Here is a 125,208-nt window from a genome sequence, read left to right on the forward strand (position 1 = left end):
TTTTTTTTTTAAAGTGGTATTATCTAAACAATTATTCTTAAACTTTTTCAACTTTTTTATCCTTTTTTTTATTAAAGTAACTAATTTTTATATCTCCTACAACTTAGTATACTTTTAACACGAGGCCAAGTCGAGAGTGATTGATTTTCGAATACCGATGACATTTGTTACTACATACATTTCTGAAAAATTATACAAGTGTATAATTTGAAGAAATTATACACTTGTATAATTTCTTTCAGTAAGAAATATAATTTGTTTATATCAAAAATTAATTTAAATGTCAGGAAAAGATTTTTGAAAGTGTATGTTTGGAGCGTCGATTTATATGGAAGTGAAACTTGGACGATCGGAGTATCTGAGAAGAAAAGATTAGAAGCTTTTGAAATGCGGTGCTATAGGAGAATGTTAAAAATCAGACGGGTGGATAAAGCGACAAATGAAGAGGTATTGCGGCAAATAGATGAAGAAAGAAGGATTTGGAAAAATATAATTAAAAGAAGAGACAGACTTATAGGCCAGATACTAAGGCATCCTGGAATAGTCGCTTTAATATTGGAAGGACAGGTAGAAGGAAAAAATTCTGTAGGCAGGCCACGTTTGGAATATGTAAACCAAATTGTTAGGGATGTAGGATGTAGAGGGTATACTGAAATGAAACGACTGGCACTAGATAGGGAATCTTGGAGAGCTGCATCAAACCAGTCAAATGACTGAAGACAAAAAAAAAAATTACTTCAAATAAATCGTCACTCGTAAAATGAATGCAGAAAACAAAGTTTAAATAAAGTAAACAATTTTCCGATCAGCATCTCACAAAAGTAAAACAAGGAAAAGGTTCGTTTTTATCTTTAAGTTATACGATACAAATTTGCTTTCTCAACCAGGAAATCTCAGTTTTAATTCCAGGTAAAGATCTAACAATTTTTTTCATTTTTCTACGTATTCTAATTTAAAATTTATGACACGGTACGTATTCATTTCATGTTATTTTTAAAATATATGTGCATACATATTTTTTCTTTTTTTTATGTAATAATAGGCGTATTAATAAAAAGAGAAGAAATTCCATCCAGACTTTTAAAAATATCTCGATATTTAATTTAAAGATCCTGAGTAAGAAATTATTAAAATCTTAGTTAATAGTTCTGTACGTCCGATGTGTATGTTATTGATATATGTAAATAGATAGAGAATATCTCAAGAAGAAAATGAAAATAATTTCATCACATGTTTTATAAGTGATAAATAAAAAAAGTATGGAAAAGTGTTGCATGATTTTACCGTAAGTCATAAGTGAGTGGGGAGTAAATTAAAAAAAAAAAAAAAAAAAATTGTGTTTAAGCTCCACAATTAATAATTTTGGAAAATTGTAAACATTTTTTGATAGCCCAATATCATAATCATTTTCATTTCCCTTTAACCGAAGTTTCCTCGGGTACGGTCGACTACAAAATTCCTCCACCTTCCATTACAATCATTTATTCCCTTTCTTGGGCTCTTCTTCCATCACGTATTTATCCATTTCATTCTTGGTCTACCCCTTGTCTTCTTTCCTCAACATGCATCATCCTGTTTGGTAATCTTTCCTCATATGATAACTCCCTACATGATGTATAAAATTCTAAAAAATTAAAAAATATTAAAACCAAAGTGAGATAAAGCAAAAAATAAAAAATCATATTTAAATTGGGATTTGATTTTTTTGAGAATATTTATATAAGGATTTTTGGTAAAAAATTTACTTGAATAAAATTTTCTTTAAAATGGCTCTGAAGAAACCCGCAATTGGTGTTTTAGCGATATCCCACCACCATGAACAAATTTGGAATAAAAAATTAATACGATCAAAGTTCTATTTATAGAAATATTTGAGCCAAATTAAAAAAAAATCGATTCGATCAATCCTGAGATATAGGTAAAAAAAATGCGACACACATGTTTTTTTTTGTCTAGATGAAATAATTGGAAGATTTAAACGTAAAGATTTGCAAAAAAAACCGATACACCATTTTTGACACGATCACCATACTTTCTCCTTTAATATAGAATTGTTCTAGTTACAGAGTGATTTTTTAGTCCTGTTACCCAATTGTTAATGTCTGGTAATTTTTTTCTAAGAAAGGGAAATTTTGTTTTGTGTCACGAAGTTGGTAGCGATACTCAACCGGTATAGATACGGCAGTGTGCGTTGATTCCCCTTGAGCTGTGTAAACTTTTGTGACGTTTCCGGTCGTGTTACTAACAGAATGTCTTTTACCGTAGAACGAGTTTTCATTCTCGAACAATATTTTTCTACGAAATCGTACTTGAGTGTAAAAGAATCATTTCAAATTAAATTTGTCGGTGCTCTTCCGGCAGAAAAAATGTCAATTTCTAGGCTAGCAAACCGATTTAGAGAAACAGTTAGTGTTTGCGACAGAAAACGTAGCGGTCGATCGATTCGCTTGACAGATGACGTTTTAGAGAATGTGAAAACAAGATCGCTCAATTCTCCGCGGAAAGGTTTTTCGAAAACTTTCCACGCAAGTCGGTTTGTATTATTCGAGTGTTCAGAAAGCCGCTAAAAAATTGAAATCGTATCCGTATCGCGTACGATTAGTCCAAGAGCTTCAGCCTCCAGATTTAAACAAGCGATTGCAATATTGCCATCGGTTTAGGTCTCTCGTAATCGATAACGGAATCTAATTAAAAACACGGTGTTCTTTAGCGATGAAGCTCGGATCCATCTCGACGGTTATGCGAACAGTTAAAACTGTCGAATTTGGGCTGTTGAAAATCCTAACGCTTTACAAGACAAATCTTTGCATCCTGAAAAAATCGGTGTGTGGTGTGCGATATTTCGTCATCGTATAGTCGGACTCGTATTCTTCGAACAGACAGTAAACGGTGAAGTATACAGGAATATTGTGCGCCAATTTGTGTCCCTCCTGGAACCTCAAGAACGGTATTGCTGGTTTCAGTAAGACGGCGCTACATGCCACACGTCTTGAGAAACCGTGGATTTTCTGCAAGAGTTCTTTGATGATCGAATAATAAGCAAGAGCTTACGGACTCCAAGGTCCCCAGACCTCACATCTCCTGACTACTTTTTGTGGGGCTATATTAAGCCCGAGGCCTTCATAAACAATCCTCACACTATTGATGAACTTAATATTACAGATTTAATGACGAATATTTCCAATGCAACTCTTAAAAAGGTTTCTGCTAATATGCTGAAAAGAGTCCGTGCGTTTATAACCGCAAGGGGTGGGCATTTTGAGCATATTCTTTAACAATTATGTAAATAATAGCTTTTTATTAAATCTCTTTTGTAAGTAACAAATACATTTTTTTATTCCACCTAAATTTCCCTTTCTTAAATTACATTTAAAATTAGGTAACAGGACTAAAAAATCACTCTGTATATTCAACGGGAAAGTATAAGTTACAGAAATCTCCGAAAAAATATACGTACGTACGTGTGTTGGCCTGTGTTTTGATTAATATCTCAAGAGTGGTTGAACATAAATTCTTCGAAAACAGTCTAAAAATATTTATATATGGAGCACTGATGACATTATATTTTGGACAAAATTTTAAAAACTGACAACACAGTTGTAGGACTTTCTCGTCACGCGGCTTTTTTCTGATGCACGGCTTACACTCATAAATTAATTTAATATATTTATCGTTTTATTTAAATACAATAATTTGTGTTTATTTAATTCAATGATTTTAAGAAAAACGCGCGCGCATACAGTATTTCATTTACGCGGGTGTAGCGGTAATAGTGACCACTTTAAATATTATTAATTTATTTATACGAAGAGATAGATGAAGCAATTAAACACGTAAAAGGAGATGAAAATTTAATAATAGTTGGAGATTGGAATGCAAGCATTGGAAAAGGCAAGGAAGGAAATATAGTGGGTGAATACGGTCTGGGCAAAAGGAATGAAAGAGGGGACCGACTTATAGAGTTTTGCACGAAGTATAATTTAGTAATTGCCAACACCCTATTTAAAAATCATAATAGAAGAATATACACTTGGAAAAAGCCAGGCGATACTGCAAGGTATCAGATAGATTATATCATGGTTAAGCAAAGATTTAGAAATCAATTCGTCGACTGCAAAACTGACCCTGGAGCAGACATTGATAGCGACCATAATTTGGTGATAATGAAATGTAGATTGGGGATTAAAAATCTGAAGAAAAGGTGTCAGATGAATCGGTGGAATTTAGAAAAGCTTGAGGAAGAGGAGGTAAAGAAGGTTTTTGAGGAGGACATCACAAGAGGTCTGAGTAAAAAAGATAAGGTAGAAAATGTAGAAGAAGAATGGGAGAATGTTAAAAAGGAAATTCTTAAATCAGCAGAAGCAAACATAGGCGGAATAAAGAGAACCGGTACAAAACCTTGGGTTTCAGACGATATATTGCAGCTGATGGATGAACGTAGAAAATATAAGAATGATAGTGATGAAGAAAGTAAAAGGAACTATCGGCAATTAAGAAATGCTATAAACAGGAAGTGCAAACTGGCGAAAGAAGAGTGGATTAAAGAAAAGTGTTCAGAAGTGGAAAGAGAAATGAACATTGGTAAAATAGACGGAGCATACAGGAAAGTTAAGGAAAATTTTGGGGTACATAAATTAAAATGTAATAATGTGTTAAACAAAGATGGTACACCAATATATAATACATAAGGTAAAGTCGATAGATGGGTGGAATATATTGATGAGTTATACGGAGGAAATGAATTAAAAAATGGTGTTATAGAGGAAGAAGAGGAAGTTGAGGAGGATGAAATAGGAGAAACAATACTGAGATCTGAATTTAAGAGAGCATTAAAAGATTTAAATGTTAGAAAGGCTCCTGGAATAGAAGGAATACCTGTAGAATTACTGCGCAGTGCAGGTGAGGAAGCGATTGATAGATTATACAAACCGGTGTGTAATATTTATGAAAAAGGAGAATTTCCGTCAGACTTCAAAAAAAGTGTTATAGTCATGATACCAAAGAAAGCAGGGGCAGATAAATGTGAAGAATACAGAACAATTAGTTTAACTAGTCACGTATCATAAATCTTAACTAGAATTCTATACAGAAGAATTGAGAGGAGAGTGGAGGAAGTGTTAGGAGAAGACCAATTTGGTTTCAGGAAAAGTATAGAGACAAGGGAAGCAATTTTAGGCCTCAGATTAACAGTAGAAGGAAGATTAAAGAAAAACAAACCTACATACTTGGCGTTTATAGACGTAGAAAAGGCATTCGATAACGTAGACTGGATTAAAATGTTCAGCATTTTAAAAAAAATTAGGGTTCAAATACAGAAATAGAAGAACACTTGCTAACATGTACAGGAACCAAACAGCAACAGTAATAATTGAAGAACATAAGAAAGAAGCCGTAATAAGAAAGGGAGTCCGACAAGGATGTTCCCTATCTCCTTTACTTTTTAATCTTTACATGGAACTGGCGGTTGATGATGTTAAGGAACAATTTAGATTCGGAGTAACAGTACAAGGTGAAAAGATAAAGATGCTACGATTTGCTGATGATATAGTAATTCTAGCCGAGAGTAAAAAGGATTTACAACAAACAATGAACGGCATAGATGAAGTCCTATGCAAGAACTATCGCATGAAAATAAACAAGAAAAAAACAAAAGTAATGAAATGTAGTAGAAATAACAAAGATGGACCGCTGAATGTGAAAATAGGAGGAGAAAAGATTATGGAGGTAGAAGAATTTTGTTATTTGGGAGGTAGAATTACTAAAGATGGACGAAGCAGGAGCGATATAAAATGCCGAATAGCACAAGCGAAACTAGCCTTCAGTAAGAAATATAATTTGTTTACATCAAAAATTAATTTAAATGTCAGGAAAAGATTTTTGAGAGTGTATGTTTGGAGTGTCGCTTTATATGGAAGTGAAACTTGGACGATCGGAGTATCTGAGAAGAAAAGATTAGAAGCTTTTGAAATGCGGTGCTATAGGAGAATGTTAAAAATCAGGTGGGTGGATAAAGTGACAAATGAAGAGGTATTGCGGCAAATACATGAAGAAAGAAGCATTTGGAAAAATATAGTTAAAAGAAGAGACAGACTTATAGGCCACATACTAAGGCATCCTGGAATAGTCGCTTTAATATTGGAGGGATAGGTAAAGAAAAAAATTGTGTAGGCAGGCCACGTTTGGAATATGTAAAACAAATTGTTAGGAATGTAGGATGTTGAGCGTATACCGAAATGAAACGACTAGCACTAGATAGGGAATCTTGGAGAGCTGCATCAAACCAGTCGAATGACTGAACACAAAAAAAAAATATATATATTTGCACACACATTTCCGAACAACCCCGTGACCTGTTGGAAAGCAAAAAAAAAATAAATAAAAGACAATCTTTGTTTTTGTGTGTGCCCTAATAACTCAAAAACAACTTAACCGGTTTCGCTGAAAATTGCCAATTTTATAATTATTTATACCGGGAGTGTTTACGTGTTATTAGTTCCGTTACATTTAATCATATAACTGTCTAAGGAAGTCGATATTGCTATAGACACCGATCGTTGTAGACAATGACAATCGATGTAGACGATATCTCTCGATATATACAACGAAATCACGCAGTTCGTTAGAACTTCGTCGGTAAGAGGCGACAAAGTCATTGACTACGTTTACAGATCTAAACATTACCTAACTTAACAGTGAAATGAAATTGAGAAAAAAAGCGTAAAAACATTATATTCCAGTTCAATTAGATTTTTAATAAAGAATACTTTCAAAAATACCTCGAATTTTGTTACACAACGAGGTTTTCCATTTGATGAACCCCGCCGAACTCGAATATATTATTTTATACATCTTTTTAATGCACGTTTACAAATCGCGCCGCTAGATATCAGTACTTGATAGTACTAGGTAGCGTACAAAAACTTTATAAGTACTTGAAACAATAAAATTTAAAAGAAAATATACTACAGCTTGTTTTAATAGTAAATTCTCTTATGTAAATGAAAGTACTAAAGATGAAACAATTTTTTAATTCCCATCACTTCTTGAAAAATTATTAGTTTTTCAAGAGATTATACTACGTAGTTTTATTTAAAAAAAGGAATAAATAAAACAGAAATAAATTCGATTGATAAAATCGAATTTAAAGATAAAAATTGAGGGTTACACCTTTTTTTTAACCTCCGAATTAACCGATAGGCATTCTTCAGAGGATAAAAATGAATGATTTGTAGCGTGTGTGAAAATGCCATGCCTGACCGTGATTCGAACCCGGGACCTCCAAATGAATGGCCGAGACTCTACCACTCGCGCCACGGAGGCCGGCACTTACAAGGCAGTAATCACGGATTTTCGATTCGTATAGCTGTACTAGTTTTATTAAAAAAAGAATAATGTGGTATGAAGTGAATGATACGACTATCATCAAAACAAATTCGTCGTGAAATTCAATTTGTTTGTTCTAGAAAGGCAATAAATTTTAATTATAAATCCATAAGATAACAATCAGTAATTCATAACAAAAAAAATAATAAAAGAATAATGTAACAAAACGCAGTGATATCCAAAAAAATTACAATGAAATTTTAAACCGTACGATAAGAATCTCGTAGATATCATTTCTTCCGCTCAAAAAACAAAAATTTCTATAAAAATATAAATAAAACTGTTTTTAATAAAATGATACTGATGTGAGAAAACGTAAGTCACTACAGTTCTATGATGAAAATCTGTTATTAATTTAGCATTTTCTTTAAAAAATAAATCTTAAATATATGTAATATACAATAATAGATAATAAACAATGTTTAAGCGTTCCATATAATAACCAAAAAATATAAAAATCTCTTTCATTTCATTTATTAAACAACGAATAATCATAAGAAAAAAAGTTTTTCTGAAAAAAAAAAGTTAAAAACATTAAAAAAGAGAAACAAAACACCGTTTTACCTGTTAGTGGTCATTGTCGGGTAACGTTAAGAACCGTACAAAATACATTTTTACCCTAATTTTAAAACCCGCATGCTTCAGATCACTCGGTTTTGAGTCCTGACCACTCGGTGGTCTTTGGTGGTTGGATTTCAATTAACCACACATCTCAGGAATGTTCGAACTGAGACTTACAAGACTACACTTCATTTACACACATACATATCATCCTCTGAAGTATTATCTGAATGGTAATTACCGGAGGTTAATCAGGAAAAAGAAAGTAAACGTTTCGAGTCCTGTGCTGACCAAACTGTTATCTGAAGAAATTACAATACACCGATAGTTTTTATAAATTGAACAGATTTTAATTGTTATTTATTAATATTATTCACACTACTATCAGGATAATAAACACAGTGAGGGTCCTGGATAGATGAGAAGGGAGAACGAAGCGATCCCTAGTCGGCTAATATATTTAAAAAAAATATATTTATTATCATTTACCCGGCGGGAATTGTTAGACGTTACATTCACAGTATATCTTTATTCCAGACTAAACTAGTTGTAGCCTAATACATAATTATACAGGATATATACTGCTTTTTGTACGCAATTTAAAATTATGGACCTTTAAATTTATTTGATCAAGATTTACTTTTTTTTTCTAATGACCGGATATATAGCTTCCTTTTTAATATTATCGAATTGTTTTATAATAGCGTAGTAGTTGGTTTAACTGAAAATCGGAAGCGTCTAATCGTTTTATATTCTCAAAGCTATCAATAAAGTGTTTTGCATTTAATATTAGCAGTTTTCACTTATAAGGAATACTAATTATTTTATTATTATATATTTTTTTTTTTTTTTGTAATGACGATACGTGTTGTCTTACACGCATTCTAAAAATTTATTTATATAGATTGTTATCTGTTGCAAAAAAAAAATCATTTCACGTTTTTATTTATCTATAAAAAATAAACCGGCAGAGTTGCGTAACTTTCGCAACTTTGTAGGCAACTCTTGTACACTCCATTAAGAAATTATTACATTCCTGGCTAATATATAGTTAGAATAGATATATTAAAGCGGAAAGTATGGTATATCGATTTTTATTTTCAATCCTTCCATTTTATGGTCCAATTAATTCATCTAGACTAAAAAAAAAAAAAACATATTTAAATAGAGAGTCATTGAAAAAGGTTGCGCAATGTAAAAAAAAAATCGTATCTCAGAAACTACGAGCATTGATTCCCAAAGTCGTCCAGGTGGACCCCCAGGGGTCCGAGGGGAGACTCGACGAGGGTCTACGTTGGCGTGACAAAAAAATGGGGGTTCACAATTCGTAAGCGGGGGTCCACGAAAATTCATCCGGTTTCGATAGTGAAAAACTAAATATAATGTTGGCTTGACTTTGCGTATCAATCTAGGCAGATAATGTTTTGAGAAGCTCAGCGACTGTTACTTGTAAAAACTTGCATATTCCATATTCAGTACAACGAACGTGTCGAGACTTGCAAAGCGCCGCCGCTGCCGTCAGCAACGCTTGTTCAGACGTGCAAAGGGACGAAATACGACTTGTGGTGTGTGTGCTAGCAATCTTGCATGAACTTGTTTGATTCTTCACTAATATAAATACGATTGCCAAGGATAAACGTTACTCATTTGTTTCCGGAATTTCGAAAAGAAAAGTAAAGTGAATAGATGTTAGCGTTTGCCAGTGTCGGAAAAAGTAGTAAATACTTACCTGCAGGGGGTCCACCGGAGCTAGTACACTAGCTGCAGGGGGTCCACCGGAACCAGCAAAATTTTGAAAGTGGTCTATGAGAAAAATAAGTTTGGGAACCTCTTTACTAGAGGTAATCTAGTATTTTTTTTTTTAAATTCGCGAACTCAAAAGGTTTTTTATGTACCTGAAAATGTTTCAATTTGGGCTCCGTTGGTCGCTCTTGATACATCCAGCCGATAATCGACTACTCCCCAGGTTCGCTGGATCATCGCAAGCATAACGTGGTAATAGCAGTGGTGATACGTTGACCATGAAATAATCCAAACAATTTTTTTTTAAAATTAATCCCGTCTCTTAAAATTTAGGTTTTTTGTTTTTTTCGCTTTATCTCCCTTCAGTTTAAATAGTTTTCAAATTACTATTATTATTTTTATTTTTTTTTGAAAGCTATACAAAGAGCTTTACAGGAACCAAACAGCAACAGTAGTAATTGAAAAACATAAGAAAGAAGCTGTAATAAAAAAAAGAGTCCGACAAGGATGTTCCCTATCCCCGTTACTTTTTAATCTTTATATAAAACTACAGTTAATGATGTTAAAGTACAGTTTAGATCTGGAGTAACAGTAGAAGGTGAAAAGATAAAGATGCTACGATTTGCTGATGATGTAGTAATTCTAGCCAAGAGTAAAAAGGATTTTGAAGGAACAATGAACGGCATGGATGAAGTCCTACGCAACAACTACCGCATGAAAATAAACAAGAACAAAACGAAAGTAATGAAATGTAACAGAATTAATGTAGATAGACCACTGAATATAAAAATAGGAAGAAAAAAGATTATGGAGGTAGAAGAATTTTGTTATTTGGGAAGTAGAATTACTAAAGATGGACGAAGCATGAGCGATATGAAATGCCGAATAGCACAGGCGAAACGAGCCTTCAGTCAGAAATATAATTTGTTTACATCAAAAATAAATTTAAACGTCAGGAAAAGATTTTTGAAAGTATATGTTTGGAGCGTAGCATGGAAATGAAACTTGGACGATCGGAGTACCTGAGAAGAAAAGATTACAAGCTTTTGAAATGCAGTGATATAGGAGAATATTAAAAATCAGACGGATGGATAAAGTGACAAATGAAGAGGTGTTGCGGCAAATAAATGAAGAAAGAAGTATTTGGAAAATATAGTTAAAAGAAGAGACAGACTTTTAGGCCATATATTAAGGCATCCTGGAATAGTCGCTTTAATATTGGAAGGACAGGTAGAAGGGAAAAATTGTGTAGGCAGGCAAAGTTTGGAATATGTAAAACAAATTGTTAGGGATGTAGGATGTAGGGGGTACATCGAAATGAAATGACTAGCACTAGATAGGGAATCTTGAAGAGCTGCATCAAAGCAGTTAAATGACTGAAGACAAAAAAAGAAACAAAGGGCTACCAAAAGACATCTACAGTTTTTTTTTTTTTTTTAGATTAAAAACCTGGACCTAAAATATAGAAAAGTTATTCTGAAAATTTTCTTAAGCAACTTATGTTAAATTTAGTCTACTTTTAAATATTTTTAAAGTTTATTCCTCACGTCTAAAAAATATAATATTTTGTTTTTTGGTTCTAACTCTTAATTTTATCATTAAAAGAAAAAATATTATTTTCTCTTGTCCCTTTAAGGGAATATTGGGTAAAGCCCAAAAATGCAAAAATTGATGGGCGAGGAAATGTAAAATTAACCTAGCGCAAATAAACAATTAAAAAAAATTGGTTTTGAACTCTTGAAATATGAGAGAATGAATGTAGAAAAAATAACAAAAATCAATATGCTCATACAAACACCATCGAATGACTTGACCCTAAATTTTACTTTCCCGTCTAGCGCTATAGCAGAGCTACAATTTTAGGTCCAATTTAGACATATACGGTTTTCACCTGATCTTGACGTTTTGACACGTAAGGAACCCAAAAACCCGATGGAGTTTTTCTGGAGTTTATCCGGCATATAAATCTGACGATTTTTGAGGGATAATAATTAAACTGTGTTTCATACTATTAAAACATTTAATATATGAAATTAAAGATCAATTTTTGCAATTTATAGTGAATTACTTTCATAGATTTTTTTTTTATTTGAATATTATGTCGTCCAAATGTTTTCCATTACTCCTCACACACTCGCTTAACCTCATTCTAAAATTTGACATTGCTCGCCCAATCATCACTTGTGGAACCGCTTCAATTTCTCGTTGAATGGCCTCCTTGAGTTCTGCAGTTGACTGTGGTCGACTAATGAAGACTTTATGTTTGAGATACCCCCACAGAAAAAAATCACAAATAGCCAGATCAGGTGAACGCACCGGCCAAGGAATGTCGCCAAATCGGGAAATCAAACGTCCAGGAAAGGTTTCTCGCAGAACATCCATTGCGACTCTCGGCGTACGGGCAGTGGCACCATCCTGTTGAAACCAAATTTCATGTCCTTGAAAGCCATTCGATTTCGGTCCCAATAATTCGTTCGACATGTTTACGTATCGATGAGATGTTACTGTTACTCAGCGGTTCAACTCCTCAAAAATATACGGGCCGATTATGCCGAACTTTGAAACCGCACACCACACTGTAACATATCGACTGTGAGGTGGTTTTTCAAGAATTTTCCATGGATTATACGAAGCCAATAACGGTAATTTTGTTTATTCACAAATCCTGACGGATGAAAATGCGCCTTGTCACTTAAAAGAATAACGCCATCCTGGTGGACATTTTCGAGGATGACCTCGCAAGCCGCTTTGCGAGACGCCCGGTCATTTACATTAAGTTGCTGCACTAACATCATCTTATACGGATGGAATTTCAGGTCGGCGTGAAGAATTCGTCGTACACTTCGATTAGAAATGGCTATAGCAACAGCATGTCTCGCTGCTGAACGTCGTGGAGACCGCGTAACAGCTAACCTTACAGCGTTAATTTTTTCAGGCGTTCTCACAGACCGTTTTCATCCTGTTGGTTTCATTTTTAAAGCTGACGATGTGTTCCTAAAATTCTTCACCCACAACAATATCGTATTCCTACTTGGAACAGACGCGTGTCGATTTAAATTGAAATATCTGCGAATAAAAGCTGTGTTTCAATAACCGAGTCATTATTTTTAAAATAGGCTGGTTGTTCACCCGATCACGACATACTGGCTACTGAAATAGCATGAATAGACCTTTCTTTTCCTGTTTAGCCTCCGGTAACTACCGTTCAGATAATACTTTAGAGGATGAATGAGGATGATATGTATGAGTGTAAATAAAGTGTAGTCGTGTACATTCTCAGTTCGACCGTTCCTGAGATATGTGGTTAATTGAAAACCCAACCACCAAAGAACACCGGTATCCACGATCTAGTATTCAAATCCGTGTAAAAATAACTGGTTTTACTAGGACTTGAACGCTGGAACTCTCGACTTCCAAATCAGTTGATTTGCGAAGACGCGTTCACCACTTGACCAACCCGGTGGGTTAGCATGAATAGATCTGTCGATGTACAACACTCCCGCCTTCTCATTGACAGTGGTGCCAACATAACAATTACTACAAAATCGTCAGATTTATATGCCGAACCCTCTATGTATGTTTCGTGTCGCCCCCTAAATCACCTTATATATCCAGAACAACTGGACCAATTTTGACCAAACTTGGTCAGATTACTTCTATATATGGGGCATTGATGCCATTAAACTTTCAACATAAAAGGTCAACGGGTGAGGTAATTCCCTCATATTTTTAAAATATTGAATTTTAGCTGCCATAATCTACAAATATATATTTTTCTTAAATTTAATATTTTCAGTCTAATGTTGTGGCTCTGAGGATTTTTATGCCATTTTTTATATAATCTGTTTCTGAGAAATGGTAATGCATAGCCCAACTGTTATCCATGGCTTAAAATAACAGATTTTGATTGATTAATATACCTTAATAAAATATGTAAAAGTTATTAAACTGAAAATCATTATTAAGAATTTCACTCCAGTCATGTTCATATAAATATGACCTTAAATTATCATAATTCAGATCTTTTTTAAAATCCTTAACAAAATTATTTTGAGTTCTGTCCTTAAAAATAGCAGTGACAACAGTCCTATGATCATTAAAATGTGTCAGAATGACAGCACTAGAAGCATTGTGTATCAATAAAAAATGTGATAAATATAAAAAATGTGGTCAGTACAGATTGGGTTATCATTCTCAGTAACTAGTAAACGGGATGATAATGTGAAATTGTTTTTTGCCCAAGAAAAAAAAAGTATAAAGATTAACTAAGGAGCTATCCCCATTCAACTAAGTATTTCTAGATATTGTTCACCTTACTATCTATTGTTTCATAAATATTTATGTTAATAACCATTAATAAGGTATCACATGCCGGTATCATAGGAAGAAGGGAAGGTGAAGCTCTTTAAAAATAAAAGTCTTATTTTTCTTATTCCAGCCATAAACGCTGAGAATTTAAAAAAAAAAACTATATAAAACTAAATAACTAAAAAGTAAATATATCCCAAAAGAATAACATCTGTATCCAGTAACTCTCAACCTATTGTCATACAGGTAAAACCCTAGACAACGGATGCAAACACAAATAACCCCAGTAGCTTTAGAAAAATTTCTTTTTTTTTTTTGTCTTCAGTCATTTGACTGGTTTGATGCAGCTCTCCAAGATTCCCTATCTAGTGCTAGTCGTTTCATTTCAGTATACCCTCTACATCCTACATCCCTAACAATTTGTTTTACATATTTCAAACGTGGCCTGCCTACACAATTTTTCCCTTCTACCTGTCCTTCCAATATTAAAGCGACTATTCCAGGATGCCTTAGTATGTGGCCTATAAGTCTGTCTCTTCTTTTAACTATATTTTTCCAAACGCTTCTTTCTTCATCTATTTGTCGCAATACCTGTTCATTTGTCACTTTATCCACCCGTCTGATTTTTAACATTCTCCTATAGCACCGCATTTCAAAAGCTTCTAATCTTTTCTTCTCAGATACTCCGATCGTCCAAGTTTCACTTCCATATAAAGCGACACTCCAAACATACACTCTCAAAAATCTTTTCCTGACATTTAAATTAATTTTTGATGTAAACAAATTATATTTCTTACGAGTTTTTATTTTCTGTAGAAAAATTTCTACACACACACACACAAATATGTATATCCATCTATTCTATATAAATAAGCCTCATCAACTGACTTCACGCATATCTCAGAAAGATAATATCATGTTTAATCCTCCAGTTACTTACCACTGACAAAAAAATGATAATTAGGTTATTCTGATTCATTAAGAAGCTATTGTTTACATCATTAACACTTTTCCATAGCCATTAACTATAAATATCCCCCCTCCCAATTATCATAGCAGAATTTAAAAATTCACATCTCTAACTAGTAAAAATGAATTTGCATAATATATGATCCATAAACACCATTCTTTCACACACATCTATAGATATCACTCATATCCCCATTATCGATCAAGTACAGACAAAACAACTCTCTCACACTAGCATTCATACGCTCTAATATCACAAACATTCACATAACCAAAAAAAAAAGTCATTGATCTATCTATCCAGAGAAAGACACTATTCCTATGAAACTCCTAAACAAATTGTAGGTTAATCCTTCATTAATTACTGGTGGTAAACAACATCAAAGTAAAAATTTGTAAATTAAAATACTGTAGAAACATTTTTCTGAATTCAGTAAGTTATGTAATTCAAATTTAAATTATGTAATTCAGTAATCAACTGTTTCTACACAATACACAAGTAGAAATAGAATTGAAGAACAACAAATAAGTGTAATCATAATAATAGTAAAACATCCCCCTCCTTAAGTCTTAATTCACTACATTTATCTCGTAATTATCATTAACAATATGTATTTCAGTACATAGCTTTAAGGATTTAAGTCTGAGGATTATTTTAACATTAGCTACAGATGTACTATCACTTATTTTTGGAAACAAAAATTTTCTCATTGTGTAACACCACTTTTTTCTATAGATTTGGCTGGCCACCTTGAAGATCTTCCAGTTTTTAGGAGACATAGATTCATTAATATAAACACGATTATACTTTTTTTTTCTTTTTTTTTTGTTTGGGGACGAAAAACGCTCGTGCATTATCATTCCCCAGAATTTTATTAATAAAACAGTAAAATAACTCTCAAATAATAAAACTTATAAGGTGTGAAATTAATATAAATCATATAATAAAAATTTATTAAAACAAAAGTCAAAAAAGTGAAATAAAACTCAAAACTAATATCGCAGATGAAATCTTTAAAATATGAAAGTTAAAATAATAGAATAAAGAAACTATATAAAAACGATTATACTGATTCTACCAACCAATATCTAAAAGTTTAACAATTTTACTTTTTTCTTTTACATTTTAGGAACTCAATTTTAGTTTGAAAACTATTAAAATTGACTATAACTGGAGGTAATCTATGAATGTTAGAATTTCTTTAAAAACTAATGTGATAATTGTTAATTTAACTGAAATCCAGTTACAGATGATATTCTATTCAAATTATCAAAAATATGCTCAAGTTTCCTCAAAAGGTATCCAGATTATATCTTTACAATTCTTTCTCAAATACTGGTTTATATTATTATTTTTAGTATTTAAATCTTTTTGTCCAATTTTTTTAAATTTTAAATTTTCATTTATTTCCAACAGTTTATAGAAAAAAAATTTGTCATGTTTTTCCATTTTTGAATTTATGAAAAGATCATTTCATAAATATTATCAATTGATTTAATTATGATCCTTTTTTTCTCGTTTCAGTTTTACAGTTTGCTTTTCAATGTAATCAGATTTGCTTAAAATCAAATCCAATTTATTTTTAACTCTCTTTATTCTGCTCTTTTGAACCAGGCCTCGTTCTTGATGTCACTTAAAATCTTTGATTTACTAATTCTGTTAACAATTTTACCAAATAAAAAATTAATTTTTAATAAATACTACCAGTGTTAACACAGGTAAGGTTATAGATAAGGAAATACTTGAAAAATACTGCCAGGTGAGTGAAAATTTAAAATATAATAAAAACTGGAAAAACATTAAGAAAGTACTACTTAAAGGATGAACTATACTGGAGTTAGTGGCCATATTTGATGATCTGTGAGTAATAATAATAATAGGTATACAAAGTGTTTGGGTGATGGTGACACCAATTGCAAAGCCTTCATTTACGTACTCAAAAGCAAGCTGTATGTTGATGATGTTCCCACTGAAAAGCTGAAATATATTAGGCACATACAAAAGCAAATGGGGTCTCATTTGAGAATGTTGCTTAAGATTAAAAGGAAAAAACTTGATGGAATTTTTTATCTGGTGCTGGAAGATTGACTGATAAATAGCTTGCAGAATTATTTTGGTCTTGCTGTTTAATGAAACCCAGACAATTTATAAAAAATGAGAAGAGATGTTTTAGATAAAATATTCATTTATCAAAGACTGCAGAATTTTTTCTGTCCTGTTGGGAAAAATTCCTGGTGCAAATGCAATAAACAGGTGCGAAACAATATAATACAAAGTAACTTAAAATATTGTAGTAAAATTTTTCCGAATTCGGTAAATAATGTAATTAAATTACATGGCTTACCACAACAGTGTAGTCATAGTGAACAGTATAAACACTCTTTACCACCAGCTGTAGGTTAAGTTATCTAATCAGTCTTTGAAAGCCTATCAGATAGAAACCTTTTATGGAAATGTTTACATGGCAGTATCCAAAATCCCAAGGAATCTTTCAATAGTGTCATTTAGAACAGACTTTCCAAAATGTTTTCACTGGACTCTATGCATTCACAGTTGGAGTATATGATGATGTCTTTTCTTTTAATGATGGTTGCTTAGAAAATTATGTTTACTTAAACACTTAGAAACTCAGTAATAATACATTACATATCTTCAAAGAAATTGACAGAGCAAGAATAAGTAAGGGACTATTTCATGCAATTAAAAAATGTAATACATACAATGAAAAGAAAGAAAGATGATGACTGATGATCTGGTATATGGACCTGATTTATGAGTAAGTAAATTTTTAATTTGCATTTTCCAGAAATTCTTATTCTTTAATTCTTAAGTATAATTTTCACAAAAAATTGTTAGGGTAAAATAATGAAATCTCTGCTAGAACTTTATCAGAATATTTTAAATGGTTCGATAACTTTTTTTTGGTCATTAACCACACAACTAAAAAATTTGTTCATTATTTTTTATGGAAAAAACAAAAAATGGAGTAAATTTAAAAAACGGTTTTTTTTAATTTAAGTTACTACTTTAAGTGGTAAGAACCGTGGAAATTGTATTGCTCACAAATATATTTGTGGGCAATACAATTTCCAACAAGATCCATCTACTGTGCCATGGTGGTATCCTTAAATAGCCAGCAGGCCAGCTGCTTCTTTATTGGTACTAACTGGGATGTAACGTCTACCTGTGGTACTATATGAAAACTGTTTCCTACTTAGAAGTTGCATAATAAGCCAAAAATTGGTTTAGGTGCATTCTGGGGAAAGTTAATTTTATAATTACATATTTGTAGTGGTAGCCCTCCAGGCTAGTCTTGTGGTTAACTTGTCATTGCAAATCATTTCAAATATTCAAGTCAAGTCAAATGTTCTGAGATTAGAATCCTAGTAAAAGCTAGTTACTTTTATATTAATTTAACCCTTAGAGCCTCAAGGTAACGATATATCGTACATGAGTGCTTGTGCTAAAGTTCTCACCCATACGATATATCGGTATGTAGTTTTTATGTTCATACTTTACGTTACTGCTAGGTCACTCATATAGTATCTTTTCTTAAAGTTTACAATTCGTAGATATTGATAGTGTAGGTTGGTATTTTAGAGAATAATCGATTTCAAAATTCCAATAATCTCTGATATAAACAGAAGTTTGTTCCGTGCATTCATGGTTATGTTTTGGTTACTCCGTCCGTTTATAAGGGAATTTTTTTAGGTATTATAATATTATTTTATGAAATTAGAGTTTCAATTATAGTGTTAGTTGTAGTTTTAGTTACTGTGATCCGTAAAAAATTCAGATTTATTCGTTAGTTCGGTGTATTTTTTAATACAATGTCCGGGCGTTGTATACGTCTTACCGATGCAGAAATTAATAACTTTTTTGTTGATGAAACTGATGGCGATTTCGAATTGATCACAAGCGATAGTGATTCAGAAGAAGATGAGGCATACAGAAACATCATTGAACCGGAAGATAATGTCCCTCTTCCACATCAATTTTTGGAACTCCCCGGCCCAAAACATGTGCCTAATCTAGGTTCCACACCTATAATTTATTTTTATTTATTATTTACACTTAATTTATTTGAACTGATGGTGAAAGAAACCAATAGATCAGCCAATCAATATTTAAATGCAAATAGATATAGGCTGTCTGAACCATACCGAAAATGGAAAAATATTACCATTTCTGAAATGAAAGGTTTTATAGCTTGCATACTGAATATGGGGATAATTAGAAAGAGTAGAGTTACTGAAGTAACTCTTATTAAAATTACTGGAGTACAGTATCATCACAGGCAACCCCTTGGTTTGGTAAAATGTTTTCAGCGCACCATTTTAGAATTATTTTGAAATTTCAAAGCATAAATGATACAAAAAAAAATGGTAACACAAAAATTTCAATAACTGTAAATAATATGAATTTTTAAGTGAAATTTTTTTATTTTGTTCAGAAATAAGTTTAGTTTTTAGAAACAGTGATAGATTAGATATAAATAGCAAGGATTTTTTTTTAAATAAAGAACAAATTCAGTATTTTTTTTTAAATGAAAAAAGTTGAATTTTTTTTTAAAATAATTACTCAAGGGTGTAACACCATTTTTGCAGCACCACAATCTACATAGTTTACCGAGTAATTACAATTTTTTCCATAATTTTATCATGTATATTGTTATTTCTGTGGCATTTCTACCAAACATCTACTTTTTCTGAAAAACGTGCTTGAGGCTGTTAACTAGTACTTACAAAATAGGCTTGAGGCCGAAAGGGTTAGATACCAGACAGTGGATACCAGTGTATTTTGATGGTTTGGGTTCAGTCAACCACATTTTCAGGATTGGTAGTAGGTCTGAGTCTGGTAAAAGACTACACTTCATTTACATGTCACTTATATCTTCCTCATATAATCACCTATAAATGTACCGGATTACTGAAGTTATATAAAATAAATATACCTATAAGACTGTTAATAAATTTCAAGATAGCAACTGCATATCTTATAGCTAACGTAGAAGCTAAAATTCTTAGAATAAAAATGAATTTTGAATATAAGTATGATTTTAAGAATAGTTATGAAGATAAGTTTAATTGTAACACCAAAATGGTTGTGATATCACCAACATGTACCCTAGTATACCGGTTGATAAAACAATAGAAATAATAAAAAACAATTTGAAGGAAACCTGAGAGTATATGGATGATTTGGTCACCATTGTGAAGAATATTTGTCTCCAAAATTATTTCCAATAGAAGAACAAATGTTATTCATAAAAAAAGGTTTATTGCCTGTATATAATATGGGTTCACCTATTTGTGCGATTATGTTTTGCCATGTTTTTTTGTTGCTAGGATATGGATATTTAGTCTGAGTAGTAGTACCCATCATTGTCAACTTTTATAATGACAAACAAAATCAAAGTTTGTAATAAAATGCTTTTAAAATCTTACTCTAAAACATTTTTGGTTGTCTTTGTGTGTTCAATAACTTAAGCTGCTGTTTTCATACTGTCTGAGGGTCATTTGGGAAGTTCTCAGCCTGACAATGAAAACACAAGTTTTTAAAAAATTTTTAACAGAGTACCTTGGAATTTGATTCATTTAGACAAATGATTTTTCTAATTTATAATAGCTTCAGTATATAGTGTGATTTGCCCAATTCTGTTAAATAGGTGGTTGTCTCTGTAGTCACTGTAGTTGTCTTTGGGAGACCTCATTTCTTCAGTTTTTGAAAGAGGAAGTAATCGCTGGGAGCTAAATACATAAATACGGCAGCTGTGGAAGTACTTCAAAGTGCAGGTCATTGAATTTTACAGCAAAAACTCAAGACATGTGTACAGATGCATTATTGTAGTGAAAGAGCACTTTCTTATCAGCCAGATTGTATGTTAAGCCACAATAGCACCCTTTAATCAGCCAAGAAGTGAAACATAATACTTTCCAGTGATGATCCTCCCTTTTTCCAAGTAGTCTGTGAGCATCAGATCATAAGAATTCTAGGAAAACCATAGCTGTGACATTTCCTGCATATGGAACAGTTTACACTTTTTTTGGTATATTTTCATCTGCTCCCACTCACTGTTTGGGCTACAGTTTAGTCTCTGGTAAATGGTGAATCCATGTTTCATCTACTGTTATAAAATTTTGATGAAACTCAGCGAAATCATATTTAAATAACTCTAAACACCCTTTAGAAATGTTCAGTCAAATCCGTATTTGGCCAACTATTAACAAACATGACTGATTGAGCTGAAAGATTTTGCATACCTAAAACGTCATGTAAACTGTAGTGGACGATCTATCAAGAACTGTGCGATAATAGTAAGCTCGTGTATCTTCAGTGATGATCATTTAATAGGATTTTGTGATGATTTTGTCAGTTATAACAGTTTTTACACACCTCGAGCATTCAACATTTTGAATGGTTATACAACCACATTTAAATTCAGCAGTCCACCTTTTACTATCAAAAACAAAAAAAAAAAAAATCTTAAATCTTTTCGTGTCTGTTGTAGTTAAAACTTTTAAAAGAAAGTATATTACAATAGTTTGTACTTCAATTTTATCTATTTTTTTTTTTGAAAATATCAAAACTTGTTTGCTTTATTCAATTGCCACAAACAAGCAATTAAATGCATATGTATATAATTTCACAGCATGCTATGTAAAGGATCATAATTGACAAATTGATAGTCATTTCTTCATAGTTGTGCTATTTCTGTGTCAGGCTGAGAACTTTACAAAAAATTTGACGTAAAGATAAATGAATTTTAATTATTTACTCTACCTGCAGTAGTAAAGTTTCATTCCCTTCTGCTGTACCAGTTTCCCTTCTGCTGTACCAGCTGAAAAGAGGGTGAACCTAAAAAAAAAATTTTAACAATTATTTTACGTAAATTAGAAATCCTTGTAAAAGATTATATGAAATAAAATATATATAACAAAGTTATATTTCATTTAGATTCTATGTCCATTATAACCTAAAAATTTGATTTGTGTTTACATTTCATAACTTAAGTGTAATCTGTGTACATTTAATAAAAAGTAAGTTGCGGATAATCATGAAAAAATTATCTACCATAACATGATCAAAAAATTTTCTAATTGGCATTTTAATTTTTTGACTGACTTCAAAAAAGGCCCATAAAGTAAACATGGAATGTAGACTTTATGATTGTGTAATATTCTTTGTATGGTCCTTTGTAATAACTTCTGCTCAGAGACTAATTGTCTTGTTGATTTTCATGGACTTTACATCACTGCTAAACATTATGTGCAATTCATTTTCTTCTGTTGCAATTGTTATTGGGTAGCCAGATCTTGATGCATCCATGTTGTTCAAATTTATCTCATATATCTAGAGGGAGGGCTATGGTTCCAGAGTTATGAGACCAAACACAAGCCAACATACGTACACACAAACATCCGACTGACAAAAATAAATTTTTGGGCTTGGGAGCATTGGAATAGAAAACAGCTGGCAAAACATGAATTTCACGAATATTAATTTTTTTGTGGATTAGTTTCTGAACAATATATTCTAAAGAAAAGACTTGTATATAATATTTACAGCTTTTCTCTCTGGAGTATATTATATTGACTGACCAAGTGGAGGCCAGCCATTTGAAGGGTCTGCTCTTGTAACTTATTTATTTTTATCTAAAAAACAACTTAAAGTGGAAACTGGAGGCGCTTGAATGTGAAAACAAGTCTCAAGCAATGTACACCATATAACATCTCACCTTCAAAGCTACTTTTATCGATAACCAAAAGAAATAACAACAAAAAAGATAGAAATCTTTTTGTAAAAAATTTAATTTCAAACGCTGTTGCAAGACTTCTCCAAATTCAATTTGATCAAAGGTTTGGTCATAAGTAAAGCTTAATACAGGATATATATATATATATATATCAAATAAGAACAAAATAACACCAAACACAGTTATAGAACCTAAAATCTAATACAGAAGTCGACTTTCGCAGGATCCTGCATCATCAGTTGTACAAAATTACTTGTTTTTGTTTGATGTAGTTTTGGAATTTTGTACTGACTGATGATGCAGGATCCTGCGAAAGTTGACTTTTGATACTAGTTTTTTAGATTCTATTATTGTGTTTGTGTTATATGGCACAGTGGTCAGTATGTTGATGAATTATTTGAATTTCCACAAAGTTAATGCAAATGCTAAACATATATTCAACATATAAAATATTCAAACATATAAAATGTACATTTAAATTCTAGAATTTGCATCTGAAGCTTTTAAACTTAATACATAAAATTAAATGTATTAAGGCATTTAGAATGTAAGATAATACCTAAATATGAAATTATATAAAAAATTCTAATAATTATTTACCTATTAAAAAGACAAAAGCATTATGTGAAAAATTTAGAATAAAACAAGAAATTAAACACTCTTATAAGGACAAGGATTTTGTTAATAATACATGACATTTACAAATACTTATTAGGGTTTTCACTTTAGTACATAAAAAATTTAATTGACTTTGAGAAACAGAAATTAAATAAAACTTTTGACAAAAAAATAAATCAGTTGAAAAATTATTACAACAATAAGTGTCAGAATGCAATAAAAAGTTCCTATCATGGATATTATACATTTTTTTTGTCTTCAGATTTAACTGGTTTGATGTAGCTCTCCAAGATTCCCTATCTAGTGCCAGTCATTTCATGTCGCTATACGCCTTACATCTTACATCCCTAACAATTTGTTTTACATATTACAAACATTGCCTGCCTGCACAAGTTTTCCCTTCAATATCAAAGTAAGTATTCCAGGAAGCCTAAGATGTGGTCTACAAGTCTGTTTCTTCTGTTTGCTACATTTTTCAAATGTTTCTTTCTTCATAAATTTTCCACAACACCTCTTCATTTGTCACTTTATCCACCCATCTGATTTTTAACATTCTATAGTATCACGTTTCAAAAGCGTCTAATCTTTTCTTCTCAGTTATTGTGATCGTCCAAGTTTCACTTCCATGTTTGCCCCAAACATATATTTTCAAAAATGTTTTCCTGATGTTTATACCAATTTTTGATGTAAGAAAATTATATTTCAACTGAAAGCCTGTTTCGCCTGTGCTGTTTGACATTTTATATAACTCCTGCTTCATTTTTAATAATTCTACTTCCCAAAGAACAAAATTCTTCTACTTCCATAATCTTTTCTCTTGCTATTTTTATATTCAGTGGTCCATCTATATTATTTCTACTACATTTCATTACTTTCATTTTGTTCGTGCAACCCGGTGGGTTAATGTCATAATGCCTGTTCTTTTAACGCTTATTACTCTCTATGTTTTATAAGGAATATTAGACTAAATAGTTCTTGTTTTCATCGCTGAATTGCAGTAGAAGTCTATTCTTCTTTGCATGGAACGAAATAAAGCTTTAAAATTGTGAGAAAATGTTTTAATTTCTGAGTCGTATTAATCATATTTCAACTATAATATAAATCTATTTTTATTTATTTATATATTAATTATAATTTTAAATTACAGGTAAAATTGTTTTTTAAATTTTAAACAAAACCATGGCTATAAATATTGGCTAACCTGTTGTAATTGTCAACGACATTCACGTGTTGTTTGTTTACGTTCGTCTTGTCTAATATCATGTTTGTGTTATAGTTTATATTTTAAGTATTTTTTTATGGAAAAATATCTCAATATTTATCAGATTTTCACTTTGAGGAATTACTTATAGAAGATTGTAACGATAATGGCGAAGATAACGTAGTGCGTGAAGATGACTCGTGCGGTAATGAAAGTGATCGTGAATTTGAATTTATTGGTTGTGGCATTAGTACTTCTAGCTGTAGTATTAGCAGTAGTAAAAGTAGCAATAAAGAAAGCAGTTCCTTGGAAATTAAAAAATTTAAGAAATAATGTAAAAGTAATTTCGTTTACTGGTTAACTAGGAATTGATGTTATGTCATGAATAAGATTATTTTTTTAAATTGTAGTGAAGTATCGGTTCTAAACGAAATTTTGAGTGATGACTTAAACGAATTATTCTTTTAGATACTAACAGGTATGCGAATGAACATAGGCCTAACCGTGTAAGAAATTACAATATATATCTGTGGTTTGATGTTACAGTGAACGAGCTAAAAAATTATTTTGCCCTAACAGTTTCAAACCCCTAAAACTGTAATTGCGATATTATTGGTCTAAACCAGGTACATAATCCATACTCGTTTGGGTAAGGAAATAATGCCATTAAAAAGCTTTGTATAGATTAGACAATATCTACGTTTTGCGCAAGATGTTGCTAATGATGTCGATGGGCTAAAAAAAAAAATTGACTAGTCATAGAATATTTGAATATAAAGTTCCGGAAGATTTATACCTCCAAAGAAAGAATATGTATCGATGAAAGTCTTATGAAATATAGAGGTAGGTTGTGCTATATCCAATTCAATAAGGTTAAGAGTGCACATTTGGTATCAGATTTTATAAATTGAATGAATTAGAATCCAGCTACTGCTGGAAATTTTCAGTATATTGTGGGCAAGGTGAGCATAATCATAATAAAATGCTGGCTAGTGAAGTTGTACGTTAGAACTGTTAAAGAATTTACTGAACAAGGTTTATGTATTGTTTTTAGACAAATGGTATAGCTTACCAAAGCTTTATACAACATTATTGGTAAGCAATACCTATGCTGTAGGGACTGTTAGGTCTGATAGAAAAAATATGCCTACCAAATTTGCTTCTCTCAGCAGCATCCCATAGGGTAATGTGATTAACAAAGTGCCAAAAGCATTTTGCCAAACATTCAAAATCTGATGTGGTTGCTACTGGAGCTATTAGAAGAAAAAGAATTAGAAATCAAGTTGAAATGATTCCAGTTGTCAAACAAGTGTGTAATACCTTGGTAATGGGAGGTGTGGGTAAACATAAACAAGTTTTGTCACGTTTTCCTCTAATGAGGTGTCTTGTCAAAAGCTGCAGACAAATATTTTTCTACGTGTTTGATATGGCTATTTATAATGCTTATAAATTATGGTAAAAAATACTGGTAAACCTTGTAAACTTTATACAATAAGTGATTTTCATTTGAATATTTGTGTATCATTATTGTATCAAAACTCACCCGCTGTATAAAACTCAAGGTAGACTATCTAGTGGCTCAACACCTGTATGCCTAAAGGCAAAGCGGTGGGCTCATTTTGTTGTTGAAAAAAATTTCTGCTACTGCTAAAAAACTAAATCCAAGAAAAATATTTTTTCTTTGCGTAAAACAAAAGAAAAGAAGTGAAACCTTGTGGCAATACAAGAAATGTCAAAATTCCTCTTCATGCCCCACAATGTATCAAAATTTTTCATTCAAAAACAAATTTTTAATTTAATTAAAAACTAGTGTAGGATTAGGATAGGAACTCAAGTTATTTTAATTTACATAGATTCACTAAATAGTGTACAAACACTTGTTTTTAGGACAAAATCGAACATTTTTAAGAAAAATGAAACAAATCTCATCTCAAAAAAAGGTAAGATAATTGTTTTATATATATATATATATATATTTTTTTTATTAGATTTAAAATATGAATTGGTAGTATATAGCAAATAAAAAATTGTGTTTATTTAATCTTTCAGAAAAGAGTTGTTTTTTTTTAATCTGTCTGTGTATATTGTAGACTGAATGGGTTAATCTCAGTGCTAAAATTACTTCCTTTGCCCCTATACTTTTCCTAAAACCAAATTGGTCTTCTAACACTTCTTCCACTCTCCTCTCAATTCTTCTGTACAGAGTTCTAGTTAAGATTTTTTGTGCATGAGTAGTTAAGGTAATTGTAAAGAAATTGTAATTGCAGCTTACGGACCAATCAGATTAGAATGAATTAAAAAAATAAAACTCTTTTCATTGCAATTAAGGAATAAAGGTTACAAAAATTGTTCCTTTGCATCATAAAAAATGGTTGAAATGTGGAGCTTTAAAGTTGGTCATGTTTTTCTAAAATTTCCTAACCAAACAATCATATTTGAGAAAATTATTTTGATTATTTCAAAATAAGCATGTTTTTTTTTTTTTTTTAATAAAAATGATGAACTTGATGTACGCTATTCTGTTTTCATTGCTATAATATGAGAAATTCAGTTATTTTTAAATTGGAATGGCAGAAACATAAAATATTTATGCAAGAGTATGATAAAATATAATAAATATTTATGTAAGGTTATATGTCAGAGGTTTTAGTATTTTATACTTAAAGCAGTTGAATTAGAATGTTTAGCAGGCAGATACCTCAGACTGGTTTTGTTTCCAGCCTTTACCAAAGAAACAGAGTACCTAAACATTATCACAGGGAACTTAAGAAAAATTTAGGAAAGTTGGAATGGTAAATTAAGACCACAGATTCTTTATTAGAAGTTGATTGGGGCTAGAACATATTCTGTAGGGGGATTTACAGCATATTTATGTTACAGTAATGTATCCCAGGGAAGGATTTAAGTCATAGATTGAGGCCATAGCCCCCCTTGGGAGTTAATATATTAAAGCTATTCATTAAAGAAACAAAAATTAATCCTTTTACTGCACTATATTTCTGTCACTATGACAGCAGAAATATAATAAAGTAACCCCAACTTTATTCTTTAATGATATCTGAAATATTTAATTTAACCACAACTATGAGGATAATAAATGAATCGGAAACCAGGCTAATTAGGGGGTAATGTAACCTCCCTGGCTAGATGAGCAGAGCGAGCTCTGACAGGCTAATATATATAACATTGATAAATGTTATAATAAATAACTAAGTTGTTTTACAGGTTTGTAGTAATTAATGTAACCCACCGGGTTGGTCTAGTGGTGAACGGGTCTTCCCAAATCAGCTGATTTGGAAGTCGAGAGTTCCACCGTTCAAGTCCTAGTAAAGCCAGTTATTTTTACACGGATTTGAATACTAGATCGTGGATACCGGTGTTCTTTGGTGGTTGGGTTTCAATTAACCACACATCTCAGGAATGGTCGAACTGAGAATGTACAAGACTACACTTCATTTACACTCATACATATCATCCTCATTCATCCTCTGAAGTATTATCTGAACGGTAGTTACCGGAGGCTAAACAGGAAAAAAAAAAAGAAAGAAAAAAGAAGTAATTAATGTAGTCTGTTACTACAGACTGCATTAATTAAAATGATCTCATCATGAAAAACTTTCAGTACAAGAATAACAAACAGTTACACATTTAATTTTTACTAAACAATTTGATGTAAATAAAATAAATATCAATTTTTTTTTTCTGTAATAAATTCAGTAATAAGATCCAAAGTGATAATACAAACTACCAGTTTAAAATGATTAAAAGATATTCCAAGATAATCTTCTAAACTGTGATTGTGGATAGAAAAAAAAATCAAGATGTTTGTATATTAAAAAAAGATAATAAATTGGTGTGTGTAGATAATATATTATAAATACAGTATTTTAATTCTTTTTTTATTAGGTTTTTGATTAATTCCAAAATAATATTGTTTTTAAAACATTTAGTTAACCTTGCATTCACAAGGCTTACAATTGGTTTTTTCCCCGCATAGACTTAAAAAATCAAATTGGCGGTTTAATAGTGAAGGTTGTAAAGATAGCGTCCTTTATAACGCTATGTTAGTCAGTTAATGTAATGGCGTCGGGTAGTCTGTTGGGCTAGTTCTTCAATGTTTTTATCGAAAAATTATTTGATAGATTTACTGATTGGTCTCTGTGAATAATGAAATACTATTTTGCGTCCTTGGTTCTCTTATTAAAGGTATGTAATTATTACCTGTACATATTCAATCTATATTAAACAAGTTAATGAAAAAAGTAATGGTTTTTTTAATTACTGTACATAATTAAAGTGAGTTTTTGAAGGCGGCGTTAAACATTAATTATTTTTATAGTTCTACTTGATAAATTGTTATTTAGATAAATTTAAAATGTGAATGACATAAGACGTTACGTTTTTAGTTAATTTGGGTTATCTATAATTTAGACCTAACGTTACGTAGGTTTCATTTTATCTAAAACTTGTTACTGTTTTAATAATTTTTTTTTATGCTCATGAACAAAGTTACTTTTTATTAGTTGTGTTTTCAGTTCTAATCTCCATGTTAAGGATTTTATTCAATATTATCAGTTATATATTTGTTGCTGCTGAATATTAAGTAGCACTAATTATTTCCCCATTCCAGCTGCCTATTTTATTGGTTTACTTTAAGTGTTACATAAAGAAATGTGTAAACATTTACTTCCTGAGACAAATTGTTTAAATTAAACCTTCAAAAATTTTATTCATAAACTCATATTTGTAATAATACTAATACGAAATGCATAGTACAGTAATTTATTAATTTTAACAGCCTAACAAAAAAAGAAATAATACTTAAGCTATTAAATTATTTTCAAATTGATGGAATTTTCTTCCAAAAGTGTTGTGCAGCTCCTTAAATCACCTCCTTCCTGCAGTAAATAGAAATGAGGTAAAATGATATATTTATATACTTTTTTTTCATTGAACCTGTAAGTCATATTATATATATATATGCACCCTGGAGGTACACAACACTATGTGGCCATTTTTACGTTTTATCAGTTCAGTGTAAGATATTTTTTTTGTACATAATATTTAGCTTTTTAACTTCAAATCAGTATGTTGACCAAATGATAAATCAAACTTTTAGATTTATTGTAACTGGTGTTGTAATGCAAAATATTTATTTTTTATTGGACAATGTTTTGTACTAATGTAAATTAAGACACATAGATAATTTTGCTTAAGACACCAAGTCGCCAAGGAAAAAGTATAGTTTATTTGTTACATTAATAAACAAGTAATAAATGTTAAAATTATACGTTAAACTAATTTAAATCATTAAAATTGATATATTTTTAAACATTTTGATGTATGATATTTTGTTTTAATTTATTATATTAACAACAATTTACTGAATCACAGTATGTTATTTTGTAGTAATATGACAATATCAATTAATTACAGATATTATTTTCCACTAAAAATTTTGAAATATCTTGCATTTTAAAAAATAATAAATTATCACTGAATAACCTATAACAACAGATGGTAAACCAGTTACGATGGGTACTTTCTTAAAACAATAAAGTTTGAATATACAAAGCAAAAATATAAAGTGAATCTTGGAATACAACACTTTTAATGTGAACCATAGCATTATATCATAAAAAAGGAGAACAGTATAAACGTTTGAATAATAAAAAATGCTGACTTAGGCTAAACTTACTCTATAATTTTTACATTACACAAAATAATACTACTTTCCTGTGCTGTAATAATATCTAGTCAGAGTCACGTCATTTTCTCCAAGGTTACCTTCATTTCTTAAATTGATATAAAACCCATGACATTCTGTGGGTAAAAATTTCAATAATGATAATAAATAATTATACTTTTTACTGGAAATTGGTTTTGTGGTTTCTCAAAGTACTCATAATTGATCCACAAGAAATGGTGTATCATTTCTTAATAAATTCATTTAAAAATATTCATTACTGCCATCCAGTGTTGTTTTGAAATATAGAATTCCAATATTTTCCCGTTGTGCCTGTATGTGCACACAGGAATATTTTGTAGGTCTTATGTATTTGCAATGGTTTTTCTGTTAATAAAAGGGGATGAAGATGGAGCATTGTAGAGGGCCTTAACATTTTTGAAGTCCATAGTTTCTTAGAGCACTGATGAATGAACTGCTGCCAATCCCAAGGAGTCACAATTGTAAACATGTTCATTTTTTTTACATTTTTGTTTTCAATTAAACCATGAATACTATTAGCTTCCATGTGGGTGTGTCCCTTTAACAAAAATTTGTGGTTGTTTTTGCAAGATATAAAAGAAACATATATAATAATCTAAATATTCTTATTTTGACCCCAACAGTTATCGGACCACAAAGTAATTTCATCAATGGTAGAATTTGGTATATTTGCATTAGCCCATTTTAACAATCCCAGTGCAAACTCATTGCCTCCTCAGCCTGCCTTAGATTCATCTGAACTGTCGTGTATTGCATAGTTAAAAGTTCACAGCTTTCTTTTGTAAAAACTAATCAAATTGGTAATTAAAGGAGTTACCAGACATTTCTGCAAATCTGCTGTTAATATTTTGATTTTTATTAACTTTGGCCACAGCTGTTTCACTTGATTTCAAGTCATACCTCAGAAAGGTAAATGAAATTTTGAGTTAAATATGTTTTTGTATAGCCATTTTGTAGCTATTTTCTATATTGTTATCGTAGCTTTTCTTCTATATTGTTATTTGAACAGTACTCCAAATATAAAGCATACATTTCTTCTAAATTTAGATTGGGGTTCAGATATTTTCTTTTGAGTGTTTTCACATCTGTAGTGTGATTCATATGCTGAGAAAGAGGCCATGTGCTCCGCAACATTCTCTACTACAGTGTCAGGCGTTTTTGTGATTGGAGTGTGTTTGCACCGTCCTTTTTCCTTTTCCTGTTGTGGCTTCTGTGTCAGATGATGTCTCTATATTTGCAATTGCAGGTGGATTATAATCTAACATGTAGATTACGTGATGTTAGGGCGTATTGTGTAATTTTTAAATATAATCGTGTAATGAAATTAGTCATTTAACATTATCGGTCAGAAGTACAAAACAGTATGTGGACCTACTGCCTTAAAATTTGTTATATAGTGTTGAGTACAAAACATTATGTGCACATAGTTTACGTTAGCGGCTTTCTTGAAGGAAGTACATAACATCTCCAGTTAGTGTTGTTTACCTCTCGGTGAAAAGTCACTCGGTGTCATTTTAACAGAGTTTATCTTGGTTGCTGTTTGTAATAGTACATAGTGCTGTGCACCACTAAAAAGAGCCCAAAAATTAATACACGTGACGTTTAAAGCCAAATTTCAAAAAATTGGACATAGTGTTGTGTACCTCTGGGGTGCTCTGAGATATATATTTGATTTTTGTGAATTGGTGTATGCCGTTAATAAGTAAATTTTATTTATTAATTTTATTCAGGTTTTCTTTTTTTGGCCAGTACCAGAGTGGAATGGAACAGCAATCACAATGCATTGGATATAAATTTCATTCAGTTGCCCATCTCCCACCTGTGGAAGAGGCTGCAGAGCCTGTCAATGGATGTGTGGCAGCTGGAATGGCACACCACGACTAAGGGAAGATCTTTGTATAAATTTATATAGGACCTGGGGGGAATGGTATGCCTCAATCTCATTTTTAAGGGCAACGGGTGTTCACAAACAATGTTAATTTAAACCAATATCTGTTTCGGTTCCGCCTGGCAGCCGATGACCTGTGTGTTTGCAGGGAGGTCCAGTCAAATGACCACCTGATGTTTGACTGCCCTCTTTCAATGAGTACCGATTTGATCACAAACATTGTTCAGCAATCGCCAACCATCATCTTCTACCAAAATTGATTGTAAATCTTAAAATAACTAGTTAACTATGTAATATATTAGTAGTATACGAAATGTTCCAGGACATACAGCCGAACTGATCCAGGACAGCAAAATGTCCATACTGACCCAAGTTTTTATATGTCTGGAGGTAAAACACATTTATTAAAAAAAAAAAAGTTGAATCAATTTTTAAGAAGTTTTATTAATTAAAATCAGTTTGTGCACGTTTATTTTTAGGTCTGTTGTGTTAAGCGTATCAAATTAGAAAAGATCACTGGATTAAAATATTAATTGGAAGTGATGTTCAGGTTTGTTATTGTTACAGATCTCAGAAATCCTGTCTGACGCCCTTATTGGACTTTTTTTGTAAAGGAAGTTGATATCTTGTTCTAAGATTCACTAGAGTCAACATATGAACTTCCCCCTACATAATGTTTGAGTTTTTAAGGCAGATCATATTTTGGAAAAACTTAGTTTTATCAATGCAATTCTTGATTTTTGTAAATTAATGGAGCAGGAGGGAGAGACTTGTTTGAGCAAAAAGGGCTTTGAATCTGTCTCTTGCCTGTATTCTAGTTTTATTTTCCTGAAGTAAACAGTCTCAAAAAAATTGAGAATAAATTTATCCTTTAAATAGATTTACATTAAAAAATATACAATATTGCTCAGTAACAAGTCAAGCACTTTTATTACTTGTATTATTGATATCTTATCGATTCATATTTATTTTGCGCTTAAAAGGGGTGGTCGTGCTCAAAGTGTAGTAAATTATTTGATTTTCTTTTTTTTCTAATTCAAATATAAATGTTAAAGTAAAAGCTTGACGTAAGTAGTAGTACCAGATACACAATTATAAGTAAAACAAAATAAAAATCTTTAATTCCCCTCACAAACACACGCGCACAGCTTTCTTCAGTTATATTTCTCGTGCATAGACAACACAATTTACTTTATTTTAAATTTAAAATCTACAGCTGTTTCATGTAGACAATGAAACAGCTGTAGATTTTTAGCATTGTATTCAGTGGTCTACACTGAATATAATGCTTCCACCTTATGAATTGTAAGTAGGAAAAACAGTAAGTTAAATTTAAATTGATTCAGATTACAGGTACTTCTTACACTACCATATAAAGGATAAAACTACCACACTACCATACCTACTACACTACCATATAAAGATAAAAAAGAATGGGGGAAAAGCAGATTAAAACAGAGTTTATCACTTGAAAATAAATTGGATTTGATTTTAAGAAAATTTGATAACATTGAAAAGGAAGCTGTAAAACTGAAACAAGAAAGAATTGATTATAATTAAATATCAATTGATAATATTTATGAAATGATACTATTAGAAAAAAAAGATTTTTTTTCTAATAAACTGTTGTAAATAAATGAAAATTTAAAAAATTGGACAAAAAGATTTAAATACTAAAAATAATAATATAAACCAGTATTTGAGAATGAATAGTAAAGATATAATCTGGATACCCTTTGAGGAAACTTTAGCATATTTTTGATAATTTGAATAGAATATCATCTGTAACTGGGTTTCAGTTAAATTAACAATTATCACATTAGTTTTTAAAGAAATTCTAACATTCACAGATTACCTCCAGTTGTAGTCAATGTTTTTTGAGTTCCTAAAATGTAAAAAAAAGAAGTAAAATTGTTAAACTTTCAGACAAAGGTTGGGAGAATCAGTATAATCTTGTTTACATTAATGAATCTGTCTCCTGAAAATTGGAAGAGCTTCAAGGTGGCCAGCTAAATCTATAGAAAAAAGTAGTGTTCCACAATGGTAAAATTTATGTTCCCATAAATAAGTGATAGTGCATCTGTAGCTAATGTTAAAATCATCTTAAGACTTAAATCCTTAAAGCTATGTACTGAAATACATATGTTTTTTTTTTTGTCTTCAGTCATTTGACTGGTTTGATGCAGCTCTCCAAGATTCCCTATCTAGTGCTAGTCGTTTCATTTCAGTATACCCTCTACATCCTACATCCCTAACAATTTGTTTTACATATTCCAAACGTGGCCTGCCTACACAATTTTTCCCTTCTACCTGTCCTTCCAAAATTAAAGCGACTATTCCAGGATGCCTTAGTATGTGGCCTATAAGTCTGTCTCTTCTTTTAACTATATTTTTCCAAATGCTTCTTTCTTCATCTATTTGCCGCAATACCTCCTCATTTGTCACTTTATCCACCCATCTGATTTTTAACATTCTCCTATAGCACCACATTTCAAAAGCTTCTAACCTTTTCTTCTCAGATACTCCGATTGTCCAAGTTTCACTTCCATATAAAGCGACACTCCAAACATACACGTTCAAAAATCTTTTCCTGACATTTAAATTAATTTTTGATGTAAACAACTTATATTTCTTACTGAAGGCTTGTTTAGCTTGTGCTATTCGGCATTTTATATCGCTCCTGCTTCGTCCATCTTTAGTAATTCTACTTCCCAAATAACAAAATTCTTCTACCTCCATAATCTTTTCTCCTCCTATTTTCACATTCAGTGGTCCATCTTTGTTATTTCTACTACATTTCATTACTTTTGTTTTGTTCTTGTTTATTTTCATGCGATAGTTCTTGCGTAGGACTTCATCTATGCCGTTCATTGTTTCTTCTAAATCCTTTTTGTTCTCGGCTAGAATTACTATATCATCAATTACTATATACATATGTAATAAATTAAATACATACTGTCAATGATAATTAGATATGACATAAATGTAGCGAATTAATACTCTTAAGAGGGGGGGGGGGGGCTGAGTTTTCTTTACACTATTATTATTACACCTATTTGTTGTATCATGGGAGTGAAATAGTACAGAAACATTAAACTATTATAATGATGTGTGCATATATTTAATGAAAGAAAACATGATACAAAAGAAGTAAAGTAGCAGTACAGAACCAATTAAATATACATTTTTAATGAATAGTTAAGCTTCACGTAATTATATAGAATAACGTAGTATATAAAATATCTTAACCTTTTTATTATTTCAATTATGCGGATAATGTAAGATTATAGATAGATTCTCATTAGTATAATTTGTTAACGATGTTTCATTTGGAGGAGAAAACTTGCAACAGAAATGAATAAAGACAATGGTGGCATAAGAAACCTCACACAGGTAGAACACCAGATAATGATGATTCCATTTGGATGCCGTGCCTGAATAGAATAACCGATAACATGTGAAACGGTCATTCCAAATTTTACAAATTTAATGAAACAATTGACTTACAATTTTTTTTTAAAATTTGTGTATGAATATGAGGCACGCATATTATTTACTAAATAAATTAAATCTTTATAAAAATTTTCCAGTATTCACCAATGTAATAAATAAGTAATAAAACAAATTTGTTGAAAGGAATTAAAATTTATCAATGATATTTAATGAATTTTCACCAAAATAACATCATACTGATAAGGAGATGCAATACTGTTGATATTGTTTCCCTCGGATATTAAGATTTTATTATCGGATATTAAAAATTATAAAAATATAATGAAGTAGGCAAAAACTGTGATAAAATTCTTGCAATCATGAGAACCAATGGAAAAAATTGCTTCAGCTCATTTTAAATAGGCTTTCTTGATTCTTTTAAACATGCAGTAATGAAAAAATTAAAAAAAAATATTTTTAATATCTGTACTAACTGTTATACATATTTATAAATAGATAAATGAAAACGTTTGCTAAAGGCAACAGCTCTTATTGTATGAATTCTAAGTAAATGTACCAGAAACAGCCATCCATAATCAGAGTTAACAGCAAAAAATATGGACCAATCATAATTAAAGACTAACTACAACACTTGCACGGTTACATTTGTGTATGAACTTGAGATTTTGTATACTTCAAGTATCATAGTGTTGTAGTAACAGATTACCTGACAAATTGTAAGACATTCCTGAAAAAAAGATATTAAAAAAAAAAAAATTTTCCGTGTCTAAGCCGATTAGGAAAGTGAGAAATGAAATGATTTTTCATTAGCTTCTTCGTTGATCTGAATATACTATCATATATCACCAGACCAAGCTCACTAAAATGCAGGTAAGTTCAGCTGTTCAAGTGAAATTTTCTTTCTGTTCACCACTACTGGTAGAAAGTTAATATCATTACTTTCAGAAAAAGCAATCCAGATTAATGTCTCGTACAACAGATCCTTTACATATGTCACATCCATAAGAAAGATTGAGACAAACCAAATTAATGTACCTTTTTCTACCAAGGAAGAAGCATTACATTGAAGAAATGGCATTGTACATTTCAACTATTAACATTTAATAAAGAAATAATTGTTATTTCCCAGTTTATTGTTCAGTGTTAAACTTACCAAATTAAAATCCATGAAATATTATTAGCTTTATCAATCATATTATTAATCAATTTTTTATCAATAACTTTATCATTTTCAAACGTTGAACATCTCATTATGTCAATTAATACTTTTTAATTTTTAGAGGAATATATAAAATCGTTTATAAATAGTGAGTACATTGATAAAGTATTAATATCACTAAAAATTAATAACCTAAAGTGAGTGTCATTCTAATATAAATATATATTTATAATACTTAAAGATAATGCAATAAATGACAAAATCACTAAGAATCTGTCTCTTAATGGAATTTTTAAATTATTTTTTGATGAATATATTGGACTACCCATTAAATATAATAGTTTTATTAATATTTCATAAACTGTTTTTTTAATATTTTCAGTCATGGTAATTTTATCTGAAATGTGCATGAAAAGAAAAGAAAAAACTGCAGTCTGTAATTACATTAGTTAATGTTATATTAACCAGGATAAACTTTAATTCTAAATTTTTAACTGTCCTGCAACTTTTTTTTTTTTACTTTCCCAGTAATTATTGTTAGAATGTATTAAAGGGAAAAGTATAGTGATCATGTCAAAAATGGGTATTGGATTTTCAAAAATTTTTATGTTTTAAGGTTCAACTAGTTGATCTAGACCAAAAAAACATATGTACATATGTTTGTCACACTGCTTTTGACCTTACATCTCAATATTGACTCGATTAATTTTTTCAAATTTGGCTCAAATATTTCTATATATGAGGCGGCATATCTTTTCTATATATGGGGCATGATATTAAATTTTTTTTTTAATTCATTCAAGGGAGTGGGGGATATCACAAAAAAAATTTGATTTTCTTCAAAGGCATTTTAGAGAGAACTCTTTATTAAAGCAGATTTGTTACCTAAAGTATGTATATAAATAATCCAAAAACAATTATTTTCAAAAAATCAATCCCCGCCACTTAAAATTAGAATATATATTATTTGTTCTTTTGCTCTACTGCCCGCATTTTTAAATATTTTTGAGGTTTATACCTCGTATATAGAGCTATCAAGAAATTTTTTAAATTATAAACCCTGGTCCTAAAATGTAACATTTTTTTAAAGTTTTCTTTTTCTTATTTTAGCTTCTGCTGAAGCAGGAGTTAGCTGTAGAGAAAACTTTATTTAAATAAATCTGTTAAGCTTAACCTATGAATGAATATTCTTTAAAAAGGTTTTAACAAAATTTATTTCCCGATAAATTTTGATTTCTTAAAATTCGCCAATATTTTGGCTCTAGCTCTTTTAATATTAATTATTAAAACTGACTGTTAGGTAAGCTCTAAGAGCTATGTTAGGACACTAGTTGCTAAACTGTTCGAGGTTCAGTTGCCGCTTGTGGTACAGACATTCGGTCTTATGGTTTAGGGCGGCCGAATGGGATGGTGGCGGGAGAAATGCCAAGCAAACCAAGCAGTAAGTTTTATGCAGTAATGCATCAGGCAAGTTTAAGCTGCCACTTCTTGTGACAGGAAAATCGACTAAACCTAGAGCACTGAAGAATATTAGTAAAATTTGAATGCACTTTCATGTGTATACAGGTTGTAAAAATCAGCATGGATGTCTTACAAAACATTTTGTAAGACATCCATGCTGATTTTAGTCAAACCACTCTTTGTCGATGACAAAACTTATCGGCCAATGTGTAGCTGTAACTGTTGATACGAGAAAAAATAAATTAAGGTTTTTGGTAATTAAAATGTATTTTTTTTCCTTATTTGTTTTATTTGGCTATTTCTTTTCTTTTCAGAGTTATTAGTGATTGTGGATTACATTTCAGCCACCTCTCATTCTTTTAACCTGTTTAGTTATTTCTTTCTTTCTCATACCTCTGTTTGTTGGTCTGAATTTATAATCTCTACCAGTGAATCCATTTCAAGGGATTGGTTTTCATCATAATCTCAAGTTTTATTAGGAGTACAATTTTTTATGATGTTAACCCTAAAACTGGACACTATTATATAATCTCAGAAACACAGTTCCTGCTCCTTAAGTGGACGTGACATATTTGTATTCAATGCTTGCTTATTCATTCTCATATTTTGAATTAGTAAGTTTTTCACTTAATTGTTTTGGCCCATTGTACCTGATATGCGCCCAAATATATGCAACCTTATTTTTGGTTCACTCATGTAAGCCTGACATGGAATGCTTGTTATACATAAACATACTGTAATTTTTGGTAGACCCAAATAAGTAGTTACTGCACTGTCATATATACAGTATGTTACACACCTTTAAAAGTAGCTACTCATTAATCATATAATTTCACACAGCAGTGTTCCAAATGCAGTAGTTTACCATCCTGTAACGAAGAATACAAGTTTGTATTCTTGGTGGTTTGTAATTTGGTGCTCTGCACTGTTTTGTTTAAGTGCATGTTTATTTACTCTTAACCATTTGTATATATATATATAGTTTTGAATTTTTGTTATTATAGTTAAGGGGTAAGTAGTACACTAAAAGAATGAGAACATTAGTTCTACCAAGTTTGTATTGAATGATAATCCAACACCATGTGTTAACAATAAATTCCAATTTTTTTTTTGTCTTCAGTCATTTGACTGGGTTTGATGGAGCTCTCCAAGATTTTCTATCTAGTGCTACTCATTTCATTTCGATATACCCCCTACATCCTACATCCCTAACAATTTGTTTTACATATTCCAAACGTCTGCCTAAACAATTTTTATCTTCTACCTGTCCTTCCAATATTAAAGCAACTATTCCAGGATGCCTTAGTATGTGGCCTATAAGTGTCTCTTCTTTTAACTATATTTTTGCAAATGCTTCTTTATTCATCTATTTGCCGCAATACCTCTTCATTTGACACTTTATCCACCCGTCTGATTTTTATCATTCTCCTATACACCGCATTTCAAAAGCTTCTAATCTTTTCTTGTCAGATACTCCGATCGTCCAAGTTTCACTTCCATATAAAGCGACGCTCCAAACATACCCTTTCAAAAATCTTTTCCTGACATTTAAATTAATTTTTGATGTAAATAAATTATTTTTATGACTGAAGGCTCATTTTGCCTGTGCTATTCTGCATTTTATATCGCTCCTGCTTCGTCCATCTTTAGTAATTCTACTTCCCAAATAACAAAATTCTTCTACCTCCATAATCTTTTCTCCTCCTATTTTCACATTCACTGGTCCATCTTTGTTATTTCTACTACATTTCATTACTTTCGTTTTGTTCTTGTTTATTTTCATGCGATAGTTCTTACGTAGGACTTCATCCATGCTGTTCATTATTTCTTCTAAATCCTTTTTACTCTCGGCTAGAATTACTATATCATTAGAAAATCATAGCATCTTTATCTTTTCACCTTGTGCTGTTACTCCGAATCTAAATTGTTCTTTAACGTCATTAACTGCTAGTTCCATGTAAAGATTAAAAAGTAATGGGGATAGGGAACATCCTTGTCGGACTCCCTTTCTTATTACGGCTTCTTTCTTATGTTGTTCAATTATTACTGTTGCTGTTTGGTTCCTGTAAATGTTAGCAATTGTTCTTCTTTCTCTGTATTTGAACCCTAATTTTTTAAAAATGCTGAACATTTTATTCCAGTCTACGTTATCGAATGCCTTTTCTAGGTCTATAAACGCCAAGTATGTCGGTTTGTTTTTCTTTAATCTTCCTTCTACTATTAATCTGAGGCCTAAAATTGCTTCCCTTCTCCCTATACTTTTTCTGAAACCAAATTGGTCTTCTCCTAACACATCTTCCACTCTCAATTCTTCTGTATAGAATTCTAGTTACGATTTTTTATGCCTGACTAGTTAAACTAATTGTTCTGTATTCTTCACATTTATCTCCCCCTACTTTCTTTGGTATCATGACTATAACACCTTTTTCATAAGTATTACACACCAGTTTGTATAATCTATCAATCGCTTCCTCACCTACACTGCGCAGTAATTCTACAGGTATTCTGTCTATTCCAGCAACCTTTCTGCCATTCAAATCTTTTAATGCTGTCTTAAATTCAGATCTCAGTATTGTTTCTCCCATTTCATCCTCTTCAACTTCCTCTATAACACCATTTTCTAAGTCATTTCCAACATAAGTCTTCAATATATTCCACCAACCTATCGACTTTACCTTTCGTATTATAAATCGGTGTATCTTTGTTTAACACATTATTAGATTTTAATTTATGTACCCCAAAATTTTCCTTAACTTTCCTATATGCTCCGTCTATTTTACAGATGTTCATTTCTCTTTCCACTTCTGAACACTTTTCTTTAATCCACTCTTCTTTCGCTAGTTTGCACTTCCTGTTTATAGTATTTCTTAATTGTCGATAGTTCCTTTTACTTTCTTCATTACTAGCATTCTTATATTTTCTACGTTCATCCATCAGCTGCAATATATCGTGTGAAACCCGAGGTTTTCTACCGGTTCTCTTTATTCCGCCTAAGTTTGCTTCTGCTGATTTAAGAATTTCCTTTTTAACATTCCTTCATTCTTCTTCTACATTTTCTACCTTATATTTTTTACTCAGACCTCTTGTAATGTCCTCCTCAAAAATCTTCTTTACCTCCTCTTCCTCAAGCTTCTCTAAATTCCATGGATTCATCTGACACCTTTTCTTCAGGTTTAAACCCTAATCTACGTTTCATTATCACCAGATTATGGCCACTATCAATGTCTGCTCCAGGGTAAGTTTTGCAGTCGACGAGTTGATTTCTAAATCTTTGCTTAACCATGATATAATCTAGCTGATACCTTGCAGTATCGCCTGGCTTTTTCCAAGTGTATATTCTTCTATTATGATTTTTAAATTGGGTGTTGTCAATTAGTAAATTATACTTCGTGGAAAATTCTATAAGTCTGTAAATATATATCGAACATATTTTTTTCACGTTAAATAAAAATTAATATTAATTTGCATCAATCAGTAATAGTTATTTTTCCATGAAATTGTAAATTTTTAATTTTGGGATTGAAACGCAAAGATCCTGTATTTTGAGCTCACAATATCTCACCTTAATGGCTTCTAAAATGAAATTTATTCTTCTGGATTGAAATTAAATTTTCATGTTTGTAGTAAAATTTTCTCATTGACTATGTCTAAAAAATATGTAAGTTATATTGTTACCTTTGTACTAGTTTAACATAATTACAGTATTTTCTTAATTGCAATTTCAGTTTTGAAGTTTTTATAGATGTTTATTTTAATTTGATTACCCTTGTTCAGCTTTTTTTTACTTTAACTTCACGGGTTTTTTTGTTGTCCTTGTGGCTTTTACAAGTAACATCATACTGGAATATTTGGAGCAGTTGCAGGAGGCAAGTTTATTTTTTAGACCATATGTATCAGTAGTTGTGTGTATTGGTATTACAAAACGATAGGGAAACCTTTATGTAAATTACATTACATATTGTGATTTAATACTGTGTGTCTTAATCGGATCTCTAAATTAGTGTATGTACAATATACGTATGATCATTGTATAAGATTCAGCTCCCTTCTGCTTCAAGATGGCGGCAGTGTCAATCCAGGGCTAATCTTGTTATTTATTCTTCTGAATATTATTAATATAACTGTATATTTATGTTACAAATTAAAATTTTAATGAACACACCAAATGAAACTTTTTTGTTCTCCGAGAATACTATCTTACTGTGAACTTGAACCATCAGGTCACATGAAGCTACAGTTAACCATCTGTCGTGAATTTTAATGAGCATATTCATGTTTTACTCATTGTTTTATGTTTATTAAGTTTTCCTTTATTGAATTTGAGCAAAAATTAAAAAAAGAAGTCAAATCTAATAAAAAAAAAAATTAAATATGTATTACTATCTTTTCACTTAACGACAGGAAAGTTTATTTTAGAAGTATTTTATACTTTCTAATATAGGAACCATAAAGTGGATCTGATTATTTGCTTTATTTATTTAATGTATTCGCTATTTTAAAAAATTTAACATTATAAAAATAATTTTCTTTACTGCAGATTTATTTTGGAGCTTTAATCCAATTTATTGTTATTTTTTAAGTACAGAGTAAACAGTAATATTAAATCTAATTAGGCATTTAAACTTATATTTCAACAATCATTATGTTAGTTTTTTACTGGTAATTTCTGGATTTATTGGTATTTACACATTATAAAATTATGGTATTCATTTTAAATGCTATATTTATAATATGGTAAAAACAACTATTCTGCAATATTGAGTTAATATCTGATCAATAAGTACAGTGGCCAGTTCGAAACTTTGCTTTTTTTTTTACATGGCCACGTACCAGCATTACGTGAGACTCCGAACGGAATCTCATGGCAGCCAACGTGTTAAACACTTAGTAATTGAACTCGGTCATAATGCACTAAATATCTTCAAAGAAATTGACAGAGCAAGAATAAGTAAGGGACTATTTCATGCAGTTAAAAAATGTAGTACGTACAATGAAAAGAAAGAAAGCTAATGACACTGATGATCCAGTATATAGGCCTCCCTTATTGTAGATAACCAATGTCAAATATTTAACCAAAATTATTTCCAATATGAGAACAAATGTTATTCACAAACAAAAGGTTTATTGTCTATGGGTTCACCTATTTGTGCGATTATGTCTGAAATCTTTATGCAATATTTCAAAATTATTATAGTTTATGGTATATTAGGTTTACAAAAACTGCTATTATGGATAAGATGGCATTCTGGTTATATATAATTCAGTTATAAATGAACATTTGATAATTTTGAATAAACTTAATAATGTTTATGATTATAAAAATCTGATTTGAACACCAAATGACTTCCTTGTAGGCCTATTAAATTACATATACACATTTTTTGCTGTACTTCATTTGAAAGTGAGATCTTACAATCCTCCAATTCTTTAATAAAGTGGACAGTTACAAAGTTGCTGAAATATTAGTTTTTATTAACATCAAATATTTATACAATTATTATTAATTCAACAATCTTATAATACTTAGATAAATATTGCTAGTGTTGCTAGATCAATATTTCTTGTATCTTCGTGAGTTGCTGATTAACAAAAGTTAATCAGCAAAAAGTTAGTTGTTGTATAAACAAAAGTTAATAGTAATTAAACTATTCCGTTTAGTGAATTCCTTTACACTGGTTACAAATGTTAATTTCGACCTAACAGTGGAAAATATTCAGTTTTTATTATTGGATTATTTGGTGAATAATTAAAAATGAAAAAGGAACAATCATACAGGAAAAAGAAAGATAACATGAAGAAATATATCTCAAAAAACCACCAGAAGATGAATGTGAAGGGGAGAAAATGTTAAGAACAAGGAAAGAATAAAAAAATTAAGAAATTATGAAAAATGCAAGAGGAAGAAAACGTTTAGACCAAAGAAAGAATAAAAAGATGATAAATATAAAGTGGAAGAAATCATTAAGACCAAGAAAAGAATAAAAAGTTTAACAGAGGATGATGAATACAAAGAAAGAAAAAATTTGAAAACGAGAACGTGTACACAAATTAAGATCAGAAGAATTATATCAAACCAAAGAGTGATTAAATGATTGGCAACCAAATACAAGTAAAAGAAATGATGATCAATTTCGACTAAGGGAGAACATTGTTCGACAATATCAGAGGAGTATTGAACTAAAAGATAAGAAATTTTGTGATTTATTAAGGATGCACCATCCTTAATAAGTTGTTCCTGTGAGGCTCTATTTTTCAGTCACTCTGTAGTTAACTTTAATGTTGATAAAATTAAACTAGAAAATCCAGATGTAGTAAGATTCTAAATTATGATTTTCAATTAATATTAAATTATAAGATGTTTCACCAAATTTATTACATATACACATACTTTCGCCGAATGGCTTCAACGGCACGTGGCACTTTATAACCTTGTAATAGCCCTGAGCTTTCAATTCCAGTACTACCAGAAACATGGAACTTAGATAAAGATGAAAATGTTGAATCTTGTGCTGACTTATCAGGCGATGAGGAAAGAGATCCAAAATTTTTATAAAATAGATCTACTGAACCCCAGTTAATTAGTGTCAGAATTTAATGATCTGGTTCATGATCTAAATTTATCAAAGAATCAAGCAGAATTACTAGCATTAAGACTGAAAGGATGGCATTTTTTACAACGAAACGCTAAAATAAGTGCTTTCCGTGACAGACAGTCAGAATCTGAACATTTCTTTTCTCAGTACGAAAACTTAGTATACTATAATGATGTGGACTCTTTACTGGAACATATGCACCATCCTCACAAATGGCGATTTTTTATCGACTCATCAAAGCTTAGTTTGAAAGCTCTTCTACTTAATATTGAATAAATATCCATTAACACCATTAGCACACGCTGTTCACATGGAATCTTATGAAAATATGAAACCTGTATTGAGCAAGATTCAGTATGAGAAATATTTATGGGATATTTTTAGAGCTCTTGAAGTAATAGCACTTTTACTTGGACTGCAATTTGGTCACACTAATTTCTGTTGCTTTTTGTGTGTGAGACAGCAGGGATAGAAAAACCATTAGATAAAGGAGCAGTGTCAAAGAGACAGGTACTTACTATAGGAGAGATGAATGTTGTTAGTGAGGCATTAGTAAAACCAGAAAGTTTTATCTTCTGCCTCTGCATATTAAGCTAGGTTTACTCAAAATGTTTTTAAAGGTGTGTGTTGTAATGGTGCAGGGTGTTTCAGTTTCTAAAAAACAAATTCTCAAATGTAGGTGATGCTAAAATAAAGGAAGGTATAATAAGAAAACTAATGAATGATCTGTTGTTTGAACGAGTTGGAGGTTGCTGCATGAAAATCATTTCAAAATGAGGTAAACAACTTCCTTGGAAACCAGAAGGCCAGTAACTACAAAGAACTTGTGAGTAAACTTCCTCAAAATTATCAAGAACTGGGGTGTAACATGTCACTCAAAATCCATTTCTTACATTCAAATTTGGATTTTTTCCGTAACAATGTCGGCGTTATCAGTGATGAGCATGGAGAACGCTTTCACCGGTTGATATCTACAATGGAAACACAATACCAGGGAAAATGGAACTCAAAAATGTTAGCTGACTACTGTTGGAATCAAAAGAGGGATTTTATATACATCAAATTACAGCAGAAAATCCAAATGAAGTAGATTTTAAGTGAGTACAAAATGCACGTAATGTGTTCTCATATTTCATTCACTATACATTTTTTGCTTCAGAAGAAATTTCAATTACAAAAAACTGAGCCCAATAGAAAAAATCTATTAACGTATGTGAGACCAGCGTAAAAAATACTATAAGTCAATCATTCACTCTCATTAACAAATAAAAAAATAAATTTTGTTGATTACTATAGTAGAAGGGAAGGTGAGGATTTAATTGGAATATATAACATTAAATATAATGAATGTAATAAAATTTATTTGGGTAAAACTAACAGATTTAAAAAAAGAGATTTATGGAACATTACAATGCTTACACAAACGGAAAAGAGGTATGTCTATTATGACTGACCATTTGTTGTGTAGGCATAGTATTACTGGTTATAAAAATCATTTAGAAATGTTGAAAATTTGTAACAACAGTAATACAATGGGTATACTTGAAAAATATTATATTTATAAATTTAAACAAGAGTATTAAATGATTAATCAACAGATCATTTTTGAAGATGTTTTAATTAAGGACATAGTTGGTTGTAGCAGTTGGTGACAGTGTTTGCGAACGTAGGTGTGTGACGTTTTAAATTTGTTTTAAGTTTTGTGATTATTAGGGTTTGTTTTATAAATTTTTATTATTTTTTAAAAAGTAAATTTTGAATATTGTACCGACTGATGATGCGGGATCCCACGAAAGTCGACTTGTATTAATTTTTTAGTTTCTATTACTGTGTTTGGTGGTTATTTTGTTATTTGAGGTTATTGCCACATAACCTCATAAGGTTATGGTTATGTGGCAAAGTGGTCAGTTATGTTGATGAATTATTTCAATTTTCACAAAGATGTATATATATATATATATATATATATATATATATATATATATATATATATAATAGATTTATTATAGTTAAATATATTCCCATCTGAAGGATAATATCACCTTTTGGAGCTCTCTCAAAAGGTTAGAACAAGTTTTCAAAATACCAAAATCAGCTGTGAATTTTTTTTTTTGGCACACATGGATTATTTTAATTTTTTTTTATTTCTAGTATTGGAAAATAAAATTTATTAACCTATCCTTGTGATTATATTTATGAATGTGGAGTAATTGCTATTAAAAAATAGACAGTTATTTATTCCAATTTTTACTAAATTAGACAACAACCTGATTTAGTAATAACGAATATTAGTTTTGGTAAATGGATTACGATTAGTAAACAGTTAATATGACTCGACAACAAAATTTTTTGTCTTATAAGAAAATACTTTATTATGCTTTAATAAATTACTCTACTATTTAAAGTTCAATTAATTTTTTTACAGATACAATATTACTTTATTTAATTTTTAAATAATATTAATAAGAAAATTAAAAAAAAAATCTGAATTTTCTACATCTATGTTCAATGAGATCATAAATATGTGTTCAGATAATTTTCATTAATTCCTTGAATTGTGAATTATTTTGTAGATATTTTTTATATTTAGTATGTTCATGAAGTATATTTGTATTTTAAATAATTAACGCAGGCTTTAATGGCATATATTTTTTTATCTTTTGTACTGCTCTGGCCAATGTTTTACCATAATTTCCCTTGCTGATCCATCTGGGCAAGTGCTGGGATATCTCTATTTTAATCAATATAGTATCTTATTTACTTGTTCTTTACATTATCTATATTATTATTATTTACCAATCATAGTAAATAGTTATTTTTTTTATTCTTTCTTTTTATTCCACCAAAATTCAATCATTGGCTTCTAAGAATTTTATTTTTTGTGGAGAAAACAATTTAAAGCTTACTTTTTTTGTCATTCAAAATAGGAATACTAAACCACAATAATCCCCTGCTTCATTATTTTACTAAACTTGCCCAATTTCTAAGTTTAATGATGTAATGATCCATTTGTTTAACGAATGTTGAATGTTACAATTAAATGAATTATTACACAAATACTTATTTAAAATGTAATACTTATATTTAGAATACTTATTTAAAATGTAATAACAAAAATATTGATAATAAAATTATTACAAAATTTTTATTACAATTTTTACTTCCTGAATATTTTCAGTCGTGTCATTTATCCATGGATTCCAATAATTATTTCAGTATTTCGGATGTGCATGTTCATCATTCATCTTATTTTTTCTTGTCAAATTTAATTATATCTTTGCGATAGTTATTTAATAAATCTCTTAATTCGTAGAATTTCTTTTTCTCAATAGTTATCATATTGAACGTTTCACATGGATTACTTTCTAAATCAAATAAACATGTGGTGGAACAGTCATCAGGATGTGGTGAGGTGTTAATACAATCAATTACATTTTCATTTTGTAATTCTAAAAATCTACTTTATCGTAATTAATATAGTTTCTAAAATTATTTTGTTCATTAACTGTCATTAAAGAATCTAATGATTTCATTGTTGGACTTAACATAACATTTGTTATATTATATTCCGGTATACCTTCTCCCGTACCACTTGTTCCATAAAAATTATTTGCAAATGATAGTATACTAGTATGGTTATCTAAAACAGAAACACAAAAAAAAATTAAATTAAAAAAGTAATAAAAATAAAATTCTAGTCTACAGTACCTTACACAGCCTTTTCATTTCAAAACCTCTCCAGTTTTACCGGAGGATCTTTGCAATTCAATCATTAACAGTCTTAATTTTATTTTCATAATAAACATTTAATAAAAAAAACTTTCTGAATTTTTTAAAAATTTTGGGGACCCCTATATCAATTTTTGGGGCTTTTATTGATTATTATGACTACCAATTTAAGATTTAAGCATCAAAATTTTTAAATTCCAAATAAAAAAAGTTTAGATTATGTGGGCTTCCTTACCTCGTTTGGGAAAATTTATCAATTTTTTTTTTAAAGAAGTGATCCTTAACAAAAAAATAAATAAATAAAAAATTATTTAAAAATATTGAAAAGTATAACTTTTATGAAAGTAATGAACAAGATTGCTTCTTATTTTGGGTTCAGGATATATCATAGGTGCCAAAACTACTTAAATTTTAATTGTACTTAAAGTGACTAAGACAAAAACAGTTGTTTAACAGTAAAAAGTAAGTAAAGAAAAACCAAAAATAAAATACAAAATATTGTATATTTTAGAAGTGGGGAATAAATTTAAAAAAAAACATTTTTCTAAAAATATTCATATATAGGTTAAGCTTAACACATTTGCTTAAATAGTTTTCTGTAAATCTAACACTCCCTTCATTAAAGGCTAAAGAAAAAGGAAATTTTTCACAAATTATTTTATATGAAACCATCAAATTAGCTTACAATCTTTGCGTCGCAAGAATTACTGTATGGCTTCATTTAAATGGAGGAGATGAAATCTGGGCGAATTTTTTGCCAGTCCTAATTGGTTAACGAAGCGTTTCCGGACATATGTTTATATATATACACTTTTTTTTTTATTTTTACATGTAGAATGAGCTGCCGTTGTATCTATATAACTTGGTATATCATTCTGTGTATGAAATAATGTTAAGGTAAATAATATTAAGTTTTTAAAAAATACTACGAATTATTCACAGTTTAGAAACTGCTATTGAAAATTATTTTTATGAACAATTGAATGGGAGCAGATAGATTAGGTTTTTTTTTAAATTACAAAATTCATTGTCAGATTAATATTGTTTTCAAAAAAGAAAATCTTTTAGTTGAATTTTAAATAAATTGTATAAAGATTTTAAAAAATATTTGATACATTCTTGGGGGAGATTGATTATAATAAATTTTTTGCAAAAAATAGGAAAAGGAGTATGAGTTTTTTTTGCCAAAATAAAAAAATTTTATTAAAGCATCTTACCAAAAACCTTTCTTACAAAAATTGAAACCTTTTTATCAGGATACTAAATTGTCCAAAATTTTTTTTATATGCTCACCCGTTGAAAATTGGTATTGAATCTTCTTAACTGGGAGGTTTGCTGCATTCACCATTTTATCATCTTTTTTTGGTCTTTACATATCTCTCTTAATAGTATGAAGTAGGCTTCAAAAAAATATCATGAAAACAACCTTATCATGTATGTTTTGTCTAGAAAACATAGAAGTTCTACAGAAATAAGATTATGTTTTTCCCAAAAATAATAGAAGGTGGTCAATCAAAATGGCACATACTTACTTTACACACTTTATTTGAGATATAAAATATTGTTGTTTTACTTTTGTATTAAAATGCAAAGAAATGTTTTCCCAAACCCTTTATGATTCAATTTAATTTTTTATAACTCTTTTATTGTTGGTTTACAAAATATAATTACCAGTTTGAAAAAATATAATTCCTGGTTCAAAAGTTAAAGTAAAATATATTGCATATATCCTTTACATCAAAATTAGATTCGAATACTAATTGAAATACACATATTTGGAAAAACATTTTGGATATATCGTGGAATGTTAAGTTATTAAAAACTAATATTATCACCGATTTTTGGAAAAATGTGATAATACAACCTATGCTTAAACTCATTTATCAGTTCCCACTACCCCTCCCTAAATCCAAAGCTGATTTTATGAGAACAGCGACAACACACCTTAATATTTATGATTTTATAAGATTTTTTAAATATTTAAGTCCTTTTTTATTTATTTATCGATATATGTTATTTAGATATGTAAAACTTAATGTTTATAAGTTCGTTTTATTTTATTACAGGACTTGGGAATTATATTTGGGGAGGACTTTGGCTCGGGTCAAAGGCTAGTAAAAAGCAGTGGCGAGAGAAAAGATGTTGGATAAATTCAACCATTAGTGATTAATGCCTTCTGTTTCTGTCAGATGTGTTAATTGGTCGTATTAGACATAAATAAATGGAAAAATTTAAAGCGAAAAATGATGGAATTGTTTGTGGTTTTGGTTGCATAGAATGTGAGGATGATGTTGAGCCAGAAAAGATGAGGTAGGCGACAGATGAGATTTTGAATTTTAGTGGAGGCCAAGGCTCAGTTGTAGAGTCAACTAAAAAAAAAGTAAGTAACATTTTATTACCATTACTATATACTGTAACTGTAGTACAACTTTTACAACTTATGCATTATGTTCAACAGCATTTTAATAATTGATAATGAATTTATGGATTAGATAACTTATTATATAAATCTAATTTAATCTTTCTACTTTAGTGTTTCTTCATAAGTGATGTTTGTTTATAATAATAACTATTTTTCTTTTACACAAGAAGTGTGTATTATTCTTATACATGCTTCCGGAATATATGTGAAACGTAAAAAAATTGAAAACCACTGTTTTTATGTGTAATTAATAACATAACCGCAATAGTTTTACATCATTTGAAATGAAGTATAATATTTTTACAAAAATAATGTAGCCTTGCTCAAAGTAACAAACATCACATACTTTGGAAAATAAGTATTGAACAGACATTTTTCAACATAATTTTTCTTTGTGAAAAAATATAATCACCATACCATAATTAAAATAAAATGTATTTGACGTTCAGAGAATTCACTGTTGCTAACTTTTTTTAACTGAAAAAAAATAGACTTATTTAATAAAGCCTATTTAATAAATAAATTACACTTAAAAGTCAGTTAATTTCTTTTTATGATTTACTTGTAAATCTTTTGATAATTTTTTTTTTAAATGTTTGAATAAATAAATGTTAACTTTACCATCGTAGATATATGTAAACCATCAAAATAACCTATGTAACTGTTATAGTAACCAAAATGTGAATCAAATCCTCGATTTGTTGGTAAATGCTCATTAGAATAGTAACCGATGTGCCATTTACCAACAAGATGCGTTTTATAACCGAGACGTTTTAAGTACTGTAAAAAAAAGACAAATTAATTGATATAAAAAAATAAATAAAATACATCATTTAAACATATTAATGATTAATAATATATTTAATTAATAACCAATAAAAAATCAATAAATAAAAATTATCAATCTTTAAAACAAATTTATAATTTTCAAACAAATTGCTGTTCACGTGAAATTATCACTTTTTAAAAATTTATCTTTATTGTGTGGTGTGTTTTATAACATTTGTGTTTTATAATATTTGGCTAACCAAATTGTTCCATTTAATATGAATATTTATGAAATTTAAGATGTAGAAAAGAATACAAAAAGTTTTAAATTAAATAACATTTTCTTAATTTGATCATTGTATAATAATACATGATGTAAATAACATCAGTAATGGGTAGATTTGCTTCTGCATGGATAAAAAGGGAATTGCCTCAGCATTTGCATGAATTGATCAAAGGAAACTAATAAAACCTAGGTCAGAGTAGCTTCACAAAATTCACAGTTAATTATAAGATTAAAAAAAATAAATGCAGAAATTACATAAAATTAGATTACAAAATGCAAAGGGCGCTGGGAACGCCCTTGTTCACGTTACCCGAAGTGCCAGAAAATAATTAATTATAATGTATATTCATTATTTAACTATAATATTTTGATTTTTACGTGTCAATTTTGTGATGTACCGTTCTTATTTTACGAGTTTATTTCCTTCTATTTAAATTTTACACGTAAATAATGTTATTTATTTGTGTAAGCATCGTGACAATTCAGTTGTACACTAACGTCTACATTTCACGACGAAGAAAGTCACTGGCAGATCTCTGTTCTTCCTTCTACCAGAAAAACTAATCGTACAACATTCGTAAGGGTTTAAGCGAGTGCACGACAGGTTTCAGCGTTTGTCAACCGATGCTTTGTCGGCACCCTACAGAAGAACATGATGGCAGACGGGATTACAGACATTGCTGGCAGTTACCTTTTACTCTTTGTCGAATTAATCTGCAAAACATTTACAACTGTTAGAAGGCAATTTTTAAACGGTTCTAGTGTGTATTTTGTTTCGTTTTTTTTGTTAGTATTATCATAATAAACATAAAATCAATGCAAAATATAAATTAAAAACTTACTTGCAACGCGATCGAGTGAGGTACGTGCTATTTCATTCTCTGATAAAAATTATAACAGATCTAATAGTAACATGTTTGTTTTTTTTTGTATTTGTTCGTACAAGATTTATGTATATAAGATATATGTACTGTAAAGTAAAACTCTTTTTAATTACACTGCCGCTTGTGCTAAACAAAAAAGAAATTTCAGTTAAAAGCGACAGTAGTCAAAACAAAAAACAGACGCTATTATATGTAATGATTTCAACAGTGGTCACTTAAGTGACCACTGTTAATACTTGTTTGATACTAGCAGACCCGGCAATGCTTATGTGTGTATATATATATATATATATATATATATATATAGAGAGAGAGAGAGAGAGATTTACTTTAACCACCTACGGTGATATAAAATTAATATTTACAGAGGTCGAGAAAAGTTTTAAATAAATCGGTAATAAAATTTAAACATTTATATTTCTCTAAAGTAAACCGTTTTAAACGGTTCATACAAAATAGAAAACAATCATTTTACCAGTTCATGGACATTTACTTTGTAAATCGCTGAATATTTTCAAATAAATTTACTTTTGTTAGTTATTTTAATTAAAGGATCCTTTATACTAGTATTATTGGAATAAAATTTTGTTCAAACAAAATGAAATGAAGTATTTATTTTTTTACATTACATTTATATTACGTTTTACACATTTTTTTATATTACAGCGTAGACAACAGATGCGTGTAGCTTATAAGTCCGTACGGGTAACCGCTCGATACAGTCCATCATACATTTATCCGTCTGGTTACAGGAGCGTTTCATTAAAGCCCTGTAGTAAGTCTATTAGTTATTATTATGGCAAAAGATACCAGAATTGTAGGTAGTACTGGTAGACAGAAAGTTCTGGGTTCGAATTCCGGTCAGAATTGGCTTTTATATACGCTTTATTAAAATTGAAAATAAACGTAAGTGACGAACTGGATGTCGGTCTATTGCCGATACAAATCAATAAATATAAAAATGTATTAGGTACTAATACGTGTAAGGAATAGCATTGTGGAGCGACTTATCAACCGTTGGTAGCCGTGATGCTGTCGAGGTAACACCGCCCTTCCTCTCCAAAAGACTACGCTAAACGTTTCACTAAATACATGCTGCAACATAACTCATATTTTGATAAATAATTAAATCTATAACGTACATTATATTAAATTAAGTTAAAAATTCCAACGGCGACTGAGATTCGGACCCGGGACCTTCCGGAAGATTCCATTTAGGAGATCAGTCGGCAAACGGTTTAGTTGATGTTTGTTGAAGAATTAAATAACATTATATTTTCTGTTCTTATAAACATAAAAGGATTACATAAATGTAGGTCGATTACGTAAATGTTGCTATAAGCAACATTGTTGTATTTATGTGGACGTCTCTTACTTTTATTATTAGAACCTTAAATATAATCGAGTTAATTACAAGTTTTACTTTTTTTTTGTCTTCAGTCATTTAACTGGTTTGATGCAGCTCTCCAAGATTCCCTATCTAGTGCTAGTCGTTTCATTTCAGTATACCATTTACATCCTACATCCCTTACAATTTGTTTTACGTATTCCAAACGTGGCCTGCCTACACAATTTTTTCCTTCTACCTGTCCTTCCAATATTAAAGCGACTATTCCAGGATGCCTTAGTATGTAGCCTATAAGACTGTCTCTTCTTTTAACTATATTTTTCCAAACGCTTCTTTCTTCATCTATTTGCCGCAATACCTCTTCATTTGTCACTTTATCCACCCATCTGATTTTTAACATTCTGCTATAGCAGAATGTTAAAATTCACATTTCAAAAGTTTTACATATTCATTTTTTTTACCCTTTAATGCTGTATTTCATTTTATAAATACGTTTATAACGTTTGTCATATTAAAAACTGATCGATGTCGATATAGTTGTTAGCATGTTGGCTGCTAAATATACCGGTCTCGGGTTTGATTCTGGGCAAAAATTTCACTTTTTTTAATAACTCATTAATTTCATCGACCATATTCTTCGCTCGTTAAAATACACGTGTAGGGTATTACGAGGTCAAATTGTAAATAAAACTGGAAAATGTTATCTTATTATGTAAAATTAGAATCTTTTTTTTTTGTAAATTACTTTACAAAACGGATAAACTTTATCGTAATATTTTTATTTAATTTATTAAAATTTAAGGTGATTAATTATTATTTTAAATAAAATGTAATAAATATAAAATAATCGACAAATCTTGATTTAATTTAATTATATCGAACGTCTATATAAGAAATGTCTTTATAAGAAAACGTCTATATTAACGTGTTACTCGCACAGCAATACTCATACGTACGCACACACACATGTACACATGTTTACGGTTGTATTTGAATTGTACAACGCTTGTTCAGTACTGTCTGACGGTAGCCAATCAGAGCGAAGGAAGCCACCTGCGTTTGTTAAACCCATTAGCTTTACTTATGCCTCATCCCAAAAAAATTAAATAAAAAAAGATTTACCTCTAAAATTCCTCTTAGCTAAAGTCCTCTGTCACCGTATAAACTATACAATTTTATAAATTATGTTATTTTATTATTTTATCATTAACTCTTGAACTATTTATTTTTTTTTTTAAATTTTATTAAAGCATTTGTTACTATAAGAAATTTGTTTTATTAAATTTATTTATCATTAAACATTTCGCTTTAATCAACTGATTTTTTTTAAAATTAGCACAAATGAAGTATTACAATAAATAAAAATACCTTCAAAACTAGAATGATCTAATGTTAAATCTTGATAGTAAGAATGTTCGTAATTTTCTTTCAAGAAACGGCCTCAAAATCATCTTCATCTTTATTACCAAAGTAAAATGTAATGCACCCAATCGTGAAATAACTTTAACAATGTGTGCGTTGTGTGCTTACAGATGAAATGATATTCCGTTCCCGTTATGTTTTTCTGTTCATTTTTATAGTACAGATAAGAACCAAGATAAGAAGTTATCGACGAGTGTTGTCTTATCATCATCGATAAATTTATCGGTGAGAAGTGCAAGAGTAATTCCGTAAATGCATTCGGTAAAATTGTTTCGACAGTGTTTAGCTCTGTGAATTGTACGTTTCTCAGATGTACAAATATTCGGGCAGATGTTCAAATTATTTATTACGTAGTTTTTTCTTTTTCGTATTTAGCCTCCGGGAATTACCGTATCAGGTATTACTTCAGAGGATGATATGTATGAATGTAAATGAAGTATAGTCTTGTACAGTCTCAGTTCAACCTTTCCTGATAAGTGTGGTTAATCGAATCCAACCACCAAAAAACACCGGTATCCACGATCTAGTATTTAAATCCGTATAAAAGTAACTAACTGCCATTACTAGTATTTGAACGCTCGAACTCTCGACTTCCAAGTCTGCTTACTTGGGAAGACGCGTTCACCACTAGACCGACCCGGTGGGTTTATTACTCGGTTTGATCAAATTATTTATTACGTATTCAATATTATTATTACGGATGTAAGATTCGTTGCAAAGATTACAAACGGTTTGAAGGTAAACACAACACATTGGCAACATCATTGGATCGTTGTAGTGTGATGATTCATATTCTGTCATTCTTTTTTTTAAAGGATTTTGCACAAAACTCGTACATTAATTTCTTGTTTTACATATTATTTCTATTTTTTCTAATGACTGTGATGTATGTAAAATATGTTCTACACTAATATTAATTACACTCGTACATTAATTTCTTGTTTTACATATTATTTATATTTTTTCTAATGACTGTGATGTATGTAAAATATGCCTACACTAATGTTACTAATTAAGAGTAATATTTACTATGAAAGTAATGATGTTTATTAATTATATAACCATTTGGCGATCATTATAAACATTTTGAATCGGTATATCAGTATATAAAATATATATTCGTGTTTTGGTGAAGACAGGAATCTATTTAATTTCTCATTCTATATTCCCTATTAAGCCTGAAAAAAAGTTTTATTTATTGAAATATTTTTTGTATTTGTTCGTACAAGAGTTACGTCTATCTATAAAGGAATTGATGACAACCATAAAACTTTAACATATATGTTATAGTCTAAAACTTTTTATAATTACACTGCCGCTTGTGCTAAAAAAAAAAGAATTCAGTTAAAACTGACAATAGTTTAAAACAAAAAGACAGACGCTATTATTTGTAATGCTTTCAAGGACAAGTGATACTATAGAAAAAACTTAACAAATGGTGTGTACGTGACCGCTGCGCGCGCGCTCTCTCTCTCTCTCTCTCCCCCTCTCTTCCCCCCCCCCCCCCTGTTCATGTCGATTAGATGGTGAGGCATGAAAATATTAGTCATCGTAAAAAATTTTTTTTTCATCAGCCCGTAATGCTGTCTAAAGAGAGAGAACTAGAATTAAGTTGTATATAGTTAGCAAAGATAAATCGTTAATTTTAAAATTAATCTTTTTCTTTTTTTTGTAACAGCCTTTAATTGATTAAATTAAAATTTATGTATTTAAAATAAAGTAAAATAAGAATTTGAATTATGCTGCTTTTGGATTGCAAGTTTTTTTTTAATATGTTTAATTTTCATTAGCGTATTTCCTTCATTAATGCGATATACTGCGGTGAAACAAAGTTTTGTGATGAAATGTTTTAATAAGTAACAAATAAAATTGTATAAATGGATATCAGGCAAAACACGACTTTAATAATGTAAGTAGAGTATACGAAATATTTTGATTTTATTTATTTAGAAAATATTTATTACGTAAATGTATGTATTAATTTATTGATTCGTACGATTTCCTCGTACTGACGACACTCAGTCGTGTCACACACCATCGAGATATCCTTTTGATTTATTAAATCGGAAAACAAATACGATCCATTATTTTGGAAATTATGAACACTGTTTCCAGTTTATTCCATAATAATTTTTAATTACCATTTTTATCGCTAATACAGTAAGTTTGCTTTTTATCGCATAAGTATTATTGTTTAGTGAAAATATCCTTGTATATTAATTAGTCGGAATAAGAGCTAACTTTTATAGTTTGTGATCTGTTTTAAATTATGAACGTCTAATTTTGAAAAAATAATAAAAAGGTAGAAGAATTTGAAATTAGTTTACTTATACTCAAAATGCCGTTATCGTATCAAATTACACTAACGCAAATCCATTTATCGAAATATACGTAGTCAATTTATAAATTTGCCTTTTGATTTTGAAACGAATTCATAGGTTACAGATTGTTTAACTAATACGCGATTGTTTTGTGCCGTTGTACCTAAATAAATCGTTCCTTGAAACTTCAAAATCCTTTACCGGTCTCGTAATAAAATCGATTTAATATTACACGTTTGTTTTTTATTTTATTTGATATCTAAATATTATCCCAAAAACAATATAATAATATACACCAGAATTAGAAACGCTACAATAAAATATGCCACATTTTTTTTTTTTTAATCGGTAGATTGTATACGGATAGATTAATTAAATATTTTAAATTGAACTATTAATTTATTACCTTAGTTATTATTTTATTATATAAAGCTACCGCAAACATTAAAAAGTACAGTATAAGTTGACCGATCAATAAATATATCTGTAACAAAATGCAAAAAGGAGCCCTTAAAAATACAATTAAATTAAATAGTAAAATAATTTTTGCCTCTAATTATCGACATCATATAACACATTCGCTCGTAGACACACTCTCTCTCTTCTACCGAATAGATTTAGTGAGGTTATGTGAATTAAGTAACCGTACCTGATTAAGTAAGTTTTCATCCCTAAATGCAGCGTTCACTTTCAGTAAATCTTTTATCTTTTCTCGTACGTTAAACAGAAATAGAATGCAAATGTTACGTAAAATTAGTATTGCGATATTATTTGATAAAATGACCCGAAGAAAACTATAAACAGATATAGATGTTTTTATAGCGAAATAGTATTATCCCCTATAAAGACTGTAAAACGGATTAAAAAACCGAAGTAAAAAACGATGAATTAAATATGTTGATTCTGATATACTCTTTTTCATTATGTTTCACTATAATTGTGTAGGCGTTAATTATTAAAGGGGAAACAGAAAATTTAATATTTTACGTATTTAATTGATTGTTCAGATAACATATATTAATTTTAGCCCGACAGGAATCGGGTATTTAAGATTTATTATTTAATTGTGTTGTTATTATTGCTATTGTGTTTATTTTTCATTTCTCATGAGACATGTTAATGATGTTAACTTAACTATTTATGCTATTACGCCTTAAAATAATGAATTAGATGATTTGATAGCGAATGACTGCTACGATACAGTAGAAGTAAATGATTTTTTTAATTTTAATTCTTGATTGTATTTTAACCCTAAACGTAATTCATATGAACATAAAAATTACAAGAAAAATTTTTGATGGATTTGTTTTTTACTTAAGTAATAGTAACGTTAAGTTTCAAATTATTATATCGACCGAACTTGGTTCGGTGATGACATCGAGTTTAATTTCAGATTAGGTTATAACGTATTGATTCAGAATAATAAATTCACCAACAGTGACGGTATGTTTGACTGGTTTGATGCAGCTCTCCAAGATTCTCTATCTGGTGCTAGTCGTTTCATTTCAGTATACCCTCTACATCCTATATCCCTAACAATTTGTTTTATATATTCCAGACGTTGCCTGCCTGCACAGTTTTTCCTTCTACCTGTCCCTCCAAATTTAAAGTGATTATTCCAGGATGCCTTAATATGTGGCCTAGAAGTCCGTCTCTTCTTTTAACTATATTTTTCCAAATGTTTCTTTCTTTATCTATTTGCCGCAACACCTCTTCATTTATCGCTTTATCCACCCGTCTGATTTTTAACTTTCTACTGTAGCATCGCATTTCGAAAAAGCTTCTAATCATTTCTTTTCAGGTACTCCGATCGTTCAAGTTTCACTTCCATAGAAAGCTACGCTCCAACCGTATACTTTCAAAAATCTTTTCTGACGTTTAAATTAATTTTGTGATGTAAGCAAATTATATTTCTGACTGAAAGCTCGTTTCGCCTGCGCTATTCGGCATTTTATATCGCTCCTGCTTCGTCCATCTTTAGTAATTCTACTTCCCAAATAACAAAATTCTTCTACCTCGATAATATTTTCTCTTCGTATTTTCACATTCAAAGGTCTATCTTCATTATTTCTACTACATTTCATTACTTTCGTTTATTTTCATTTTTGTTTAGTACTTGCGTAGGACTTCATCTGTGCCCGTGATAATATTTGTAGATAAGAATGTTTATTATTATATTATAATTTATTTTTATAAATTTTATTTATATTAATTTTTTTTATTTTATATTTATATAAAAAAATATTAACACGAGATAATGAAAGAGTTACACAAAGTGCGATTTCAGTTGATATTAATTTTAGAATCGATAACAAGAACAACCTTAAACCGATTGCCGTTAATCGATCGCCTTCCAGAACATACATTTTTTCCCTGATCGGCTTAGATTCTTATTTACAAAATATAAAGACGGATGATTACGTATTTTTAATACGAATTTGAATATTCACTATGATAATAATAACTTGATAAATGAATTTCTTGATATTATGCGACTATATGAATTTAAATTATACGTAAACAAACCTTCACGTTTACAAAACAGTCCCGATGACGTAATTCCGTCTACCGGCTGCACCGACCATATTTTCAAGAAGAATTTAAAGTACCTACTTTGAGAGAAATAAATATATGTCAAGAAAGTAATACCACACGTAAACAAATATAAAAATGAATTTAATTTTAAAAATACACCGTACAATACTCGTTCGGCAGGAAAAAATACTTATACCGCATTCTTTTCAAACAACAGTTTGCAAACATTAATTTTCGTATTACACCATTATATTTTCTAAAGAAGGCCCCGACCATTTTAACGTCCAAATAATAAAGAGTAATCCAGTAAAATAAATAGATGAACGGGTGAAGCACAATTGAATATATATATTAAATTACCACATCGAAAGAGAAAAATAATCCGCACTAATAACAATAAATTTAACATATTATAATGAATATCATACGACAAAATAAATTAATAATATACTACTTAACATTAAAAAATCCACATAGGCAGTATAAATTCATAATTGTATTCCGTTGTCTTTTAAATATTTATTGTTGTGTTATCATAGTTATCTTGTTTTTTTTTTTTGTTTTTATATAATTTCAATGTAGATTTAAATAATTTTACATTTTGATGCTATGCATTTTTTTTTACTTAATTTTTCAATTTAAATTTTTACGTATCATGTATATTTATTTAGGTAATTATTGTATTTTTCATTAATTCCTTTTTTAATCTTCCTGAACTGGCGGATAGCACACAAGGTTTCTTTTGCTATCTGCATCAAAGATAAATACGTTGAAAAAAATTTATATGTAATTTTCAATAGACGATAAACGAATATTAAATGTTAAAGCGAATAATGTCAAAATTCTTAGCGATTTGCAGTTGTGAGGAGTAATTTTAAACGACAGTGTAATACAATTTAAATTAATATAATAAACAGTACGGATGGATATTTGCCAAATTATTTTCGACTTGAAAAATTAAGATGCGATCGCTTTAGATCTTGAAAATGGATTTAATTCACGATGAACAACAAGACATTTAAAAACCGAGTTTCTAATCGCGATAGAAATTTGAAGTTGCACAGTCGACGTATTACGGACATCTAAATTATTAGCGGCTTGAATTTTGAATTCAAGATTTGAAGTAGTAACAGAGAGGAGACAAGTTTCAGTCTCCGGTATGTAATTATGAAAACTAAAAATATTAGTGCGGCGTTACGAGGACCTTGTGTAAAATTATTTATGAAGTATATAAATACGAAGTTGCAAAAATGTTCTATCGTAATTGAATTTACCTTTTGGTTCTTTTTGTATCGCTAAATGTAAATATCATCCGTTTTATTTATTTTTGCGTTAGGTTTTATTTGCTTTAAAAAATATGTAGATGCGGTTTTAATTTTCTTTTAGTTTTTTCGTTTGTAGTGAAAACCTTAAATATTACATCGTATTGTAATACAAACCTTGTAAATTTTCGTCTTCCAAGTAAACGTTTACCTTCTGCATACTTTTACAATAACGTTTAGCGAAAGTACGTTTTCTGATAAAACGTCTACTATCCCGGAAACGATTCGTAGATTTCGTTCGTTCAACTACATTATTGCAAATTATTCTTGGAAATATACCGATCTCATTTCTTTTGGGTGTATTATCCTTCCCCTTCAAAAACTAAACGCATCAAGATTTTCTTATATTTAACAAACTGTAATTATACGCGCTGTACTTTTTAAATTTCAGTTTTATCACGTTTTCGATTGTTACACGACTGCACAAAAAAGAATGTAATGTATTTAGGGTGTATGTTTGTGCGTATGTATGTAACATCTTTGCAGCTCAACGGCCGAACAGATTTAGATGTACGGCTCCACGTTGGAATCCTTTCGTTACCGGGAGCGTCATAGGCCAATGATTCCCATACTGTGCGCCGCGGCCTCTTCACAGCGGCGCCGCGAAATATTTTAAAAGTTTCATAATTAATTGAACGAAGACATTTACAATTGTTAATGAAAAAACAAAAAAATTAATTATGAAGATACACGAGTTTTTTTTATTTTTCTCTTACATACGAGTAGTCATACTTGGGTAAAGCGCCATGGAAAAACTTTTAATTGATAAAGGACGCCGCGGCTCGGAAAAATTTTATATATTTTTATAAATATGTATGTAGTAGTATTCACGTGCGATTATTTAAAGTAATCTGTGGGTTAAAGTACTCAGTATTTCGTATAGTTTATTATTTAATTACTATTTGGAATAATTTTGTATTAAGTTTGTTACTTCTTATTTTTATCTTAGCGTGATACGTAATGTTTTATAAGATTTTCTGATTATGTGCATTAAAATTTTGGCGGGATATGATGTACTTACCAACAATATGGAGCAGTGTTGGCTGTGTGTGTGTGTATTTTTATATAATGAAGGATTTTCCTCTAATATTCTCCGTTTAGTAGGTGACACGTTAGATCAGCAATAATCATTAAAATAATGAAACGATCGAGCGATTACATCTTCCGTTTTTACTGATTTATAGATATTTTTAACGTACGTGAGAAGTCGGTTGAAAATAAAAGCAAGCGAATTGACGGTTTTATTTTTTATTTAAGCAAAATAAGAACCTTTTACATAGACGGCCGTAAATTGTTTAGAATTACTCTTCGAAAACGTTTGAGTTAGCGTCTAATATGTCAAAATATTATTTATTATCGAATAAAAGAAGACTGTTAGTATGGATTAATTTTTTTATCGTGTAATTTATAAACATTACAGATCGATTTATGTCGGTTTTGTTTTCCTTTTATTATCAACAGTCTTGCTGACAAGTAAAAAATTATCTTCCCACACATTTTCTTATTTCTTAATGTTTCTATTTAATGATGTGCGTTCGTGCGCGCGCGCGCGTGTGTGTGTGTGCAAAACAGTTTAACCTTTGGATTTTTTTTTGTGAGATTACGGGCATCGACTACTATCGTCATTTAGCCCCGACCGAAATTTGTAGCGTATGAAAAATGCCATACCTGACCGGGATTCAAACCCGGGACCTCCTGAAGATTGATCTGTACATTTTTAAAATTACAATCGGGCTTGAAATTGGAAAGTAATAAAAGTAAGGTATATCTCTATATTGCGATTCTTTGTTTAGCGTAAGTACTGAAAAAATAATTATGTAAATTAATTTTTAGAAATTTTTCTTTAACTTACCTAACCTTAAAAATTTTAATTCGATAAATTTTTGTAACTAAAGTTTTAATTTATCGACCGAATATTTATACGAACAGAAATGAATTTGTTGTTTAAATAGTCCAAATTAATGATGCTATCAAAACTACGTTTTATAGAATTTTACGATGCCGTTCATCGGAATAAAATGGAGTTCGTGTGAATTCTTAATTTTTTTACCGATGTAACAAAACATTATTTAATTATATAAATTTTTCAGTAGCTTTCTTTTATTAATAAAATAATTAAAGTCGTAAAGATTAAAATAACTTTCATCTTCCTTCATAATGAAGAGATTAAATGTTAACCTCGCTATAAATGTTATTTCGTAATCGTTAGGTACCTTAATTTTTTTTTTCTTTTTAACGGCTACAGAATTATTTTCGACATAAACTGAAATAAAGATATTGTATGTAGTTTTTTTTTTTGTGTAGTTTCTTGTTCACATTAACCCAGCGTAAATAACAAGTTACATGTAAGCTCTTTGTCGGTTGCAAGCATTAGCCCGCCGGTTGGTCTAGTAGTTAATCTCGTCATCGCAAATCAGCCGATTTCGAAGTCGAGAGTTCAAAGGTTCAAATTCTAATAAAGTTAGTTACTTTTATACGGAATATTAGATCGTGGATATCGGTGTTGTTTGACGGTCGGGTTTCAATTAACCACACGTCTCAGGATCGGTTCACCTGAGACTGTACTACTCCTCATTTACATTCATACACATCAACCTCAGAAGTAAATACCTTACGGTGGTTTTGGAGGCTAAACAAAAAAAGAAGACATGGTTCCAAGCATTGAAAACCAGGTTTCTTAATCCCCGTAATTAATATTCATATTAATCTACAATAACCGGAATGATTCTTGATTGTGAGATCTAAAACCGGTCAACACACATTTTAAAGAATAACACGCAACCTTTAAATGTAGTAAACACATTTTAGTTATCGTAGTTTAGTTATCGTAAACACACATCGATAACTATTTTAGGAGAAATAATTTTCATACGGAAGCAACCTTTTTTTTTTGTTAAGTTATTCTTCTTCCTGTTTTTTTTGTCTTCAGTCATTTGACTGGTTTGATGCAGCTCTGCAAGATTCCCTATCTAGTGCTAGTCGTTTCATTTCAGTATACCCTCTACATCCTACATCCCTAACAATTTGTTTTTTTTCATATTCATAACGTGGCCTGCCTACACAATTTTTCCCTTCTACCTGTCCTTCCAATATTAAAGCGACTATTCCAGGATGCCTTAGTATGTGGCCTATAAGTCTGTCTCTTCTTTTAACTATATTTTTCCAAACGCTTCTTTCTTCATCTATTTGCCGCAATACCTCTTCATTTGTCACTTTATCCACCCATCTGATTTTTAACATTCTCCTATAGCAAGACATTTCAAAAGCTTCTAATCTTTTCTTCTCAGATACTCCGACTGTCCAAGTTTCATTTCCTGTAAATAATATAAATGAATAAATAATGCCTTTTCAGCTGATCTGATCTAGAACAGATTCTTTTTTACGATAAAATTTATTAAATTTTAATAGAGTTGCAGCCAGAATAATTAAAATCACCCCAAACCGAAGTCGGTTATTTAAATTTTAGGTATTTTTATAAATGTGTCATCCAGTCGCTAAACACATGTCAAGACTTAAATATTTTTTCAGAAACGTCAAAAGAAATACTAGTATAATTATGATAGCTACCTGATTTAGAAGAAAGAAGCATTTGGAAAAATATAGTTAAAAGAAGAAACAGACTTATAGGCCACATACTAAGGCCTTCTTGAAATAGTCGCTTTAATATTGGAAGGACAGGTAGAAGGGAAAAATTGTGTAGGCAGGCCACGTTATGAATATGAAAAAAAAAACAAATTGTTAGGGATGTAGGATGTAGAGGGTATACTGAAATGAAACGACTAGCACTAGATAGGGAATCTTGCAGAGCTGCATCAAACCAGTCAAATGACTGAAGACAAAAAAAAACCCTGATTTTAGGTAGATTTCATAAGAAAGCAATTTGTTGTAATGGCTACCGTGATTCGACTTCCGGAAAATTTCGACATGTCTTCGCGTTTTGCATTCCCCAGATCCCAAAACCACCGTCAGTTGAAACGTTTATATATATATATATATATATATATATATATATATATATATGGACATGTTTTTATCCCCTCCTTAGTAGCGGCGAAATCTCTTTTTTTTCACCTTTTTTTAATTTAATTATATTTATTTATTAATAATTATTAATCGCTGATCGTAAAAAAGGTTTACAATAAATAATAATTCAATAGTAACAAAAAATATGAAAAAAGAGCAGTAGTTATTAGTGAAATAAAATTTTATGTACTTTTCATTTAAAAAAAAAGGAAATGAAGTCGGATTCTATCCGATGTACCTTCCCCTTGTATAAGCAAAATATTTCATCGATTATAATTTTATTTGGCTATAACTCTGGAACCGAGGAAAATAAGTACCGCTTATGACATATCGTTGAAAAGTTATTAATAAGGGCTTATTACTGCAGTTAAGAAAAAAATGCAACTTTTTTTGGATTATGGGCTTTTTGGTCATGGACACTTTTTGGTTATGGACACTTCTGGTCAAGTCGATTGCAATCAAAAGGAGAGGTGCACAATTAGATGTTACAACAGTTCTAAATCCAATATTTCAACATTCTACGCCTAATCTTTTTTGAGTTATGCGAGATACATACGCACATACGTACGTACAGACCTCACGCCGAAACTAGTCAACATGGATTCAGGGATGGTCAAATGGAAATTTCCGTTGCTATCTAAAAGCCGGAATTTTTTTGCGATTACAATACTTCCTTCGTACAAGGATGTAAAAATCTATATTTTTAAATAATATTTAATTATTTTAATTCGTCACAAATTATTTTTATCGATAACCGGTCCCTGGTTATCGAATTCACTGCTGTAACGATTCGATCTTGAAGAAAAACAGGCTTAATCGGGTCGGTCTAGCGGTTAACTCGTCGTCGCAAATCAGCCGATTTCAAAGTCGAGAGTTTTAAGGTTCAAATCCTACCAAAGGCAAGAATAACCTTTTACGGATTTGCATGCTATATAATGTTCTTTGGTGGTTGGGATGCAATTAACCATACATACATCTCAGGAGTGGTCGATCTTAGTCTGTACAAGACTACACTTCATTTACATTCACTCATATCATTCTTATTTATTTCTTTTTTATTTATTTATATTCTAATGTCGACATATTTTAAAATATAATTATAAACGAGTGTTCCGATCTAAAGTAATAAAAATATTATTTCATTTACTATTTAAAAATTAAATAGATAAAATATTTAATAGCACGTAATAATATTAAAAATGTCTATCTTATAAAAACAAAATTTACAAAAAAATAAAAGTAATACACGTGTAATGACACGCTTATAACAAATTATTATATGAAAAAGCAAAATTAAATTTAATATTATAATACAATACAAATAGGGTATGGAAGCTTACGCTTTATATCAATGCATCACGTAATATTTAAATGGCTTGAAAATAATCACGTGATATTTAATAATTAAAGGTCCGATGTTTAATCTAATAAAAAGGAGGTCTTGGTTTTAAATGGACTTTTATTCAAAATCGGTAAAAGATCTGTAATAATTAAAATAAATTATTGTTTTTAATTTTACGTAAAATATATATTTTTCAAACCGAATGAATTATCCAATTTTAAGGAAATTAAATGGGTAAAACCCCCCAAATTATAAAATAGTTTGTTTCATTATATTTTTGGACGATCAAATGTTTTAGGTAAATTACATAAGAAAGCTATACCTATTGTAATGGTACCGTGATTCGACTTCCGGGAAATTTCGACGTATCTTGGCCTTTCACACGATGTTTTTTTTTTGTTTTTAGTCATGGAACTAGCAGTTAATGATGTTAAAGAACAATTTAGATTCGGAGTAACAGTACAAGGTGAAAAGATAAAGATGCTACGATTTTCTGATGATATAGTAATTCTAGCAGAGAGTAAAAAGGATTTAGAAGAAACAATGAACGGCATAGTTGAAGTCCTACGCAAGAAATATCGCGTGAAAATAAACAAGAACAAAACAAAAGTAATGAAATGTAGTAGAAATAACAAAGATGGACCACTGAATGTGAAAATAGGAGGAGAAAAGACTATGGAGGTAGAAGAATTTTGTTATTTGGGAAGTAGAATTACTAAAGATGGACGAAGCAGGAGCGATATAAAATGCTGAATAGCACAAGCTAACAAGCCTTCAGTAAGAAATATAATTTGTTTACATCAAAAATTAATTTAAATGTCAGGAAAAGATTTTTGAAAGTGTATGTTTGGAGTGTCGCTTTATATGGAAGTGAAACTTGGACGATCGGAGTATCTGAGAAGAAAAGATTAGAAGCTTTTGAAATGCGGTGCTATAGGAGAATGTTAAAAATCAGACGGGTGGATAAAGTGACAAATGAACAGGTACAAATAGATGAAGAAAGAAGCGTTTGAAAAATATAGTTAAAAGAAGAGACAGACTTATAGGCCACATACTAAGGCATCCTGGAATAGTCGCTTTAATATTGGAAGGACAGGTAGAAGGGAAAAATTGTGTAGGCAGGCCACGTTTGAAATATGTAAAACAAATTGTTAGGGATGTAGGATGTAGAGGGTATACTGAAATGAAACGACTAGCACTAGATAGGGAATCTTGGAGAGCTAAAAAAAAAATTTAAGCTATATTAAAATAATATTAATATAAAAAAACTTCTGTCACAAAAAGTAGCATGCTTGCCTGCTACACCAATGGTGTCGGGTTCGATTCCCTGTCAGGATCTGAACACAATTTTACAATAACTTAGACCATATCGTCTTTAGTATCTTACCACAGAAAAAAAAAGAAGGATTATTTGTTTTAATATAGATAAGAAATATTACAGTACATAAGGGGGTTATGATATAAGAGGATTATTTCTCAATTTACCTCAGCAAGCCGACTACCGTATTTCACAGTAGAGCCCAGCCCGTCTATAATACAAAAAAGCGCGCGAACGCAAACGCGCAGACACACATTTAGTATGGATTTATCTCAAATATTATACTTAGATATTACAAAGTAACTTATCATTTTTCGCGTCTCATTGCATTTTTGTAATCGATTTGTCACCTCGGTAACGCAATAGAGAAACTGACCGTACTGAAAGTCACGTACTTCAGCACCTATCAACTAATCACCTCGCCAGTCGCCGAGGTGGAGTAGTAATGTCTTCCCTCTTATCCGAAAGGTCCCGGGTTCATATCCTGTCAGGCTTTAAATTTTAATTCGCTTCAAAATTTCAATATCGTACTTCTACACACAACCTCCAACGTAATATTATAGTGAATATTTAATAACAATAAATTATTGAATTAAAATAGTATTATCGCTTCCGAGAGCAGAATAAGTCAGGTTTTTGTACTTGTCGAGTTAAAGCGTCATATAATTTCCAGTTCTTTCGTTATAACTTCTTAAACGTCCTTTGTTAAAAACAAAAATTTGGAATTTTTTTTTTTAAATACAAAATAAATAAATAAAAATGATAAAAAAAAATAAAAATAAAAAAGCCGGTTGGTGTGAGAAAAAAAATGAACCGAAAGACTCTATTATAGTCTGTATTATAAATTAGTTAATTATTATACTGTTAAAATTGCGTTACGTAAATGCGTGTCGGCATTAGCAGTTTAACCTTCAACACAGCTGTTATGAAGGGTGGGGGTACCTCTCATAGCAACGAAATTAAACTAATATTTATAACAAGTTCTTTTTTTTATTAATTTATTTTACTCGTATTGACAACATACAAAGTATTTACAATTTTTTTCATTTCCACAGCGCCAACCGTTATGTATCACCGATTCGAGTACTTAAAACAAGCAATAATTTATGTAAATTTTACGGATAAATAAAATATATAAGTCCGGTTAACTGAGAGGTCGGATGTATAAGATCAGTGATTATTTTACTAACTAAAATAATAATAATAATAATTTTACTAACAAAATTAAAATAAACAAAAAAGTTATCAAGTACGATTTTTAAGTTTTTAACACTGATGCATTAACAATAAATATCATAGAACTTGTATCATATCAAATAACTTGTTTCTCTTTATTTATTTTTTCGGATAAATACTACTTGGATAAATTATTAAGAGATAAATACAACAGATTTATTTATTTATTATTATTAAATTTATTAATTTATTTTGTAAAAATCAATCGGCGTTAACTGGAATCTAACATTTTTACTCACCTTAAATAAGTAATAAGGAATATCTCAATAAAAAGATGAAATTTGGATAACGTTACATGTGGATTAGGTTAGGTTAAATAACAGCGGTCACTCTAGGCATTAATTGTACTGCAAAATCAGTCGCCCATCTACCGATAATTCCCGCCAATAACTAACTACAAGACAAAACATCTTGGTGAATTTCTTTAGTTACACAACACAATGCTTCTCATCGTCTCCCCACTCCGGAATGACGTCATCGATAGACCATTTTAAACAACAACATTATAATGAAAACTTAATCAATCTAAAATTTGGTTCGCAAACTGTTTCATTCACCATCAAATTTTTTTAACGTTAGATCATCCATCATTACACGTCGTCTAATATTAAATTGTTTTTAAAATTTACTATCAATCTTGCCGAACTTATAATTAGATAAAATATTAAAGAGAATAAATTTTCACTTAAAACTATAAATGGACATATTACTACAACAGCCAACCATACACAAAGGGGTTATAACGAGATTTTTACTTATTATTTAATTACATATAATAATTATTTTATATACGAAATCAAGCTCAAGATATAGTACATGTAAATACGGACCCGCACGCGCGCGCACATACAATTTTGTTATTAAGTGTTACTATATTTTTTAAATATCAAATCAGGAATTAAAAAAAATATATATATTAAGTTTGTAGCGCGTACATACACCCATAGATATATTTATTAATTCACTTTATTATACATGTAAATCCTAATTTTATTTTATTTAGATATTTAAAAATATATTTCGTCGTTTTAATTAATACTTGGCTCTCAATGAATAAAACAATTTAATCCAAAAATGTTTGACTATTTAATTGTTTTATAAGATAACACTCAATCCTGCTATTGCGTAAGAAATTTATAAAAGCACTAGACTCAGTGTTAACCTTGAACGTTCGTAGTTGGTGGAGTGAGGAATGTTTACAAAACAACGAACGCCAGCAAAGAACAGTTTTTTTTCTTCATCTCACGCATTATTAAAACAAATATTCTTTATCTATTTTAAATAATTTATTAATTTTAACTATCAGACCCGGCAATTTCTTCACTACGCTAGATTTCAGTATATATATATATATAAATGAACACAATTGAAAGTTAGATAAAGCATTAACAAAATGATTTCCTTTTTATCCTTTCTCACTTTAACTTTTCCCTTCCCAATTTTAATTATACCACGTTCCATTTTCCTTTTCCCTGTTTTTCTTTCCATTATCTCTCTCCCTCTTCCTATTTCCCCTTTCCCGTTTTCCCCTTCTTCCCTTTTTTGATTGTTTTACTTTTCCGATTTTTCCCTTTATCGTATCATCTTTATCTTTTCACCTTGTTCTGTTAACTCCGAATCTAAATTGTTCTTTAACATCGTTAACCTCTAATTCTATGTAATGATTAAAAATTAACGGGGATAGTGAACATCCTTGTCGGACTCCCTTTCTTATTATGTCTTCTTTCTTATGTTCTTCAATTATTACTGTTGCTGTTTGGTTCCTGTAAATGTTAGCAATTATTCTTCTATCTCTGTATTTGAACCCTATTTTTTTAAAATGCTGAACATTTTATTCCAGTCTACGTTATCGAATGTCTATAAATGCCAAGTATGTTGATTTGTTTTTTTAAAATCTTTCTTCTACTATTAATCTGAGCCCTAAAATTGCTTCCCTTGTCCCTATACTTTTCTTGAAACCAAATTGGTCTTCTCCTAACACTTCTTTCCACTCTCCTCTCAATTCTTCTGTGTTGAATTCTAGTTAAGATTTTTTTTAAATTAAAGCGAACCAAATCGAACTGTCAGTTACAAATCCTTTTGTTTTTTTTTGTGAAAAAATTATTAATTATACATTTAAAAAATACATTTTTAAATATATTATATTGATAATAGTTTAAAAGTATTTTAATATAAAAACTATTAACTCGAACATTAAAACTAATTAATGCAGATTAATAAGGAAATAATAGTAAAAAAAATATCTAACAGTATAAAATAAAAACGTGACAACGTTTTATTATCACGTGACAACGTGATATCGTTCTGAAACAACGATATAGTGGAAAAAAATTAAAATTGTCGTAACTTTGTAGTAGTGCTGTTTTTATAGAGAGAATGGATAACGTAACTGTTTAAGTGTATTCCCTCGTTCCCGCCACAATCGTCAAAACAACTTGGCAACAGTGTCAAAATATGTGTTACATCGATGAAAAATTATACCACGTTATAATATTATTAGCTGCTTCCATTGTATAAAGCTATGTAGTGAAATTAACAAAACTGACAGTAATATTTTCTTTCTGATAACTTATTAATCTAATATAATTTGACAACATTAATATAATTAACGTGGTCAAATCTTACAGTAAATAATATTCCTTTCTTTGCGATCTGTAGTGGCGTTTTTAAAACAGTATCAAATTTCGTTTATATGATTATTTGTAATCAGCGTATTCAGTATATATTAGAAAAGAATTTCGGCATGTAAACTAGGTAAGTTCTTTTGGTAATAATATTTTATATTAAGAAGTAGTACACAATTAAATAATGTGATTTGCCTTTATGTTAATATTAATTACAAGGTTAGGAATAAGTTATCAATAATAAAAGGATTTAATGAACTAAACCGTTTTATCATTTGCAATCTTTGTAGGCTTTAAAATATTATTATTTTTAGTTTAGCCAAATATATTTTAATTAAATAAAATAAAATTTATATAGATTACTTTATAAATTAAAATAATTTTCTTTTAAGTACCGAAACACTAGAGAGGGATTGGTGGGTGATTCATTTGTAGATTTGAATTGCTGAATATTTTATAGTAATATTCTTTACAGTATTAAGTTAATATTTTATAGCAAGTGAGCTTGAAAAGACCTTCTTAGGTAAGAATAAGTTTTCAAATATGTCTTCTATCGATAACCTGAATATAAATATCCTCAAAAGGTATCCAGATTATATCTTTACAATTCTTTCTCAAAAACTGGTTTATATTATTATTTTTAGTATTTAAAATCTTATTGTCCAATTTTTTTAATTTTAAATTTTCATTTATTTCCAACAGTTATTTAGAAAAAAATTGGTCATGTTTTTCCATTTTTGAATTTATGAAAAGATCATTTCATAAATATTATCAATTGATTTAATTATGATCCTTTTTTTCTCGTTTCAGTTTTACAGTTTGCTTTTCAATGTAATCAGATTTGCTTAAAATCAAATCCAATTTATTTTTAACTCTCTTTATTCTGCTCTTTTGAACCAGGCCTCGTTCTTGATGTCACTTAAAATCTTTGATTTACTAATTCTGTTAACAATTTTACCAAATAAAAAATTAATTTTTAATAAATACTACCAGTGTTAACACAGGTAAGGTTATAGATAAGGAAATACTTGGAAAATACTGCTAGGTGAGTGAAAATTTAAAATATAATAAAAACTGGAAAAACATTAAGAAAGTACTACTTAAAGAATGAACTATACTGGAGTTAGTGGCCATATTTGATGATCTGTGAGTAATAATAATAATAGGTATACAAAGTGTTTGGGTGATGGTGACACCAATTGCAAAGCCTTCATTTACATACTCAAAAGCAAGCTGTATGTTGATGATGTTCCCACTGAAAAGCTGAAATACATTAGGCACATACAAAAGCAAATGGGGTCTCATTTGAGAATGTTGCTTAAGATTAAAAGGAAAAAACTTGATGGAATTTTTTATCTGGTGCTGGAAGATTGACTGATAAGGAAATAAATAGCTTGCAGAATTGTTTTGGTCTTGCTGTTTAATGAAACCCAGACAATTTATAAAAAATGAAAAGAGATGTTTTAGATAAAATATTCATTTATCAAAGACTGCAGAATTTTTTCTGTCCTGTTGGGAAAAATTCCTGGTGCAGATTCTATAAACAGGTGCGAAACAATATAATACAAAGTAACTTAAAATATTGTAGTAAAATTTTTCCGAATTCGGTAAATAATGTAATTAAATTACATGGCTACCACAACAGTGTAGTCATAGTGAACAGTATAGTCATAAACACTCTTTACCACCAGGTGTAGGTTAAGTTGTCTAATCAGTCTTTGAAAGCCTATCAGATAGAAACCTTTTACGGAAATGTTTACATGGCAGTATCCAAAATCCCAAGGAATCTTTCAATAGTGTCATTTAGATCAGACTTTCCAAAATGTTTTCACTGGCATTAACCACACAACTAAAAAATTTCTGCATCGGTTAAGATGCAGAAATTAATAACTTTTTTGTTGATGAAACTGATGGCGTGAATCAGTTGGCATGAATCACAATTTGAAATTGTGAATTGTGATCAATTCGCGATTGATCACAATCGCGATAGTGATTGATCCCGCGATAGTGATGGAGATTCAGAAGAAGATGAGGCATACAGAAACTTCATTGAACCGGAAGATAATTTCCCTCTTCCAAATCAATTTCTGGAACTCCCCGGCCCAAAACATATGCCTAATCTAGGTTCCACACCTATAATTTATTTTTATTTATTATTTACACTTAATTTATTTGAACTGATGGTGAAAGAAACCAATAGATCAGCCAATCATGTTTAAATGCTAATAGAAATAGGCTGTCTGAACCATACCGAAAATGGAAAAATATTACCATTTCTGAAATGAAAGGTTTTATAGCTTGCATACTGAATATGGGGATAATTATAAAGATTAGAGTTACTGAAGTAACTCTAATTAAAATTACTGGAGTACAGTATCATCACAGGCAACCCCTTGGTTTGGTAAAATGTTTTCAGCGCACCATTTTAGAATTATTTTGAAATTTCAAAGCATAAATGATACAAAAAAAAAAATGGTAACACAAAAATTTCAATAACTGTAAATAATATGAATTTTTAAGTGAAATTTTTTTATTTTGTTCAGAAATAAGTTTAGTTTTTAGAAACAGTGATAGATTAGATATAAATAGCAAGGATTTTTTTACAAATAAAGAACAAATTCAGTATTTTTTTTTTAAATGAAAAAAGTTGAATTTTTTTTTTTAAATAATTACTCAAGGGTGTAACACCATTTTTGCAGCACCACAATCTACATAGTTTACCGAGTAATTACAATTTTTTCCATAATTTTATCATGTATATTGTTATTTCTGTGGGATTTCTACCAAACATCTACTTTTTCTGAAAAACGTGCTTGAGGCTGTTAACTAGTACTTACAAAATAGGCTTGAGGCCGAAAGGGTTAGATACCAGACAGTGGATACCAGTGTATTTTGATGGTTTGGGTTCAGGCAACCACATTTTCAGGATTGGTAGTAGGTCTGAGTCTGGTAAAAGACTACACTTCATTTACATGTTACTTATATCTTCCTCATATAATCACCTATAAATGTACCAGATTACTGAAGTTATATAAAATAAATATACCTATAAGACTGTTAATAAATTTCAAGATAGCAACTGCATATCTTATAGCTAAAGTAGAAGCTAAAATTCTTAGAATAAAAATGAATTTTGAATATAAGTATGATTTTAAGAATAGTTATGAAGATAAGTTTAATTGTATTAAAGCTAATTGTAACACCAAAATGGTTGTGATATCACCAACATGTACCCTAGTATACCGGTTGATAAAACAATAGAAATAATAAAAAACAATTTGAAGGAAACCTGAGAGTATATGGATGATTTGGTCACCATTGTGAAGAATATTTGTCTCCAAAATTATTTCCAATAGGAGAACAAATGTTATTCATAAAAAAAGGTTTATTGCCTGTATGTAATATGGGTTCACCTATTTGTGCGATTATGTTTTGCCATGTTTTTTTGTTTTTTTTGTTGCCAGGATATGGATATTTAGTCTTGAGTAGTAGTACCCATCATTGTCAACTTTTATAATGACAAACAAAATCAAAGTTTGTAATAAAATGCTTTTAAAATCTTACTCTAAAACATTTTTGGTTGTCTTTGTGTGTTCAATAACTTATGCTGCTGTTTTCATACTGTCTGAGGGTCATTTGGGAAGTTCTCAGCCTGACAATGAAAACACAAGTTTTTAAAAAATTTTTAACAGAGTACCTTGCAATTTGATTCATTTAGACAAATGACTTTTCTAATTTATAATAGCTTCAGTATATAGTGTGATTTGCCCAATTCTGTTAAATAGGTGGTTGTCTCTGTAGTCACTGTAGTTGTCTTTGGGAGACCTCATTTCTTCAGTTTTTGAAAGAGGAAGTAATCGCTGGGAGCTAAATACATAAATACGGCAGCTGTGGAAGTACTTCAAAGTGCAGGTCATTGAATTTTACAGCAAAAACTCAAGACATGTGTACAGATGCATTATTGTAGTGAAAGAGTACTTTCTTATCAGCCAGATTGTTAAGCCACAAAAGCACCCTTTAATCGGCCAAGAAGTGAAACATAATACTTTCCAGTGATGATCCTCCCTTTTTCCAAGTAGTCTGTGAGCATCAGATCATAAGAATTCTAGGAAAACCATAGCTGTGACATTTCCTGCATATGGAACAGTTTACACTTTTTTTGGTATATTTTCATCTGCTCCCACTCACTGATTGGGCTACAGTTTAGTCTCTGGTAAATGGTGAATCCATGTTTCATCTACTGTTATAAAATGTTGATGAAACTCAGCGAAATCATATTTAAATAACTCTAAACACCCTTTAGAAATGTTCAGTCAAATCTATATTTGGCCAACTATTAACAAACATGACACTGATTGAGCTGAAAGATTTTGCATACCTAAAACGTCATGTAAACTGTAGTGGATGATCTACCAAGAACTGTGCGATAATAGTAAGCTCGTGTATCTTCAGTGATGATCATTTAATAGAATTTTGTGATGATTTTGTCAGTTGTAACAGTTTTTACACACCTCGAGCATTCAACATTTTGAATGGTTATACAACCACATTTAAATTCAGCAGTGCACCTTTTACTATCAAAAACAAAAAAAAAAATCTTAAATCTTTTCGTGTCTGTTGTAGTTAAAACTTTTAAAAGAAAGTATATTACAATAGTTTGTACTTCAATTTTATCTATTTTTTTTTTGAAAATATCAAAACTTGTTTGCTTTATTCAATTGCCACAAACAAGCAATTAAATGCATATGTATATAATTTCACAGCATGCTATGTAAAGGATCATAATTGACAAATTGATAGTCATTTGTTCATAGTTCTGCTATTTCTGTGTCAGGCTGAGAACTTACAAAAAATTTGACGTAAAGATAAATGAATTTTAATTATTTACTCTGCCTGCAGTAGTAAAGTTTCATTTAAAAGAATCCCTTCTGCTGTACCAGCTGAAAAGAGGGTGAACCTAAAAAAAAAATTTTAACAATTATTTTACGTAAATTAGAAATCCTTGTAAAATATTATATGAAATAAAATATATATAACAAAGTTATATTTCATTTAGATTCTATGTCCATTATAACCTAAAAATTTGATTTGTGTTTACATTTCATAACTTAAGTGTAATCTGTGTACATTTAATAAAAAGTAAGTTGCGGATAATCATGAAAAAATTATCTACCATAACATGATCAAAAAATTTTCTAATTGGCATTTTTATTTTTTGACTGACTTCAAAAAAGGCCCATAAAGTAAACATGGAATGTAGACTTTATGATTGTGTAATATTCTTTGTATGGTCCTTTGTAATAACTTCTGCTCAGAGACTAATTGTCTTGTTGATTTTCGTGGACTTTGCATCACTGCTAAACATATGTGCAATTCATTTTCTTCTGTTGCAACTGTTATTGGGTAGCCAGATCTTGATGAATCCATGTTGTTCAAATTTATCTCATATATCTAGAGGGAGGGCTATGGTTCCAGAGTTATGAGACCAAACACAAGCCAACATACGTACACACAAACATCCGACTGACAAAAATAAATTTTTGGGCTTGGGAGCATTGGAATAGAAAACAGCTGGCAAAACATGAATTTCACGAATATTAATTTTTTTGTGGATTAGTTTCTGAACAATATATTCCAAAGAAAAGACTTGTATATAATATTTACAGCTTTTCTCTCTGGAGTATATTATATTGACTGACCAAGTGGAGGCCAGCCATTTGAAGGGTCTGCTCTTGTAACTTATTTATTTTTATCTAAAAAACAACTTAAAGTGGAAACTGGAGGCGCTTGAATGTGAAAACAAGTCTCAAGCAATGTACACCATATAACATCTCACCTTCAAAGCTACTTTTATCGATAACCAAAAGAAATAACAACAAAAAAGATAGAAATCTTTTTGTAAAAAATTTAATTTCAAACACTGTTGCAAGACTTCTCCAAATTCAATTTGATCAAAGGTTTGGTCATAAGTAAAGTTTAATACAGGATATATATATATATATATCAAATAAGAACAAAATAACACCAAACACAGTTATAGAACCTAAAATCTAATACAGAAGTCGACTTTCGCAGGATCCTGCATCATCAGTTGTACAAAATTACTTGTTTTTGTTTGATGTAGTTTTGGAATTTTGTACTGACTGATGATGCAGGATCCTGCGAAAGTTGACTTTTGATACTAGTTTTTTAGATTCTATTATTGTGTTTGTGTTATATGGCACAGTGGTCAGTATGTTGATGAATTATTTGAATTTCCACAAAGTTAATGCAAATGCTAAACATATTCAACATATAAAATATTCAAACATATAAAATGTACATTTAAATTCTAGAATTTGCATCTGAAGCTTTTAAACTTAATACATAAAATTAAATGTATTAAGGCATTTAGAATGTAAGATAATACCTAAATATGAAATTATATAAAAAATTCTAATAATTATTTACCTATTAAAAAGACAAAAGCATTATGTGAAAAATTTAGAATAAAACAAGAAATTAAACACTCTTATAAGGACAAGGATTTTGTTAATAATACATGACATTTACAAATACTTATTAGGGTTTTCACTTTAGTACATAAAAAATTTAATTGACTTTGAGAAACAGAAATTAAATAAAACTTTTGACAAAAAAATAAATCAGTTGAAAAATTATTACAACAATAAGTGTCAGAATGCAATAAAAAGTTCCTATCATGGATATTATACATTTTTTTTGTCTTCAGATTTGACTGGTTTGATGTAGCTCTCCAAGATTCCCTATCTAGTGCCAGTCATTTCATGTCGCTATACGCCTTACATCTTACATCCCTAACAATTTGTTTTACATATTACAAACATTGCCTGCCTGCACAAGTTTTCCCTTCAATATCAAAGTAAGTATTCCAGGAAGCCTTAAGATGTGGTCTACAAGTCTGTTTCTTCTGTTTGCTACATTTTTTCAAATGTTTCTTTCTTCATCAATTTTCCACAACACCTCTTCATTTGTCACTTTATCCACCCATCTAATTTTTAACATTTGATAGTATCACGTTTCAAAAGCTTCTAATCTTTTCTTCTCAGTTATTGTGATCGTCCAAGTTTCACTTCCATGTTTGCCCCAAACATATATTTTCAAAAATGTTTTCCTGATGTTTATACTAATTTTTGATGTAAGAAAATTATATTTCAACTGAAAGCCTGTTTCGCCTGTGCTGTTTGACATTTTATATAACTCCTGCTTCATTTTTAATAATTCTACTTCCCAAAGAACAAAATTCTTCTACTTCCATAATCTTTTCTCTTGCTATTTTTATATTCAGTGGTCCATCTACATTATTTCTACTACATTTCATTACTTTCATTTTGTTCGTGCTTATTTTCATGCAGTAGTTATTGTGTAGGACTTCATCCATGCTATTCATTGTTTCTTCAAAATATTTTTTACTGTTGGCTAGAATTACTATATCATCAGCAAATCGTAGCATCTTTTTCTTTTCACCTTGTACTGTTACTCCGAATCTAAATTGTTCTTAAAATCATTAACTGCTAGTTTCATGTAAAGATTAAAAAGTAACAAGGATAGGAAACATTCTTGTCAGACTACCTGTTTTATTACGGCTTCTTTCTTAAGCTCTTCAATTATTATTGTTGCAATTTGGTTCCTGTAAATGTTAAATTGTTCTTCTATCTCTATACTTGAACCCCAATTTTTTTAAAATGCTGAACATTTTATTCCAGTTTACATTATCAAAACACTTTTCAAAGTCTATAAATGCCATTTATGTTGGTTTATTTTTCATTAATCTTGCTTCTTCTATTAATTAATTCCACTACTTTGACGACCCTACCTCGTTAGAAGATTGTACTACCATACTTCACTTTTATGAGCGCTACTCGACATGTCATTCTGTCTTTTTTCTTTTTCCTGTTTAGCCTTCGGAAATCACAGTTAGGTGTTACTTCAGGGGTTGATATGTGTGAGTGTAAATGAAGTGTATTGAAACCCAACCACCAAAGAACACCGGTATCCACTATCTATTATTCAAATCTGTATAAAAGTAACTGCCTTTACTAGGATTTGAACTTGGAACTCTCAACTTCGAAATCAGCTGTTTTGCGATGGCGCCTTCACCATTAGAGCAACCCGGTGGGTTAATGTCATAATGCCTGTTCTTTTAACGCTTATTACTCTCTATGTTTTATAAGGAATATTAGACTAAATAGTTCTTGTTTTCATCGTTGAATTGCAGTAGAAGTCTATTCTTCTTTGCATGGAACGAAATAAAGCCTTAAAATTGTGAGAAAATGTTTTAATTTCTGAGTCGTATTAATCATATTTCAACTATAATATAAATCTATTTTTATTTATTTATATATTAATTATAATTTTAAATTACAGGTAAAATTGTTTTTTAAATTTTAAACAAAACCATGGCTATAAATATTGGCCAACCTGTTGTAATTGTCAACGACATTCACGTGTTGTTTGTTTACGTTCGTCTTGTCTAATATCATGTTTGTGTTATAGTTTATATTTTAAGTATTTTTTTACGGAAAAATATCTCAATATTTATCAGATTTTCACTTTGAGGAATTACTTTTAGAAGATTGTAACGATAATGGCGAAGATAACGTAGTGCGTGAAGATGACTCGGGCGGTAATGAAAGTGATCGTGAATTTGAATTTATTGGTAGTGGCATTAGTACTTCTAGCTGTAGTATTAGCAGTAGTAAAAGTAGCAATAAAGAAAGCAGTTCCTTGGAAATTAAAAAATTTAAGAAATAATGTAAAAGTAATTTCGTTTACTGGTTAACCAGGAATTGATGTTATGTCATGAATAAGATTATTTTTTTAAATTGTAGTGAAGTATCGGTTCTAAACGAAATTTTGAGTGATGACTTAAACGAATTATTCTTTTAGATACTAACAGGTATGCGAAGGAACATAGGCCTAACCGTGTAAGAAATTACAATATATATCTGTGGTTTGATGTTACAGTGAACGAGCTAAAAAATTATTTTGCCCTAACAGTTTCAAAACCCTAAAACCGTAATTGCGATATTATTGGTCTAAACCAGGTACATAATCCATACTCGTTTGGGTAAGGAAATAATGCCATTAAAAAGCTTTGTATAGATTAGACAATATCTACGTTTTGTGCAAGATGTTGCTAATGATGTCGATGGGCTAAAAAAAAAATTGACTAGTCATAGAATATTTGAATATAAAGTTCCGGAAGATTTATACCTCCAAAGAAAGAATATGTATCGATGAAAGTCTTATGAAATATAGAGGTAGGTTGTGCTATATCCAATTCAATAAGGTTAAGAGTGCACATTTGGTATCTGATTTTAGAGAAAAAATATGCCTACCAAATTTGCTTCTCTCAGCAGCATCCCATAGGGTAATGTGATTAACAAAGTGCCAAAAGCATTTTATGTCGCAAATGGCAAAATAAAAAATAAGTTTTAATTTTAACCAACAAACATTCAAAATCTGATGTGGTTGCTACTGGAGCTATTAGAAGAAAAATAATTAGAAATCAAGTTGAAATGATTCCAGTTGTCAAACAAGTGTGTAATACCTTGGTAATGGGAGGTGTGGGTAAACATAAACAAGTTTTGTCACGTTTTCCTCTAATGAGGTGTCTTGTCAAAAGCTACAAACAAATATTTTTCTACGTGTTTGATATGGCTATTTATAATGCTTATAAATTATGGTAAAAAATACTGGTAAACCTTGTAAACTTTATACAATAAGTGATTTTCATTTGAATATTTGTGTATCATTATTGTATCAAAACTCACCCGCTGTATAAAACTCAAGGTAGACTATCTAGTGGCTCAACACCTGTATGCCTAAAGGCAAAGCGGTGGGCTCATTTTGTTGTTGAAAAAAATTTCTGCTATTGCTAAAAAACTAAATCCAAGAAAAATATTTTTTCTTTGCGTAAAACAAAAGAAAAGAAGTGAAACCTTGTGGCAATACAAGAAATGTCAAAATTCCTCTTCATGCCCCACAATGTATCAAAATTTTTCATTCAAAAACAAATTTTTAATTTAATTAAAAACTAGTGTAGGATTAGGATAGGAACTCAAGTTATTTTAATTTACATAGATTCACTAAATAGTGTACAAACACTTGTTTTTAGGACAAAATCGAACATTTTTAAGAAAAATGAAACAAATCTCATCTCAAAAAAAGGTAAGATAATTGTTTTATATATATATATATATTTTTTTTATTAGATTTAAAATATGAATTGGTAGTATATAGCAAATAAAAAATTGTGTTTATTTAATCTTTCAGAAAAGAGTTGTTTTTTTTTAATCTGTCTGTGTATATTGTAGACTGAATGGGTTAATCTCAGTGCTAAAATTACTTCCTTTGCCCCTATACTTTTCCTAAAACCAAATTGGTCTTCTAACACTTCTTCCACTCTCCTCTCAATTCTTCTGTACAGAGTTCTATTAAGATTTTTTGTGCATGAGTAGTTAAGGTAATTGTAAAGAAATTGTAATTGCAGCTTACGGACCAATCAGATTAGAATGAATTAAAAAAATAAAACTCTTTTCATTGCAATTAAGGAATAAAGGTTACAAAAATTGTTCCTTTGCATCATAAAAAATGGTTGAAATGTGGAGCTTTGAAAGTTTGTCATGTTTTTCTAAAATTTCCTAACCAAACAATCATATTTGAGAAAATTATTTTGATTATTTAAAAATAAGCATGTTTTTTTTTAATAAAAATGATGAACTTGATGTACGCTATTCTGTTTTCATTGCTATAATATGAGAAATTCAGTTATTTTTAAATTGGAATGGCAGAAACATAAAATATTTATGCAAGAGTTATGATAAAATATAATAAATATTTATGTAAGGTTATATGTCAGAGGTTTTAGTATTTTATACTTAAAGCAGTTGAATTAGAATGTATCTATATTCTAAATTTTAGGAGGAGGTTCAGGTTTAGCAGGCAGATACCTCAGACTGGTTTTGTTTCCAGCCTTTACCAAAGAAACAGAGTACCTAAACATTATCACAGGGAACTTAAGAAAAATTTAGGAAAGTTGGAATGGTAAATTAAGACCACAGATTCTTTATTAGAAGTTGATTGGGGCTAGAACATATTCTGTAGGGGGATTTACAGCATATTTATGTTACAGTAATGTATCCCAGGGAAGGATTTAAGTCATAGATTGAGGCCATAGCCCCCCTTGGGAGTTAATATATTAAAGCTATTCATTAAAGAAACAAAAATTAATCCTTTTACTGCACTATATTTCTGTCACTATGACAGCAGAAATATAATAAAGTAACCCCAACTTTATTCTTTAATGATATCTGAAATATTTAATTTAACCACAACTATGAGGATAATAAATGAATCGGAAACCAGGCTAATTAGGGGGTAATGTAACCTCCCTGGCTAGATGAGCAGAGCGAGCTCTGACAGGCTAATATATATAACATTGATAAATAACTAAGTTGTTTTACAGGTTTGTAGTAATTAATGTAGTCTGTTACTACAGACTGCATTAATTAAAATGATGTCATCATGAAAAACTTTCAGTAAAAGAATAACAAACGGTTACATATTTAATTTTTACTAAACAATTTGATGTAAATAAAATAAATATCAATTTTTTTTTTCTGTAATAAATTTAGTAATAAGATCCAAAGTGATAATACAAACTACCAGTTTAAAATGATTAAAAGATATTCCAAGATATTCTAAACTGCGATTGTGGATAGAAAAAAAAATCAAGATGTTTATATATTAAAAAAAGATAATAAATTGGTGTGTGTAGATAATATATTATAAATACAGTATTTTAATTATTTTTTTCTTTTTTTATTAGGTTTTTGATTAATTCCAAAATAATATTGTTTTTAAAACATTTAGTTAACCTTGCATTCATAAGGCTTACAATTGGTTTTTTCCCCGCATAGACTTTAAAAATCAAAATGGCGGTTTAATAGTGAAGGTTGTAAAGATAGCGTCCTTTATAACGCTATGTTAGTCAGTTAATGTAATGGCGTCGGGTAGTCTGTTGGGCTAGTTCTTCAATGTTTATATCGAAAAGTTATTTGATAGATTTACTGATTGGTCTCTGTGAATAATGAAATACTATTTTGTGTCCTTGGTTCTCTTATTAAAAGTATGTTATTGTTACCTGTACATATTCAATCTATATTAAACAAGTTACTGAAAAAAGTAATGGTTTTTTTAATTACTGTACATAATTAAAGTGAGTTTTTGAAGGCGGCGTTACACATCAATTGTTTATATAGTTCTACTTGATAAATTGTTATTTAGATAAATTTAAAATGTGAATGACATAAGACGTTACGTTTTTAGTTAATTTGGGTTATCTGTAATTTAGACCTAACGTTACGTAGGTTTCATTTTATCTAAAACTTGTTACTGTTTTAATAATTTTTTTTTATGCTCATGAACAAAGTTACTTTTTATTAGTTGTGCTTTCAGTTCTAATCTCCATGTTAAGGATTTTATTCAATATTATCAGTTATATATTTGTTGCTGCTGAATATTAAGTAGCACTAATTATTTCCCCATTCCAGCTGCCTATTTTATTGGTTTACTTTAAGTGTTACATAAAGAAATGTGTAAACATTTACTTCCCGAGACAAATTGTTTAAATTAAAGCTTCAAAAATTTTATTCATAAACTCATATTTGTAATAATACTAATACGAAATGCATAGTACAGTAATTTATTAATTTTAACAGCCTAACAAAAAAAGAAATAATACTTAAGCTATTAAATTATTTTCAAATTGATGGAATTTTCTTCCAAAAGTGTTGTGCAGCTCCTTAAATCATCTCCTTCCTGCAGTAAATAGAAATGAGGTAAAATGATATATTTATATACTTTTTTTTTCATTGAACCAGTAAGTCATATTATATATATATATATATATATATCCACCCTGGAGGTACACAACACTATGTGGCCATTTTTACGTTTTATCAGTTCAGTGTAAGATATTTTTTTTTGTACATAATATTTAGCTTTTTAACTTCAAATCAGTATGTTGACCAAATGATAAATCAAACTTTTAGATGTATTGTAACTGGTGTTGTAATGCAAAATATTTATTTTTTATTGGACATAAAAAAATTGGACAATGTTTTGTACTAATGTAAATTAAGACACAGATTATATTGCTTAAGACACCAAGTCACCAAGGAAAAAGTATAGTTTATTTGTTACATTAATAAACAAGTAATAAATGTTAAAATTATACATTAAACTATTTTATATCATTAAAATTGAAATATTTTTAAACATTTTGATGTATGATATTTTGTTTTAATTTATTATATTAACAACAATTTACTGAATCACAGTATGTTATTTTGTAGTAATATGACAATATCAATTAATTACAGATATTATTTTCCACTAAAAATGTTGAAATATCTTGCGTTTTAAAAAATAATAAATTATCACTGAATAACCTATAACAACAGATGGTAAACCAGTTATGATGGGTACTTTCTTAAAACAATAAATACTTTATTGTTTTAATCGGGTTTTATAACACTGTCTGGTTCTTCATTTTTAAGAACATTTACAATAGTATTTGATACGCACAAGGTATTAAGAAACAATAACTTTACACGCTCTTATGACTTTTATGTATTTACTGGCTGTAAAAACTTTGTTTTATTATGCACTGTCCTTTTTCCTTTTCCTGTTGTGGCTTCTGTGGTAGATGATGCCTCTATATTTGCAATTGCAGGTGGATTATAATCTAACATGTAGATTACGTGATGTTAGGGCGTATTGTGTAATTTTTAAATACAATATACAAAGCAAAAATATAAAGTGAATCTTGGAATACAACACTTTTAATGTGAACCATAACATTATATCATAAAAAAGGAGAACAGTATAAACGTTTGAATAATAAAAAATGCTGACTTAGGCTAAACTTACTCTATAATTTTTACATTACACAAAATAATACTACTTTCCTGTGCTGTAATAATATCTAGTCAGAGTCACGTCATTTTCTCCAAGGTTACCTTCATTTCTTAAATTGATATAAAACCCATGACATTCTGTGGGTAAAAATTTCAATAATGATAATAAATAATTATACTTCTTAATGGAAATTGGTTTTGTGGTTTCTCAAAGTACTCATAATTGATCCACAAGAAATGGTGTATAATTTCTTAATAAATTCATTTAAAAAAATTCATTACTGCCATCCAGTGTTGTTTTGAAATATAGAATTCCAATATTTTCCCGTTGTGCCTGTATGTGCACACAGGAATATTTTGTAGGTCTTATGTATTTGCAATGGTTTTTCTGTTAATAAAAGGGGATGAAGATGGAGCATTGTAGAGGGCCTTAACATTTTTGAAGTCCATAGTTTCTTAGAGCACTGATGAATGAACTGCTGCCAATCCCAAGGAGTCACAATTGTAAACATGTTCATTTTTTTTTACATTTTTGTTTTCAATTAAACCATGAATACTATTAGCTTCCGTGTGGGTGTGTCCCTTTAACAAAAATTTGTGGTTGTTTTTGCAAGATATAAAAGAAACATATATAATAATCTAAATATTCTTATTTTGACCCCAACAGTTATCGGACCACAAAGTAATTTCATAGATGGTAGAATTTGGTATATTTGCATTAGCCCATTTTAACAATCCCAGTGCAAACTCATTGCCTCCTCAGCCTGCCTTAGATTCATCTGAACTGTCGTGTATTGCATAGTTAAAAGTTCACAGCTTTCTTTTGTAAAAACTAATCAAATTGGTAATTAGAGGAGTTCCCAGACATTTCTGCAAATCTGCTGTTAATATTTTGATTTTTATTAACTTTCGCCACAGCTGTTTCACTTGATTTCAAGTCATACCTCAGAAAGATAAATGAAATTTTGAGTTAAATATGTTTTTGTATAGCCATTTCGTAGCTATTTTCTATATTGTTATCGTAGCTTTTCTTCTATATTGTTATTTGAACAGTACTCCAAATATAAAGCATACATTTCTTCTAAATTTAGATTGGGGTTCAGATATTTTCTTTTGAGTGTTTTCACATCTGTAGTGTGATTCATATGCTGAGAAAGAGGCCATGTGCTCCGCAACATTCTCTACTACAGTGTCAGGCGTTTTTGTGATTGGAGTGTGTTTTCCTCTTTTATCGGGTTTTATAACGCTGTCTGGTTCTTCATTTTTAAGAACATTTACAATAGTACTTGATATGCACAAGGTATTAAGAAACATTACTTTACACGCTCTTATGACTTTTATGTATTTACTGGCTGTAAAAATTTTGTTTTATTATGCACCCTCTTTTTTCCTTTTCCTGTTGTGGCTTCTGTGTCAGATGATGTCTCTATATTTGCAATTGCAGGTGGATTATAATCTAACATGTAGACTACGTGATGTTAGGGCGTATTGTGTAATTTTTAAATACAATCGTGTAATGAAATTAGTCATTTAACATTATCGGTCAGAAGTACAAAACAGTATGTGGACCTACTGCCTTAAAATTTGTTATATAGTGTTGAGTACAAAACATTATGTGCACATAGTTTACGTTAGCGGCTTTCTTGAAGGAAGTACATAACATCTCCAGTTAGTGTTGTTTACCTCTCGGTGAAAAGTCACTCGGTGTCATTTTAACAGAGTTTATCTTGGTTGCTGTTTGTAATAGTACATAGTGCTGTGCACCACTAAAAAGAGCCCAAAAATTAATACACGTGACGTTTAAAGCCAAATTTCAAAAAATTGGACATAGTGTTGTGTACCTCTGGGGTGCTCTGAGATATATATTTGATTTTTGTGAATTGGTGTATGCCGTTAATAAGTAAATTTTATTTATTAATTTTATTCGGGGTTTTTTTTTTTCAAAAAAGTATTAATTATTTGTTTTGTTAATTTAGTTCCATTCAATTTAAATGACCTTATAATTTGAGCTCTTTTTCTGATTGTATAACTTTTGGTAAATTTCTTCTGATTTGCTGAATTTATTATAATATTATCATCAAGTTTTGGTCGTAGAGTTTTCTTAAAGTAAATTTTTTCAACAATTACTAGATTCTTCCTAAGAAATTCTGTAGACCTTGCATACTAATAAAACTTTTTTTTGTAAAACTGTGCTTTTATAGTGCCTTAATTATTTGTTTTCAAATAAGGATTTTTTACTTAAAATAAAACCCACTGTTGTTTTTTCTGGCTTTTATTTCTTTTTTTTTTTTTTTTTTTTTAAATATTAAGGATAATCATTTCTCCTAAATGTTTTAAACTTTTGGACTCTTGATTGATTATTATTCTGAAATTTTCATGGTTTGGATTCTAGTTTTATTATTGGAATGCATTATATGAAATTTATAACTTGATTTTGATTGTCCATTTTTCTAATTCTTGAATTTTCATGCTCGGTTTGGAAATTCCACCTAAAAATTTAACTTTGAGTATATTTATTTTAATGTTTATTGTTTTATTATCAACAATTGTGAAATTTTATCACCCTTAGAAAGTTTACAAAAATAAACTATTAATTCCAGAATTGTAATTTTTTGGTACTTTTATTATGTAATTTTCTTTTTTTACAAATACAAATTGTTTTATGATTTTTATGTAATCATTATTTCAAACTATCTATGGTGGAATCTTTTCAAACCAGCTTCAATTTTTACAATCAGATGTACCAATCATTTTCTGTTAGTAATTTTAGAATACCTTCTTTTTTTTAAAGAAAAAACATTCTGATTAAGTATATTGCAATTAGTTTTCCAATTATAATAAATAAACATAATTCAATTAAGAATTATTAATATTGATGGAAAAACTTATACTTTTCTTGTCTTATTGAAAAAACTCAAAATATTTTTATTTATTTTTTTTTGTAATCCTTTGGGTCAGGGGCAGTGTAAACAACAATTAACGTTTTGAATCATATTTGGTGCCTATAAATAGCGGATGGAGGTTACACCAACAGGCAAATTATTATTGTTCACAAAATACATGTTTCTGTAATAAATTCTATTGAAAATTGTTGACATTAAAATATAATTAACGCCATAATTTTCTGTCAGGCTTTAACTTAGTTCTTTTTTTTTTTTTTGTAATTGTATGTTTTATTTGTATATTTTCCAGACAGAAGTGATGTACCAACAAAGCTTAAAATAACATGGTATATAAAGAATTTGAATAATTAGTAAATGTTGTAAAAAAAATTAAGAAAAAAGTTAAGGTTAGAACACTTATTATTAATTGTGTAGGTGAAATTCACTAAGATGTTTAAAAAATTTCCAAAAGAATTTGTAGTTTTCCTTGTGATGGAAAGAGGATACTTATAGGAGGATTGCTCGGAAAGATTATAGATTGCGTCGGGCCATGAAATGTACATGGTGTACTGAGGTATCTTTGAAAGCATGACTACTTGCGCAGCGCCCGTTTGGGTGCATAGGTTGGATATGAATAGAGCAAAATTTAAGGAGTGTCTTCGCAGTGCCTTAATTGTATGCACTGGTGTTTTTAAAACAACCTCCAATGAGGCTAACACCGTATTCGGAAAGGCTTTCCCAATCGAGGTGAAAGTTTGGGCAGCCATGTATGGGGAAATTGCGAAGAGGTCGGGAAGCCGAGGTATTTGGGATGCGTTTTCGAGCCGGGCCGAGTACCAGAGTGGAATGGAACAGCAATCACAATGCATTGGATATAAATTTCATTGAGTTGCCCATCTCCCACCTGTGGAAGAGGCTGCAGAGCCTGTCAATGGATGCGTGGCAGTTGGAATGGCACACCACGACTAAGGGAAGATCCTTGTATAATTTTATATAGGACCTGGGGGGAATGGTATGCCTCAATCTCATTTTTAGGGGCAACGGGTGTTCACAAACCATGTTAATTTAAACCAATATCTATTTCGGTTCCGCCTGGCAGCCGATGACCTGTGTGTTTGCAGGGAGGTCCAGTCAAATGAACACCTGATGTTTGACTGCCCTGCTCTTGGGCGGGGGGGCTCTTGGGCTGCGAGTCAATGTGGCAAGAGCCGCATTGTCAGTCCGTGTGGGAGTTCCTTGATGCGGTTCCTTTGTTCAACCAACATCAGTAGTTTACCTAAGGGGAAAAGACTCCTTCCGCACTGTTGTGGGAAGCTAACCTAAAGATATATATGGCTGACCGCCAGCCTATTAAGGCTCCAAAGATCCAATATGGTGGACAGATACTTGCTGGCATTCAGCGACCTAGGTGTGGCAGCAAATTACTGTCCAGACAAAATGAATTTTAATTTATGAATGTCATATATATTTTTAGTTAGTTGACAGGATGCGCCTACCCATTTTAGAAAATATATGACAAGTTAGCAGTTGGGACATAGCTGGTGGTGTATGGCACTGTGCTTAGTATGTTCACACTGCTCTATGAACACAGAGCTTAGTAAGCTCTAGGATCTATTTAGGATATTGGTCGCGAAACTGTTTCAAGGCTCAGTAGTCATTTGTAGCACAAACATTTGGTCGTATGCTTTAGGGCAACCAAAAGGGTGGATGGGGGGGGGAATGCCAAGCAAACCAATACTACTTAACTAAAAAGTCAAATATTTACACAACTCATACTGCCAATGTCGATACAACTTAGATTGCCAATGCCTTATATTACAGTTAATATAATCTTAAATTCACAACAAATATTGGGTCACAGATCACTGTTCATTGTTCAGCGATCATATCTTGTTCATTTCATTTGTTCATTGTTCATTCTTGTTGATCATTGTTCATTGTACCATCATATTCATCATTAATAATATAAACATTTTCAAAATGGATTGCAGATCGTGTTAAAATAATTAGGAACACTTCATGTAATATGTCAATAAATCAGTACTGCAGTCCACACACAAATTATTGAACTGTCCTTTATTATATATATATATATATCAAATGGGGTTTAGGAAATACTTGTAAGATTACATGATAAAATATGATTTGTGGACTTCAAAAAGCGGCAAGAGAGCACATAAAATAGATTTAAAAACTCATATTGCTAATGTCTACTATTGCTAACACTTGACCTCTTTCAATGAGTACCGATTTGATCACAGACATTGTTCAGCAGTCGCCAACCATCATCTTCTACCAAAGTTGATTGTAAATCTTAAAATAACTAGTTAACTATGTAATATATTAGTAGTATACGAAGTGTTCCAGGACATACAGCCGAACTGATCCAGGACAGCAAAATGTCCATACTGACCCAAGTTTTTACATGTCTGGAGGTAAAACACATTTAATAAAAAAAAAAAAGTTGAATCAATTTTTAAGAAGTTTTATTAATTAAAATCAGTTTGTGCACATTTATTTTTAGGTCTGTTGTGTTAAGCGTATCAAATTAGAAAAGATCACTGGATTAAAATATTAATTGGAAGTGATGTTCAGGTTTGTTATTGTTACAGATCTCAGAAATCCTGTCTGACGCCCTTATTGGACTTTTTTTGTAAAGGAAGTTGATATCTTGTTCTAAGATTCACTAGAGTCAACATATGAACTTCCCCCTGCATAATGTTTGAGTTTTTAAGGCAGATCATATTTTGGAAAAACTTAGTTTTATCAATGCAATTCCTGATTTTTGTAAATTAATGGAGCAGGAGGGAGAGACTTGTTGGAGCAAGAAGGGCTTTGAATCTGTCTCTTGCCTGTATTCTAGTTTTATTTTCCTGAAGTAAACAGTCTCAAAAAAATTGAGAATAAATTTATCCTTTAAATAGATTTACATTAAAAAATATACAATATTGCTCAGTAACAAGTCAAGCACTTTTATTACTTGTATTATTGATATCTTATCGATTCAAATTTATTTTGCGCTTAAAAGGGGTGGTCAAAGTGTAGTAAATTATTTGATTTTCTTTTTTTCTAATTCAAATATAAATGTTCAGGTAAAAGCTTGACGTAAGTAGTAGTACCAGATACACAATTATAAGTAAAACAAAATAAAAATCTTTAATTCCCCTCACAAACACACACGCGCACAGCTTTCTTCAGTTATATTTCTCGTGCATACACAATTTACTTTATTTTAAATTTAAAATCTACAGCTGTTTCATTGTCTAAATGAAACAGCTGTAGATTTTTAGCATTGTATTCAGTGGTCTACACTGAATATGATGCTTCCACCTTATGAATTGTAAGTAGGAAAAACAGTAAATTAAATTTAAATTGATTCAGATTACAGGTACTTCTTATACTACCATATAGGTAATTAAAGAGCTTAGATGTTAGAAAAAGAAAAGTTTTTTGAAAGAATGTACAATAAGACCTTGGAACAAAAATATTTCCTGTAAAAGTCTGCCCAGTTTTGAAATAGCTTTCACTCTTGCATTATCAGTTATTTTGTAAAAAACATTAGAACCAGTCTTTTAGTTCTACTTGTACAATAGTTATATGGAAAATTATAATCTGATGAATGTAACTTTTGGTTGATCCCCAGCATTTTAATTAAGAAATACGCTAAAAACCTTTTGCTTATCTGCTGAATTAACTCAGAATAAACAGCAGTTTTCAACTCATAAATTGCAAATTCAATACTCCACCCTCTATATTTTTGCATAAACTAACCAGTTTTTTTTTTTTAAATAGTTTTACTAGCAATTTTGAAAATATAAAATATGCCAATAGTTCCTCCAACACGTTTAAAGAGTGTGATTTATGAAGTACAACAATTTCAGGGCAGAAGGAAGTTTATCCATAGACTATTATCATATATAGCAGATAATATAGGGATTACTGGAACAGAAGTTTCCTTAGCCATAACAGAAAAGATATATTATCAATACCTGGACATTTTACCTGGTTTTAGAGATTTTACACATATATAAATCTCATAACTAATAGGATTTAAGTGGAACTGGAAGAATTAAACATGATAATTTTGCATCATTCACAGCAGTACTGCTGATAACTTCATTAGATACTCAAACAAAGTATTCATGAAAGTATTAGCAATTCCACAGTTGGAAACAGTATTACCATATACACACATTTTTGATAGCAGACATACTAGTCTTCTGATTTACATTTCTCCACTGATTCTTGGCAGGTAAAATTCCCTCATTTTTTAGCTGCCATAATCCACATCCGTCTTTCTTACATTGATCCCCAGTAATGCTATCCATAAAAAAGTATGCAAAGTAGATTTGTTGAAGGATGGTACTGGTAAAAATATTTCTTGTATGATAGAATTTTTTAATACATAAAAGCTAATATCTTTTCACTTTGTATGTGCAAATGATAATTTGTCATCTACCATCAACCCGAAGTATTTAATAAAATTCACCTGAGATGATTGATCAGTTGGATTTTAATTGAATATGAGCAAAATCACCATTATGGTATATTAATTGAGCTAATAAGTTGGAAGCAGACGATAAAAATTAAATATTGGATTTTTAAACCCAATTTAAATGTTTTAAAGGATTAAGAGCTAACATATTGATGTAAAACTGTAAGCCTAAATTTACAATCCATAAAGACTTTTACATGAATGTACTAGAGCAGTATCATCTACAAAAGTTGTAGCTTTACCATAAAATTTATGCAAAAATAGGTCATTAATAAAGACAACAAATATAACACGTCCAAGAACAATATTCATTAAAAATCAGGAATGTTAACATTTACACATTGTATTTTTAATAGTAGGCATAAACAATATACTGGTTTATAATGTTACATTGATTCTTAGCAAGTAATTCCCTCATATTTTTAAAATGTTGAATTTTAGCTGCCATAATCTACACATTATCTTTTTGTGGCCCTGAGAATAGTTTTTAGATATGTTTTATAAAAATGATTCACTTTACTATTCATTCTTTCATAAATATTTATGTTCATATTGATCATTAATAAGGTATCGCATGTGCAGTCATAGGAAGAAGGGAAGGTGAAGCTCTTCAAGGCCTTTAAAAGTAAGTCTTATTTTGCTTATTCCAACCATAAACACTGAGAATTTAAAAAATAAAACTAAATACATCCCAAAAGAATAACATCTGTATCCAGAGAAACTCTCAATCTATTGTCATATAAGTAAAACTCTCCACAACGGATGCAAACACAAATAACCCCAGTAGCTATAGAAAAATCATACACACAAAAATATGTATATTCGTCTTATTCTATATAAAGAACCCTCATCAACTGACTTCACGTATATATCAAAGATAATATAGTCTTTAATCTTCCAGTTGCTTACCACTGACAAAAAAAATTATAATTAGGTTATTCTGATTCATTAAGAAGCTATTGTTTACATCATTAACATTCTTCCGTAGCAATGAACTACCAACCTATTATCATAGCAAAATTTAAAAATTCATATATCTAACTGGTAAAAACGATTGGCATAATTATGATCCACAAACATAATTTTTTCACACAACATCCATAGATACCACTCATATCCCCATTATCAATCAAGTACAGACAAAACAACTCTCAAACTCACATTCATACACTGTAATATCATAACATGCATTTATATAACCAAAAAGAAAAAAAAAATCATCTACCCAGAGAAAGACGCTACCCCTATGAAGTTCCTAAACAAATCGTAGGTTAATCTTTCATTAATTACTGGTGGTAAAAAACATCAAAGTAAAAATTTGTAAATTAAAATAGTGTAGAAACATTTTTCTGAATTCAGTAAGTAATGTAATTCAAATTTAAATTATGTAATTCAGTAATCAACTGTTTCTACATAATGCACAAGTAGAAATGGAATTGAAAAACAACAAATAGGTGTAATAATAATAGTGTAAAGAAAACTCAGCCCCCCCCCTCTTAAGAGTATTAATCCGCTACATTTATGTCATATCTAATTATCATTAACAGTATGTATTTAATTTATTACATATGTATTTCAGTGCATAGCTTTAAGGATTTAAGTCTGAAGATGATTTTAACATTAGCTACAGATGCACTATCACTTATTTATGGGAACATAAATTTTACCATTGTGGAACACTACTTTTTTCTATAGATTTAGCTGGCCACCTTGAAGCTCTTCCAATTTTCAGGAGACAGATTCATTAATGTAAACAAGATTATACTGATTCTCCCAACCTTTGTCTGAAAGTTTAACAATTTTACTTCTTTTTTTTACATTTTAGGAACTCAAAAAACATTGACTACAACTGGAGGTAATCTGTGAATGTTAGAATTTCTTTAAAAACTAATGTGGTGTTAATTTAACTGAAACCCAGTTACAGATGATATTCTATTCAAATTATCAAAAATATGCTCAAGTTTCCTCAAAGGGTATCCAGATTATATCTTTACTATTCTTTCTCAAATACTGGTTTATATTATTATTTTTAGTATTAAATCTTTTTGTCCAATTTTTTAAATTTTCATTTATTTACAACAGTTTATTAGAAAAAAAAATTTTTTTTTTTCTAATAGTATCATTTCAGGAAGTATCATTTCATAAATATTATCAATTGATTTAATTATAATCAATTCTTGTTTCAGTTTTACAGCTTCCTTTTCAATGTTATCAAATTTTCTTAAAATCAAATCCAATTTATTTTCAAGTGATAAACTCTGTTTTAATCTGCTTTTCCACCATTCTTTTTTATCTTTAACCTAATCTCGTTCTTGATGTCTTTTCAAGTTTCTTAATTATTATTTCTGTTAACAATTTTACCAAATAAAAATCTAATTTTCAATAAATACTACCAGTGTTAACACAGGTAAGGTTATAGATGTTGAAATACTTAGAAAATACTGCCGGGTGAGTGAACATTTAAAAAAAATAATAAAGAAAAACTGGAAAAACATTAGGAAAGTACTACTTGTAGGATGAACTAGAGTGGAGATAGTGGCAGAAAGTTGCTGTTGCAGAGGCTACATTTGATGATCTGTGAGAAATAATAATAGGTATGCAAAGTGGGTGATGGTAATAGCAATTGCAAAGCCTTAATTTAGGTACTCAAAAGAAAGCTCTTATGTTGATGATGTAACTATTGAAAAGCAAAAAAAAATTTTGTTTAAAGTTATTTAAATATAAAAAAGTCAGTAAACAGTGAAAGTTATGGTAAATAACTTTATTTACCTTTTTTAATCAAAAAGGTATCTTAAATACTTATTATGAAAAGCATACCTAAAGTTTGCATAATTTACATTATGATATAGCCTATAAAATCTAAAAAGTTTTAGTGATGGGTTGATCTCAGAATCAAATACCCAGTTTAAGGGGTTTGTGATAAAAATGATTCTCTTACAGTCAGGTTTTATTTTTGGTTGTACAAGCTAAGCGATACCAAAGATGAAATTTGGTAGGTAAAGGGTATGCATTTCCTACCCAATCTACTCCTGGTTATTCTTTTGCACTACCTACCTCCTTTAAGAGGTTAGAACTGTGGAAATTGTATTATACACAAATATATTTGTGGGCGATACAATCTGCAAGAAGATACATCCATTGTGGTATCCTTAAATAGCCAGCAGGCCAGCTGCTAATTTATTGGTACTATATGGTAACATTGTTTTCATACTAGAAGTTGCATAATAAGCCAAAAATTGGCTTAGGTGCAATCTGGGGAAAGTTAAAATTACTTTAATTTTATAATTACATTTTTGTAGTGGCTAGTCATTAAAATTTATTAATCATAAGTAGTATTCGCCTTCATTAATAGTGTATTCCAAGTGAGATCATTTGAATGTTGCAGTTAGTAATTCCAGATATTTCAATAATAGAATTATTTTTTCATTCGAGAGATCAGTCCATCTACCTCAACTGGAAACTTAAGCATGCTGAAGTCATTAATCAAGTAGAATGTCGTAATGCTTGCTCATCCGTTTGGGATGTGTACTTTTAACATTTTGGACAAGATAGCCCATTTAATGCAGTAATTATCATTCTCGTTTTTAACGTTTATCACAGCGTGCTTATTTTAAATAACCTCTGACAGGTCTATTAAAGTTGAGTCGTGTAATGAAAAGTATTTATTTAAAAGTACAAACAGATAACCAGTCGCCAGTAGATAACTTTAAATATGCTTCCTGTAATTCGGAAATATCTCTTATTTAACAAATTTTTGAACGCCTTATCCAGTTCGTTGTGACTGCAGTTATCTATTCCGTTTTAAAATGTGTCTTACGTTTCGTATGTACACATTCTAAAAACAGGTTGAACAAGAGATTTCTCGTTATCCAACAACTCGAATAATAGCTTTATGATGGCTGTTTTAACAAGTACATATACTTAATTCCATCAACCTTTTCGGTATAATATGTTACATTACTGTGGAACACGTTTTCAACTAAAGTAAACCACGATGATCCACATATTTTCAGTCTTGAACGTTTGGTTTACGACTTTGTGTTGCTCCCAGTCGAGCCCGCACCGTTTTTCATCTCGTCCGACAAATGTTTCGGTAGATTTGAATCTAAAATTCGAATGCGTTTGAAATCTATAATTTTCAAATCACAACAATATTAGCCCTTAAATGCATAGTGATGCTGATGCTTATGTACATCGAATCAGTTTAAATCGAATATTTCTTTCAGTTCATTGTTTTTTATTTCCTTGTACCAAGGAAAGGAAGTATTTGATGGGGAAAGTTTTCAGTTTCCAGATTTCAACGGAAATATCCACTTTGACTATCCCTGATTCAATTTTGATTAGTTTTGGCGTGACGCCTGCACGTACGTAAGTATCTCGAGTAACTCAAAGACGATTAGCCGAAGGATATTTAAATTTTGGATTTAGGACTGTTTTAATATATAGTTATGTTCCTCCCCTTTCATTGCAATCGACTCGACCAAAACTGTCCAAAAAAGCCCATAATCCAAAAGAAAATGTTGACTTTTTCTTAACTGGCTCATTGAGAGGTTTTCAACGATATATCATAAGTGGTACTTATTTTCATTGGTTCGAAAAATAAAGTTTTAATTAAAGAAATATTTGTATCTTAGGAGTAGGCATCACCTTTTTTTATTTAAATATATTGACTTATTCAAAATTATTAACCTCTCGTTGTAAAAGGATTTTTTACAACGAATAATAATTCAATGATAACAAAAAGATAATGTGAAAAAATATCAGAAGTTTTTAATGAAAAAAAATTTTATGTACTTTTCATTTTTTTTTAAATGTGTAAATGTAATTTAATAGGCGTACAAGGGACTCGTGTGTCCACATCAAATTGTTTCTATTCGGCGTTATTAAGCTAATGTGCGCGGAAATAATGTACTGTAATTTTGTTTTGCAGCTAATTGATTTCACATTTAAAAAGCAAAGAAACAGTAGTCCCTTTTTCATTTAATCATAATGGGTAAAGACATCCTAATTGAATAGTCTTGCATTTTGCACTTACATAAAAATAATTGTACAAGAAATTCTGATATCTAAAAAATGTTATACATCATTTAAACAACTTTCGGCATTCTACTTCCAAAAATTGTAATATTGTGTAACAGACAAACTGTACGTAGTAAATATTAATCATTATGCAGTAACTAATGCAATGTACTTAATGTTTTGTAAAAGCGAGGTTAAACATTTTAACAATGTTTTGTTAAAGCGAGGTTATCCTCTTAACATCCAGGATAGACCTATTTTTTTCTGTTACGCCTCTGGAACCACCATTAGGTATTAAATTTCAGAGGATGATTGTAGATGAAGTGTACTCTTGTACAGTCTCAAGTTGACCATTCCGGAGAAGTGTGGTTAATTAAAACCCTACCAAAGCACACAGATATCCACGATTTAGTACTTAGATCCTTATAAAACTACCTTTATTAGGATTTGAACCTTAGAACTCTTGATAGGTTAGACCTATCTGGAAAAACCAAAGTATTTGAGGCACTGACCGACATTGATTTTCCTGGTAGCTCATCCTTATCTAATTTTAATGATTTACATACCTTATCAAGTCTTTTCATACTTTTTTTATGTACCACTTAGTGTACAATTAAATCAAATAAACTTTATATTTTCTGTCCCAACATTGCATAAATTATTAAGTGTATTAATTATGATGTTGATTGTTAAACTAGAAAATACTAGATCATATTGGGATGTTAATATAGGTAACCAATTAATGGAAATGGTGGGTGTAAATAAGTTTTGAAAAAATGTGAAGGTACTTCACTGACAACACAAAAATGGAACCAAGAGATCACGATAGTCATGACAGGCTTTTCTGTTTGAGACCTGTTATTGAATTTTTATATAAAGATTTTAGAAGTGCACCTATGGGACCAAAATTACTATTGATGAACAAATATATGCCATGAATGTTACACACTAATGAAGAACAACTGTATGAAACACCTTAAGTGGGGTTTTAAAATATTTGTACTAAGTGGAACCTCTGGATTCATATATAATTTTGAATCTATTGTGGTCAAGAAGATAGCTAGATGTTACCTGATGAATCCAGTTTAAGCATTTGTGCCAATTTTGTAGTAAGATTAACTAGAAGCATTCCAATTTGAAAACTTTAAAAAATGTGTTTTGATAACCATTATACTATGCTTCCTTTCAGTTTATCCAGAAAATGGTAGATATATGTTATTGGTAAGATCAGATTCCATGAAAGAACAAATTCAAAAGAACAGATTTCTTGGATTGAAATTTCATCCCAAAAAAGAAATGAAAAAATCACCTAAAGGTGCATTTTTGAAAATGTAGCATAGTTTGAATTATTTTTTTATATGTAGGTATATATTAGTAGTTTTACCATAAATAATATTAATGCTGATATACTTGCCTCTAAATTTTTAAGAATTTTTGAAAACTAATTTTTTTTTAAATTCAAATTTTGGCTTCAAATAACATCTGATGGGCTGGTGATAAAAATCCCATATTTTTACAACTTGCAGTGTTTTTGTAGATGTTTATGGAAAATAAAAAAATTTCTTGTCTATTTTACTAAAAAAAGTTATAACCTCTTAATAAAAACCTGTTAAAAGCGATACCATTTTGACTTGCTAAATAAGGGGGGTCTTCTTTGCACTTTACATATTTTATATTTAGCCCCTATGTTGTTGAAGTTGATGCTTTCAATATTTTTAAAATAGTTCTTTTTAAAATTATTAATGATAGGATGAAGAAATTAGTAACTTAACCAATACCAGTAACATAACAATTTTGATTCAAACGTGCTTGTAAAACTTACCCAAACTGAGATTTCAATGAGTAGTCATCTTTTTTCAAGAATTCATTTTTATCTTCATGTTAGTTTATTTTTGTAAACACTATAGAAGAAAAAATAAATTGTAGCAGAATTTTAATTATTTTTCAATTAAATATCCAGATTTTATAGCAATGAAAGTTTATTATTTACTGTGGTTAACCAACAGCTGTGATATCTCTTCTGATAATTCTCTTAAACTTGTGTGAGAACCACCCATCACTGTAGTTAGTTCAAGTGATGTCAACTTCCTCAGGAGTTTGCAGATCAGTACCCAAACTTTGTCTTCTTGAGATTTTTGAAGTGATGATGATGATGGTCCAGCTGGGTGGAAAAAATTAACCTGCACATTGTCATTTTCGAGGCTAATATCTACCACTTCTCCTACCCACCACTGATCGTCATACACATAAGCAATAGAGTCTTTTTCTTTAAGTGAAAGTGGTACAATACTTGACACAGGATGGTCTTCATATTCCTTGGAATCTGAAGTAAAGTAACATCTTACAATGCCTTATGACACAGGAACATACTTTTGGTAGTATCTAGTACCAACAACTCCTTCACAGCAGTCAAAACAATTTTTTAGAGTTTCTGAATCTTAGTTATCTCATCTGATTTAATCAAAAAATACTTTGTTTCTCAGCTTGTGATTACAAAATGAATACATTTAATCAATGTGGCCTTTGCCACCTCTTTTTGTTGTTCCTTCCACACCATTCCAGGTATTTTTCCCATGGGATAGTACAAAGAAGTGCCATTTGATTTCAAGTCAAATGGCACTTTGACTTGCACTGTGACTACTGACTTGAAGCACCATCAATAAAATAGATGAGTTTTTTAATGTTCTGATGTACTTCCTTGATATGGTCTGTTAAAAGTTTTTGAAAGCAATAAAATGTTAGTGCATCATGCTTCAAGTGATAACTTAAAATACTAACACTTTTGTGTTTTAATACATTATTTTCCTTGAAATAGAACACAAAAGGATGAACTGTGGCTTGGCTGTTGACCCAGTGGAAGCTTTGTATCTCATCCTGAACAAGAAATGAAAGGTTTTCTGTGAAGTCTGCCGACACCAAACATTTTTCTTCATTTAGTTATGATTTTTTTTTTTTGAAAAATTGAGCTTGAGATTTTGACATGAAATGGTTTTCAGCTTTTCCAATTTTTCCACTAATGATTTGAAAAACTCATCTTTGGCCTGAAGAACAGTAATCATCTCTGCCGTATCAGCTGTTACCAACTGTTTGTACATTATTTTATCTGGCAACACATCATACTCTTCGGAAAAGTTGAGCATGTCAAACACTGCCTGCTTACCTGGACATTTGGTCCACACATTTATCATACAGCTGTAGTTATCCTTGTCACAAACAAAGATGTCTATTAAGTCCTTGTAATCAAAATTAAGTTTGGGACCATCAGTCATGAGTTTGATGTTCTGGTGACAGACACAAACTGTATGAGTCCCAGATGAACCAGCCAAGATATATCATTTTGGACAGAGTTTGCAGCACATTTATCTTCCAATTTTTTCCTCATGGTTTTCACTTTTAAAGGAGACGTACAATTCATTTAAGTTTATCAGAACAAGGCACTTTTACTTATGTGCTTTGACACCATCACACGTGCTAACACAGTCCTTTTTATTAGGGCACAGCTGCCTGCTATTTTGTCATCTTCATAAAATAATAATTTTTTTAATTGTGTTGATACTAATAACTGTTTTATATCTTTTACCTAACTCCAGTAGAATGCTGTGTTCATTAACTAATTCTCTAGTAAGTCTAACCAAACACTCAGATATATTGAACTCTAATATTATTTTAGATCTGGTCCAAGATTAGGAAAGTAAACTGATAACACTGGTCAGCATGATTTTTGTCTCACGAATACCAGTAGGTATACTTAATGCAGTTTTTTATACTATTTTCAAATATGTATTCGGAATTTCTCCATCACCCACAGATTTTTTATTTAATTTTTTAAAAATATTTTAAAACATTTACTCATCTATTGTCCAGTAAAAGCTCCTAAAGTATTACTCAAAAGGTAATGTTGCTACTGTTGTGTAGGTTCATACATGTATAGACATGGACATATATTCATCAGAACGATGCAAGTTGTGAGATAGTAGTGAACCATTAAACACGTCATTATGAATGCTTTGTGTGTCTGAATTATTGTGTATTACATATTTACAACTTTATTTCTTTTAATTAGTTGTTAGTTACAAAATGCTAGAGTTTGTTTAAATCATCATAACAATTTTTGTTATGTATCTGGTGAAGTGACGCTCAAGTCTCAAAGGCAAAACCTTACTCCATTAGTAAAAAAGTGTTATGAACTTTATTTTGGGTGTAAAGTTTGGGACTATGATGGGGGAAACCCAAAGATCACTCTTCTGACTGTTATTTCTGCTTAACAAACATTAAAGGGAATACATCAAAATCAAAACATACAGTGGTGTACCCTAACTTGCAATTGCAATGAGACCAGTTCAACACTGCGAACAATTGCCTGTAGCAAAGCCTCCTAAATATGTGACATTAGATGAAGAAAGCTCAGAGTCTGATCACAGGAAGAAAGAGAAACAAATTCTGGTGACACAATTTTTGAACAAAGCAGTTCATCGGAGCCTCATTTACTGACTTGAGTAAATCTTAACGATCTCATACAAAATTTAAAGTTATCCAAAAAGCAGTCTGAAATGCTTGCTTCCTGGCTAAAAGGAAGCCGGGATTCACATTCATATAGTTCTTTGTTCTGCTTAGAAAAAATACTTTTAAACATTTAACACAAAGATACTTTCCGGGAACTAAATTTAAATTTGGAAAAATGTGTTCTTTAAGAATTTGCTCTAATGTTATATGCCTTTTTAAGTTTTTCTTAACTGTTTTTTTTTTTTTTGACAAAAACCTTTTTTCATGATATTTATAAACACTAGTGACATCTGAATTAACATATAAAAAGTTGTTTTTCATCACTAAATTCACAAATTTTAATGAATTCTTTTGGCGCTGTTCCACACAATGTTTGATGACACTCTTCACTTACATAAATTCCTATGGAACATTATTCTTTCATTGTTTTGTGTGAAATTACTTGAAAATAATGTAAAGATTTAACTGATTTTAAGATTTGCAAGTATAATATTACTAATTAAAACTTATTTATTTAATAAACAACACTTCCAAACACAGGATGAAATTTGAGACATTCTGTAAAGATGTGAACAGATCATTGACTAATGTCAGACTGACCAGTCTGTAAGTGCAAAACTAAATGATGCAACAAGCATAAATGAACATGCTGCAACATGAATTTTTCTGAGTACTGGAAATGACTTCAAGCGCCTGTTATAACACGGACACTGCAGTTGAATGGTTCAAACAAGTCTATTTCGATTATAGTAAGAAGTTTAAAAATATTAAAATGCCAAGAAGACAAGAAACTCCCTTGGAGCACTTATTCGATGATTCAAATGGTATCGCTTTTAACAGGTTTTCATGATTTTTGAGAGGTTGTAACTTATTTATTAGTACAGTACACAAGAAACCTTTTTATTTTCCATAAAAATCTACAAAAACACTGCAAGTTTTGCAAATTAGGGATTTTTATCACCAGTGATGTGCAAGGGATTGGATACAATCAAACAAAATACTACTTTCAGGTGAGCTTATATTCTCTGAAGTGAAGGAATATGTATCATTTTCGTACTCTTATTTTCTGATTAAAAAAAATTTTAATATCTTCGCACCAACTGAGTTACACAAAATAAACTTAAAATAGGACTACCAGTGAAACTTCATATAAAAAAAACTTTTAAATAATTGTCAACATCAGTATTCAGTAAAGAGCAATCCTTTAACAAATATGAAAAATATAATTTGAGAAATTAAAAATCTCTTCTTTTTTTAATTTGATTTATAATATTAGTTCTTCACATCTATAGATTTTATTAAGATTCATTTTTCAAAATTCCAAAATGTTGTAATTCCAAATACATAATATTAATATTAGTTTCGTAGAAATGTCTGTCTTGATATACTGTGAAAATATAAGGGCACCTATCCAAGGTTATTTAAATTGATAACAATGCATTCCAGAAAGGATTTTACATTTTCAAGGATTCAAGAGAGATTCAAGGGATCAATGAAATACTGTTTCAATTCCTCATCAGATCAGAATATAGTTGGAATTTCAGGAAACTGGGTTTCTGAATTGCATGAAGAAATTTACCACTTCACTTCTCATTTTTCCAGGTATACCTGTGATGAGAAGCTTGTTGTTTTTAAAATCACTATACCATATTTTTTTAATGAGTGCATCACGTCTTGCTCGATATAAATCATCAGAGTTTTAAATTCAGACAAGAGTAACTTTTAAATGCTATTGGTAGGATGGGAAATACATGTTCTCAGTACTTAACTGAACTTGGAATTTACACTAATAAAATAAATCTTTTCTAATTTATTTATTTAATATTTCTATTTTACATAATTTTTAAGTTATTATACATATTAATGAATAGGATATAAATATACACATTTTAGAGAAAGCCCGTAAACAAATAATTCCTTATTAGAGAATTTCAGACTTAATTTAAATTTTTCATTTCTATGTTTGTCAAATGCTTTTACAACCTTAAAAAAGAGTTATCCATTTAACTATTGGGATTATTAAAATACTTCACTATTAAATCTTTATTAGCTAATATTTAAGTTTCTTCTTTAATTTTTATTATTCCGAACGAGTAACATCAAGTTACAATATGAATATGACACCTGTAATACCTGAAATAAAGTTAAAATTATTAAATAAATAAATTAAAAATCCTACCTTGATTGTAATTAATGTATAAATGAAATCCATTGAGCTTATATTCATGTAATATATTTTACAGACCTTGACAATTTCGTTTTTACGTAAAACCTCTTAAATTGTTTTTAAACTATTTGCTTACAACTTATAACTACATAAGAAGGTATTATCATAAATTGTATATTTTTCTAGCTGATTAATTCATCACATATTGTCAAACAAACTTTCAGCATGATTAGGAAAAAACTACCATTTACCAGTTGTTAGAAAATATTTTAAATTCTGTAGTTAGCGAAAAGATTATAATTTTTCAATTTTTTGCCATCTCAGTACAGCATTCAATTTAGTTCTGTATTTTTTATTGCTGAAAACTTAGTAGTTATCTTATTAGAGGTACTGCTTACATTTGGTTAAAATTATACCTTACTAATTATAAACAGGTAGTGAAATTTGATATATCTCTTGATAAGAAAACACATGTAAAAAGTACATTGTCACTTCAAGATGTCTAACGTAAAGGGAAGCATCCTCGGTCGCTCTTCATATTATATATTAATGATCTTCCTCAAAATCTTGAACTAATCATTGTTACAGTCATCATAAATGATACAACTTTATTTATAAACGGTTATTCAAAAAGAATTGAAAATTCTAGGAGTTAAAATTATTCTTTGGATAGATTGTAACTAATTAACTGGTTAAAACAGTTGCATTTTGGATAAAACAGTTGCATTTTGATTCTCAGTCAGATGTTACATTGCAGATTGTATGAAGAGAATTTCCATTAATGATAAGAATAATATTTCTATTTCCTGCAAATCAATATATGTGGTTGTTTTATTAAGTGACAAATTCTCTTGGAATGATGAAATTGATTTCATTTGTGACAATATCAAATACTACTTTGTTTTTTAAGTCCCTTAGTAAAATTCTAATATTATCAGCTTTATTAAAATATTTATTAGGCTTATTTACAGTCCTGTCTAAAGTATAATGTCATCACTTGACGCTCCCTCAAAGTCAGAGGAAATCTTTAAGATTAAAAAATAAGGCTGTCTGATCAATGTTTGGCACCATAAATATAAATTATGTAGACTAATATTTAGAAAATTAAAAATGTTATCCTTCTTTTTGTGGTAATGAAAGAGCAATCTTTTATAAACAGAAAAGTTTATTATTTTTAAAAAAGATCAATACACACATCTCTACCGAATGAGATAAAAGAAGCCATTTCTTTTGTAAATTAATACAATGCTTTAATGTTCTTATTAACGTGTATATGTTTTTATTTTTTAATAAAATACCAAACAATTTTTAAAAAATCTTATCACAAATCTATTTAAAATATAATTAAAAAAAATAGTTTACATAAATTATTAATCTGTCAATGAATTTTAATTAAACTAATCAAACATTTTTTTAAGCTCTTGAATTTTCTGTATCCCATTCAATGTATGAGGGTGGTCCAGAAAGTAACTTATTTGTGCCTAGCATGGAGATGGGTTGGGGTAGAGCCACTATCTTGGTGTCGGAGAATGTTTCTACACTCAGTACGCATCAAGCTGTCGTGTGTGGATTGTGATTTTTCTACTTTGTTTGTTGTGAATTATTGAAATGTGCATTTCAATAGGAAATCCCGGGAGTTGTGAGGTGCAGTGATTAGGTTTTTACTGGCAAAAAACCTCAAACAAACTGAAATTCATTGACGACTTTGTGAGGTGTATGGAGATGGAATAAAGAGTAAAGGTTGAGTGAGGCAGTGGTGCATTCAGTTTAAAAATGGCTGCACCAGTGTTCATGATGAGGACTGCAGTGGTCAAACTCTCACTTCATTTCCCCCAAATTTCACAAAGTTTACTGCATGAAATTTTATCGGGAAAGCTTGGTTTTCACAAGTTTTGTGCAAGATGGGTGGAAAAAATCTAAGGTGGCAGATTTCTGCAGAGACGGAATTGAAAAGTTTGTGCATCGTTATGATAAGTGTCTCAATTTAAATGGTGACTATGTAGAATAAGATTGTCCCGTTCAAATGTATATAATAAATTTTTTTTTTTATTTGGTTGGTTTTTTATTTCAAAATTTAAGTTATTTTCTGGATAGCCCTCGTTTATATAAACATGTGATTGAATAATTTTCAGTGATATCTAATGAACTGTGAATTATTTTATAGTTAATTTTGTAATTACTATCTTCATGTAAATTACATGAAGAAAAAAGAATTTCATTATAAGGTAAAGAATAATATTGTATTCTGTGATGCTACTCTGATCAAGATTTTACCATGATTTTCTTTTATCCATCCATGTAAATGCTAGAGCAGTTTTTTTTTTTAATTCATGAAGTATCATATCTACCCATCCCTGACTTGATGTATATAATGTATGTACTGATTAGAATAAAAGATCTATTTTATGTTAGTATGGAAATATATGAAATACACGTTAGTATGCAGGTATGGAAATATATGAAATATTTGTAGCATATGAATAATGCTAAGCCTGAGCAAGATTAGAACTCAGAACTTTCTAAATCAGAATTGGTTATTATATGACCAATTATCAATTCATGATGTAATAACATTCTTATACCATGTTTGAACCATAATGGTTTATTCTCCCATGAACATGAACAAACTGCTTTCCATAAATCTTCACTCTACCGTACAATTTAAGGTTCAAAAAGTCAAAATTAAAATAATTTTAATTCTTTTCTAATGATATGTAATTAATTGAAATTAAAAACAGATGACCTTAACATTAATACAATAAAATTCAAATCTTAGTTTAATTGTATAAATTTACAGTTTAATTTATTTCTCATTCACATAAGGTTACATTTCAAAAAAAAAAAAATTTCAACAATCTCCTTATTGCAATTTATTACCTTAATTGCAATATAAATATCAAATATATTCTCTTTATAAAAATCAGATTTTATAGTTAATAATTTATTTACAATCGATAACATGATATAAACTGGATCATCAGGAACTCATGCTATCTACAGCATAAGATGAAGTAGCAAAATATAATTTAAGTCAATAATCAGGCATTTCTAGATTACGTAGATGTAATAATGAGAATAGAGCTTTTCTATAATTGATTGATCTGGTATTAAGAAATATTTGCAATAATCATCCAACATTCAAGTATTGCCAAGTTATTAATGATGCAACCAAAATGGATAATCATAAATTATAGGTAGAGGATCACATTATGTAGGTTTGAGAGTAAGAAAGCCTGAAAAATTTGTAAAATCTGGAGGAGAATTCACAAAATATAAACCATGACTATGCTAAATCTTTTCACAGCAATAATAAAGATTTAATTTCATCATTCAAGATGGTAGAAGAATTTGTGAAGGGAGATGTTTTAATGAAATGTAATCTTAGTTTTATAAGCAGAAAGAATCATATTTTGATAGAGACTCCATTAAAATATATTATTTAATGATCCATTGAAGTGAAATGTTCTTTATTATCCTTTTACTCTCTGTTATGCCATTTTCCAGTGGAATCAGATTCATTCTACTTCAAAATACGTGACAGACAGGATGGTCTAAGTGAGAATATTTACATGGTGAAAATATTCCCAATATGGCCAGCTCATATCCCAAATGGTACTTCAATATAATACATCTAGAAATATATGGGGAAATGTATTTTAAGAGTAGACAACTCTCCACAGAACTTTAATCAGCTTTGAGATATCTTATAGGTTTATTGAATCAGTTGACTGAAAGAATTACAAGGGACATTCAATAATTAACGAGACAAATTAATGTAGAGAAAAAACAGTTCATTCAATGACAATGAAACTTTTTGAGGGTCAAGTTGGCAACCTTGGGAACATAATCAACTGTGTGATCTTAATTAATCGTAACATATCCTTTTTTATTGATTTCAGAATGTCAGCTCTGCTTGAAACATGTACGCTGGAAGAGCAACGTTCAGTGACAAGATTTTTGCTATCAGAAGGTGTGAAACCGGCGAAAATTTACTCAAGAATGTTGAAACAGTATGGTTGAAAGTATTTAAACCGCAATGTGTATAAGTGGCTGGAACAATTTAATTCGGGCAAAATAAGTATGACTGATCACCATCGCTCTAGAAGACCAGTTGAAGTATCTACTATTGCAATGCAAAATTGCACAAATGATGTTATTCACAAAGACAAGCAAGTCAAAATTTCTCAGATTGCTAGTTTGTGTAATATTAGTGTTGGATCCGTACATTCAATCATTCATGATGTGCTGAATTACTGCAAAACGTGTTCGAGATGGGTTCCAAGACGGCTGACTCAAGCCCATAAAGACATCTGGATTTGCATTTGTCTTCAGCTCAAAGAATAGTTTGAAGCAGAAGGTAATCACTTTCTAGATCATATAATAACCTTTGATGAAAAGTGGATATACCATTTCGAGCCCAAATCCAAACGGCAAACACTTGTGTGGAAACATCCGGATTCACCCACCAAACAGAAATGTAAAATGTAACTCCACACAATACATTTCCCTACAAGAAAGCGCTTTATTATGCTTCTGTTGCTATTTTTAAGAAATTATTAAATTTTCTTCCAAATTTATTTAAAATGCAGTTAAAAGATTTTATTCTACAAAACCAGTCTTATGATTTTTTTTAAAAATTAAACTAATTATACAATTTTTAAAAAGCTCTGAATCTCCTGTATCCAATTCAACTTTTACATAAATTATGTACACAAATCTAATTAATGCCTACTGAATTGTGAATTATTTAGCGGTTATATTTTATATTTGTTATCTTCATGTATTTACCTTAAGATTATTTTATGTGGCCGTATTTTACATAATTAATATGGGTACTTACATATTAACGCCACCGCAGCTACAGCTTTATTTAAAATACAAAGTAGTCAATCGGATTTTGGTGGAAAATGGGCCGATATAGAGTTTAAGATAGATTCAAAACTGTCTCTTTATTAATTTTAATAAATGGTTATTTATATTTATTTATTTTATAAATATAATTTAACTAAACTTAACCTACGCTCCCTTCGCTCGCTAACCTTGACTAATTAACAGGATTGTTTTGATTATTTAAATAAATAGTTGCAATAATTACTGAATTTATTAAATAAATACTCAAAAAATTACGGTGTTATTTAGTCAAGGTTAGCGAGCGTAGGTTAAGTTTGGTTAAATTATATTTATAAAAAATAAATAAATATAAATAACTATTTATTAAAATTAATAAAGAGACTGTTCATTTTCCACCGAAATCCGATTGACTACTTTGTTTTTATATAAATCTGAAGCTGCGGTGGCGTTAATACGTAAGTACCTTAATAAGTATTTTAATCATATCTATTTTTATCTTATGCTAATTGTATATTCTTTGATGCTACTATGGTCAAAGTTTTATCACGGTTTCTCTTTATCCATTCAGACAAATGCTGGCGAAGTTCCTTTTTTTATCTGGGGAATACCATATCCCTTCCCATCATTAATTATAAAATGTATTACTATGTACTAATTTGTTTTATTTTGCTTGATAAATTAATTCACCACTGACACTTTCTACATGGGAATATGAAAATAGAATTTTTTAGCGTATGAAAAATGCTATGCCTTACCACGACTCAAACCCAGAATACCCAAATGAAAAGTCGAGACATTACCGCTCATGGAGATCAACAAATGAATAGATTATTAGAACCTTGTTTTTTTTTAAGAATATTATGATAAATTAATATTTTCATAATTACAACTAACAGTGAATTAATAAGAATGTTCATTAAGCTGCTGATGATCTTGGCTGCCTGTAAACAGGAGTATAGTTGCTTCACTTAAATGTAAAATGGAGTACATATTTTGTACTTAAGCTTAAGTACAAATATCTAGCAGTTTGCTCTACCTGAATTTTTTCATCATGATTGAGTATAATAAATACTTGTCTGCTGAGTAGCACTGTGAAGTGACGGTATAGTTTCTTAACCAACACCCAAGATTCTTAGCACTTACTATAAATTTCACTTGCTTACAAAAAATAAGTTAGAAGAGTAAAGCAGAAAAGAGGAAAGTTTAATGTGATATATAAATTAAAGTTTTTCCATCAAGTAGTTTGTTATTTATATAACTAATCAGAAGACACACTTTTTTTTCTCCTAGATTAACTATAGCTGAATGTTCTGCAATATTCTTACGTTTTTTATTTATTATTTCAAAAGAAAACTTCTGAAAAATACTTCCTCTCAGTTAGTGGATTCAAGTTCTAATTGTTTTGATTGTTATTCTGAAAAGCCTTTCTTAAAATTCATCCTTAAGAAGTTTATCACAAAATCCTGTTGCCATTCTTTGAAATTTAAAATTATTAATATTGTTTTAATTATTGTCTCGAGTTTTTTGTTTCTTTCTTGTTAATCAAAAGAAAGTACTTGAATGAACAGCATGGTAGTGCCCACCTTTTAAATTCAAAATAATTCTTTTTATAAAAGTAATTTAATATTTTTTAAACTGTAGACATGATCAATAAATTTTTTATACAAAATCAACCCTATTATTTCATTCACAAGGTAAGTTCATAGTTCATGCTGTATGTATCAGCAAAAGAGATCAACCTTAAAGACTTTTCCTTACTTAAATATATTTAGTATTAACCCAACATATTTTAGAGAGATTTTGGAGGAATTAAGCATGTAATTTCCTAAAAATGTAAGAAGGATGCATTTTGTTTAGACAGAGCCACTTTTTCTTCTGGTAACGTAGTTTAATGTACAGCTTATAACAACAATGAACTAAACATTACCTTACCTGTCTTTCACTTGTAACTCAAATAATCAAATTACAATTCAAAATAAGTTCCATTATTAATAAACAGTACTACCTGTAACATAATTTATTGAAAATTTATAGATCAAAGATTTTTTTTAGAAATGTATAGCCAGGAATTGAGAAAATAGCTAAATTTTATATTTATAGCTGTTATATCTGTAAAATTTATTCTTACATTGTTGAATATAAATTGACCCATAACACAAGTCATACTAGCACAGTATGCCACAATATACTTCCCTTTTCCAGCAAATCCATTATTCTGAAAGAAAAAAAAATGATATATGTAACGTGATAATTTCAAAATTATTACTATTGTAATAATTATGTAATAACAACAATTTTTATTACTGAATAACAAGTACAGGTAGTTAATTTATATTTTCAGTTTATATAAAAAATTTGCCTTTTATTTTGTACAACTACAAAAAAAAGGATTAAGAAGAAACAGGAAAATAAGGATTCTTTGTCAAAAACAAAGTTCTGAATGTTTAGATGTTTTTTTTTTTTTTCACCTGACTGAAAACGAATCCAGTTTGCTCTGTATTCGTATTTTTAATACTTATTATTTTGTTCATATGTTTTTATTTTTGGTTAATCGCTGAAGTGTACTTTAAAGGTTTTTTTTTTTGTCTTCAGTCATTTGACTGGTTTGATGCAGCTCTCCAAGACTCCCTATCTAGTGCTAGTTGTTTCATTTCAGTATACCTTCTACATCCTACATCCCTAACAATTTGTTTTACATATTCCAAACGTGGCCTGCCTACACAATTTTTTCCTTCTGAAAAGGTAGAGAATCAAATAAAATCTGTAATGTATAATATTTTTTTATTGTTAGAATTTGCATAGTGGATTGTGCTAGTGTATTAGATATAGGAATTTTCATTGCTGTGAAAACTCACACAAATACTTAGTGAGCTATCTTTGGAAAATTTTTATTTATTGATCGATGAGATTTTTCAATCCATAATGTTACACTTAAAAACTAATGTTCAACATAACATGATTAATTTGAGGAAAAAATATTTTACTCATTAAAACAATTTATTTTTAAAAAAAGTTATAGAAATTTTCATAAAAATGTATGTGCATGTATTGGCCAGTATTTTGATTAATCTCCGAACTGGCTGAAAATAAATGCTTTAAAAGGATATATATAGTACTATAGTGCTAGTACTTAACTAGCATCCTTGTCCTGTACCATACAGGATAAGGATGCCACTGACCAAGTAACTATTACTTCTTGGTCACCCATGCTATATGGTGTGTTTCATGTCGGGAACAATTTTTTTAAATTTTAATCAAATAACTGGAAGGAGTTGCGTCAGTCTTGTTGCTCATACAGAAATAGTGGCAATGACTGTGTTGGTTGAGCCACCATGTCATACACCATTGCACCCCTAAAAACTTGGAATTCATTCAAAGAATACCAAAAATGGTATTTTTATATTTATCCAAAAAATATTTTCAAGCCTAAATATACTAAATCTGCGTTTGGTATAATTGGAAGTGGGAGAAATTTTCAATCATTCAATTTTTTTTATTTTTCTCATACCTTTCAAGGTTAAATTTCAAAAAATCTAGAAATTGGCTTTTAGATATTCACATGAATTTTACACAAACCAAAACTAAAGTTGTCATCTTTATTTGTTACTAAGAAATAAAAAAATTAGTAAATTCATTGTTGTTCCGTTTTAACGCTTTAAACTTATAATTCAAAAAGTCCTTTCTTAGTGTGCTCTTACACTGTAAGAAGAACATGTATACAAATTTTCATCAATTTATCTTGATTAGTTTTTACTGGGTGTTGATTATGAACACTGTTTATATGTATAGTCTTATAAATGTAAAATAATACATTACATATGTATATATATATATATATATCCCTGCTTTGGCCTATTTTTCAATCCCATCGGAAAAGGGGGCATCATGGCACCCATATTTTTTTCATAACTATAGTCTTTTTATGTAACATTGCACCATATTGGACCAAATTATTAAAGTAAATAATTAGTCCAATAAGCTTTTAAACCCTAAAAAGAAATCAGTTGAATGGAATGTATTTAATATAAAATATTTTGTTTAATTTAATTTTGAAGACTGAAAATTCAAATATATTTAATGTTAATGTAGATAACATAGGAAATTTTATTTAAAAAAAAAGAATCCCATTGTCCCAATTTAGAAACTTTAAAAAGTTTTTGAATTTTCTATAAGTTCTGATACTTTATCTGTTTTTCAAGTTGCTGGCTATTATTAAAAATGTTACATGAGGTAGCTGTCGAGCAAGAAGATAAATAGGATTCAGAATTACATTAAATATTTGATTTTTTTATGGCAAATATACTCTAATACAGTATAATTTTGGTGATAAATATGTCATTCAGTCGAGGGAATCAACTGGGACCCAAATCTTTTTCTAAACATTTTGTTTCTCAATTACACTTTTAATACTTCATTATTTTTAAAGTAAGGGGTCAGTTGGAACCAAATTTTTTTACTAAACATTTTGCCTTTTTCACAACTGTACTCTAAATATTGCACAATTAAGTCATTAATATTTAAAAACTCTAAGATAATTTGAGATAAAATAATGAGATAAAAGAGCAAAACCAGGAAGTTTTTTGTAACCCTTGTTGGGTTTTTTTATCGTGAAGATGAGAAAGTGATTTTATAGTATGTGAACAATTATGACAGAATTCAAACCCTGAAATTTACAGGTTAAATGTGACAATGTCATCTCTTTTGTTTTTCTGCAACAAAATTTGTTAAAAGATTTTTACATGTGATACAAAAAGTATAATTAAATAAATTTATAAATTACAATTCAAAGAAAGAAAATAATGTTACATTTTTTGAAATTTGTTATTTTGTTATTAAAAATCACAGCAAAGCACTCTTTGTTTATACATTATTAATTTGTGTCTATTTTATCCCCTAAGCATAAGATTTAATTTCCTGTGAAATTTAATGTACATAATTACATTTTTTCTCAAATGGTTTTATAGCAATAGAAAAATAAGGCAATAAAATTATATTCAAAATGAAAAATTAATTTGTACAACTGGAATAATACATGTTGCTATTTTATTATTACGTTAAAATATTATTAATTCTTTTTTTAAATGTTAAGTGGAAAACACGGTTTGGTCATTAGCCATTAATAAATGGTAACATGGATAAATTAAAAAAAAAATAACCTCTTGGCCATCGTATTGTTTCAAACAATTTAATCATTCAGCTTTCAGGACAGCTGTACTGTAATATCCCAAAATTAAGATTTAAATTATGTTAAAAAGATTTTTTACTTATTATCATATTAGAAGAGCTGTTGTTAAATGATTAACACATCTGTAGGAATGATCAGTTTGAGTTGAGAAAGAATTGTCATTGGGAATTAGAAAATTTCTGTTATCAGGTTATTTTTCTTCTTACATATACTATCAGACTTTGAGGTTTAGGTGATTAATTTAGATGGATTTCCTTTTTTTTTCTACATCATAATTTGTATGTTTTCAATGTGTTCATTCGAATCTTAATTCCCTATCTATTGTTTTTTGGGCTGATCTGTATATTTCCATTTTTTTTCACTTCAACAGTATTTTTTTACACTCCTCTTTCATCATTTTTTTGCATCCAAATCATTCTAAACTTCAAACTTTCTATTCTAAGTTGTACTTAATTTTATAAACCTAGTTTCTCTCTTCAAATTCTAATTCTAATCCTACCCATTATCATTATTCCCATAAAACTTGAAATATTCAACCAGTCTTCCTTACACTTCAGAAAAGGATATCAAATTGTATTCTGTACCTTCTTTTAACTTTTCTTTTCTATGTTTTCATGTTATCTACCACATTTACAAGTATTTTAATGCTCTTTGTCATTTTGGAATATTTAAATCTCTACCTTGTTTAATATATAGGGAATCTTAGAGAGCTGCAACAAACCAGTCAAATGACTGAAGACAAAAATCCTTTCAAGTCAAATTAACTGTAAGATTTTCATTCTGTACTTCTGATTTTCTCTGTAGGCTGCTTTTTATTTTTGAAGTTAAAAGGATAAATGAGCAGTTTGCTTGCCTAGAATCATAATGAAAACGTGTATGTTATTCATAATGAGTGATCTGACAAAAAAAAAAGTTAAATTTTTTTACAAATTTAATTTATTTATAATAAACTTACAGGATACAGTGCTTTTGTATTTAAGCTTTTTTTTTTAATTAGTTTCAGTCGCTGTCAAGGATATGCGAAGGTAGGAGATAGAGTTCACCATCTCTACTCGGAAAAATCTGGTATTTTGTAGAGGTGCAGTCTGGCAGAGCAATCAATTATGATTCTAGGAATAAAAAATTATCATAAGAATAAAAATAAATAATTACTCGCTGAATTATTTTTAAATGATGATGTATATTTTTTAAGAATAAATTTAATTTTATATCGTATGTATTTTTCTCTTTTATAAATAATGCTTTATATTATCAGATAAGTTTAATTTTTCAACATTAAAATCCATGTTTTCAATAATATGACTTAATAATTTTAACTCGCAAGAAATATAAACCGATGTACATGATAGTACTAAAAGCCACATAGCAATTGTTGTTAATAAAACAGCATATATTATTACTTGAATTATGAAATTAATTTTATAACATATTTGATTATTATCAATTGTAATTAACATAAATGATGGAAATGGCATTACCACTTTCTTTATATCAATTTTATTATCATTATTTAGATGATAAATTCTAGGATTAATCCAGGAAAAGTCTAGGATGACCATCCTTTGGCCTTTGATCAATCTCCATTTCACCAATGATTTTGTCGTCGTCTAATGTTAAATCCTTTGCCTCGAACCATGAAGTTGTTCCCATTTCGATTCTGCTATCAGATTTGAGGTCTTTCATTATGTCGTCTATGATTTTCTTGATCATTGCTGTTAGCTGACCAGGGCTTGTTGCTTGGATGCTCGTATCCATCCGCCTTTCTGACATGTAGTCAAACAACTCATCCAACGCACTAATGGTACGTTTTCCTGAGAAAACAGGGTTAATGTGCACCTGCTTACTTCCTGCATTCAGAAGTTTTGTCATCTTGGCAGATGCTAGTTTAGAGAATTTTTCTATTCTCGGGAGACTAACTTCAATGGTGTCAGGAACGCTTCCAAAATTCTTCATAAAATCACCCATTTTAGACCTTTTAATCCAGTCCTTTTCTGTTGTCATAAAGGATAGAACGTTCAAGTCTTCAGAGAAGGTCCCCCATATTGAGTGAAATAGAGCTTGTCTGGCTATTTGTTCACTACAGCACTTGCGGAATCTAATTTTGAACTCACACATCCTATTGTAAGTATATACAGAGCCTTTGCCTGAATGATCAATTAAAGACAAAGCCTTAGGGAGATCTTTCTTTAAAGATGTTAGGTATTTTCCAGCGGCATCTTTGGCGACATAATCCAAAGCTGTTTCCTGATCAAACGTGGACAACACTAAAAGACCAAATGGAAAATATGCCCTCCTTGCTTGTCTTGTGCTTGTTAGGATTGCTAGGTCACCCAAAGCTTCCATCAATCCTCTGATACCTGAGGGGTTTTGTCCGGCTGTGTTTTCGCAGATGGAGTTTATTTCGGGTACATGCTGGAGATCGCGTTTTAAAGCTGCCTTCCACTTTTCCTGGTATATTGGGTTGGTAGTCCTAGACAACATTAATGTAGCTGTCATTGGACCCACAGACTGTGCTAGGGCACTCTTCTTATCTGGTGGAAAGGTCACTCCCTCTAAAAGAATGTGATGGGCGGGGCTCAATCCATATGTTTTTATGCTTGTTCTTTCTTTCTCACCTTTTCCTGTGATTATGTACTGATGCCCAATTCGCAGTTCATTAAGCCTTAGTTTGAATCCTGTTGCGTAGCTCAAATATGGTGCAACAGTACCAAACCAATGGTTTTTGTTGTTTGTAGTGGGAGTATCATAAGACAGTTCTGCAGCCGTTGCGCTATCCTTGACAATTTCTATTATCTTCTCGAACGCTACTTCTTGCCCTGTGTTTTCTCGCTAAGGCCTCCTTTAGACCTATTTCGTTTCTTGAACGAAATTAATGTATTTTTGTAAACTTTTTGTAAATAGTGACTTAAACATTAATTATTATTTCCATTGTTCTAAATTTATAATTTATTTTTATTATTGTATTCCGATATTTATGTATTTAAATATTGTATTTTCAACTTATATATGAATTGTTACTTATAACTGTTTATAGATATTGTAACTATTGTATATATTTTCATGTAATACTGTGCAACATATGAAGGCTTTGTAAAGCCTTCTGTTGCACAAAAAACAAAATAAATAAATGATAAAATTAACTAATGGTATGACACAAATAAATCCCCAGTATGTTATCATCCCTATAATCAATCATATACCTATAAAGAGAAAAACAATACTTCTATTAAATTTTTAATTCTAAGATTACTTATTATGAAAAATATTTATCTGGACTACATTTTTGGAGGAATTAGAAGGCCTAAGTTTACCAAGAAGGCACGGCTACTAAACAGGAAACCAGTTTATTCTGGTAGCTCCAGTTTCTACTATCGGATTTACCACTGATGCTTAGCTGTACATCTTCCAACATTCTTAAAAGGACAGAATCAAACTAATGCCTGTAGAACTGAAAATGGAAAAAAATGATCAAGGATAGGGAAAGAAGTGGATGATAAGAAAGTTCAATTTACTCTTGGAGGAACTGTACTATGAAGCAACAACCCTGTCAGGAGAAAGTTTTAGGCTCTCTCCTGGGCACTCATTTTCACCCACAATCTCTCAGGAGATTATGGCATTTTTATCCAGAGTGTAAGGAGCACATTACAATCAACAATTTTGCAACAAATCTCCCCCTTCCCGACATACTGTAGCTTGTAAGATTATCTATTGAACCGTGAAAAAATGTAAAAGAAACATAAATGTTTTGTTGCATAATTTATATATTGTAGGGTAATTTAACAAAATCAAAAAAAGGAATTATAAAAACAATTATTTTTAATATTCATATTTTCTGAATCCAAAAATATACAAACTCATTACGGATTTAATAAGAAATCCTTATTTTGAAAGAAAATCAATACAGGTAAAATTTTTACTTTCAATACAAAAATTCCAGTTTAAAATGATCTTCAATTTAGATCAGTTATATTTAGAGTAATTTAATTGTACCATTAATTTGAAAGAATAGAACATTTGACAAGGCAATCATCCTAAGTTGTTGCATTAGATTTTCATTTTACATTACATTTAAATTGTTGATTAAATTTAACTGTTATTATAAAATACTGCAGAAAAAAATATTTAATTTATTAAACATAATTTTTTCTCAGTTTATATGTGCATATGCTGTACCGTTAACAATAATGATTGTAGGTTATCAAACACTTCATAAAATGGCAGTACTAAAGAAGAAGAATAAGTGAAACCTTTGCTAATAGTGCCTGTAAAATGAAAAACATACTGTCAGTGGTGCCTCTTCCTACTTGCTTCACATGTATCACAATGATAATAAACACTGGGACAGTTAATGTAAAAAACCAAGTTAATGTGGCCTTTATTTGTAAAACAATACATTTTATATGCTATTTCAAACTCGGCAGGAAATTTAGCATATAACTGTTTTTTTCCCCTATTTAAAGCTTAAGTGACAGTTATCAATGTTTATCTAATAATAACAGAGAAAGTGAATAGAAAAGAAAATTCAATAGCAAATAATTAAATGGGAGTGAGGTAGTACAGAAACATTAAACTATTATAATGATGTGTGTATATATTTAATGAAAGAAAACATGATACAAAAGAAGTAAGTAGCAGTACAGAACCAATTAAATATACATTTTTAATGAATAGTTAAGCTTCACGTAATTATATAGAATAACGTAGTATATAAAATATCTTAACCTTTTTATTATTTCAATTATGCGGATAATGTAAGATTATAAATAGATTCTCATTAGTATAATTTGTTAACGATGTTTCATTTGGAGGAGAAAACTTGCAACAGAAATGAATAAAGACAATGGTGGCATAAGGAACCTCACACAGGTAGAACACCAGATAATGATGATTCTATTTGCATGCCGTGGCCTGAATAGAATAACCGATAACATGTGAAACGGTCATTCCAAATTTTACAAATTTAATGAAACAATTGACTTACAATTTTTTTTAAATTTGTGTATGAATATGAGGCACGCATATTATTTACTAAACAAATTAAATCTTTATAAAAATTTTCCAGTATTCACCAATGTAATAAATAAGTAATAAAACAAATTTGTTGAAAGGAATTAAAATTTATCAATGATATTTAATGAATTTTCACCAAAATAACATTATACTGATAAGGAGATGCAATACTGTTGATACTGTTTCCCTCGGATATTAAGATTTTATTATCGGATATTAAAAATTATAAAAATATAATGAAGTAGGCAAAAACTGTGATAAAATTCTTGTAATCATGAGAACCAATGGAAAAAATTGCTTCAGCTCATTTTAAATAGTCTTTCTTGATTCTTTTAAACATGCAGTAATGAAAAAATTTAAAAAAAATATTTTTAATATCTGTACTAACTGTTATACATATTTATAAATAGATAAATGAAAACGTTTGCTAAAGGCAACAGCTCTTATTGTATGAATTCTAAGTAAATGTACCAGAAACAGCCATCCATAATCAGAGTTAACAGCAAAAAATATGGACCAATCATAATTAAAGACTAACTACAACACTTGCACGGTTACATTTGTGTATGAACTTGAGATTTTGTATACTTCAAGTATCATAGTGTTGTAGTAACAGATTACCTGACAAATTGAAGACATTCCTGAAAAAAAGATTAAAAAAAAAAATTTTCCGTGTCTAAGCCGATTAGGAAAGTGAGAAATGAAATGATATTTCATTAGCTTCTTCGTTGATCTGAATATACTATCATATATCACCAGACCAAGCTCACTAAAATGCAGGTAAGTTCAGCTGTTCAAGTGAAATTTTCTTTCTGTTCACCACTACTGGTAGAAAGTTAACATCATTACTTTCAGAAAAAGCAATCCAGATTAATGTCTCGTACAACAGATCCTTTACATATGTCACATCCATAAGAAAGATTGAGACAAACCAAATTAATGTACCTTTTTCTACCAAGGAAGAAGCATTACATTGAAGAAATGGCATTGTACATTTCAACTATTAACATTTAATAAAGAAATAATTGTTATTTCCCAGTTTATTGTTCAGTGTTAAACTTACCAAATTAAAATCCATGAAATATTATTAGCTTTATCAATCATATTATTAATCAATTTTTTATCAATAACTTTATCATTTTCAAACGTTGAACATCTCATTATGTCATTTAATACTTTTTAATTTTTAGAGGAATATATAAGATCGTTTATAAATAGTGAGTACATTGATAAAGTATTAATATCACCAAAAATTAATAACCTAAAGTGAGTGTCATTCTAATATAAATATATATTTATAATACTTAAAGATAATGCAATAAATGACAAAATCACTAAGAATCTGTCTCTTAATGGAATTTTTAAATTATTTTTTGATGAATATATTGGACTACCCATTAAATATAATAGTTTTATTAATATTTCATAAACTGTTTTTTTAATATTTTCAGTCATGGTAATTTTATCTGAAATGTGCATGAAAAGAAAAGAAAAAACTGCAGTCTGTAATTACATTAGTTAATGTTATATTAACCAGGATAAACTTTAATTCTAAATGTTTAACTGTCTTGCAACTTTTTTTTTTTTTTACTTTCCCAGTAATTATTATTAGAATGTATTAAAGGGAAAAGTATAGTGATCATGTCAAAAATGGGTATTGGATTTTCAAAAATCTTTATGTTTTAAGGTTCAACTAGTTGATCTAGACCAAAAAAAACATATGTACATATGTTTGTCACACTGCTTTTGGCCTTGCATCTCAATATTGACTCGATTAATTTTTTCAAATTTGGCTCAAATATTTCTATATATGAGGCATATCTTTTCTATATATGGGGCATGATATTAAATTTTTTTTTTAATTCATTCAAGGGAGTGGGGATATCACAAAAAAAATTTTGATTTTCTTCAAAGGCATTTTAGAGAACTCTTTATTAAAGCAGATTTGTTACCTAAAGTATGTATATAAATAATCCAAAAACAATTATTTTCAAAAAATCAATCCCCGCCACTTAAAATTAGAATATATATTTTTTGTTATTTTGCTCTACTGCCTGCATTTTTAAATATTTTTGAGGTTTATACCTCGTATATAGAGCTATCAAGAAATTTTTTAAATTATAAACCCTGGTCCTAAAATGTAACATTTTTTAAAGTTTTCTTTTTCATATTTTAACTTCTGCTGAAGCAGGAGTTAGCTGTAGAGAAAACTTTATTTAAATAAATCTGTTAAGCATAACCTATGAATGAATATTCTTTAAAAAGGTTTTAAAAAAATTTATTTCCCAATAAATTTTGATTTCTTAAAATTCACTAATATTTTGGCTCTAGCTCTTTTAGTATTAATTATTAAAAAAAAGAAATTGTTATTTTTTTTGTCACTTAAGGGCTATTAAAACTGACTGTTAGGTAAGCTCCAAGAGCTATGTTAGGACACTAGTTGCTAAACTGTTCGAGGTTCAGTTTCCGCTTGTGATACAGACATTCGGTCTTATGGTTTAGGGCGACCGAATGAGATGGTGGCGGGAGAAATGCCAAGCGAACCAAGCAGTAAGTTTTACGCAGTAATGCATCAGGCAAGTTTAAGCTTGCGACAGGAAAATCGACTTCTATTTCTTGTGACAGGAAAATCGACTAAACCTAGAGCACTGAAGAATATTAGTAAAATTTGAATGCACTTCCATGCGTATACAGGTCGTAAAAATCAACATGGATGTCTTACAAAATATTTTGTAAGACATCATGCTGATTTTAGTCAAACCACTCTTTGTCGATGACAAAAGTTATCGGCCAATGTGTAGCTGTAATTGTTGATATGAGAAAAAATAAATTAAGGTTTTTGGTAATTAAAATGTATTTTTTTTCCTAATTTGTTTTATTTAGCTATTTATTTTCTTTTCAGAGTTATTAGTGATTGTGGATTACATTTCAGCCACCTCTCATTCTTTTAATCTGTTTAGTTATTTCTTTCTTTCTCATACCTCTATTTGTTGGTCTGAATTTATAATTTCTACCAGTGAATCCATTTCAATACAGGGATTGGTTTTCATCACAATCGTTTTATTAGGAGTACAATTTTTTATGATGTTAACCCTAAAACTGGACACTATTATATAATCTCAGAAACACAGTTCCTGCTCCTTAAGTGGACGTGACATATTTGTATTCAATGCTTGCTTATTCATTCTCATATTTTGAATTAGTAAGTTTTTCACTTAATTGTTTTGGCCCATTGTACCTGATATGCGCCCAAATATATGCAACCTTATTTTTGGTTCACTCATGTAAGCCTGACATGGAATGCTTGTTATACATAAACATACTGTAATTTTTGGTAGACCCAAATAAGTAGTTACTGCACTGTCATACATACAGTATGTTACAGACCTTTAAAAGTAGCTACTCATTAATCATATAATTTCTCACACAGCAGTGTTCCAAATGCAGTAGTTTACCATCCTGTAACCAAGAATACATGTTTGTATTCTTGGTGGTTTGTAAGTTGGTGCTCTGCACTGTTTTGTGTAAGTGCATGTTTATTTACTCTTAACTATTTTTATATATATATATAGTTTTGAATTTTTGTTATTATAGTTAAGGGGTAAGTAGTACACTAAAAGAATGAGAACATTTGTTCTACCAAGTTTAAGTATTGAATGATAATCCAACACCATGTGTTAACAATAATTTCCAATTTTTTTTTTTGTCTTCAGTCATTTGACTGGGTTTGATGCAGCTCTCCAAGATTTTCTATCTAGTGCTACTCATTTCATTTCGATATACCCCCTACATCCTACATCCCTAACAATTTGTTTTACATATTCCAAACGTCTGCCTAAACAATTTTTCCCTTATACCTGTCCTTCCAATATTAAAGCGACTATTCCAGGATGCCTTAGTATGTGGCCTATAAGTGTCTCTTCTTTTAACTATATTTTTCCAAATGCTTCTTTATTCATCTATTTGCCGCAATACCTCTTCATTTGTCACTTTATCCACCCGTCTGATTTTTATCATTCTCCTATACACCGCATTTCAAAAGCTTCTAATCTTTTCTTCTCAGATACTGCGATCGTCCAAGTTTCACTTCCATATAAAGCGACGCTCCAAACATACCCTTTCAAAAATCTTTTCCTGACATTTAAATTAATTTTTGATGTAAACAAATTATTTTTATGACTGAAGGCTCATTTTGCCTGTGCTATTCTGCATTTTATATCGCTCCTGCTTCGTCCATCTTTAGTAATTTTACTTCCCAAATAACAAAATTCTTCTACCTCCATAATCTTTTCTCCTCCTATTTTCACATTCAGCGGTCCATCTTTGTTATTTCTACTACATTTCATTACTTTCGTTTTGTTCTTGTTTATTTTCATGCGATAGTTCTTACGTAGGACTTCATCCATGCTGTTCATTATTTCTTCTAAATCCTTTTTACTCTCGGCCAGAATTACTATATCATCAGAAAATCGTAGCATCTTTATCTTTTCACCTTGTACTGTTACTCTGAATCTAAATTGTTCTTTAACGTCATTAACTGCTAGTTCCATGTAAAGATTAAAAAGTAATGGGGATCGGGAACATCCTTGTCGGACTCCCTTTCTTATTACGGCTTCTTTCTTATGTTCTTCAATTATTACTGTTGCTGTTTGGTTCCTGTAAATGTTAGTAATTGTTCTTCTGTCTCTGTATTTGAACCCTAATTTTTTAAAAATGCTGAACATTTTATTCCAGTCTACGTTATCGAATGC

At 29.9% G+C, this 125,208-nt stretch overlaps 2 long non-coding RNA genes across 11 annotated transcripts; one reads left to right on the plus strand and one right to left on the minus strand.

Annotated features, from left to right (window-relative positions):
- The first annotated feature begins 24,246 nt into the window (after positions 1-24,246).
- Positions 24,247-116,662, plus strand: LOC142332994 (uncharacterized). Of its 9 annotated transcripts, none has more exons than XR_012758476.1 (6): positions 24,578-25,383; positions 26,428-26,480; positions 50,618-50,931; positions 57,472-57,590; positions 82,541-82,593; positions 116,445-116,662. It is a non-coding gene; the product is annotated as an uncharacterized LOC142332994 (long non-coding RNA). The 9 variants fall into 9 exon arrangements; XR_012758477.1 differs by lacking the exons at positions 24,578-25,383; positions 26,428-26,480 and adding exons at positions 28,620-28,746; positions 109,311-109,768; XR_012758480.1 differs by lacking the exons at positions 24,578-25,383; positions 26,428-26,480 and adding an exon at positions 24,247-24,384.
- LOC142332995 (uncharacterized) lies at positions 47,457-70,155 on the minus strand. Of its 2 annotated transcripts, XR_012758484.1 has the most exons (4): positions 70,018-70,155; positions 52,870-53,037; positions 51,595-51,753; positions 47,457-48,462 (listed from the first exon to the last, which is right to left on the minus strand). It is a non-coding gene; the product is annotated as an uncharacterized LOC142332995 (long non-coding RNA). The 2 variants fall into 2 exon arrangements; XR_012758483.1 differs by lacking the exon at positions 52,870-53,037.
- Positions 116,663-125,208: the final 8,546 nt, after the last annotated feature.

Source organism: Lycorma delicatula, chromosome 12 (assembly GCF_047948215.1).
Source record: "Lycorma delicatula isolate Av1 chromosome 12, ASM4794821v1, whole genome shotgun sequence".
NCBI lineage: Eukaryota > Metazoa > Arthropoda > Insecta > Hemiptera > Fulgoridae > Lycorma > Lycorma delicatula.